Source organism: Scyliorhinus canicula, chromosome 6 (genome assembly GCF_902713615.1).
Source record: "Scyliorhinus canicula chromosome 6, sScyCan1.1, whole genome shotgun sequence".
Classification (NCBI taxonomy): domain Eukaryota; kingdom Metazoa; phylum Chordata; class Chondrichthyes; order Carcharhiniformes; family Scyliorhinidae; genus Scyliorhinus; species Scyliorhinus canicula.
The window spans coordinates 164,864,958-164,996,156 of NC_052151.1; the positions used below are offsets into that span (position 1 = coordinate 164,864,958).

Consider the following 131,199-nt stretch of genomic DNA (forward strand, 5'->3'; position numbering starts at 1 on the left):
TTAGCCTCACATACAGCTCAACTCGCCATCATCTTCTCAATGAGTTGCAAGAAGTTGCTGCAGTTGGACATTAATTGCCAATTAAACTTCCTGCAGAAAATTGGGGCAGTGATTTGACAATAATCTTTCAATTAAGTGATTTATCTTCCTGCAAAACCACTTCCTGCTTCAGCCCAGAAAGGAAACAATTTAAAATGTAAATACTCAATACTACAGGTAATAAATTGTACTTGAAGATTTTTAAAAATTAATTTTTAACGTTTTTTTCTTATTTTCCTTTCTATCTTTTATTTCTCTCTCAATGAAATCTCTCCCTCGTTTTATTTCTCATTCTGTATCTGATTTGGATCTTATTCTATGTTGTTCCTTTGGGGTTTTTTCAATTCATAAATCTCATTGGTTAAGGAGGGAGATTAGCCCTGTCAGTCACCAAGATCTCAGCTGTCCCATTTCCCTCGCTACACCATTATCAGATCACACTTTCGGTACAAAAAGTATTTTGAGCTGAAGAATAAGGAATAAAGTTTAACCAATGGGGTACGTCGTGAGATGACCCATGCCAACAAATTCTGGGCCCATATTTCCCTGCTGGTGACATGCAAACTGGCAAATTGGATAGAACTGCAATTCTTCACAGAGGTGAAACAAATAACAAATATTTCAGGTGGAACTAGGAATATAGTTATTTAATTTAAAATACTGCTAACTAAACAAACAGAAAAATCATAATATCTGTCGAAAAACAGAATCGAGTGCCAATTACTATTTTTTGCACAGTCAATTTCTTCTAAGTCAACAAATGATTGTCCATAATTCTATCTCTTTTTCCTTTCATTTTTTTTGATATGCACTATTTATCAGCATGCAAGATACAGATATTAATATTGAATGTAAGGTGCGCTATTTTGCTGAACGTGATTCCTTGGTACTTGCTGATGCCTTCTTTAGCAACTTAGTAATTTGTTACTTTTTGGAGGACATGTTTAACATCATTTTATTTGCACTACTTTTTCAGTTGATGATTGCTTAAAACTGTAGATGACGATCATGAGATGTGTTTATTAGAGTGTTGTTCCACTGCTCTTTTGACAGAGTTCTCACACACTGTGTATCGCTGATGTCCATTTACCAATTGTAAATACTTCTGCACTTAAAACCTTTGTTTGGGGGGAAGTCTCTGATGCTTTTGTGCACTGGAAAAGCTGTGTTATACCAGTGACAGAACTGAACCCTGAAGTGGACTGATTTTGCTTCTGATTGTACAGAAGGAACACTGCCCTCCTCATATATGTTTATTTCCCATATTAACGGAAGAAATGATATTTTAAAACAGATTACTCTGTAAAGGAAACTTTAAAAAAAATCCAGTTGTGACATACTTCCAGTGAAATATGAGCTGAATGTTTGATAAACTTATGAGTTGTTTCAAAATTATGGCTTGGTGTGTTGTATTATTGCTATTTTTTGAATAGTGAATAATGATGGCTCCTTCCCTGCTGAGGCTGGGTCTTCCTCTAAGTACCCTGCTGGCTCATTGCGTTTACTTTAATTTTTAAAAAAACACATTTTTGAAGCAGTCAGTTTTTTTGTTGCTAGCAGGGTTTGCAACCTTCAGGTTGTGATCAATGCAGATGGAAAGATATTTGATTTTGTTATAATACTTGACACAATCCACCTTTGCTAAGATCTATGTTTTGTTACAGCCCAAAGTGATGTTGCCCAAGAGCTCAAACTATATAGGCCTGGAAATTGGTTTGCCCTCCTTTCTAGGTCTGTACAAGGGAGCTATAGTCACCACTCGCAGCCCCAAAGACAGCTGACAGAGGGCAGCTCAAATTGCAGCGACAGGGTCCTAGGGAAGTGAGGAGTTTGGGCAATCACCAGGGGTGCTGGCTGGTCAGCAATTTTAAAGTGAGCATGCAGTGAGCCTTCTGCTGCCATTCATTGTTGTGTTATGCCTCTTGGTGTAGCATAAGCTGCTTCCTTGATGTATGCTCTGACAAAGGAAGGTTCAGACTTGGAGATAGGTTTAACACATTTATTGAACAGTTAACAATTCTCCTACTTGAGTTCGACTGTCCTGCTAATCTTGCTATAGTAACTCAGTCTAACGAACCAGTCTGCTCTAAGCCATGCGGTGGGTGTGATGCTTCTGATCTGCCCTGTCCTTCTCTCTAAGTGTCGCCTGTGGAAAGAGAAAGAGCATGTGTGTCCTGTCCTTTTATATGTGGGTTTTGTAATGCCCCCTTGTGGTAGTGTCACCTCTGGGTGTCTTGACTGCCTATTGGCTAAGTCCTATTCTGTGTTTTCATTAGCTGTATGTCTGCATGTAATGATGTCCCTGGTGCTCCCTTAGTTGTAGTGTATTTACATTAACCCCTTGTGTATTCACAGTGATGCATATCACCACATTCATAATCCAATATGGCAAGGGTCCCCCTTGATTTTCACATGTAATGGGTCAAAAGCCAGGTTTAGGTCTGCAGCGTGAAGACATTATGAGCAGTCCTAGCCAATTGGGCGGGTCGTGCAGTTCGGAGGCGTCTCTGGTCAGCAATCAGGAGGCAACAGATCAAGCCGAAGGAGGTCAAGGCTTCTTTAAGGATCCATGCCATACGACATGGAGTGCAGAAAGAGTCACTTGCTTGGCGAAGTCTGAACCTCCCACTTCCCATTTAATGTTGTGATTGCTGACCCCTGGTTAATGTGAAATTGGGTCCCCAACTGCACTGAAGGAGCACAATGTAAATACGTTCAAAAGCATCCCACTTATTAACGTCAGGGTATTTGGTCGCCCCCGTTGTGTGTGGGTGCAGATTTAATTTTTAACAGTGACCGTTCATCTTAGGTTGTGGGTTAATTTTGAGAGCATTATCTATCTGTGTTTTTTCTCCATAGATGTTGCCTGACCTGCTGCGTGTTTCCAGCATTCACTTTGTATAATATATTTTGATAAAGATGTTTTGCTTGCTATAATGCAGCTTTGACGAGATTACTGAGAAACTCTTGGGACTTTGCAGGTGTAAAGGTAGAAATGGGGTTAATAGCCAGTCAGGCAATCAGTTATTAGGGTTCATGCACATGATCCATTCAGGCCAATTTAATCTCCCTCCTTTGGGAATATTTTTGTGCGGATTTTGCCGCACAAACTCCGAGGTCTCTGCCGAAACCTCTTTCGGGAAATGGTGTGGACGAGCCATATAGCCTAAAAGGCTGCCCTGTCTGAGTAAACCAGTCTAGACCAGAGCATCATAGAGCAGTAGTTGTGCAGGATAAGAGCCAGTATTCAGAACAGATCCAACAGCTCAAAACTAGTCTTCCAAAGACGCTGATGTTGGTCATCAGCAGTGCAGCTTTGGACAGAGTGTCGAAGTTTGGTGAGGAGAGCAGTTCAGTGAGGAGGAGGAACGTTCAGTGAGGAGGAGGGTTCAGTGAGGAGGGGGGTTCAGTGAGGATGAGGGGTCAGTGGTGAGGAGGGGAGTTCAGTGAGGAGGGCAGTTCAGTGAGGAGGAGGGTTCAGTGAGGAGGGAAGTTAAGTGAGGAGGAGGGGTCAGTGAGGAGGAGGGGTCAGTGAGGAGGAGGGGTCAGTGAGGAGGAGGGGTCAGTGAGGAGGAGGGGTCAGTGAGAAGAGGGGTCAATGAGAAGGGGAGTGCAGTGAGGAGGAGGGGTCAGTGAGGAGGGGAGTTCAGTAAGTGTGGTGAATTATAAACACTAATAATCCACACTGTATTGTACAACATGTGTTGAGCCTGTACCTTGTACTAGATCATGTGTAGTTGCGTGGCTCTACCCATATGGGGAGATGAGGAGCTTGTACTGGGCTGTTGTGAGCCTGCCTGCCAGTTCATCTAGAGTTCATCTCGTCACAGGCAGGCTCTGTTGTAAGACGATTAAAACCACTGTTCGCTTCTAACCACGTGTCGCGTGAATTGATGGTCTCATCAATTTAATCATCTTAAGAAACAGTAAGGAATGACCATGGAATCAGCCCTCAAACCTGATCGACTGGAACTCGACCCACAGGATGCAGAGGCGAAATAAATCTTTTCACACTGGCTCCGATGTTTTAAGGCCTACCTGGCTGAAGCAAGCACTATAGAAACTACGGAGGAGCAGAAACTCAGTCTTCTGCACGCAAGAGTGAGCCATCGTATATCTACTCAACTTAATTGTACCGGCTCATATTCAGAGGCCCTGGCCCTACTCAACAGAATGTACGTGACGCCCGTCAATGAGGTCTACGCGCGCCACGTTTTTACTACTCCCCGCCAGCGCCCCACAGAATCGCTAGAAGAATTCCTAAGAGACTTAAAAACCTTATCCCGGGACTGTAATTACCAAGCTGTAAATGCTGCAGAACATAGGGAACTTGCTGTCCGCGATGTATTTGTTGCAGGCCTCAGATCCAATTACGTGCGCCAGCGGTTGCTTGAGAAGGGGGCCCAAAACTTAGAAGATACTGTAGAACTTGCCACTACGATGGAGGTCTCGTTCTGCAGCCTCCCCTCGTTCCCCGTGGACTCCGCGACCCCGTCATGGGCCCCAGACCAGCGACTATCCCAGGCCTGCGCCGTGCGGCCACCCAGCCACTATGCTACTCCAGCCTGCCACTTTTGTGGCCAGCCCCAGCACTGACCGGCCCGCAACGCGACCTGCAGCAGCAGCGGTCGCAAAGGACAGTATGCCAGAGTATGTCTGCCGAAGAAAGCTCCAGCCTCAAACCCTCCCGCAGCCCAGAGCACTCGCTCCCTGAATTTGCAGGCCCGCAGACCCCGTAACGCCTGTACTCCGACTCCGCCCCACCCACCACGTGCGACCCCTGGGGACCGCCATCTTGGCAAACTCCCACCACGCGTCCGGCCATGTTCGACTCATGGGGGCCGCCATCTTGGACGCCATCTTCCTCGCCGCCCACCACGTGCGATCCACGGGGGTGGCCATCTTGGGCTCCATCCTCTCCAAACTCTGCAACACAGATCGAAGACTGCGACCTCAGCGGGCATTCATCATGGGGCCACTCCAGCACAGCTGATCGAGCCGCCGACTACCCACAACTCAGCGCGGTCACGTTGGACCAGTTGTGTCCGAAACACCTCCGCAACTCCATGATGACTGTTAAAATCAACAGGTACAGTACACCGTGCCTCTTTGACTCCGGGAGTCCCGAGAGCTTAGTACACCCCGAACTGGTAAGACGCTGTTCGCTCCCTGTTTTTCCTGCACGGCAAACTATCTCCCTCGCTTTGGGCTCCCACTCTGTTCACCTCCAAGGGCACACCATCGTGACCCTAACGATCCAAGGCACTATCTACTCTAATTTTCAACTATATGTCCTGCCCGAACTCTGCGCCCCACTCTTACTGGGACTCGACTTCCAGCGTAACCCCCTCACCCTCAGCTTCGGCGGACCCCTACTCCCACTCACTATCTGCAGCCTAGCCATGCTGCGAATCTCCCCCCCCCCTCCACTCTTTGCCAATCTCACTCCGGACTGTAAACCCGTAGCCACTCGCAGCAGGCGGTACAGCCTACAGGACAGGGTGTTTATCAGAACCGAAGTCCGGAGGCTCCTACGTGAGGGGATCATAGAGGCCAGTAACAGCCCCTTGAGAGCTCAGGTGGTGGTCGTCAAGACCGGGGAAAACTTCTGCATGGTCGTGGACTATAGTCAGACCATTAATCGGTTTACGTTCCTCGACGCGTACTCCCTTCCCAGGATTGCAGACATAGTGAATCAGATCGCCCAGTATCGTATTTTCTCCACGGTGGATCCGAAGTCTGTATACCACCAGCTCCCAATCCGCCTGGAGGACCGCCACTACACGGCGTTCGAGGCCGATGGTCGCCTCTTCCATTTCATCCGGGTTCCCTTTGGCATCACGAACGGGGTCTCTGTGTTCCAATGAGCAATGGACCGAATGGTGGACCAGTACGGGCTGCGGGCCACGTTTCCGTACATGGATAACATCACCATCTGCGGCTATGACCAGCAGGACCATGATGCCAACCTCCATCGATTTCTCCAGACGGCCCAGAAACTCAACCTCACTTACAACATGGAGAAATGCGTTTTCCGCACGACCAGGCTAGCCATCCTCGGCTATGTCGTGGAAAACGGAGTCCTGGGCCCCGACCCGGACCGGACCGAACTCCCTCTCCCTCATTGACCCAGAGCCCTCAAACGGTGCCTGGGATTCTTTTCATACTATACCCAGTGGGTCCCTCAATATGCGGACAAAGCCCGCCCACTATTTAAGGCCACACTTTTTCCCCTGTCGGCTGAGGCTCGCCAGGCCTTCAACTGCATCAAGGAGGACATCGCCAAGGCGGCCATGCGGGCGGTGGATGAATCCGTCCCATTTCAGGTTGACAGCAACGCCTCAGGGGTCGCTCTTGCAGCCACATTGAATCAGGCAGGGAGGCCAGTCGCATTTTTCTCCCGAACCCTCTCCGCTTCAGAACTTCGACACTCCTCGGTCGAAAAGGAAGCACTAGCCATTGTGGAGGCTGTACGTCACTGGAGGCACTACCTTGCAGGTAGAAGGTTCACCCTCATCACCGACCAAAGATCGGTTGCCTTCATGTTCAACAGCTCGCAAAGGGGCAAAATTAAAAATAATAAAATCCTGAGTTGGAGGATCGAATTCTCGACCTACAAATACGATATCATGTATCAACCGGGGAAGCTCAACGAGCCCCCAGATGCCCTGTCCCGCGGCACATGCGCCAGCACGCTGAGCGACTGCCTGAAAGCCATCCACAATGACCTCTGCCACCCGGGGGTCACCCGGCTCGCCCACTACGTCAAAGCCCGAAATCTACCTTTCTCCACTGAGGAGGTAAAAGCCACCACCAGGGATTGCCCGATCAGTGCGGAGTGCAAACCACACTTCTATAGACCCTACAGGGCCCACCTGATCAAGGCTTCTCAGCCCTTTGAATGCCTCGCCATCGATTTCAAAGGGCCACTTCCCTTGAATAATCGGAATGTGTACTTCCTGAATGTCATCGACGAGTTCTCCCGCTTCCCTTTTACTATCCCATGCTCCATCACGGTTGGTTGGGGTACGATGGCGGACTCCGGGGGTGATTCCATCCCATATGACCTCCCACACAGTCATTAGGGCCCTGCATAGTATCTTCACCCTGTTTGGTTTCCCCAGCTACGTACACAGCGACCGGGGTTCATCCTTCATGAGCGACGAGCTGCGTCAGTACCTGCTCGACAAGGGCATCGTTCTCGAGCAGGACTACCAGCTATAACCCCAGGAGGAATAGGCAGGTGGAGAGGGAGAATGCGACGGCCTGGAAGACCGTCCTACTGACCCTCCGGTCCAGGACTCTCCCGGTTTCCCATTGGCAGGAAGTCCTCCCCGACGCGCTCCACGCTATTAGGTCCCTCCTATGTACCGCCACCAACCAGACCCCTCACGAGCGGCTCTTTGTTTTTCCCAGTGGCACTACCACGGGGGCTTCCCTCCCGGCATGGTTGAAGACACCGGGCCCAGTACTCCTAGGAAGCACGTCAGGGCACACAAAACTGACCCACTCGTAGAGAAAGTGCTTCTGCTACACTCAAACCCCCAATACGCCTTCATAGAGTACCCTGACGGCCGTCAGGGCACCGTATCCCTCCGGGACCTAGCGCCGGCAGGATCGAACCCCACCACTACCACCGCCGAGGTACACCTCACACTACACCCCACCCAACTCGTCGCGCCCCACGCCCCTGCACCTACCGGGTCGCTACACATGTTCCGCGCACCCGCGCCCACAAGCTTCCAGCGCCCCCATTCCCCAGTCGAACCAGACGTGTACGAAGCTCGGACAGAATCACCCCCGGAGTCCGCCATCGTACCCCAACTGACCGTGATCGTCCAGCCACCAGAAGAGGCTGCAACCCCGGTGCTCCGCCGATCACAACGGATAACTCGACCACCGGACAGACTCAATTTGTAAGCCGGACTTGTTTTTTCACAGGGGGTGAATGTGGTGAATTATAAACATTAATAATCCACACTGTATTGTACAACATGTGTTGAGCCTGTACCTTGTACTAGATCATGTGTAGTTGCGCGGCTCTATCCATAGGGGGAGATAAGAAGCTTGTACTGGGCTCCACCCTTGGCTCTGCCCATGGCTCCGCCCATGGCTCTTCCCCCTAACCGGAAGTAGAAAGGTTGCTGTTGTGAGCCTGCTTGCCAGTTCATCTAGAGTTCATCTCGTCACAGGCAGGCTCTGTTGTAAGATGATTAAAACCACTGTTCGCTTCTAACCACGTGTCGCGTGAATTGATGGTCTCATCAATGAGTAGGGTTCAGTGAGGAGGAGGGTTGAGTGAGGAGGGAAGTGCAGTGAGGAGGGGAGTTCAGTGAGGAGAGGGGTCAGTGAGGAGGAGGTCAGTGAGGAGGGGAGTTCAGTGAGGAGAGGGGTCAGTGAGGAGAGGGGTCAGTGAGGAGAGGGGTCAGTGAGGAGGGGAGTTCAGTGAGGAGGGGAGTTCAGTGAGGAGAGGGGTCAGTGAGGAGAGGGGTCAGTGAGGAGGGGAGTTCAGTGAGGAGAGGGGTCAGTGAGGAGGGGACTGCAGTGAGGAGGGGTCAGTGAGGAGGGGAGTGCAGTGAGGAGGGGAGTTTAGTGAGTAGAGGGGTCAGTGAGGAGGGAAGTTCAGTGAGGAGAGGGGTCAGTGAGGAGGGGACTGCAGTGAGGAGGGGTCAGTGAGGAGGGGAGTTCAGTAAGGAGGAGAGTTTAATGAGTAGAGGGATCAGTGAGGAGGGGAGTTCAGTGAGGAGAGGGGTCAGTGAGTAGAGGGGTCAGTGAGGAGGGAAGTTCAGTGAGGAGAGGGCTCAGTGAGGAGGGTAGTGCAGTGAGGAGAGGGGTCAGTGAGGAAGGGAGTTCAGTGAGGAGAGGGATCAGTGAGGAGGAGGGGAGTGCAGTGAGGAGGGCAGTTCAGTGAGGAGAGGGGTCAGTGAGGAGGGTTCAGTGAGGAGAGAGGTCAGTGAGGAGGGGAGTGCAGTGAGGAGGGAAGTTCAGTGAGGAGGGGAGTGCAGTGAGGAGGATGGGTCAGTGAGGAGAGGAGTGCAGTGAGGAGAGGGATCAGTGAGGAGGAGAGTTCAGTGAGGAGAGGGGTCAGTGAGGAGGGGAGTTCAGTGAGGAGAGGGGTCAGTGAGGAGGGGTCAGTGAGGAGGGTCCAGTGAGGAGAGGGATCAGTGAGGAGGAGGGGAGTGCAATGAGGAGGGCAGCTCAGTGAGGAGAGGGGTCAGTGAGGAGGGAAGTTCAGTGAGGAGAGTGGTCAGTGAGGAGGGAAGTTCAGTGAGGAGAGGGGTCAGTGAGGAGAGGAGTGCAGTGAGGAGCAGGGGTCAGTGAGGAGGAGAGGAGTGCAGTGAGGAGGGCAGTTCAGTGAGGAGAGGGGTCAGTGAGGAGGGTTCAGTGAGGAGAGAGGTCAGTGAGGAGGGGAGTGCAGTGAGGAGGGAAGTTCAGTGAGGAGGGGAGTGCAGTGAGGAGGATGGGTCAGTGAGGAGAGGAGTGCAGTGAGGAGAGGGATCAGTGAGGAGGAGAGGAGTGCAGTGAGGAGGGCAGTTCAGTGAGGAGAGGGGTCAGTGAGGAGGGGAGTGCAGTGAGGAAGGGAGTTCAGTGAGGAGGAGAGGGTGGTTCTCCTTTGCTTTTCTAACTTTTCACTTTGCTCTTCGACAGGGGAGGACGTGAGCTGCTGGTGAGTATCTGGTGAATATCCAGTAAGTGGTCCATCGAATCTATACAATCCCCACAGTGCAGAAGGAGGCCATTCCTCCCATTGAGTCTGCACTGACCTTCCAGTGAGAACTCTACCTCGGCCCACCCTCCCCTCTATCCCCAAAACCCCGCACATTGATCATGGCCAATCCACCAACCCTGCACATCTTTGGACTATGGGAGGAAACCGGAGCAGCCGGAGGAAACCCACGCAGTCATGGGGAGAACATGCAGACTCCACACAGACAGTCACCCAAGGCCGGAATCAAGCCGGATCCGTGGTGCTGTGAGGCAGCAGTGCTAACCACTGTGTCACCCTAACCCTAACCCTAACCCTAACCCTAACCCTGGTCAAAGTCTATTTTCAGAAGGTTTAAATTTGTTCTGAAGCCCGTGTAAAGATTAAATAATATCTAAAAGAAGATAAATAACTGAATAAAATCATTAAGTAATTAGTTAATCATCATCAGGGGAATTCTCTGCTCCTGAGACCAAGACTGGGATTCTTCGAGCCTCCGCGGGGACGGAGAATGGGTCGTGGGATCCGTGACGCCTTCCGGCGACCGGAGAATCACCGCCAGTCGCGCGTGAGCGGTCGACTCAGCGCCAGTCTGTGCCGTTGAAAGAGGCCCCCGCGGCCATTCTCCGCCGCCGACCGGCCGAGTTCCCGCTGGCCTGGTTCACATATGGTTCCACCCGGCGGGAGCCTGGACTCGCGGCTGCGGTGGCCGTACTGGTGGGACGGTCAGGCCCATGATCGGGGGCCACCGATCGGGGACGCGAGCTATCTGGGGGGGGGGGGGGGGGGGCTACTTCTTTGGCGCCTGCTGTGTGGATCAGCTATGTCGCGCGAGGTCGGTACTGACTGAGCGGACCTGTGGCCGTAAATGCAGGGCCCCGTATCGGCAGCCGGAGCCCTGCAAGCCCCCTTAAAAACGCAGAATCACCCCGGACTTTCTGGAAAAAAGTCCAGAGTGATTCGCACCCGTTTTCTCGCAGGCGTGGGGACACAGCCCCATTATTGGAGAATCCCCCCCTAAGTGTTGAAGCCAAGGTAGGATTCATGAACTTCAATGATAGCAAAACTGGCATCGCACATGACCGATTCAGCGACCGTTGAGGGCTAGCAACGGCGCGACGTGGATCACAATCAATTCCAATGAGAAACGGTGCCGGATTCGCTGGTTTCGAGATTGACACTCAGGAGGCTGACAAGCTGCAGCCGCATATACACGTTGCTCACCCCCCCCCCCCTCCCCCCCCCCCCGCCCCGCCAAACACCATCTCAGCCAACAAGATGGCAGCAAGGAGAACGACACTCCGTTTTACGGACGTCGATTTTGAGACCCGTCCGGACGCCGTGGATGAGAGGCTGGCAACCCTGTGCCCAGCCTGAGAAGCAGGCTGCCAGCCACCACCGTTCACCGTTCCTGGGCGCAGGTGGCAGAGGTGTTCTGTGCTGTCAGGAACACTGTCCAGACCAGCCTGCTGTGCCGGATACAACAGGACAGCCTCTCCAGGGTGGCCAGGGTGAGTAGGCAGCACTATGTCCTGACTCCAACCCCCGTCCCACACAGCCTTAACCCTAATCCCCACCCAACCAGGAGGGCGGCTGAACCCCCACCCTGCACCACATGCCGGGACCCATACCAGCTGCCATGGCCGGGTGCCTGGCCACTGAAGCCATCAGATACCCATCCCCTGGGCTGTATGCGTCGGAGTGTCTAACACTGTGTGTGTTCAGTTCCCCCCCCCCCCACAGGGGAAGACCGCCCACAACCACTGGATGCGGGAGAAAATTGGAGTGGGACTGTCGGACCTGCGGCCCTTCACCGTGGCAGAGGGCACTGGACGTGGTCAGCAGGCCCAAGGAAAGGCCAGGCGCTGGGCTGGAGATCGGCGTCGGGTGAGGAAGTGAGGCAGCTCTGAGTTGCGGTTGCCCGTGACACGTGTGCCAAAAGTCCCCCCGCCCCAACCTCCCCAACCTTCCCAACGCTATCCCACACTACACTGGCGCCCACACCATCCTCAAACCACGCTCATCCCCACACCATCCTCAAACCACGCTCATCCCCACACCACCCCCACATCCTTGCTTCACCAGCCCACCACACCCATTTCTCCCCCACTTTGCCCACAATCTAATAATACGTCTTGTCTTGTGCCTTGCAGGAGCTGCAGGTGAATGGGAGGGGGGGGGGGGGGGCTTCTGGTGATACTTGCTCCTGCCATCAGGCACAGACCAGAGGTCCAGGTGCCAACCAACGACGAGGACACCGACACCGAGCCGAGCCATAGACCTGAGACCCAGGAGACCCCAGAGCTTGAGTCCGAGGATGACACTGATTTCCTGTCACAGCTGTCTCCAACACCCTCCACCATCCCAGAGACATGCACCTCGCTTGTGTCTTTAGTGAAGAGGCTCCTGGGACACAATCTGGTGTGCACCACACACATGCTCCGGTACAGCAGGTGGGGGTAGGAATTCCTGAGGCAGGCGGACAGTCAGAGGGCGGGCCGACCCAAGGAACTAGCTGCCATCCAGAAAGGTTTTGTGTTTCTGGAATGGACAGTCCCATCGATCGTAGAGATGCAGTCACAGAGCCAGGGACTGCATGAGGGATTGTCAGCAAGCATCCAGCACCTGCAGGAGCAGAAGGTGGGTGATGCTGCCAGCCATGCATGCCACCCAGGCCAAAACCACAAAGGTGGTGTCTGCAATGGAGGCCTTGGGTGTGAGGGTGTTGGCTATGGACCAGCATGTCCAAGGCCTGGGGAAATTTGTGCAGGTGGTGTCCGAGACCCAGGACAGGGCTGTCCTCTCACAGGCAGCCATGTGCCAGACCCACCTGTATTGCAGCATGGCCTGCAGCAGTCACAGCAGGCCATGGCTGAGAGCACCGGCGGCATTGCCCAAGAGTTGGCCAACATGGCACAGACGGAGGTGGCCCAATCCCAGAGTGAGATGGCGCAGTCACTGCTTCATGTGATACAGACCCAGAAGGGGGTGGCACAATCAATGGGTGATGTGCCGCAGTCCCAGGCAGAGGTGGGCCACTCCCTGTGCGCCATGGCCACGAGCATGCAGAGTCCTGGTTGAGATGGCAGCACCAGATGGCGGGGGACCCTCAGTGGATGACTCCGCTCGCACCCCCGTCCCATGGAATAGCCTGGGGGCCATCAGGCACCCCGAGGGAGGAGGAGGTTATGGGGTCCATGCCGATGACCCCTGCAGGGGAGGTGCCGGAACATCGCAGCACGTCGGACCCCTCCCCCCTCCTGTTACTGGCATAGCTGGTGAGCAGTGGGCAGAACAGGGCAGCACCACACCATCTGGAACACCCGAGCAGCAGCTGGGCCCAGCCAGACCCGGTTGCCCCAGAAGACAGCTGCCAACTGGGACCCAGGATGCAGGGCAGGGTGCATGCAATAGCAGCAGGCGCCTCCACCCTTGGTGTACCATCTAGGGATCCACCAAGATGCAGTGTAAGGGTCCGTAAGGCCAGAAAGTTAGACACCAGTAAGTTGGCACGGGTGCAGGGCATAGTTTATTTCGAGGGGCTTGAGGACACAAATCTGCAAGTATGTTGTCACATTAAAGACCTTTTCATACTGTTACTCTGGTGCTCTGTCAGATGGGTGTGAGGGGTGGGCTGGTCTGGGCTGGCCACAGAGGGGGTGCCGGGGTTTGGGGGAGGGGGGGATGGATGGACTTTGTGCGTGGATTGGGCTCTCCACCACCCCCACCCCGACCGTCTTCCCTCCACCGACTGAAACACGCACTTCCTTAACGTGGTCGACGAATACTCCAGATTCCCCTTTGCCATCCCATGCCCCAATATGACGTCTGCCACAGTCATCAAAGCCGTCAATGGCATCTTCACTCTGTTCGGTTTCCCCGCTTACATCCACAGCGACCGGGGATCCTCCCTTATGAGCGATGAGCTCCGTCAATTCCTGCTCAGTAACGGCATTGCCTCGAGTAGGATGACCAGCTACAATCCCCGGGGAAACGGGCAGGTGGAGAGGGAGAACGGGACTGTCTGGAAGGCCGTCCAGCTGGCCCTACAGTCTAAAAACCTCCCGGTCTCCCGCTGGCAGGAGGTCCTCCCCGACGCCCCCCACTCCATCCGATCGCTGCTTTGCACAGCAGCTAACGAAACCCCCCATGAACGTCTCCTTGCATTCCCCAGGAAGTCCATCTCCGGGGTTTCACTCCCAATGTGACTGTCAGCTCCAGGACCCGTTCTCCTCCGCAAGCAAGTGCGACTCCACAAGGCGGACCTGTTGGTCGAGAGGGTACAGCTACTCCATGCAAACCCGCAGTACGCAGCATACCCCGAAGGCAGCCAAGACACAGTCTCCCTCAGGAACCTGGCATCAGCAGGGTCCCCCCCCCCCCCCCCCCCCCGCCCCAGCACCACCCATCCTCCCCCCAGCACACCTCACCACAGCCCCCGCTCCAGGACAATCCGTCCTCCCCTTGGTCCCACCCGGGGATGAAGATGAGGCCTACACGCTCCCGGAGTCACTGCCGACCAAGCCGGCGCCTGCATCGCCACCAGGACTGCGGTGCTCACAATGGAGGATCAAGGCACCCGACCAGCTAAATTTGTGAACTTTCCCCAAAAATGTACACTTTAAAAATGCTCACATACATGTAACTACCATCCCCACTGGATTCTTTTTTAACAGGGGGTGAATGTGGTAGTCACCACTGTTTGTAGGTATCACGTACATGAGATGTAATACGGTAAGGCTCCTGTACTACAGGTACGGGGGTAGATCCCTGTCTGCTGGCTCCGCCCAGTAGGCGGAGTATAAAGGTGTGTGCTCACCGAGCTGCAGCCATTTCGGCAGCAGCTGCAGGAGGCAACACATCTCTGCTTAATAAAGCCTCGATTACTCTCTACTCTCGTCTCATCGTAATTGATAGTGCATCACGGAGGTGATAATTTGTTGACGGAGCTGATGAAATTTTAATCATAGAATTCCTGCAGTACAGAAGGAGGCCATTCAGTCCATCGGGTCAGCACCGGCCCTCTGGAAAGAGCATCCAACCTAGGCTCACCCCCCTGCCCTATCCCCGCAACCCCACCTAACCTGGAATCTAAGCGGGCAACTTAACATGACCAATCAACCTAACCTGCACATCTTTGGACTGTGGGAGGACACCAGAGCACCCGGGGGAAACCCACACAGATACAGGAAAAACGTGTAAACTCCACAAAGACATTTTGACAGGGTGCTATTGACTGTGCACACATTGCTTTGTGGGATATCATGGGCTGGATTATCCATTGCCTGGCGCTGGTATTGGGTTACCCGTCGGGCAGAAAATGGAGCGTGGCCAAAAAATGGGGTTAGCGGCAGGCAGCAAAGCCATTGCAATGCACCGATCCCCTGCCAGCAGTGGCAGTGAGCCCCCCCCCCCCCCCCCCCCCCCCCACGCCAGCAACATCATGCAAAACCGCGATTTGCATGCATTTTAATTAATGGGCTGGAAGCCTGATTCTCCCCCCCCACCCCTCCCCCCTCAACCCGTGATGTTTCATTCCCCACAGCCGGAGTCACGCTGGCGTGATATGGTGCAAGTATTTACAAATGGTGCCCAGGCACCACGGCCGCTGAGGGCGATCAAGGAGGAAAACAAACCTTTGAAATGTTTTGGGATTGCTGAGGGTGTCTGCCTGGGCCTCAGGGAGCAGCGGGGAACACATGATGGTAAGTGCGTAGATATTCGTGTGTCCTCCTCAGGATCAGGGAGCTCTGCCTGAGACCCCCATTGACGCAATAAATTCATTTAAACCCAACCCACCATCTAGCAGCAATGTACAGGCTGTTGAGACTCCTGACTGCTCACAGAACCCTGCAAATGCTCTGAGGGTGACTGGTGATGTGGTCACCCACCCATTTGGATACCCCCATACAACAGCATTCCTCAGTGCACTCCTTAGAAGTGCAACCCCTCAGCAGAGGAAGTAGGCGATTAGCAAAGCTCACCACAAACCAAGGACATATGTCATTGCCGCTGGAACCCTTCCTGGCACACAGCCCCTCTCAGAGTAAAAGCCTTGCCAGTAGTTGGGCCTTCCAATCCTGCCTGTCTCGCCATTCTCCTTTCTTCTGTTCCTGCCTCAAGCCTGCTGTGGCCCTCAACTCCAACTTGTCATCTCCATGTACTTGGGCACCGAGGTATATTGGCCCGACTCGGGATTCCTGCCTCCAAGGGGAAAGTTTGTCCCTCAGCCTCTGAGAAATGAAGACTGATGGATCGGGGATAGATAGGAATAAATGTGACCCAAATCCTTTAGCTATAGCGATATGTATCTTGCTTTCTATAGCATCAGAAATTACTATTCTCAATTAGCTCTAATGTTATGAGGCCCATTCAAATTGATTTTATTGTTGTTGAAGTGTTTTTATTTGTTTGCATTTTTAAGAATTTGGTTGCAGTAAATCAGAACTTTTTTTTCCAGCTAAGGTGGAATTTACAAGCAAGGCAATTCATTATCATTCTAAAAGTGACATTGCACAGGATATTCTTTCCTGTGAAGTTAAAGACAGAATTGCATTCATTAGTGATCACTGAAAGTAACACTCCCTCTCGCAGAGTTGTGGTGGAAATTGAAAAGGTTAAATTCCATTACTGTCTCCCTGGGACATTTGGTTACACAAAGGCCATTGGTTTTCACTCCAAACTGAAACCTGAAATGGATCAAATTGAAAGGGTCAAGCGTTACTTTGTCTTTTTGCGTTGTGATTCAGTACCTGAGATGTGATTTGTAAAGAAAGAACGTAAGTGGGGCACCAAATCGCTTCCAAATGGGAGGGAAGATAAAATAATTAAATATCTATATTTATCCCATATTGTCTGTGTGTGAGACCTCCAGTTCTGCACCTGGTGAGATTACAAATCCTAGCCAAGTATGATGAGGACAAGCAGCAATCAATATGACAGCATTATTTTATAACCTCTCATTAAAACATAAATACTGTAATAATGGAAATGATACTTGCAGGATGTACAAATTTACATTGGAGCCCACTTAAAGTCAACTCAGATAAAAATAAGTCTCTTGTAAGAGAACCCATTGACTGGAAAATTTGCAGAATTAATTTTTTGTCACGAGCTGCAGTGGCATGTCATTAGTGTTATACGACGACATCTACAACCTGAATGAGTAATTTGGTGACATGTACTCATTTGGGGTACGGTAGCACAATGCTTATGTTACTGGATGGGTAGCACAGAGACCCTGGACTAGTTATCAGGGTCGTGAATTCAAATCCTTCCATGGCAGCTTGCAAGTTTAGAGTTAATTAAAATAAATCTGTAACAAAAAGGTAGCATCAGTCAAGGTGGCGTGAAATTACCAGATTGCGATAAAATCTAATGTTTTACTAATTTGGTTCAGGGAACGAAATTTGCTCTCCTTACCTGGTCTGTCCTTTATGTATCACCTGACCCACAACAAGCTGACTATTAATTGGAGCAGGCTGCAGGCTCCGTCGAGTCTGTTCTAAAATTCAACTGGATTATGGCTGAACTTCAACATGGTGTCCACTTTCTCACATTATCCCTATATCTCGTAATTCCATTCATATCCAAAAATCTATCCTGAATTTACTCAATGACTCAGCATCCACAGCATTCGTGGATAGAGAATTCCAAAGATTTACAAGTCTCTGAGCAAATAAATTACTCCTCACCCCAGTCTTAAAAAACTGATCTCTTACCCAGAGGCTAAGTTCTCGGCTCACTAGCAAGGAGAAATGGCCTCTCACGATCCAACTTGTCAAGCCCTCGAAGAATATTACATGTTTCAATTGGATCACTGTAGTGTAAGAGGTTGGTTTGCTAATGAGGCACAGTAAACATCATCATGGAATTGATGCAACATCACATGACCTTGCTCTGTCATGTTGAAGCTCCTGGCAAGATGAAGCCACAGTAAGTTGTTTCTTAATAAGGTTAATGTTTTCCCTCTCTTATAGACTCTGAAAATATTCTGTGTTCGCCCAGGGAGGCTAAAATATTATATGGTGGCAGCAAGTGAATGAACAAGTATGGGAAAGTCTCTGCCATTATAGGAAAGATTGAACAAGTCTCAGGTCTGACCCAGGCAGAAGAGTGGCTCAATTAGCGTCAATGATATCCCAGGTATCACACCCTATTGGGCTGCTTGGCCAAGCAGAGTGGTGAGGTCAGCATGATATTGTATGCAACGGGTGACTGTGCAGATGATCTCTGAATCAGGCAAGGGATCAACAAAGAAAAAACTACATACAATGAAGTTATAAAATAATTTGCCGCCTATTTCAATCTGAACAAGAATCCCATTGTTCAGTGGGCTAAATTTAACAAACGTACCTAATGAAAAGGGGAAAGTATTGATGCATGTATGAACAGTCTGTAAGGTCTTGCAGTGAACTGTGAATATGGCAGCTTAAAAGATGAACTAATCAGGGACATAACTGTTGCTGGAGTCTTTTATAAAGCATCATCTAACCGCTTGAATTTGGTGGATGATTTAACCTTAACAAAGCCAATTCAACTGAACAGAAAAGCGGACTTCAGGAAGCAAAACCAATCAGTGATTTGGAATGTCAGAGGGAACCATATCCCTCTCCTGGCTGACTCGGTGGAGTATGTTAAACGTAAAAGTAGGGGAGGCAGGAAAAGTGTCCATCAACCGCCCAGTTCACTGTTATCGGTGTCAATTGAGGGAAAAAAACAGAATTCATGAGAACATAGGTTAAACATATTCTCCCTACGTTATTTGATTTGTCTTTATTCTGTATTGGAATAATGTAAAAATATATCTACATTTTTACACTCGTCAATCAAGAATTTTACTATCGATGTAAGCTATATGAATGTCCACTGGTTCATCAAATTTGCTATCCCTTCCTTGGAGTTAAATCATTATGTAAATCTGCAATGCTAGGGCAGCATGGTGGTGCAGTGGTTAGCACTGCTGCCTCAAGGTGCCGAGGGCTCGTGTTCAATCCCGGCCCAGGGTCACTGTTCATGTGGAGTTATGATGTGGAGATGCCGGCGTTGGACTGGGGTGAGCACAGTAAGAAGTCTTACAACACCAGGTTAAAGTCCAACAGGTTTGTTTCAAACACGAGCTTTCGGAGCACGGCTCCTTCTTCAGGTGAATGGAAAGGCTTGTTCCAGAAATGTTTATATAGACACAGTCAGAGATGCCCCGGAATGCGAGCACCTGCAGGCAATCAAATCATCAAAGATGCAGAGAGAGAGGTAACTCCAGGTTAAAGAGGTGTGAATTGTCCCATGTGGAGTTTGTACAATCTCCCCGTGTCTGTGTGGGTCTCATCCCCACAACACAAAGGTGTGTAGGGTAGATGGATTGGCCATACATAATTGCCCCTCAATTGGAAATTTAAAAAAAAACTCAGCAATGCTTTAGACTTTGCGCCCCAGAGTTAATTTTTAAAAGTTGCCTGGAGATATTGCCATTGGCAGCAAGAGCAGCATTTGCTTTCCAAAAGGTGTTGGTGAATTTTTGGACTAGATTTTCCAGTCCCGACTAAAGTCAACGGACTTTTGGCTGGGCCACCAAATATCTTGTGGCGGCACCCGCCACGCCGGGGCTGATAAGTCCCGGCCTTTGTCTTGAACCACTGTAGGCCATGTAGTGATGTGCCTCTCAGAGGAATGTCAGCTCGGAAGTTCCAAAATATTGACCCAGTGACAATGAAGAATGATACATTTTTTTTATTTATCTCAAGTGCCCTTAGCTGTTTTCAAATGAGAACGAAGTATCCTCGTTGAAAATGTCAAATTGTTCTGAAAAGTTTGAAAGCCGATGTGGTAATGCTGCAGGAGACTCACTTGAGGGCGAAGGACCGGGTGAGACTTAAAAAGGGTTGGGTTAGCCAAGTATTTCACTCTGGATTTGATGGAAGGGCTCGAGGGGTAGCAGTGTTGGTCAGCAAAAGGGTACGCTTCCAGATGGAGAAGGTGGTGGTAGATCAGGGTGTGAATTGCGCTTTCACGTATCTGATCGTCAGTCCAGAAGTAAAACACTCGAACACGTCAGTAACGAATATTCGTTTATTCACGGCCGGGACAAATCTCTAAGCAGTCGGGTAACCACCTTCGAGAAGTGCCAAAATCCCAGAATAAGGACTGTATTTTTATACATTTTACAGCTTAGGGGTGGTCCCCTTAAATTCCTAGATACACCTATGATTTGGCAAGGATCCAGAACATGTACATATATGGAATTATTCTTCGAGGTCGGGAGGTTATTTTTGACATAATCATTAGCACAAGTCACTATTAATGCTATTACAAAGGTTTTTCTTATCCCATGGCCATCGGGCTCAACTCATTCCAAAGCCCATTCCTTTTACATTTCAATGTTTATTTGTTTCAACTGGTCAAACGAGCTTAATTGCGCTATCTCCGCAATAAAGTAACGCTTCCCATTCATTCCATTCTTTGACTTTTTGACCTCTCTGCTTTCACAGATGCAGGTCAGAACATTAAATGGTACCAAAGCTACACTCCCCTTTTTCCATCCCATAACCTTCTGACATCTCTGCTTTCACAGATGCCGGTCAGAACACGCTCCCTTTATTTCATCCCTTGACCTGTTGACATCTCTTTCACAGAGCTTTTCAGAACTGTTATATTAACCCTATCAGCGAAGTTCCAAATGAAATCCACTTCTACATTCCCCCCTTTGATCATTCCATGATCACATAACACTCAGGATACTTTAGATGGAAATGAGAGCGAGGCGGAGGTACTCCTCCTCTACTAGGCTCCGGCAGGATGCCACTTCCTCATATAGGTCAGGGGTAGGTGGAACCAGTTTTTCTTTTTCGTCTAGGGCGGATCTCTGAAGCATCTGTGGTAATGCAGTGGCACCCAAACGGTTGCATAGGCATTTCACACCAGTAGCTATGATACAGAGCAACAAACAGATGGTAACGAAGATAATGAGCCCATGGAACAGGTAAGTGGCCCAAGAATTGGACCACATCCAGCTCCACCAGTCAGCCTGACCGGCGAGTCGCAAGCGCTGTACTCCATCTCTGATATGGGTTACCAGACGCGTGATATTCTCTGAACTGTCTGAAATGTAAGTGCAACATTCGGTCCCTATGATAGCACAGGTCCCCCCTTCTTTGGCTAGTAAGTAATCCAGGGCCATGCGATTCTGTAGGGCTACCGTTCGTACGGCTACCAACTCTGCACTGAGTTCAGTAAGTCCCTCCGCGGTGTCATTTGCAACCTGTTCCAATAGGTCGCGGAGGAGCGCGTACTTCTTGAGGGACCAGATGGCGCCTATTTGGGGCCATAAGAGGGAAGTCACCACCTCCCACGGTGGTACTGACCTCTGGGCTCGAAAGTGGGGATGATGTTCGAGCTGGGCATAGTGTATAGTACCCGGAACAACGAAACCCAAGTAGCACGACCCTGCCCAGCCAGTGGGGAGCCAGGGGTAAGCCTTATGGCCACAAATGAAGTAGGTGCCATTATAGGAGGTGAGGCTAGGTACCATCGAGGAGGTCCATATTTGAGTCCAATCAGGGCCCCCTGTGTGGTTAATAATGTTATTGATGATGGCGTGGCCTTTCCAGTCAGTAAGACTAAAAGTGTACTTACATGAACTGGTTCCTAACACATATGTTCCAGGAGTTCGTACTTCCCGGAGTAAGCAGACCGTTCCGGTCTGGGGGTTCTGGATATTGAAGAACGGGGGTGTGCGATCTGCTGAGTAAGATGGCTGTCGCCAACCAAAAAAATCCCGCAAAGGGTAGCCGGCACTCAGCCATTCTTGGGCTGCTTCCCTGTGGTTTACAGAAGAGGACCTGGAGGCCCTGGTTGGTAAGGCAGAGTGACTAGTTACTGTCCTGTTCTGGAATATAACCCATTCAGCCGTCTGTTCGATCGAGAAAGGAACAGATATCAAGGGAACGCCTCCATGGGCATGGGTCGGGACCTGTGTACATACCCAGCAAGAGGAGACACCCACTTTCTTAGCATAGACATAGGACATAAACAGAAATGAATTTGCCGTTACATGGTGCGTTGCCCGCTTCCTTCTGGAAGGCGAGTAGGGGTGAGTAGTCCTTGATGGCAAAATTTGTACCCTGTCCTTATCAATGCACCGGTGGTTCCACCTGCATGTGCGGCGATCGTACATTAGAACCATGTACGTAATCAGGAATCGGCGCTTCTGGTCGTCGGGAGGAACGGTGGTCGGGCAGTTTCTGATAGCGGTGGTGATCCATCGGAGATTTGTCGTTGTTCCACATCGTGGGGTTCCTTCCCGGCACATGGGTGGGTGTCGGCTTCCGTACAGGCATCTCCTTCTTTCGGATGCAGTGAGAGAGAGCAGGGTGGCGAGTATTGTGACGGCGAAGAGGGGCCTCATCCTGGTACTCATGTTCCTAGGACTTAAAGGAAAAGTTTAGAACATCATGGATACTTAATTAACTTACAATGGTGCATATGTACCCATGCGTTCCGGCCCTCCACTTTTACTGCAGTGGGGGTAGTGAGTAGAACCTGTAGGGGACCCTCCCATCGAGGTTCCAAACCTTTACGTGTCCAATTTCGAATTAGGACATAATCCCCAGGGTTGATGGAGACGTCATGAGTAATGGATGGGACTTCTTCCTGGGTGGCACGAACTCGGGAGTGTAATCCTTTCAAAATTCTAGTTAGTGTTAATATATAATTAGCCATCTCGGTAGTCATGTAATGGAATTGAACATTCCGTGGAACACTGCTGTCCCAAGGCATTCGAAAGGGTCTGCCATATAGTATTTCCGCTGGGCTTAGGCGAGTTTTTCCTGCGGGGGTGGCACGTAGCTGGAAGAGTGCTAAAGGCAGGAGTTTGAGCCAAGTGGCTCCAGTGTCTGCTTGTAGTTTAGCGAGTTTAGTCTTTAGAGTCTGATTAGCCCTTTCCACCACTCCAGCGGCTTGTGGTCTGTAGGCACAATGAAACTGTTGCTTTATTCCTAGCAGAGCACAGAATTCCTTATTGATTTGACCTATGAAGTGGGGACCATTGTCAGAGCTCAGCTGGGCTGGAATTCCAAATCGCGGAACAATTTCTCGCATTAACACCTTAACTACTGTCGAGGCCTTGTTATCCGTAGTCGGGTAGGCCTCGATCCATTTGCTAAAAGTGTCCACAATGACTAACACATATTTATAGCATTGACATCTTTCCAACTCAATGTAATCCATTTGTAGGGTCTCAAATGGACCCTCAGGTAAGGGGTTGTGCCAGGATCACAGGGGACGGCCTTACCGGGGTTGTGCTGTTGACAGATTAGGCACCGACTGCTAATTTGTTGGGCCATTTCTTGCAGTCGTGGGTGCCACCAGCTTTTTAACAATATGTCCCCTGTGGCACGAGCTCCACAGTGAGTTGCAAAGTGTACACATTCGGTCACCCAGGCTGCTAATGCATCGGTCATACATGTTTGTCCTACCGGGGTGACCCACAGCTTATTTTCGATATCATATATACATCCTAAGTTTTTCCACATATTTACAGCAGCTGCAGGAGCGTCCTCCTGCATTTGGATTATGTCAGCAATGGTTGGCATAGGTTTTTCAGAGGGAGACTTTTCTGGGGGGGTTTTAGTCTGCCTCATCATTCTAGGCACCATTAGTTTGCCAGATTTAGAAATTTCTTTTGCCTTCTCGTCCGCTCTCCTGTTGCCCGTTTCCACCAGTCCCGTGCCTTTTGTATGCGCTGCGCATTTTATCACCGCTATCTTGTCTGGGAGCATAAGGGCCTGCAATAACTGGGTTACTAACTGCTGGTGTGAGATGGGTGTACCAGCGGAGGTTAGAAATCCTCTGTTTTTCCATAATTGCCCGAAATCATGTACTACCCCGAAGGCGTATCGGGAATCTGTATAAATATTAACCTTCCTTCCCTGTGCCAATATGCATGCTCGTATTAACGCAAACAATTCTGCCTGTTGGGCAGAAAAGGGAACTTCAAATGCTGCTGCTTCTACTACGTCACCGTCTTGATCGATGATTGCATAGCCAGATTGTCTATCCCCCCTTTCGCCGACGGAAGAACTTCCATCGGTGAAAAAGGAACAATCTGCACTTGGGAGGGGTATATCGGAGAGGTCGTCTCGAACCGAGGAGACTTCCTGCAACAGTTGCAGACAGTCATGAGTTGGGTCGAGCATGTCTGTGGGAGGATGCGTCAAAAAGTCAGCAGGGTTGATAGTGGTGCAGTGGGCAAACTGGACTTTCGGGTTATTAAGGAGAGCAATCTCATATTTGTTCTGACGAGCCATCGTGAGATGCTGAGTCTGTAGCTGTCCCAAAAGGGCCGTAACAGAATGGGAACTATAGACAGTGATATCTTGTTGGAGGGTAATATTAGCAGCCGATTGCAGGCTGTTGTAGATAGCTGCAAGAATTTGGGTACAGATAGGATAGCCAAGGGCTACCGGATCGAGTTTAGAGGAATAGTATGCAACCGGGCTACAGCGGTCGCCGTGGCGTTGGGTCAGGACAGCTGTGGCGCAGTCGGCAAGGACTGTGCAATAGAGCTGGGAAGGGCGATCATATAAGGGTCGACCAAGGGCAGGGGCCTGGAGGAGTGCCTCCTTGAGGCGGTTCTGCTAGTGACTGTTTGTGATCAGCGGGCACTAGGACCCTGCGGAGCCATGCAGTGTCAATTTCAACGCAGCAGTTTCGAAGTCTGCAGCAGCTGACTGCTGCCCAGCACAAATTCTTTATCTGTTTATTCTGAGACCAATGTAGTTCTGAACATACTGAGTTACTCATAATACTGATCACATTCCAGGGGCGGTGGCGGAGGTGGCCGTGGAGGCTGTGGAGGCTGTGGAGGCTGTGGAGGCTGTGGGGGCTGTGGGGGCTTCTGACGTCCCCCGCAATTGAACAGATGTTCCTCATCCCCATCGTCCCCCTCCTCCCAACCTTGCTTCGCATTGCTGACCGGCGCCGGGGTAGGAGTAGCATTCTTACGTTTCTTATATTCTTTACATTCCCTTTTTAAGACCTCTACTGTTTTAACAATTCCCCCTTCAGTGAGGCCAATACCCAATTTTGAGGCATTAGCCTGCCAGCTAGCCAGTTTAGATGCATCTTTCACTGACTGACAGTATTCCCTCCACAAGGCAATTAATTTCTTTGCGGTGGGTTCTTGATAATACAGAAAAATGTGTCATTTGAAACATGAAAGTCTGGCAATATCTGGTTTGAGAGGGTACAGGGAAAGATCCCACAAAAGGTTAATAGCAGCTGCAAAGAGCAGGGTTATAAAATGCAGATTCTTGCTCACAAGCAGGTTTCAGCAGACACACAGGCTTCATGTGGTAAGCTAAAACAATGGCTCACACCTTCATGGAATGTAACTATCTCAGAAAGCATCTGAAAAAGCATGGATGAGAGTTTCAATTGCATTAAGTGATGAATGTTTAAAACAGGCAAGTCTTTCAAGTCACAACCAAGTTAAATTTTAGCATACAGCTAAAAGCAAAGTTTCACACCTTAATTGAAATAAACTCTCTTAGTAAACAGCTGGAAAGAATGGAAGATGCTCAGTCGAATTTAGTGTCAATTTAAGGGGTAAAATTCTACGAACATCAAGTTAATTAAAAGAAAATTGGAGATGACCTGGCTACGAGAAACATCATTTAAGTCAAAATCAAAGGCAAAGTTATGAACTGGGGACAATTGGAAAATTAAACGATTTGAAATCACAGAAATAAAAGTTAACTATTGAAATGAAAGCATTTTTTAAAATCAGATCTGAGAGGAGACGATATGCCCAAAATGAATAACGAGTTGTAGTAAGATGTTTACATCAAAGATACTTTTAAACTATCAAAGTGAAACAAGCCCATATACAATACAGTCGTTAAAACTTAATAACTCTTCGAAAGAGAATATAAACCCAGGGAGCAGAAGCAGCAGCACTCTGCAACAGCAACAGGAGAGAGAGAGAGAGAGAGAGAGAGAGAGACGCAGCCGGCTGGAGAAAGACAAGGAAAGCAGCCGAGTTTAAACAGCTAATACAACTCAAGAAGACCAGATTTTAAGTGGTTATTAGCTTACTTCACTTCCTTAATAACGCAGGACCCAGGACACCAATGCTATTAAGGGGTAAGTAGGTAAAATTCTTCGGTGAAGGTATGGGTTATACCGGGGGATAAGCTCCGAGAACCCCGCCCGTAACTTCCAGAGAACGCTGCCTGGAATCACGGCGGCAGTCCCGTCCGGAGCCCACAGCCCGGAATCGTCCCCTAGCAGTCCTGAGAACCCCGCCCGTAACTCCAGCGAACGCTGCCTGGAATCACGGCGGCAGTCCCAGGCTGCCCCTAGCAGTCCTGACAACCCCGCCCGTAACTCCAGCGAACGCTGCCTGGAATCACGGCGGCAGTCTCAGGCTGCCCCTAGCAGTCCTGGCAACCCCGCCCGTAACTCCAGCGAACGCTGCCTGGAATCACGGCGGCAGTCCCAGGCTGCCCCTAGCAGTCCTGACAACCCCGCCCGTAACTCCAGAGAACGCTGCCTGGAATCACGGCGGCAGTCTCAGGCTGCCCCTAGCAGTCCTGGCAACCCCGCCCGTAACTCCAGCGAACGCTGCCTGGAATCACGGCGGCAGTCCCAGGCTGCCCCTAGCAGTCCTGACAACCCCGCCCGTAACTCCAGCGAACACTGCCTGGAATCACGGCGGCAGTCCCAGGCTGCCCCTAGCAGTCCTGACAAACCCGCCCGTAACTCCAGCGAACACTGCCTGGAATCACGGCGGCGGTCTCAGGCTGCCCCTAGAGACGATAACCGCAGGGTTCACTCACTTACCCTCTTTAAAACGGGTTCGCTGGACTGACCTGGATCTCGCAGAGGCTTCTCGACAAACCAACGGCAAGGTTGAGCAACGATCAAACTAGTAGTAGGCGAATACCAAGGTGGAAAAGAAATTTTTACTCACGTTGGGGGCCAAATTCGTCCTCTACTTTGAACGAGCTCAGTCGATTACGCCGGTTAGTTGCGCAGACCCCTCTGGAGATCCCCGTACGGGCCACCAAATGTGAATTGCGCTTTCACGTATCTGATCGTCAGTCCAGAAGTAAAACACTCGAACACGTCAGTAACGAATATTCGTTTATTCACGGCCGGGACAAATCTCTAAGCAGTCGGGTAACCACCTTCGAGAAGTGCCAAAATCCCAGAATAAGGACTGTATTTTTATACATTTTACAGCTTAGGGGTGGTCCCCTTAAATTCCTAGATACACCTATGATTTGGCAAGGATCCAGAACATGTACATATATGGAATTATTCTTCGAGGTCGGGAGGTTATTTTTGACATAATCATTAGCACAAGTCACTATTAATGCTATTACAAAGGTTTTTCTTATCCCATGGCCATCTGGCTCAACTCATTCCAAAGCCCATTCCTTTTACATTTCAATGTTTATTTGTTTCAACTGGTCAAACGAGCTTAATTGCGCTATCTCCGCAATAAAGTAACGCTTCCCATTCATTCCATTCTTTGACTTTTTGACCTCTCTGCTTTCACAGATGCAGGTCAGAACATTAAATGGTACCAAAGCTACACTCCCCTTTTTCCATCCCATAACCTTCTGACATCTCTGCTTTCACAGATGCCGGTCAGAACACGCTCCCTTTATTTCATCCCTTGACCTGTTGACATCTCTTTCACAGAGCTTTTCAGAACTGTTATATTAACCCTATCAGCGAAGTTCCAAATGAAATCCACTTCTACAAGGGCGGTAGATATGTGATTGTGACAGGAGCGCTGGAGGGGAGACTAGCGGCCCTGTTAAGTGTATACGGTCCTAATTGTGGTGATGTGGGATTCGCGAAGAAGGTGTTTGGGGCCATCCCCGACTTGGACACACACGAGCTGATTGTGGGAGGGACTGGAACTTGGTGCAGGAGCCAAGATTGGACAGATCACGGCTGCACTCGCTGGACCCATGGGGGGCGGGGGGGAGGGGGGAGGGGGGATGCTGGGCGAAGGCGCCGGCTGTGCTAATGGTGGAAATGGGAGGAGTGGACTCTTGGAGGTTCCTGCACCCAACGGAACGGGAGTACTCATTTTGTCTCAGCAGTCCATAAGGTATACTCATGAATCGACTTTTTTCTGATGGGAACGGCTTTGCTGACTGGGGTTAAGGGGTCGGAATACTCGGCAATTGCAGTGTCAGATCATGCTCCTCATAGAATTTTTCATCGAATTTACAGTGCAGAAGGAGGCCATTCGGCCCATCGAGTCTACACCGGCTTTGGAAAGAGCACCCTACCTAAGGTCCACACCTCCACCCTATCCCCATAACTCAGTCACCCCACCCAACACTACGGGCAATTTAGCATGGCAAATCCACCTAACCTGCACATTTTTGGACTGTGGGAGGAAACCGGAGCACCCGGAGGAAACCCACGCACACACGGGGAGAATGTGCAGACTCCGCACAGACAGTGACCCAGCCGGGAATCGAACCTGGGACCCTGGAGCTGTGAAGCAATTGTGCTAATCACAATGCTACCATGCTGCCACGTGCTCCGCATTGGGTGGATATGGTACTGGAGAAGTGGGTAGCGCAGAGGCCGGGGTGGAAACTGGATGTGGGGAAATCCAAACTGGATTTTGGGGGACCAAGTGGGGCTTTTGAGAAAATTGAAAAGGTAATTAAGTAATATGTAGGTTTCAACTGTACGGGTGAGGTGTCGAAGGCGGTTGTCCGGGAGGCTCAAAAGGCAGTGGTGAGGGGTGAGATAATTTTGTTTAAGGCCAGGGTGGACAAAGAGGAGAGGTTGGAGCGGCAGAGGGTAATAGATGAGATGTTGGAGGTAGATAGGAGCTATGCAGAAGATGGGGACCCAGCAAAGCTGGAAAAGAGGAAGGAACTACAGGCAAGCTTCGACCGGGAAGGCGGTGCGCCAACTGAGACGAGCAAGGGATGCAGTTTATGAACATGGAGATAAGGCGGGGCATACGTTAGCAGGTCAGCTCCGGAGGGAAGCAGCGGCAAGGGAAATTCTTCAGGTGAGGGATAGGACAGGGAAGTTGGTGGTGGCTCTGGAGCTGATTAACAAGGTTTTAGAGTTTTATGAGAGGTTGTACAGGTCAGAGCCACCCGGGGGAGACCGTGAGATGCAGGAATTTCTAGATGGGTTGAAGTACCCGAGGCTAGGGGAGGGAGACAAGGCTACATTAGAAGGAGCAATAGTGAAGCAGGAGATAAAGGATGCAATTGGGAGGATGTAGTCAGGGAAGGTGGCAGGGCCGGATGGGTTTCCGGTGGAATATTATAAAAAATTCAAGGATAAACTGGCACCCCTGATGGTGGGGATGTTTGAGGAGGTGATAGGGAAGGGGGTGTTGCCACAAACCTTGGGGCAGGCATCGATTTCACTGTTGCTTAAAAGAGATAAGGTATAGGCCCATATCACTTCTTAATGTGGACGCAAAAGTATTGGCGAAGGTACTGGCGTGTAGGCTGGAAGAGTGCCTCCCGAAGGTGATAGGTGAGGATCAGACGGGGTTCGTGAGAGGGAGGCAGCTTTTTTCGAACATTAGGAGGGTTTTGAACGTCGTTATGGCACCGGCGGAAGGGAAGGAAACAGAGGTGGTTGTGGCATTGGACGCTGAGAAGGCATTTGACCGGGTGGAATGGGGGTACCTGATGGCAGTGCTGGAGCGGTTTGGGATTGGACCAAGATTTGTGAACTGAGTAAAGTTATTGTATAAGGAGCCAAAGGCGAGTGTCCGCACGAACAATATCAGTTCGAGATACTTTTCTCTCCACCGTGGGATGAGGCAGGGATGTCCTATGTCCCCCCTGCTGTTTGCACTTGCGATTGAGCCATTGGCCATCGCATTAAGGGTTCAGGAGCATGGAAAGGAATAGTGCGGGGGTGGGGGGGGGGGGGGATAGAGCGTAGGGTGTCCTTGTGTGCCGACGACTTGCTGCTGTATGTGTCGGAACCGAGTGTGTCGATAGGAGGAATATTGGAGTTGCTGCAGGTATTTGGGTCTTTCTCGGGGTACAAGCTGAACCTGGACAAGAGTGAGTATTTTGTGGTGTCTCGGCTGAGGGTGAGGGCAGGGGTGGGGGGGTTGCCATTCCGTAGGGCAGGGACTCACTTTAGGTATTTGGGGGTGTAGGTTGCCCGGGAGTGGGGAAGGCTTTGCAGATACAACATCACTAGTTTGGTGGGGAGAGTGAAAGCTGATCTGGCGAGGTGGGATGGTCTCCCTCTGTCACTGGCGGGTCGGGTGCAGGTGATTAAAATGAATGTGTTGCCGCAATTTCTGTTTACTTTTCAATGACTGCCGATTTTCCTGCCAAAAGCTTTTTTCAGGGAGATTGAGGGAAGGATTACCTCGTTCATATGGAGAGGGAAGGTGGCCAGAGTGAGAAAGGTGCTGCTACAGAGGGGAAGGCAGGCAGGGGGTTTGGGTCTTCCGAACCGGCCTCCATATTGCTGTAGGAGGTGCTGACGACAAGGGGACTGGATAAGGGGATAATGTCAGCGGTGTACGGAATTATTTTGGAAGAAGATAAGGCACCAATGGAAGGGATCAAAGCAAAGTGGGAGGAAGAGTTGGGAGAGGTTATAGAGGAGGGGGTCTGGTGTGAGGTGCTCCGGAGAATAAATGCCTCCACCTCATGTGCGAGGTTGGGGCTGATACAGCCGAAGGTGGTATACAGAGCGCACCTCACGAGGACGAAGATGGAGCCGATTCTTTGAAGGAGTAGAAGATGTGTGTGAGCGTTGGGGGGGAGGGGGGGGGGGGGGGGGGGGGGGGGGCGCTAATCACGTTCATGTTTTGATCCTGTCCAAAGCTAGAGGAGTACTGGAAGGAGGTTTTTAGGGTAATTTCCAAGGTGGTGCACGTGAAACTGGACCTGGGTCCCCGGGAGGCCATATTCAGGGTGTCGGACCAGCCAGGGTTGGAAACGGGTGCGGAGGCAGATATTGTAGCCTTCGCCTCGTTGATCGCCCAAAGGCGGATCCTGTTGGAATGGAGAGTAGACTCTCCACCCTGTGCCCTGGTGTGGCTGGGGGGACCTGTTGGAGTACTTGACCCTTGAGAAGGTTAAGTTTGAACTGAGGGTGGCGAGGACGGTGTCAAGGGTGGTGGGATCCAGGGTCAAGCCAGGATGGGGACTCGCGATCTTTGGGGTTGGGGTAGAGCCGGGAGTGCAGGAGGCGAAAGAGGCCGGTGTGCTGGCCTTTGCGTCCCTAGTAGCCCAGCAAAGGATTTTGCTACAGTGGAGGACGCGAGGCCCCCAAGCGTGGAGACCTGGATCAATGACATGGCGGGTTTTATTAAGCTGGAGAAGGTCAAATTCGCCCTGAGAGGGTCGGTACAAGGGTTCTTTAAACGGTGGCAACCTTTCCTCGACTTTCTGGCTCAACGATAGGGTACTGGGACAGTAGCAGCAGCAACCCGGGGGGGGGGGGGGGGGACGTTGATTATGTTTGCTTATTTTATTTAAATTTGATTTATTTAATTTTAATTTATGGTTAAGTTCTCTTGTTTGGAGGGGGGGGAGTGTGATACATGGGATGTTACATGGGTATGGGGGAATTGTGGGTGTTATGGGGCTGTTCGTTGCATATTACTGCTTTTTGCTATACTTGTTGTTATATTTTTATATTTTCTGTAAAAAATTCCAATAAAAATTATTTTTAAAAAAAGTTTGAACTGAGGGGAAGAACGGACGGGTTCTACAAGTCATGGGCATTGTTCATTCTGCACTTTCAAGAACTGGATAACATCGAACATTAGTTGAGGTGGATGGGTGGGAGGGTTGGGGGAAGGGGGGCTGTGTGTATTAAGGGTGATTGTGGGTAATCCCTGATTCCTTTTTGTCACTTGTTTATGTAAACTTGCGGGCTGATGTTTGGGGGTTGGTGGGAGGATAGGATCGTTGTTATTGATATGGGGATTGACATATTTGTTGCTGATTATTGTTTATTGTTGGTGGGTGTAAATTCAGGAGAAAATGTGAAAAAGGAGAATAAAAATATTTAAAAAGTAAAAGAAAATGTCAAATTGTGACTTCCGGTGGCGTCTATGAAGGAGTAAGTCGCACATTTTGTGGCTCTCACTCTGGTCGGACCTTTGGACCTTTTCCCCCCGATTTTCTACCGGACTTGAATTGTAAAACTGGTGACAGAGGCAATTGTGTACTGAATTCCCACATTGGTGCATGGAGAGAAGGACTAGAAGTGCTCGTAAAAGCAGAAACAGAAAGACAGAGAAGGCTTGGGCTGAAGCTACAGCAGGAGACAGCATGACGGAGGACCAGACCTCTGGTTTGTCGACGCAGCGGTCAACGGAGCAGCTAATGCAAGTTATTCAGGAAGGCTTTGCTAAGCAGAAACGGGACTGCTTGGACCTGATAAAAGAGTCAATTGAGCGGCTGGAGCTGAGATTGGATGCCCAAGATTGGGTGATCCAGAAGGTAGAGAAGGCGCTGGCTGAGCAGGAGGAACATCAAACTGCGGTGGAGTTGGAGGTGGGGATGCTGAGAGACCAGCAGAAGCTCCTGGAAAAGGTGGAGGGCCTAGAGAATAGGTTCCGCCGACAGAACTTGAGAATTGTTGGGCTCCCGGAGGGGACCGAAGGAGCAGACGCTGGGGCAGACATTACGGACATGTTTGAGAAGCTGCTGGGATGGGGCATTCTCTCGGCCCTTGGACGTGGACAGGGTTCACAGAGCACTCGCGAGGAAGCCACAAATAGGAGACCCACCGAGGGTGGTGAGATTCCACAGGTACTTGGATAAGGAGCGCATTAGACAGTGGGCCAAGCAGACACGGAGCTGGAGGTGGGACAACAGTATCCTGCGGGTTTACCAAGACCTGAGTGTGGAGGTGGCCAGGAGAATAGCAGACCAAACAGATTAGGTCGATCCTTTTTAAGAAAAAGGTGAAGTACGGACTGTTGTATCCGGCCGTCTCTGGGTTACACATGAGGAACAGCACTTTTATTTCGAGTTGCCTGAGGATGCACTGGACTTCGCGAAAAGGAAAGGACTGGTGGTGGACTGAGAACTTTTGAACTTTGCTGCAACGTTCTTGTTTTATTTTTCTGTTCTTTTTTTTTAAAGTTTCTCTTTTTCTTCATTTGGTGGAAGCTGTTTGTAATGCCTGTTGCATTGATTTGAGAGCAGCGGTAGAGCTGAGTGAGTTAAGGTTTTCATTTGCACTGTTGGGGGATGGAGGTGTGTAGATCTTGGTGTTTTTCTGTTGGGCAATTGTGTGGGGATTATTTGATGTTGGAGTATGTTTGTATGAGTGGAGGGGGATGGGTGGGGAGGGAACAATAGGTGGGAGACTATCCGGCACCAGGGATAGGGGCTACCAAGCTAACTGGGCGGGATAGCTCACGGAAGCGCAGTGAGGGATGTGCATATGTTTGGTTTATTAAAGGGGTTGGGTTACAGAGTGTTGTTACTGGGGGGAGGGGGGGGTAAATGTTCTACTGACGAGGGAGGGACTTACGCTTTCTGTCTGTCTTATATACAGAACCCAGCTAAACAAGATGAGTCACACTATTTAAGCTTCAAACAGAAGAATATAATGTACACCCTTGTGCCACTAAACACGCCTCAGGTGACTGACAGATAACTGCCTCTCATTCTTTGTTCTTAAGGGCAGCACGGTAGCATTGTGGATAGCACAATTGCTTCACAGCTCCAGGGTCCTAGGTTCGATTCCAGCTTGAGTCACTGTCTGTGCGGAGTCTGCTCATCCTCCCCTTGTGTGCGTGGATTTCCTCCAAGGTGCTCCGGTTTCCTCCCCCAGTCCAAAGATGTGCAGGTTAGGTGGATTGGCCCTGATAAATTGCCCTTAGTGTCCAAAATTGCCCTTAGTGTTGGGTGGGGTTACTGGGTTATGGGGATAGGGGGGAGGTGTTGACCTTGGGTAGGGTGCTCTTTCCAAGAGCCGGTGCAGACTCGATGGGCCGAATGGCCTCCTTCTGCACTGTAAATTCTATGAATCTATGAATGGGACCAGTTGCATAAATTGAATCTGGCCCGGCTGGTGGACCAAATGAAGGACGATTTTCAGAGATGGGACACGTGCCCCCCGCGGCGATTCTCCGGCATGCGATGGGTCGAAGTCCCGCCGCTGACAGGTCAATCCCGCCGACTTCTGGTGGCGGCGGGATTGGCGGCGCGAGCGGGCCCCCGGGGATCCTGGGGGGGCGCGGGGCGATCGGACCCCGGGGGGTGCCCCCATGGTGGCCTGGCCCGCAATCGGGGCCCACCGATTGGCGGGCGGGCCAGTGCCGTGGGGGCACTCTTTTTCTTCCGCCGCCGCCACGGCCTCCACCATTGCGGAGGTGGAAGAGACTCCCCCTACCGCGCATGTGCCGGTGGTGACATCAGTGGCCACTGATACACCGGCGCATGCGGGAACCGGCGAAGTCCTTTCGGCCAGCCCTGACGCGGGCGGCGGGTGCCAAAAGCCGTTGGCTCCGGTTTTGGCACCAGTCGGCGTGGCGCCAACCACTCCGGCGCAGGCCTAGCCCCTAAAGGTGCAGAGAATGCACCACTCCGCTACGCCTGGACCCCCCACCCCGCCGGGTAGGGGAGAATCCCGGCCCAGGTTGGCGTTATTGTCTAACAAAATCAATAAAACCCCAGGGTGACCTATTGTTAACAAAGTGACTGTATTTGTATTGAAGAGAAATGGGGCAGCACGATAGCACAGTGGTTAGCATAGTTGCTTCACAGCTCCAGGGTCCCAGGTTCGATTCCCGGCTTGGGTAACTGTCTGTGCGGAGTCTGCATGTTCTCCCTGTGTGTGCGTGGGTTTTCTCTGGGTGCTCCGGTTTCCTCCCACAGTTCAAAGATGTGCAGGTTAGGTGGATTGACCATTCTAAATTTCCCTTAGTGTTCAAAAAGGTTAGGTGGGGTTACGAGGATAAAGGGGATAGGTTGGAAGTGTGGGGCTTAAGTGGGGTGCTCTTTCCAGGGGCCTGTGCAGACTCGATGGGCCAAATTGCCTCCTGCTGCACTGTAAATTCTATGTTTCGGCCTGTCATTAAACAGAATGAAGCCAAAAATAATCTGAGGACAGACGTCTCATAAACACGGCTATGGTAATTGCTATGGGCACAGTAAGTCTTGGAAAAATAATTCGAGGGATCTGAGGGGCAATAGATTTTCACAGCCTAATGCAACTCTGATTTGATAAGTTATTTATAAACTGTAGAAGACTGAGGGTGGCAACAGTGATAAATGGAGCCAATTATTTTGAGGATTTGCACCCTTGCCCCACCTTTTTCACCTGGGGAGGGAACCAAAAATTATATTACCAAGGCTCAAACCATTTGTAAATGCAGGGAGATCTTAATCCCTATGCAATAAAGGAGAAATTATGTGAAATCACAGCTCATTTTTTTTGAGTGATTTGGTGTTGTTAGCTCTGACAATGACACACGCTTGCTAAGCCATTGTTTCAATCGGTCTCTGGGTGCCTGAATTACCTCAATTATTGTCTGTCTTTCGGATGAGGAGTTAACCAATCTATAGGTGATATGACATCGTTAAACAGACAATGTCACTTTTGATAAGAGAACTACGCTCGCTCACAGATTTAAAGTAATTGGTCGAAGGAATAGAGATTAGATGAGGATAAACTTCTTCACCTGGTGGATGTTCGATATCTGGAACTCACTGTCTGAAAGGGTGGTTGTGATAGCGTGTCCCCTTCAAGGGACAATCGTTCGCAGGCCATGTGACCCACATGGGGTCTATTGCTTGGAAACAGGCGAACCTCGGCCAATTGGAAGAAAGTGCAGGCCTATGGAGCAGGGGACTCAGCGTGTGGGCCCAGCAGTCAATGAAAATGAAATGAAATGAAAATCGCTTATTGTCACAAGTAGGCTTCAAATGAAGTTACTGTGAAAAGCCCCTAGTCGCCACCTTCCAGCGTCTGTTCGGGGAGGCTAGTGCGGGAATTGAACCCAGGCTGCTGGCCTGCCTTGGTCTGCTTTCAAAGCCAACGATTTAGCCCTGTGCTCAACCAGCCCCTGCTTAAAAAGTCCTGCATTGTAGTAGCTGTGCCTGTATATAGCTTTACCCCCTCGTTATTTGAATAAATCGCTTTGCAATTGAAGCAGCCTCCTCATTGAAACCTCACATTATTACATTGGTAACGAGGGTAAATTGGACTACCATCGCAAGCTTCAAAATTGATCTCCACCGATCGGCGGGCCGGCCTCTGTGGCTGGGGCCTCCTTTCACACGCGCCGGCCCCTGTAGTCCTGCGCCATGTTGCGTCGGGGCCGGCTCGTTGAAGGAGGCCACTGCACATGTCCTCGTTGCCCGTGACGCACAGTTCACGCTGGGATCTGCAGCTGGAGTGGCACGAACCACTCCAGTGTCATGCTGGCCCTCTGTAGATGTGGGAGCAGCCCGTTCACGCCGTTGTAAAACGCGACGGCGTTTACGACGGTGTGGACACTCTGCCGCGGGATTGGAGAAACCCCTGGGGCGGGATTCTCCCATACTCGGCGGGGTGGGGGATCCCGGTGTGACAGAGTGACGTGAACCACTCCGGCTAGGGCTAGGCCGGCGCCGGAGTGGTTTGCGCCCCGCCGGCCGAGGTGGAAGGCCATTGGCGCCACACCAACCGGGGCCGAAGGGACTCCGCGGCCGGCACAAGTCCGCGCATGCACGTGACCGTCACCGGCTGCTGACACCGCCCCCCCCCCCCCCCACCCCCTCCCCAGGATCCCAGAGCCTGCATGCGCAGCCAGGTCCCGCCAGTAAGGGACCTAGTCTGATTCAAGCCGGCGGGACCAGCAAAAAACCAGCGGGGCTTCGGCCCATCGCGGGCCTGAGAATTCGGGCAGCCCCGGGGCCTATTGAGTCGCGCCGGTCCCCGCCATTCTCCAAGGCGAGCGGCACAAGTCACGCCTCGCCGACTTTTGGAGGGCCGGATAATTCGCCGGCCGGCAGAGGCGGGATTCACGCCGGCATTCCCCAGTTTGGCAGGGAGAGCGGAGCGGAGGCAAGGCCAGAGGTAACAGATCTTTCAAAGCAGATCATCTAGTTTTCATTAGAAACTTTGGGGTTGGACCAACATGGATTCCTGGGAGAATCATAGAGGACCGAGGACTGCATCAAAGGAGAGAGGCGTGAAAGCACCTGGACTACATAATAAAGTGAGAGGCTGCCACCCTGACAGCAAAATAAGTGGATCCATTGTTTCTTCATCAGAGCCAGGAATGGGGGAACCGGTGGTTTCAGAAAAGGCCCCTGCTGAGACCTTGAGACACCATCTTCTGCTACCTCAATCGTGAAGAACTCAGAGAACTGAGGCATTCCTCCAGAACTCAGAAGTCGCCTGATAGACTGACTTTATGAAATACTTTGCCATATCACCCCCTATTTGTGGTTCTGCCATCGCTGTAAATAGTCACCTACTTCTTTTTTAAAATCATTTATGTGATGTGGCCATTGCAGCCTGCCTGAAAACAAGTGGGCAGTACGGTAGCATAGTGGTTAGCACAATTGCTTCACGCTTCCAGGGTCCCAGGTTCGATTCCCGACATGGGTAACTGTCTGTGCGGAGTCTGCACATCCTCCCTGTGTGTGCATTGGTTTCCTCCGGGTGCTCTGGTTTCCTGCCACAATCCGAAGATGTGCTGGGTTAGGTGGATTGGCCATGCTAAATTACCCTTAGTGTCCAAACAAGTGGGGTTCCGGGGATAGGGGGGTGGTGTGGGCTTGGGTAGGGTGCTCTTTCCAAGGGCCGGTGCAGACTCGATGGGCCGAATGGCCTCCAGCACTGTAAATTCTATGAAACTATGAATTAAGAGTCAGCCATGCTGCTGTGAGTCTGGGGCGAAATTCTCCAACCCCACGCAGGGTCGGAGATATTCCCGCTCCCGCCATGTTCAAAATTCTCCCACCCGCCATAAAACGGCGTTCTTCAAATCCCGCCGCCCGCCTCGGAGAACGGCTGGCGCCGGCGGGATGCCATTGTTTTTTTTGGGCTTAATTATTCTCCGGCCCGGATGGGCCGAAGTCCCGCCGACGTGGCCATGGGTCACGTCAGCGAAAATTAAAGTTGGTTTATATGATGGTGGTTGACGCTGTTCAGTTACCTACATCGAGTGCCGGGGAGGGGAGGGGGGGGGGGGGGGGGTGGGGGGGTTGTGAAGAGAGAGTGAAATCACTTACATCGCGTGCCGGGGGTAGGGGTGGGGGGTAGGGGGGGGGGGGGGGGGTAGAGGGGGTGGGGGGGGGGGGGGTAGGGGGGGGGGGGGGGGGTAGAGGGGGTGGGGGGGAGGGGGGTAGGGGGGTGGGGAGGGGGTAGAGGGGGTGGGGGGGTGGGGGGGTAGGGGGGTAGAGGTAGGGGGCTAGGGGTAGGGGTAGGGGGGGTTGTTGGGGTGGGGGGGTGTTGGGAAGAGAGAGAGATAAATCATTTACCTCGAGTGCCGGTGGGTTGGGGGGGGGGTGTTTGTGAAGAGAGAGAGTGAAATCACTTACATTGCGTGCTGGGGGGTCGGGGTAGGGGTGGGTAGTCGGGGTAGGGGTAGGGGTAGGGGTGGGGGTAGGGGTGGGGGGTAGGGGTAGGGGGTGGGGGTGGGGGTGGGGGGGGTAGGGAACTCAAGGTTCTGCACGATGGCATAATTAAGTTCAAACATTTGGAGTAATAAATAATGAGGATCACCAAGAGTGCAGCAAATTTTTTTTTCTCTCTCTCTCTCAGATAGGCACGCAGCGCAATATGCTCGCCATTTTAAAAAAAACAAGGCATTCACATCTATTCCAGTCCTGTTGGTTGCGGACTCTGCCACCACTACCCCCTACCCCCCTGGTTGCGGACTCTGCCACCACTACCCTCTACCCCCCACCCCCCTAACCCCTACCCCCTACCTCCCCCACCACCCCTACCCACCCCTACCCCCCTACCCCACCCCATCCCTACCCCCCCACCATCCCTACCCCCCCTACCCCCCACCACCCCTACCCCCCATCACCCCTACCCCCCCACCACCCCTACCCCCCAAAGCCGGGCGGCATTGATGATGTTGCCCGACGTCAACCGACGTGCCACTTCCGCAGCGGGTGAAACTGACGCGTACAGCGTCACTCCGCTGCTGGCCCTTTCGGGACGGGAGATTTTGGGCTGATAAGCGGGCCCCGACGCCTGAGTCACCAGCGCCGTTTTTGCCCGCCGGTCAAGGGCGTCACGATGGACTTCGGTGAATTTCGCCCCTGGAGTCACATGGAGTCACATGTAGGCCAGAGCAGACAAGGATGACAGATTTCCTTCCCTAAAAGGCATTAGGTGTTTACTGCAATCGCCAATGATTTCATCATGAGACTTTGAATTCCTGATTTGTCTTGAATTCAAATTTCACCATCAACTCGGGTGGGATTTGAACCCAGGTTCCCATTACCTTGGTCTCTGGATTACTATCCAGTGATGATACCGCTATGCCACTGTTTCCCTCTCCGGTTATGTATGTGATATTAAGGGGGGAGGGGCAGGATGTGGTAGTGTGGCCCCTTTAAGGGGTGATAGTTTGCCGGTCATGTCACCTGCCCGGGGCCTTTTGCTTGGGAGTATGCGAACCTCGGCCAATGGGAAGAAAGCGCAGGAGCCCAGGAGCAGGGGACCAGAATGTGGATCCGGCAGTCAACGAATAAAGAGCTGTATTGTAGTTGTATGAGTTTTTATGGTAAGTGGTCATTAATTAGATGTGCAATGCACAACAGATCTGATATTTTGCTTCAGATCTCAGCACCATGATTTCACACCTTTTGGGTTTGGTAGACCCACAGAAATTAGGCTGCTGTTCTCAAGAATTCCTCTTTCTTTACCATGGAAAAGAATAAACAACATGTTAACTGTTTCTCTCTGAATGAAATGAAATGAAATACTGTCGGTAATTTCAACCCAATCATTTCTGGAAGTTCTAACGGCTTTGAAGAATCCAATTAAAGACATGAATGAGGACAGAACATGTTGGGATTAGTCAGCAAGCCAGGCAGCATCTGTGGAGAGTTTTATTTTCTTTTTTTAAAGTAAGTTTAGAGCACCCAATTCATTTTTTCCAATTAGGGAGCAATTTAGCGTGGCCACCTACCCTGCACATCTTTTGGTTGTGAGGAGGAAACCCACGTAAAAGCGGGGAGAATGTGTAAACTCCACACGGGCAGTGACCCAGAATCGCACTTGGGAGCTCGGCACCGTGAGACAGCAATGCTAACCACTGCGCCACTGTGCTGCCCGTGCAGAGGTACAGTTAATGGGTGGGATTCTCCGATCCGCTGCAGTGCTTGGGCAATTTGACTGAGCTCCAAATTCTCTGGCAGTGAGATTGTGGGCAGACGTTGCTCTCCATCCAAAGGTTCAATCTCCAGAAATTTCAGAGCCACTTAAGTGTAAGTTTGGCCAAACGGTGTGAAAATAATGAATTGGTTTCCGGCAGGAAGAGCAGAAGAGATTCAGCATCAAGAGAATCTGATCCATTTCAGACGTGCTGACGTGCATGGCAGTTCTACATGCCCTTCCAAACCCGTTTATTGAACAAGTGAATCTATTAATTCTTACATTTGGAACAATTCAGAACCTTGCCATTTTGAAACATTCCAGGTTTTCAGATTTTAAAATCAAACCGCTATAAACATTTAGGGGTAGACTTTCCTGTGTATTTGTGGCCAGACATATGTATAATTGAAGTGTAAAGCAGATACCTGGCATAAAGGATCAAGGAAAACCTGGGTGCAAATGTATTCATTCTTGGAATGTGGCGTCACTAGCTAGGTCAGCATTTATTGGCCTTGTCGATGGTGGACAGGCTTTGGGAAGTCAGGAAGTCCATGCAAATAATGACTCACTTCAGTCACCTCACTGTTTACTACTATTTATCGATCATTACTCCTGGATGCAAGTCAATACACTATATTTGTTCTGCCCCAAGCTAAGGAGCCATACGCACCAATTTCCTCCAATTGCACAGATTAATAATGGGGTGCAGTGCAGCTGGAAACAAAGTCATTTTTCTGCTACTTTGTCGCTATGTTTTGCAACCTTCGACTCCTGTTTGATGGAATGGGCCGACGCCACATTAAAAATTGAAAAGCTTCCCTGATCGTCAATTCTTAAACATGCTGTGTCTGCAACGCATGAATGATGGTTACATGAGCTGCATCTTAAGAAGGAATGGTATCAATTTGGTGCTTTTATTGGGCCGTGACTGATTTATACCATTTCTTTTGCGTAACCTTGCATATGCAAATGAGATTTACAGGAAATCTGAGTGTGATTTGACATTAGCAGAATGGGCATGTGAATGGGAACAATTTCAGATGGAGCTTCTCATTTGCTCCCATTATAATATGAGGCTGCTGAGCCGAATGAACTTGTATGGTAGATGGCTTGAAACTTTCATTTTCATACTTTAAAATGAATGAATTATGTGAATTTGGCGCTTTGCTTAGACCCTGATTATTTTTTGTGTGAATTCCTATGAATATCATAGAATCATAGAATTTACAGTGCAGAAGGAGGCCATTCGGCCCATCGATTCTGCACCGGCCCTTGGAAAGAGCACCCCACTTAAACCCATGCCTCCACCCTATCCCCATAACCCAGTAACACCACCTAACCTATTTTTGGACACACTAAGGGCAATTTATCATAGCCAACCCACTTAACCTGTACACCTTTGGACTGTGGGAGGAAACAGGAGCACCCGGAGGAAACCCACGCAGACGTGGGGAGAATGTGCAGACTCCACACAGACAGTGACCCAAGCCGGGAATCGAACCTGGGACCCTGAAGCTGTGAAGCAACAGTGTTAATCACTGTGCTACCGTGCTGCCCTTTTATGCCTGTTAATGGGGTTGGCAGGAAATTTTGGTGTTAAATAGACATTAGCAAATAGCAATTGTAAGGTGTAACATCCTGATTATTACCCCCCCGCCAGAGGATATCCCACTCCATAGCTTTTGAAAATCCACTTTTTGTAAAAAGAAATCAATTTGAAGAGTCAGGGGAGCTGGGTAGAGTTTAGCTCATCAGGGATTGATGAGCTAATTAGGGATTGATGTTGTCTATGTGGACAATCAGTTGAGAAATGGAGAGACCTGGGGGGCGATTCTCCGAGCCCCGCACCAGGCCGGAGAATCGCCGCAACTGTGCCATGACGGCCCGACAGCGGCACGCGATCCTCTGTGGTGCGGAGAATCAGCGGCATTTGCACCGGCGGGTTTGGCGTGGCCGCCAGCAGCGGGCCGCTGGAATTGGCAGGGCCGCAGATTCTCCGGCCCGGATGGGCCGAGCGGCTACGACAGAGTCCCGCCGGTGCCATTCACCCCGGTCGCTGCCGGCGGGAATTCTGCGCGAACGGTTAGGGGCGGCCTGTTAGGGGGGGGAGAGAGGGGCTGGCCTCTCCCCCCCCCCCACCCCGGCTTGCTTTCCAGCGCGGCCGGCCCCTGAACACATGCCATGTTGGTTAGGGCCAGGCAGCACGGTGGCCTAGTGGTTAGCACAACCGCCTCACGGTGCTGAGGTCCCAGGTTCGATCCCGGCTCTGGGTCACTGTCCGTGTGGAGTTTGCACATTTTCCCCGTGTCTGCGTGGGTTTCGCCCCCACAACCCAAAAATGTGCAGAGTAGGTGGATTGGCCACGCTAAATTGCCCCTTAATTGGAAAAAATAATTGGGTAATCTAAATTTATAAAAAAAGATTTTAAAAAAATGTTGGTTGGGGCCGGCACGCTAAAGAAGTCCCTCGCGCATGCGCGGGTTGGCTCGGCGCCCATTTGGCACCGGGAAGGGAGGCTGGAGCGGGGACCAGAATCGGTTGTCTCCGTGCCCATTTTGCGCCGTCGTCACGATGGCTCGACCACTTGGGCTCCATATTGCAGAATCGCCCCCTCCCCCCTGTTTGTTCATAAGCAACACAAACCTTGATAGCAAAAAAAAACAAGCATCAAATTGAAAAGTCAATTATAAAAATCTAACACTAATTTGACAGATGTAATCAAGTAAGAAAACTAGATCCAGAATGATCATTGTTACAACTTACCGACCAATTGGAAGCGATAAATGCGGGAAAACAATGAACAGAATGCTCCATCTAGTGGCCTGTTAGAGAAGTGTATTCTGGGTGTTCAACTGATTTGAAAAGTCACATGCAGCAGAACGTCAAACTATTTTCCAGGCAATAAAAGACTTACTATAAAATTGCAGCAGTTTTATTGAAGATTTCTACAGGAGCAGTTTTTTTTCCGATTCACTGCATTTTTCTTCCAGAAACACTAGCTTTGAAATAAGTTCTGCTTCTCTTCTTGTTACGGTTTACAGAATCACAGAACTGTTACGGTACAGAAGGAGGCCATTTGGCCCATCGTGTCTGCGCCAGCTCTTCAAAACAACATCATGACATAGTGCCATTTCCCTGCCTTTTTCCCCTGCATCTACACATTGTTTCTATTCAGATAATCATCCGCTGGCCCCTTGAATGCCTCGATCGAACTCGCCTCCACCACATTCCAGATGCAAACCACTCGCTGTGTGAAAAAGCTTGTTCCCACATCACATTTGTCTCTTTTGAAAATCACTTTCAATCTGTGTCCTCTCATTCTTGATCCTTTTACAAGCGGGAACAGTTTCTCCCTGTCAGCCCTGTCCAGCCCCACCATGATTTTGAGCAGGAGTAGGCCACTCAGCCCCTCAAGCCTGCATCGCCATTCAGTAAGATCAGAGCGGATCTGATCTCTCCACATTCCCGCCTACCCCCGAGAAACCATTCACCTCCTTATTTATCAAGAATCCTCTACCTCTGCCTTAGATTCTCCTCTTCCATGATACTGTTATGTTTTTCCTTTCATGATTCTCTAAGTCATTTTGACTGTCGTAGTTCTTTTCTCACAGAAGTATAGAATCATAGTGCGTTACAGCTGGAGGTCTTGTGGTGCAGTGGGTAGGGTCCCTACCTCAGAGCCACAAGCTCCGGGACTTGATGACCACCAAAAGTGCATTCATAACTTGTCAAAGTAGTTTGAATATTAACCTGCAAGTCCTTCCGACACGATGATGGCAGGTGGTAAGAGTGGGAGATTTTCCTCGTCAGTCATCTGCAGAAGGAAACGCCGAACCACTGGAGCAGCTTGCCCAGTATAACCACGGCCCAACACAGGCATCCACAGTTTCCAACCTCCTTTCCCAACATGGCGACAGAAGAGAGAGAGGGAGAATGATGCAGCACAGAAGGAGCCTACTCGCCCCACTGGTCCTGTAGTAGTCTTTGGTAGAGCAATTAAATTCCTCCCACTCCCTGCTCTTTGCCCATAGCCCTACAATTGTTTTCCTCTCCATTACCTGCCATCCACTGCAAATAATTCCCCATGCATTCCCGCCTTCCTCCTTAATGCCCAATATTATATATTGTTTTGGTATTAAAGCTTCTCGCTGCACCACTCTTGGTATTTGTACAATTCGCCTTCTCCCACGTGCATCCAATTTACACACATTCTCTGGACGTCTCTCTCTCTCCAGCAATATTCATTCAACCTGTGTCACAGCGGCCATTGTCTTCAGTTTGACATCTTACTGTCATTTTAACAAGTTTATTTTTATTTTCTTCTCGGTAACAAGGGCCAGAAGCTCTGACAATTGCTGGACGTCAGCCAATCCCATAATCCCGCCTGCCATTTCTCCTCTTCTCTACATGTTTCTCCTTCCAATCCTATCCCCATGTCAGTTTGTCATTCATTCTGCTGATCTTCACATTTATGACTCAATAAAATATACCCTGCAGTATGGATCAAGTTGAATCCTCTTGTACCTCCTTGGCTAATCAATTATGAGCTGCTTATGATGTTGGACTCGTCTGGTGTTTTGGGCTCGGGGGTCTTATTTTTAGTGAGAATCACACGCCCAACATTATAATTCTCATTCCTATTTTTCTCCTTCTATCAATCCTTATCTCTTGGCCTTTAATCCCCATATTCCTGTTTATTTCAAAGTGCTGCTACAATACCTATCTTTCTCTATTCCTCTTACTCAGTCTTATTTTGTCTACCTTGCTTATTATTGTACTCAATTCTCTTTGGTCCATTAAGCCATCAATCACATTGACAAGTATTCCACTTGGCTGAATCCAAAGCTAATTCTCTGACTGACTCCAGGATGTCACGCACCCCAAGCTGGCACGACCTTCCTCAAATGAAAGATTGTGTCCTGACGATGTAATTGGGACCTGATTCACATTTTAGCCCTGAGCAGTAGTGGCTTACTACTTCGCCAAATCTATATGGACAGCAATCAGGACCAGATTATTGCATGTGGGCCAAGAAAAGTCGGAGTATTCCTGGCCAAACTAATAAATATATTGACTTTATAAACTCAAAGAAGCATCATGTTTGCTTGCTGCAGGTTTCTTTAACACCCTCTCCTGACCAGGACTGCCCTGACCTGGACTCCCCTGACCTGGACTCCCCTGACCAGGACTCCCCTGACCTGGACTCCCCTGACCAGGACTCCTCTGACCAGGACTCCCCTGACCAGGACTCCCCTGACCAGGACTCCCCTGACCAGGACTCCTCTGACCTGGACTCCCCTGACCTGGACTCCCCTGACCTGGACTCCCCTGACCAGGACTCCCCTGACCAGGACTCCCCTGACCAGGACTCCTCTGACCTGGACTCCCCTGACCTGGACTCCCCTGACCTGGACTCCCCTGACCAGGACTCCTCTGACCAGGACCCCCCTGACCTGGACTCCCCTGACCAGGACTCCCCTGACCAGGACTCCCCTGACCAGGACTCCCCTGACCAGGACTCCCCTGACCAGGACTCCCCTGACCAGGACTCCCCTGACTCCCTTGACCAGAACTCCCCTGACCAGAACTCCCCTGACCTGGACTCCCCTGACCTGGACTCCCCTGACCTGGACTCCCTTGACCAGGACTCCCCTGACCAGGACTCCCCTGACTCCCCTGACCAGGACTCCCCTGCCAGAATACTTTCCTGATCCTCAGTGCCAGGCTACCCAATAGCGACCTCCTCATGTCCAATTTTCACAGCCGGCCAGCCACTTGCGGCCAACGTTCCAGCTAGTTCAGCCAACAAGCGATGTAGTCATGAGGCTTGGCTGTTAAAACCCTCCAATCCCACCAACTGCTATTTCCAGACTGACAAGTCGCTCATTTTTCCACGTTCCCGCATATGAGTTAAAATCATTCTAGCTGAAATGGAATAATTTGTAAAGCCAAACTCATTTCCACTTGACTCCATTTCTCTTTCTCTCTCCAGACCTCGGCCTGATTCAAAGCTCCAGTGAAGCCTAATGCAATCTGGAGGAACGACACTGGATCTTCTCTTCAGGCACCTTGCAGCATTCTGGACTGAACATCGAGGTCAACAACTTTAGTCTGTGAACTCTTGACTCTCCCTTTTGTTTTCTGTTATTCAGTTCCCCTGGCTTGTCCCAACACAAACCCACCCCTCCCAACATGGCCACTGTCTCTTGTTCAGTTTTGCTCCCACTGAGCATTGACTTCTGTTCTCCTACTCTCACATTCTGCCATCCTACCTTTTCCACTATTAACACTCTTCCGTCCTTAATGGCACCATCAACAACCCCTTTGTCACATGTCCATGACATCTTTGTCTATCTCCTCTTAACACCGAACTATCACTGACTTTCCATTCTGTAGCCCCCCGCCACCTCTGAGTATATAACACATCACATTTCTATCCCTTTTCGGTTCTGCAGAAGGGTCAGATAGACTCGAAATGTGAAATGCCTTTCCCTCTCCACAGATGCTGCTAGACACGTCGAGTTTATCCAGTTTTTATTTCATGTTTCAGCATCTGCAGCAGTTTGCTTTTATTTGTTATGTTAAAGCTGCTTTCTGCTCTGACTGCGCCTTTCAACTCCACCTGCCGCTATGACTTTTATCTGAGATATTCCTGACTCTTCACCCTCCTTCCTAGTCCTTCTCTCTGTGTCCTCCATATGTAAAGAAAGTAAGAAGTTTTTTATGATTGTATAGTGTTAAAATTAATTCTATTTGATACGTGGGAAATGTCTGAACGACAAGCGATTCTGTGGTTTGAACAATGTAACAGAGAGGCCAAGGTGATAAATAGACCAAATTGCTAACTGTCCTGTATTTATTGACTGTATTATTGCATTGAAGTATCCAAGTTTAACAACTGTTCCTGAGAAAAAAATTTTGGTAACAGATGTTCAAAAAACGATCCAGCTGGAAAAGGGCTGTTAAGGCTCCAAATTCCATAAAATGGATAATTTAACAGATGGAGCTCTCCAAATATCTTTGGGATATGTTCCATGAACCAGCAGCAGTCCAGACAATTTAATACTAAAACACATTAAAAAGACAAGCAAAGGTCCAACAGTGTTCCTGTAGGTTATGGCGAAAGCCCCATTTTGAACCAGGAGTGCAAGACGAGACAATTTCCTTTGAAAGGGAATCACGCAGAAGTCGGCAGCTGGTCACTGAATACAGCTAGTCACAGAGTGTGAGACTGGGAATTTATTGAGAAAGGGAATTTGGTGCAGTGAGGGTAGAGGTGCAGTCCACGTGATGAGCTACCTTTATTTAGGGTTTTAATGAGAATGGAGAGCTGCAGACCAGTTAAAAAAGAATTGGTTGCGGGGGGGGGGGGGGGGGGGGGGGGGGGGGTGCTCAGTCTATAGACTGGCTGCATTCAGTGAAAAGTGTGATACCACAGGGAAACAGTTAAGTGGTTGGCTGGTGAGCATTTTGCGATGTATCTTTCAAAACCCACGTCTATCTTTCAAAGTCCATGCCATTTATTGGTAATTGGTAATTGTAAGGTTTTATTTGCATTAGTTATGTTTATTAGCAATAGTAAAGCATATTAGAAGTAGTAGTAATTATAAATTAATTAAGAAAATAATAATATATTATTTAACACATAATGATGGTGCAAGTGATGTGTTGCGACTACAGAATGTGGGAATTCCTAGGCACATTCCTAGTGTGATTCCAGGGCAAAGATGTTTGTAGTGTCTGTGGCTTGAGGAGCTTCTGCTCAGAGTCATTGAGCTGGAAGCCAAGTTGCAGACACTGCGATTCGGCAAAGTGTGGGAACATTACCTGGCTATTTTGTTCCAGGAGGCAGTCACAACCCTTCGGAAACAGTATTCTGATTTGGTCAATGGTTGAGAAGGTGGAAGTGGAAGAGCCTCAGCTCTTGCAATTGTTCAACAGGTTCGGGAATTCTGCAGCTTGTGGGGATAAAAGCGGGAGCTGAAGGGTAGAAGAACGAACAGACCACGACACTGTGGCGCAGGAGGCCATTCAGGTCGGGAGAGTCTATCGGAATATAATGTTAGTAGGTAAAAGTATAGCCAGGGGGATTGACACAGTTCTCTGCAGCCAAGAGCAAGAGACCAAAAATATGTGTCGTCTGCCCAGTGCCAGGATGTGGGACATCTGCTTGGAGCTGGAAAGGAACTTGCAGTGGGAAGGAGTGGAGCTGGTGCTTGTGGTCCAAATAGGTACCAGACACATAGACAGGATGAGGAAAGAAGTTCTGTTCAGTGAGTATGAGGAGCCAGGAGCTAAATTTAAAAAAAAACTCATTTTCATGAGCTTAGGCTCTGGTCATCTTTCAATCTTTGTTTTTATCCATGTGCATATCGCTTTTATATATATTTTTTGGTTTACATGGCTTTCATTATGTACCGAGATTTGTTGGTCAAGATTGCAGCACTTTTAAGTCAAGGATATATGCTTTAATTTTCATTGATTCATGGCGGCTGGAGGGAGTTGAGATGGGGCCTAACCCTTGGTAGCCTTTGAGAGGTTTCCCACCCATCTGATATGCACACCGACGGATGAGGCTGCTTGCGATGAAGGTAATCCATCTGCAGTCTTGAATCTGCAGCCTAGGATATTAGAGCCCAATTTTATGAATTGCGAGGTGTCTTTATGGAGGCAATGGCAGCGCACAAGGAGGTTCTTGTAGCAGAGAGAGCACTGTCTCTCATGGAAACCTGCCTTCGCACGGTTGAGTTCCGGTTGCATGGCCTGTTGTCCATCCTGAGCAGTTTGGGTGAAGATAAAGGGAACCAATGAGGAGTCCAGTCATATCTATTATCCCTGGTGAGGTGGCGCAGAAGTTCTCAGCTGAGTTTAAGAATGGGCTGCCAAATTTCGGGAACCTCAATCTGGAGTCTGGGCAGCTAAAATTTGATGAAGCGCATTTAATCCTGTCTCTGAGGCCTGGGATTGGGCTGAGATTCCGACCTCTTGTTCTGTGTTGACTTATTGCTGTTGTCAGTCGAGAGGATTTGAGATTGCCTGAGCCCGATGGGCCGTCACCCCCACTGGAGCCGAGGTAGGTGACCACTTGAGCTCGGTTGCCAGCACGTTGGAAGTAATGAGCTTCATGTTTCAATCATTGGAAACCTAGGAAGATCCTGAAGTGTGCTCTCCGTTTCAGATCCTGCTTTATCCTGGATGTCTACTTTCGTCGTGTGTCAGTGAAGTGGTCTTTATCCTGATGACTGCCTCGTTCCTCAGTTGTTATCCTGGACTGTTCGCCCTGCTAATCATGTTGTTCGTCGATATTGCCAATTTATCTGTTTGCAGGGAAGTAAATATTTTGGGTGTGAGGTCCAGCACCGGTGGTTATCCTGATTTAATAATATTTTATCATGTTAGGCTGAAATTTAAATTCTAGATTTGTGTAGTTTCTTTATCCTAATATATCCTTGGGGGGAGGATGAGGGGGGCTGGAGTGGGGGAAGAGGGTGGGAGGGTGGAGGGGTGGAGAGTGTGGGCAGTAAGGTTGGTTCCGCCCTCGCTACGTTTGAGAAATGTTCCCCCAGAGTCAGAATTTTCTTTTAACTTTTGGCAGCTCCTTTTTCTTCCTCAGACCCAGGCAAACTGTGTATTATCCTGTTGAGGACTGGGGTTTGTTGGACTCCCCTTAGGGGAGAGATGGTCATCCTCCTGATGTGGGTCTCCCTCTTTGACTGTTCTAATTGCTGTCAGGGTTCTTGTGAGTGAGGCTGGTCTGAATGCCCTTTATTTGGTGGTAGATATGGTGTCTAGAGGGGTGGTGCCTCCCAAGAAGGGTTCTTCTTTCTCTTCTCTTCTCCTGTTGGGGTGTGTGGTCCTGTTGCTGGTATATGTATTGGATGGTTTGGGTGGGGAGGAGATGTGTCATACCCTGTATGGGACTGAACTGGCTTAGCTTCAGAGTGGTGCAAAGGATGGGTTGTCAAGAGAGTACTTGGAGCCAATTCGCCAATCTTTCTTTTTTCTTTGTGGCAATGCTGGGCTAGTCCAGGCCCATCCATCGCCATCAGTATCCTGTTGCTCCTTGGATAAGTGTACCTCCCTGTGGGGTTGTGGTGGGGTAGGCCAATCTGGGTAGGTCCACATCCATTGAGGTGAAGATTGGGGAAAGGTTCCAATGGCTGTGTCCAGTAATTATCCTTCTTCTATAGTTTGGGGAGTTGGTTGGCCGATTCGCGACTCGTAGTAATCTTTTGGGAGAGGTTTATGGGTCTGAGGAATTGACAGTTTTTCTTCTTCTTCATTTTTTCTCTTACTTTGGAAGCTTTTGGGAAGGATCGCTTCTACTTCTCTCTTAGTATTGGCGTCCGTGAGGTCTGGCTGTGCTGGTGTTGGATTGCGAGCCTTGGTGTCATGGACACACAGATCTGGATCTACGTTGGCTTTGGGTGGCCCAATCCTTTCTTCTTTTGAGTGGCCTGGTTGTGAGGTGGGGGAATGGAGGTGGGGTTTTTGCAGGTGGGGGCTTTGGCCCTCCCTCTCAGGGTGCTCCCCAATCTGGGGTCGCTTTGACGACCTTCCCCTCCTGGAGTGGGTTTCCCGCCTGCTTAACAATTGGGAGCAGTTTACATTCCGTTGGTTCTTGGCCCCACAGTATCCTGTTGTCCTCCGGAGGTTGGGGGGGGGGGGGGGGGGGGGGGCGCGCTGCTGGTGTTGGGGATCTGTCTTGTCCTTTGATCTGGGGCTGGGAGATGGGGTTATGGAAGTTCGGATTCTTGCTTTTGGCTCTTACTCTTGTTCTCTTTTTACTTCTTCTATGGGGACCTTAGGATGAGTTTTAAGGTTTGTTTGTGACCGGTCCTCTCTTTATTGTTGTTATTTTGGCAGCTCTAAGGTATAGGATGGCTGCCTATTCCGGTGTGGATCCTCTTCTGGTGTGGATCTGGAGAAGAGTTTACATTGCGGTGTAAGAGTTAGTCGATTTCCTCTCAGCGCTGGGGTGGTATCTATGAGTGATGAGTCTGTAATGTTGGGTGGATCTTGTTTGGGTGCAGACAGGTCATTTCTGAACTTGTTGGGGATTTTGTCCCCGATTCATCTGTCCTTATTTGTCCCCAATTATGTCATGACTATTGTTTTGCGCTGTACCTGTTGATACCTGTAGCTATCTTTCTGCACTTTCTGCTTTTGTTTGTTCAATGCAATTTTTTTGGAAAAAATTGAGAATCCCAATAAACAAACATTTTTAAAAAAAGGAAAAACTCAGAGGGAACAATTTTGGATTACTACCTGAGCCACAAGCAAATTGCCACTGGGTAAATAGGATTAGGGAGTTAAATGCTTGGTTCAAAGATTGGTGGAATAGAAGAGAACTGAGGAATGGGAGAAATTGGTTTCAATTCATGGGGCACTGACACCAGTACTGTGGAAAGTTGGAGCTTTACCGTTGGGACGACCTTCGTCTGAACCATGCTGGAACCTGGGGCAGGATTCTCTGATCCTTGACGCCACTGTAAACGCCGTCGTGTTTTACGATGGCGTCAACAGGCCCCTAGGAGCAACGATCCTGCGCCAAACAGGGGGCCACACGGCACTGAAGAGCCTCACGTTGCTCCAGCTACCGATACTGGCATCAGAACGGGTGCTGCGAGTCTGTGCTTGTGCGCTACGGCTGGCGTGAATTCGCGCATGCTCACTACGGCCAGCGAGAGTTCGCATATGCGCGATAATTGCCTTCTCCGCGCCGGCCCTGACGCAACATGACGAAGAGGTACAGGGGCCCGGTGTGGAGGAACATAGGCTCCCACCAGGAGAAGCCTGCCTGCCGATCGGTAGGCCCCAATCGCAGGCCACGCCACCGTTGAGGGCCCACCTCGGGGTTGGATTCCCCCCTCCTCCCCACCAGGCTGCCCCCCACAACATGAACGCCAAGGTCCTGTCGGGTAGGACCACACATGAATGGCGCCGGGGGGACTCGGCCTAACTCGGCAGGCACTCGCCCATCGCGCACAGAGAATCGCCGGGGGTCCGCGTAGCACGGCCCCCGACCGGCGCCGCACCGACCGCACCGGCGCCAATGGCGCCGATTCTCCGGTGAGCAGAGAATCGGCGGACCAGTGTCGGGGTGGCGTCGCGTGAATCGTGCCCCACCCCCTGCCGATTCTCCAATCTGGCACCCAACCACACTGTAGGGGGTAGACAGGAAGAAATAATGGGGCTTGTGACAAAGGTATGGTGATAATCATGGGTTATTTTAATCTAGACATATAGATTGGACAAATCATATTCGGAAAGGTTGCCTGGAAGATTGTAGTGTAATGTGTTAATAGATTAGATATGCTAGTAAGTGATGTGGGTGATGATGTACCAGCGAGGAGAGAGAGAGAGAGAGGATGTCCTCAGGAGCAACATATGTACTGTATAATCTGTTTATATCCAGTGTTAATAAACTAGTTGAAAGCAAGTATGAGAGCAAGACAAATGTCTGTCTAGGGAAGAAGTAGGTAATGCATACCTGTGGTATCTTGGCCCCTTTGAGCGGGCGTGCTCCATGGACCACATGACCAGCTCGAGGCTATTTGGGCAAATGAGGAGATTGTGCTAGCCCTGGGTGCATGACCTCGGGCAGTGTGGATCAGGGAGCTGAAGAATAAAGACCTGTTGTATAATGTTCTGATCCTGTTATCTAATTACGTTTTTGCCTTTCATCAATAAACCCATTTGTTAACTACTGGAAACCTCCAGTTTATCTCTCGAACCACCACAGTACCCAGAACCAAGAGCCACGCCAAGCGTCCACAGATCACGATGGTAGGACAAAGAATAGGGTGATCATGGCTCGGCACAACATTGAGGGCCGAAGGGCCTGTTCTGTGCTGTACTGTTCTATGTTCTATGTTCTAATGGTAGTAGTGGGGTGATGCCAATTTAGCCAGAGATTGATGCCATCAATGGAACTGCAGCAAAAGAGTGAAGAAGAACTTGGTAGCAGCTCATACTTACAACTCTATGGAAAGAGGAAACAAACTGGTGCGAGATAACAATGTCCGTATCCTGTGAGCAGACATGCCCCTCCTCACCTGTTTGAAAGTCTCAAGGGCACGGAGAGAGGCCATAAGTGGAAGTTTTTTGTTGGTGAATTTCTATACCTTTAATTGTGTTGCTCTCATTCTTGTTGCAGACGCTTCACCAGTGTTGACGTTTGCGTCATTTTGACTCTGAAAGGAGTTTCCTGCGCCGTTATAGGTGCAATTTGGGATTTATTCTACATAGCAGTGAATTACACAGAATCTACATTGGATGAACAGGCCATTTTGTCCAACAGATCAATGCCAATATTCATGTTCCATGCAAGCTTCCCCTCCACCTTACTTCACCTTAACTTAGCAACTGCTAAGCACTGCTGCCTCACAATGCCAGGGACCCAGGTTCAATTCTGACCTTGGGTGACTGTCGGTGTGGAATTTGCACGTTCTTCCCATGTCTGCTTGGGTTTCCTCTGGGTGGCCCGGTTTCCTCCCACAGTCCAAAGATGTGCAGGTTAGGTGGATTGGATATTCTAAATTGTCCCTTAGTGTCCAAAGGTTTAGTAGGGAAATGGGGGAGTGGGCCTAGGTAGAGTGCTTTCCAGACGGTCGCTGTAGATTTGAGGGGCCGAATGGCCTCCTACACTGTAGAGATTCTATGATTCTAACTATTCGTGTCATCACTAAGACCACCTACTTCCAACATCACCCCTGTCTCAGCTTATCTGCTACCAAAATCCTCATCTATGCCTTTGTTACCATTAGACTTGACTCTTCCAATGCACTCCTGGCTGGTCTCCCACATTCTCCATAAACTTGGGATAATCCACAGCATCCACCTGCTGAGATTTTCCAGTATTTTCTCTTTGGGCTCTGCTTCCCATGTCTTAACCTGTGCCAATTCCCTGTCCTCGCTGCTACATTGGCCCCCAATCAAACAATGTTTTGTTTTTAAAATTCTCATCCTTTCAATCCTTCCCCCACCACTTCCTATCTCTTCCAGCCCCACAAACCAGTAAGATATCCGCACTCCTCTAACTCTTGTGCATTCCTAATTGTATTCACTACAATGTCAGTGGCCATACCTTGAGTTGCCATGTTCTGTAATACCCTCCTTATATGTCTCCAGCTTTAGTTCTCACTTTCCTCCCTTAAGACATTCCTTAAAATCTCTACCTTTGACCAAGTTTTTGGTCATCTAACCTAATATTACTACCATGTGATTTGGCATCATACCATGTTTTATAATGCTTCTCTGATGTTCCTTAGAACGTTTCATTATGTTAAAGGTGCTACATAAATATAAGTTGTTGTTGCATTCCTGTCACCCTCATGTAATTATCCAGCTTCCCTTAAAATGCATCTATTCTATGTTTTTAAAATAATTTCGTGGGATGTCATTGTCACTGGCTGGATCAGCAAGTGTTGCCGTTGTGAACGTGGTGGTGAACCACCTCTATGAACTGCTGCAGACCATGTAGTGTAGGTACACCCACAGTGCTGTTAGGAGGAATTTCCATGAATTCAACCCAGTGACAGTGCAGGAATGGCAATAAAGTTCTAAGTCAGGATGGTGTGTGTTTTTTTTTACATTATCTTTATTGTCACAAATAGGCTTACTATTTTGCACACTACAATGAAGTTACTATGAAAAGCCCCTAGTCGCCACATTCCGGCGCCTGTTCAGGTACACGGAGGGAGAATTTTTTTTTAATAAGTATTTTTATTCTCCATTTTCACATTTTCTCCAGAATTTACATCCCACCCACAAGCAGTAAATGGTGACAAATACAAAATCAATCTCCTTATCAACAACAACGATCCCATCCTCCCACCACCCCAAGCAATGATCCACCTGACAATGTAGGCGTCAAATAAAACAAACCCTCCCACGGTGGGACAAACAAAGGAGAAATAAAAGAGAAAGGAATTAGGAATTGCTTATGGTCATCATTAACCTACAGAGTCCCTTCCACTCCCCCTCCCCCTAACATTCAATGCCATCCAATCCCCGAAAGAGTAAAGTAGATGTTTGGACATTTTTAACATCTTATTGATTAAACTTTGCTTGGATGGATAAAGATGCTCGATTTTCACAGTTCCAACTTATCATGCACAAGGCAGATACTTGAAATAACTGAGATGCATGTGGGAGATGTTTCCTCAGTGCACTGTCAGGATCAGTCCACACAGGACATATTGATGCTGAGTAGGACAACACGGTGGCACAGTGGTTAGCACTGCTGCCTCACAGTGCCTGAGACTCGGGTTCAATTCAGCCTCAGACTGTGTGGAGTTTGCACGTTCTCCCCTTGTATGCTTGGCTTCCTCCGGGTGCTCCATTTTCCTCCTACAGTCCAAAGACGTGCAGGTTAGGTGGATTGGCCATGCTAAATTGCACCTTTGTTTCCAGGGATGTACGGTTTGGATGGGGTCAGGCACCCTTTTGGAGAGTCGGTGCAGACTTGATGGGTCAAATGGCCGCCTTCTGCACTGCAGTGATCAAAGGCTCATTCCCTGGACTGGACTCACAGCACACTGAGGGGAGGGGCCAGCATTCCAATCAGCTGAGACGCCTCGTGGTGTCCGCCCACCTCTGTCTATTGGCTGAAGCCATTGGGTAGATGTCGCTTTCGGCCAATGGTAAAGCCGAATCTGTTGTTACGCGTGCGCCGCCGCCGCCAATCAGAACGGGGGCAGGGCTCGCTCTGCGGAGGCGCGTCAGGCTGGGGGTCACGTGAGCAGCGGGGTTCATCCCACCGGAGTGGCAGCGCGGATACCCAGACAGAGAGGGGGTGAGTATGGCGGCGGCGGGTGATGGTCAATCTGGGGAGGGAGGCTAACCAGGGCTTTCAACGCAAGGGAATGGTCAGTGTGCTTTAAAGCCGGGTAAAAGCAACGTAAAAAGCAACGTTGCTTTAAACTCCAGAAAATCGTCACCGTGGGGTAATTCAAGTCTTCAACCTGGTTGATGTGGAGGGTAAATCTGGGGTGGTGGGCAGGATGGAAGGTAACTTGGGATGATCATCAATGTTGAGGGTAAACCTGGGGTCAGCATGGAGGGTAAAATTGGGATGGGGTTAATCTGGGGGCAGACCTGAGGTGGTGGTTCGTGTGGGGATAAACTATTGATTCTGAACAGCAGATAGTTCTATTTGGCAGATGGTAACTGGATTTTCAAAGTAATTGATTAGTGGTAAAGTGTTTTGTGGCTATCCTGAAGTGATGATAATTTTTTTTGTATCATTGAAAGCTGATAGCTAGAAGTCACCAAAAGTCAGAAGTAACCAATCCAGACTACTGAGAAATCTTCACTTTCTGTTTGCCTGTTAAATGCTACCCCACTTCCTCTATTGCCTCATTTACCCATTTATTGGTTCGAAGGATTATGTCTTGTTGGGCCGAGTATTTGCTAGAGTTTAATAAAAATTAAATAGTAAACTAGTAGCACAGAACAAGAGTTAAACAAGCTGAATCTTGCTCGTAACAATCCTATGTTTGAGAATTGATTTTCAAAATTACGTGCAATTCTTTGGGGGAAATTCTGACCAGATTCCATTGCTGTGACCCAGGTTGGTTGAAGGGCACATCTTTGTTTAAAGTAAAGAAATAAAGCTTTACAATAATTGTATGTTTAATGCCCTCATAACGTCCCAAAGTGCTTTGTGGGCAGATAATTGTTTTTGAAGTGTAAATTATCCGTGATAGTGTATCCTAATCTGGCAGCCAATTTGGTTACACCGAGATGCCGTAAGCACCCATGAGGTTGGTTGAGGAAGTAGAGAATAAGCGTGAATGCTGGAAGTAAAGTCGCAAATTAGTGGTTGGTCAGTCAGCACAGAAAGTTAATTGAGATTTTATCAAAGAAAGAACAAAGAAAAGTACAGCACAGGAACAGGCCCTTCGGCCCTCCAAGCCTGCGCCGACCATGCTGCCCGACTAAACTAAAATCTTCTACACTTCCTGGGTCCGTAAACCTCTATTCCCATCCTATTCATGTATTTGTCAAGATGTCCCTTAAATGTCACTATCGTCCCTGCTTCCACCACTTCCTCCGGCAGCGAGTTCCAGGCACCCACTACCTTCTGTGTAAAAAAAAACTTGCCTCGTACATCTCCTCTAAACCTTGCCCCTCGCACCTTAAACCTATGCCCCCTGGTAATTGACCCCTCTACCCTGGGGAAAAACCTCTGACTATCCACTCTGTCTATGCCCCTCATAATTTTGTAGACAAAAGTGATGAGTCTCTTGATTAGAGCTGGTGATGGTCAGGCAGGGGAAAACAAACAAACGTGTGACCCATGGATAGAAATGGCGGGTGCTAATCTGAAAATTTGATACGGTAGAGCTGTGTCTGGTCTGTGTTTTCTGCACGTAGTGATTCTTTCTGTCGTGTGTCTGTCCACATGCCCCAGTCCAATAACTAAAACTAATTACAATATTGATTTGTTTTGGGTGCTGTAATATTACTAACAGTTTTTTTTAATTCTTTCGTGGGATGTGATGTTGCTGGCTAGACCAGCATTTATTGTCCACACCTAACTGTTCCTGAGAAGGTGGTGGTGAGCTGCCTCTGAACCCCTGCAGCCCATGAGGTATAGGTACACCCACTGTGCCGTTGGGGACGGACTTGTAGGATTTTGACCCAGCTACAGTGAAGGAGTGGCTATATATTTCCAAGTCAGAATGATGTGTGCTTGGAGGAAAATGTGCAGGTGGTGGTGCTCACCGGTATCTGCTTCAGCGTGGTAGAGGTCATGAGTTTCCAATGTGCTGTCTAAAGTATTTGGTGAGTCACTGCAGTCTCCCTCGGTTTACCAGAACAGGCGCCCGAGTGTGGCGACTAGGGGATTTTCACAGTAACTTCATTGCAGTGTTAATGTAAGCCTACTTGTGATACTCATAAAGATTATAGATTATTACCTTGTAGATAGTGCACACAGTAGCAACAGTGTGCACCAAATGATGAGTATGGTGAATCGGATGCAAATCAAACAGGCTACTTTGTCCTGGATGGTATTGAGCTTTGTTCCTGCCCTCTGCTGGAATCAACTGACAAAACAGACAAATATTGATACTCGCTCCAAGTTTGATTTATACAGCTTTAATAATAATAATGATCTTTTATTGTCACAAGTATGAAGTTACTGTGAAAAGCCCCTCAATGCCACATTCCGGTGCCTGTTCGGGTAAGCCGGTACGGGAATTGAACCCGTGCTGCTGGCCTTGTTCTGCATTACAAACCAGCTGTCTAGCCCACTGAGATAAACCGCCATTATTTAACTCAGATTTTAGCTATGTGCTGATTTTACACATTTAAATTAGTTCCAAGACTCACAACTTGAACAAAAGTACACTACCCCGATAGAACAAAATGTCCAGTTGCAAGCCATCATTCTGTCCCAATGAAATTAATTCTGCAGAGGCAGTTTTTCACACAGATAAATCTGTTGACTTCTTTTACCATCATGCCTCACAGCATAATATTGGCCAACTTGCCCATCATTCCCCCCCTTTGATTCGCTGAATTGAGTGAAGCGGATCACAGAAAACCTTCGCCAGTTCGGGCTGATATTCAAGTCCAAGCTACATTACAGCTTATCATAACTAATTAAAACAATTACATTAGTAGCTATTATTACTAAATACAATATAATTTATTCCACTGGGTAAAGCTGTATATTTGTTCCCCAGTTCCAAATATCATCCCACTAACTCATTTCCTTAATTTCCTTTTTTTTGAAAAATATTTAATTGAAGCATTTATATATTTCCACATCAAACATAACCACAAAACAAAACAAGCCAACACTAATGCAATTCAATGCAAATAACTAACTCAACTAAATACCTAACACCCCACCATCCTGCACCCCCACACCCCAGCTCCCCTACCTCTCCATTTTATTTATCTTCCCCCCCCCCCCAACCCACTGGTGACATCTTAATTATTCTCGAAGAAGTTGATGGCGGCTGCCTTCGCCGGACAATCCCTCCACAGACCCTCTCAAGGCAAACTTTATTTTTTCTAGCCTGAGAAACTCTGCCTGGTCACTCACCCACACACCCCAGTTTCAGTGGCCCCTAGTCCCTCCATTCTAATAATAAAGGGGCAGCACAGTAGCATAGTGGTTAGCATTGTGGCTTCACAGCTCCAAGGTCCCAGGTTCGATTCCCTGCTGGGTCACTGTCTGTGTGGAGTCTGCACCTTCTCCCCGTGCCTGCATGGGTTTCCTCCGGGTGCTCCGGTTTCCTCCCACAGTCCAAAGTCGTGCAGGTTAGGTGGATTGGCCATGTTAAATTGCCCTTAGTATCCAAAAAGGTATAGGAGGGGTTATTAGGGTAAGGGGATAGGATTGAGGTGAGGGCGTAAGTGGGTCGGTGCAGACACGATGGGCCAAATGGCCTCCTTCTGCACTGTATGTTCTATGTTAATACCCATCTCTGAGCTACCAGGTCTCTCTCATTGCTAACATTGGTCTCTCTCACCCCCTGAACTCCCAGGCCTTCTGACACTGCAAAGATCACCACTTCTGGACTTCTGGACTTGGGATCACCTTCACCTTTATCAGGACCTCTGACATAACGTCGGAAAACCCCTGCCAGAATCCCCCTAGCTTCGGACACACCCGATGGACATGATTTGAGGGCCCACCAGCACACCACCCACACCTATCTTCTACCCCTTCAAAAAACTTGCTCATCCTAGCCACCGTTATGTGCGTCCTGTGGACCACCTTAAACTGAATAAGGCTAAGCCTAATGCCTGACGAGGATGCATTCACGCTCTACAGAGCCTCCTCCCACAGCTCAGCCTCCAACCCAACCTGACCCAACTTTTCCTCTCACCTGTGCTTCACTACCCCTATTGGGGCTCCCAATCCATCAGCTTGTAAATTTCTGACACATTTCCTTCCTCTACCCCTGTTCTTGACACCACCTTGTCCTGTAGGCCCTGGGGTGGCAGGTGAGGAAAGGATGGTACCTGCTTCCGGACAAAATCCCTCGCCTGCGAATACTGGAACCCATTCCTGGTAGGCAACTCTAACTCTTCCACCAACAATGAATAGATCCCCAAACTACTCAATCCCCGCTTGTTGCCACCCCCGAAACCACCCCCCCTTCTTTCCACTATACCGCTGCACTGTGGAGGATAGAACAGTACAGCACAGAACAGGCCCTTCGGCCCTCGATGTTGTGCCGAGTAATGATCACCCTACTCAAACCCACGTATCCACCCTATACCCATAACCCAACAACCCCCCCCTTAACCTTACTTTTTAGGACACTATGGACAATTTAGCATGGCCAATCCACCTAGCCCGCACATCTTTGGACTGTGGGAGGAAACCGGAGCACCCGGAGGAAACCCACGCACACACGGGGAGGACGTGCAGACTCTGCACAGACAGTGACCCAGCCGGGAATCGAACCTGGGACCCTGGAGCTGTGAAGCATTTGTGCTAACCACCATGCTACCGTGCTGCCCTAATAGGATAGGCTGCTATATGCAACAAAACCGGTCATTACACTCTGCATCATCTCTGTGGTGAAATCAGTTCTTTGGTCTGATTCAATGTTATGGGGAAGTCGCCATTTAGTGAACACCAGCTGTACCTGCACATTTGCTGCTAGTTTGTCATGTCCATCCTGGTAGGGAATGCTTCAATCCATTTACTAAAGGTATCGGTGATGACAAAGATGTATTTGTAACCCCCATTACATGGTGACAAGGGGCCCACGTAGTCTGTTTGTAAATTCAGCCTTTTCATTTGTTATAAGACGCCAGAAATACTCCATCCCTGATCTGCACCAAATCCTCATCTGTGGCTCAACAAAAGTTTTAAGGATGGGGGCGGTGGCAACCAGTCCGAGCCTTGGTGTGTGTCCCCCCCCGGATCATTCGCTGTCAAAACCAGACATACATGCAATTCCCCTTTGTAATAGCGATAGTCTGTGAGGAAGGTAGGTGTTCCGGTTCTCTTAACTGTAGTACCACAGCCGTGGAGCATTAGTGTCCACAGGTGGTTAGCAAAGGACGTGTGACATTCCCCTTTCCTCTGCATGCATTTAATCAGACCTTGTACCAGGTCCTCTCTACTGTATCCCACAGCCGTTAATAAGGCCGTATTTGTTTACTCAAGTGTTGCCCCTGGGTCTTGTAAGGCTTGTATACTGGGATTTTGTTTTACTCTCTCTGCTATTGTATGTGGCGTGTTATACTCTATGACCCTGGTCTGTGTTGTGGTGGGTTTCATGGGAATTGGTTATAGCGGTGGGTTAAGATGTTCAGATCGAGGAGGAGGAGGGTTAGGCCTCTCTACTTCCTCCCAATTGCTTTATTCTTGAGTGGCTTGGCCTAGTTCACCCCAATCTACCTCCCCTTCTTCCATATTCTTTGATTCTACAGCTCAAAAGGTGCACATCAGATCCCTCTGGATCTGGAGTTGTGACTAAAACTTATCTGTCTCATGCTGACATCTGTGGTCAGCGATTTGATGTTGAAAGGTTTCACTCATTTGATGTAACACTTTTATGGCTCCTTGTAAATTACCACATCTCTTATTCAACTTTTAATTTCTTTCTGAGCTGAGCTTCATTCACACAACTTGCTCCTTTTCCTGATAAGCCTTCTCAGTTTCCATTTGGAATTTGTTCCTATGTAACAAATTCAGCTGATTCTTTTGCACCTCGGTAAGTAAACTGATATTGTAGCAATAAACTCTTGTTTTAAATTTTCTATTTCCGCGTCTTTATTATGTCAATTTCAGCACGGTAGCACAGTGGTTAGCACTGTTGCTTCACAGAGCCAGGGTCCCAGGTTTCATTCCCAGCTTGGGTCACTGTCTACGGAATCTGCACATTCTCCGTGTGTCTGCGTGGGTTTCCTCCGGGTGCTCCGGTTTCCTCCCACAAGTCCCAAAAGACGTGCTTGTTAGGTGAATTGGACATTCTGAATTCTCCCTCTTTGTACCCGAACAGGCGCCGGCGTGTGGCGATTAGGGGCTTTTCACTGTAACTTCATTGCAGTCTTAATGTAAGCATACTTGTGACAATAAAGATTATTATTATTTCTGTTCTCTATCCATTTCCCTTTCAATTTCCAATAAATACTACTTAACCAAAGTTATAAGAGAGATTTTGTGAAAATAACTCCTCTTTTGGAAAATTCAAATTGTATTGCTACCAAATTCTTCTTATCTTTGTTTTGGAACAGACAGACCTTCACAGCTTCATTATTTCAAACTTGAGAACAACCCTTTTGAATTCTAGTACAGTTCAAATTTATTTTAAACAGAAACTCTCAGCAGTTCAAATTAAATTAATTTAGTTCCCTTCCCAAACAAATTCTTTGAATCTACGATGCTTGCGCACAACACACTGCCTCAAGAATGATTTGACTTGAATGTGTGGTATTCCTTCAACAAAGAAACGTGGAGTAAGGGTCACATGTCTGACCTCACGTCCCAATTTCCTTATCACAGGAGAGACAGAGAAGAGGGAGGAGTGCTTTTAACTGTCCCAGTTTTGGAGATGACCACTAGAACTGCTTGCTGATGGCTGATTTGTAACATGGTGTTTGCATTTGAACTAAACACTGAGACTGGTCTGCTTCACAGGAGGCAGCACTTTGTCGCTGAATTAACTGCCTCAAAATCCTCCCTACATCTTCTAACTTCACACTTGGTCAGATATTTTCTGACTGTAAATCAATATCTTGTTCCAATCCTTGGTCTAACAGTGGTAGTTTTTTTCTTAGCAGGACATACCCTATCATGTGCCTCCTGTTACCAATGTAACTGATGCATCCGTTCCATTCTGCAGCTCATTCACAGTTTGCTTCAGTCTTTACATATTTTACTGTAAGGCACTCGGATGTGCTCTGTAGACCAACTTATTCAGGAATTTCTCCAACTCGTTTCCTTTCTGACCCAGGCTCGATTCCCCGTTGGGTCACTGTCTGTGCGGAGTCTGCACGTTCTCTCCGTGTCTGCGTGGGTTTCCACCGGGTGCTCCGGTTTCCTCCCACAGTCCAAAGATATGCAGGTTAGGTGGATTGGCCATGATAAATTGCCCTCAGTGATCAAAAAGGTTAGGAGAGGTTATTGGGTTAAGGGAATAGGGTGGAAGTGAGGGCTTAAGTGGGTCGGTGCAGACTCGATGGGCCGAATTGCCTCCTTCTGCACTGTATGTTCTATGTAAGCTCCCAGGGCATCATTTGCTCCTGTCTCTGTTGCTAAATTGTCTATCAGTCGCATTCTAGCATATGCCAAAGTCATTATTACTTTGATTTTACTGCTCCACAATCTTGTGGGGTGGGGGGTGGGGGGGGGGGGGGGGGGGGGGTGTTCTGCTGTAAATCTTGTTTTGGGGAGTGGCGCCAATCTGGCAGAGAGGAAAAGAAGAGAGTGCCTCTTAATCCTTTTAAACTCCTTTCCAGATACTTTTGGTGCTAACTTCCCATCTGGTTTCTCCTCATCTACATACTTGAGGTTTGCTGGACATCCCTCAAGGTTGATTAATGGAGCTTACTTTTGTTATTAACCATTAGTCACTTTAATCTTTTTGTCTGCAATGTCGGTCGTTTGAACATGCCCTCTGAACTAATCGGCTGACCAGTCCTTTGTTTATGCCCCCTTCACCCATTTAATCTTGGCCATCATCTGCCCTCTTAATTCAGGCTGGGCAATTGAGATGTTTAACTCTGAATCAGTCCAATTAGTCTAAAATCTAGACATTTCCCATCTGGGGTGCCAATATGTTGCTGTCCTTTTCTGGCAGCAACTGATGAAACAGACAAATGCAAGTTTGATTATTGCAGCTTTTATTATTTAACTCCAACTTTAGCTATAACCTGATAGAGACAAATTGTCCAGGCTCGCTCGGGTATATGCTGTAAGTGAAAGTTGCCACCCAGGTTGAGAGGGTTGTTAAGAAGGCTTCCGGTGTGTTAGCTTTTATTGGTAGAGGGATTGAGATTCGGAGCCATGAGGTCATGTAGCAGCTGTAAAAAAACTCCTGTACTGTGCTGTAATATTCTATGTTCCATGACCAAACCCGGGTCTTGTCTTGATCCCCAGGGTTATTGCCGTTGAGATCTTAAAGCTGCTACTTTTTATAAACAATCCTGTAGTATGTAGACATTCGTCCTTGAGAGTGGCTTGTTCTCACTGTTCCAAAACATAATGTCATCATCAAAATGTCCAGTTGCAAACTATCCTTCTGTCTGTTCCCATGAAACCCATTCTCCAGAGAGGCAGTTTCTCGCACAGACAAATCTGTTGGCCTCTTTTGACTATCAAGTCTCACGGCACAATGTTGGCCATCTTTCCCGTCAGATTCTTGGCTGTTGTTTGTGTTGCACCCATTCAGGCAAGTGGAGAGCATTCCATTGCACTCCTGAAGTGCAGACAAAAAAATCTATTGATGCACTCATTCTGCGTCTGTGTACAGAACAGACTACATAAGAACGTAAGAACAAGGAACAGGAGTAGGCCATCTGGCCCCTCGGGCCTGCTCCGCCATGCAATGAGATCATGGCTGCTCTTTTGTGGACTCAGCTCCACTTTCCGGCCCGAACACCATAACCCTTAATCCCTTTATTCTTCAAAAAAACTGGCTATTTCTATCTTAAAAAGACTTAATGAAGGAGCCTCAACTGCTTCATTGGGCAAGGAATTCCGTTGATTCACAACCCTTTGGGTGAAGAAGTTCCTCCTAAACTCAGTCCTGAATCTACTTCCCCTTATTTTGAGGCTGTGCTGCCGAGTTCTGCTTTCTCCCGCCAGTGGAAACAACCTGCCCGCATCTATCCTATCTATTCCCTTCATAATTTAATATGTTTCTATAAGATCCCCCCTCATCCTTCTAAATTCCAACGAGTACAGTCCCAGTCTTCTCAACCTCTCCTCGTAATCCAACCCCTTCAGCTCTGGGATTAACCTCGTGAATCTCCTCTGCATACCCTCCAGCGCCAGTACGTCCTTTCTCAGTTAAGGAGACCAAAACTGAACACAATACTCCAGGTGTGGCCTCGCTAACACCTTGTATAATTGCAGCATAACCTCCCTAGTCTGAAACTCCATCCCTCCAGCAGTGAAGGACTAAATTCCATTTGCCGCCTTAATCACCTGTTGCACCTGTAAACCAACCTTCTGTGACTCATGCACTAGCACACCCAAGTCTCTCTGCACAGCAGCATGTTTTAACATTTTATCATTTAAATAATAATCCCTTTTGCTGTTATTCCTACCAAAATGGATAACCTCACATTTGTCAACATTGTATTCTATCTGCTAGACCCTAGCCCATTCACTTATCCAAATCCTTCTGCAGGCTTCCAATATCCTCTGCACTTTTTGCTTTGCCACTCATCTTCGTGTCGTCTGCAAACTTGGACACATTGCCCTTGGTCCCCAACTCCAAATCATCTATGTAAATTGTGAACAATTGTGGGCCCAACACTGATCCCTGAGGGACACCACTAGCTACTGATTGCCAACCAGAGAAACACCCATTAATCCCCACTCTTTGCTTTCTATTAATTAACCAATCCTCTATCCATGCTACTACTTTACCCTTAATGTCATGCATCTTTTTCTTATGCAGCAACCTTTTGTGTGGCACCTTGTCAAAGGCTTTCTGGAAATCTAGATATACCACATCCATTGGCTCCCCATTATCTACCGCACTGGTAATGTCCTCAAAAAATTCCACTAAATTAGTTAGGCACGATCTGCCCTTTCTGAACCCATGCTGTGCCTGCCCAATGGGACAATTTCCATCCAGATGTCTCGCTATTTCTTCCTTGATGATAGATTCCAGCATCTTCCCTACTACCGAAGTTAAGCTCACTGGCCTATAATTACCCGCTTTCTGCCTACCTCCTTTTTTAAACAGTGGTGTCACGTTTGCTAATTTCCAATCCACCGGGACCACCCGAGAGAGTAGTCAATTTTGGTAAATTATCACTAGTGCATTTCCAATTTCCCTAGCCATCTCTTTTAGCACTCTGGGATGCATTCCATCAGGGCCAGGAGACTTGTCTACCTTTAGCCCCATTAGCTTTCCCATCACTACCTCCCTCATGATAACAATCATCTCAAGGTCCTCACCTGTCATAGCCTCCTTTCTATCAGTCACTGGCATGTTATTTGTGTCTTCCACTGTGAAGACCGACCCAAAAAGCCTGTTCAGTTCCTCAGCCATTTCCTCATCTCCCATTATTAAATCTCCTTTCTCATCCTCTAAAGGACCAAAAGTTACCTTAGCCACTCTTTTTTGTTTTATATATTTGTGGAAACGTTTACTATTTGTTTTTATATTCTGAGCAAGTTTACTCTCATAATCTATCTTACTCTTCTTTATAGCTTTTTTAGTAGCTTTCTGTTGCCTGCTAAAGATTTCCCAGTCCTCAAGTCTCCCCCTAATCTTTGCCACTTTATATGCTTTTTCCTTCAATTTGATACTCTCCCTTATTTCCGTAGATATCCATGGTCAGTTTTCCCTCTTTCTACCGTACTTCCTTTTTGTTGGTATAGACACTGTGAAAAATCGCTTGGAAGGTTCTCCACTGTTCCTCAACTGTTTCACCATAAAGTCTTTGCTCCCAGTCTACCTGAGCTAGTTCTTCTCTCATCCCATTGTAATCTCCTTTGTTTAAGCACAAAACACTAGTGTTTGATTTTACCTTCTCACCCTCCATCTGTATTTTAAATTCCACCATATTGTGATTGCTCATTCCGAGAGAATCCCTAACTATGAGATCATTAATCAATCCTGTCTCATTACACTGGACCAGATCTAGGACCGCTTGTTCTACTGTTCTAGGAAACTATCGTGGATACATTCTATAAACTCCTCCTCAAGGCTGCCTTAACCAACCTGGTTAAACCAATCGACATGTAGATTAAAATCCCCCATGATAACTGCTCTACCATTTCTACATGCATCAGTTATAATGTTACTATTTGCCCCACCATAATGTTACTATTTGGTGGCCTATAGACTACTCCTATCAGTGACATTGTTGCCTTACTATTCCTGATTTCCACCCAAATGGATCTTGTCCTCCATAGCACCGATGTCATCCCTTACTATTGCCCGGATGTCATCCTTAAATAAAACAGCTGCACCACCTTCCTTACCATCCACTCTGTCCTTCCGAAAAGTTTGATACCCTCGGATATTTAACTCCCATCATTTAACCATGTTTCACTAAATGCCACTAAATCATAGTCATTCACGATGATTTGCGCCATCAACTCATTTACCTTATTCCGAATACTACGAGCATTCAGGTAAAGTACACTTATCTTGGCTTTTATACCTCTGTTTTGAATCATAACACCTCGATCAGTAACCTCTTCTAAGTTATACTTCCTCTTAACTTTTCTCCTAATTTTCCTTGTCGTTGAACCCATAAAACTTTGCTTACTATTTATGTTTTTACTTCCCATTTTATTCCTTTTAGTATTACTGGGCCTATTCACTGAGCTCTCCTCAGTCACTGTACCTTGCACAGTCGCCCTTTCTGATTTTTGAGTATGGCTTCTCTGCCATACACTTCCCCCCCCCCCCCCTTACTGCCTTTTGTTTCTGTCCCTGTTTTACTACCTTCTGACTTCCTGCATCGGTTCCCATCCCCCTGCCACATTAGTTTAAACCCTCCCCAACAGCTCTAGCAAACACCCCCCCCCCCCCCCCCCAGGACATCGGTTCCTGCCCTTGTGCAGACCGTCCGGTATGTACTGGTCCCGCCTCCCCCAGAACCAGTTCCAATGCCCCAGGAATCTGAATCCCTCCCTCTTTCACCATCTCTCGAGCCACGCATTCATCGTATCTATCCTGACATTCCCTATTCTGACTAGCTCGTGGCACTGGTAGCAATCCTGAGATTACTAACTTTGAGGTCCTACTTTTTAGTTTAACTCCTAACTCCCTGAAGTCAGCTTGTCGGACCTCGTTCCGTTTTTTACTATATCGTCGGTGCCTATGTGCACCACAACAGCTGGCTGTTCACCCTCCTATGTCATTAGATAAAGTTCCAGTTGTAGCTCTCAGAACTGGTAATAATGATGGTTGGTGATTTCTTTCAAGGATAGTATGGTTAGATGCAAAATAATGCTCCTTCCACTCTGCCCTATCTTGCTTGGTCTACTGCTTCAAGTTGACATTTTCTAAACAAATGCTGTACGTGGAGTACTTGAATGATACCAGCTCAGCCCATTATTTGTAGAGCTGGATTAAAACTTCCCAAGTGTGTTTCTTAAGTGTCCTTGCTATTAGAAGACTTGAATCCATTAGTCTGAACTAGATTTTAATCATCCAGAGATAAAAGATGAGGGCCTCATTTAATCCTCTGCATCACCCTTGATTTCAGGCTCCGGTAATACTTTCACTTTCTGGTACTTAGAGAATGTCAGGCTTTACTTATGCATTTAAAGCAGTTGTCAGCAAATGAAGGGCAAGGCAGTATCAGTATGACACACAAAGTCAAATCGAGCAGACCTTTGAGAGCTATAAAATAAAACAACGAAGGGGTGCAAAGAAAATAATCTCAAAGAAACTGCGAGCAATATCAAGACTAACCGCAAAGATGTTTATGAATAGATTTTTAAATAGGAGTATGGGCCACTTAAAGTTTGCATGTGGGACCATGGTGATTGTGTGATGGGGTATGGTGAAATACCAGCCTCGGGAAAAAAACATTCAGACATAGGAAGGAGAGGAATTTGGTAGATTGTAATACAAGTTTAAAAATGGGAATGGAGAAAAAGATATAATTGACAAGCCGTGGGGGCTGCATGGTTCTACCCCAGGGTGATAAAAGATAAAGAAGGAAATTGAAGATGCACTGATGATTTTCCAACCCGCTCTGCCTTCAGAAATTCTGTCTCTGGCTTGGAAATTTTAAATATTACTCCAAATATTTAAAGTGGAAGAAATCTGGTTAGGACAGACCAGTCAGTTTAACGTCAATTGCATTCAAATTACTGGAATGAATCAGGTTTTACCACTGCCCCCTCCTCCCCGCTTCAATTTGCTTTTAGTGAATACTAGAATAATTGTTTTTTTAAAAACTGCTGGCCCACATACAACCTTCTCTTGCTGAGTGTTAGAGGTAGTCTGGGAAGCAAGTCATATTGTCCTTTTGGTCAACTTATTTTGGCATATACTTGGCAAATAATTTATGCCTTCTAGCAGGAGGGGATGTACGGGAATTAATAAAGTATGTTTTAAGTTTTACTTTTCTAGGGTTTGTTACGTGAGAGAGATATTAGGAACCTGGGTGCAGAAATTACATCTAAGATGTGGCAGGCAATTTGGGGGTTGAACAGACTGAGGGGGTAAAAAACCTGATACGCCCACACCTGGCCGAGTTACATTGTCGCAGTCAGAATTAAATTCATTAGTGGGGATACACAGGGTGCTCCTGAGCCATTGTCCTTTGGGACACTCCTGTCTGACCAGCCATCAACCCATTGCAGAGTCTGATAGCCTCTTTGTCTGTCAATGAGAGGTTAGTTGCATATCAATAGCATGGCTCTGTTTTTTGTTTAAATGGGAGTAGGCCATCAAACAGCCAAATCAATGATGATACGTTCAAGTCTGGAAACCACAGAGAAACTTTGTCTGAGGGGTGTGGCGGAGCTTAGAGAGAGAGAGAGAAAAAGAATCCTGTTTTCAACAGGTAGGGGAGAAGGCTTTCAATATCAACAGGGAGAGGTCATGGAATTGCCACCGAGGAAGGCTTTGGAAAAGTTTCTAAACAAAAGTCCCGAAGAAAAATTGCTTTGTGTATATATTGCCTTTATCTGCCTGTGTAAGTGGCATGCGAGCAGCATGTTCTGTTAAAGTTTAATGGGAACTCGTGTGTTAAGGTTGAAGAACTACATGTAATCTGTTACTGTTAAGAGTTGAAGTTTTAAATATTGTTTTGTTTTCTTTTGTTTCAATAAAATTTGTTTATAAAATAACCAAGCCCTATCATTCCTGGAACAAATTGATCTTTCCGCACCACTTTAAAATGTAAAAAAGTTATGGCTCAGCTCCAATCTCTTGGCCACTGTTCAGAGCTGACCAGGAGTCCGTAACAGGTTATCGAGACCTACCATTACCAGATTCCACTGATGCCAGCTTCTAGAGTCCAGCTTTTGGACACTAAGGGCAATTTATCATGGCCAATCCACCTAACCTGCATATCTTTGGACCGTGGGAGGAAACCGGAACACTCGGAGGAAACCCACGCAAACACGGGGAGAACATGCACGTGCAGGCTCCGCACAGACAGTGACCCAGAAGGGAATCGGACCTGGGACCCTGGCGCTGTAAAGCCACAGTGCTAACCACTATGCTGATGCCAGAGCCTAAACATTAGGCTCTAATGTGCTTCCATTTCAGATCTATACACCTGGTGTGTCAGCAAAATCCAGTGTCAGCTGCATGCTGACCTCCATTCTGTTGGTACTGAATTTTTATCTGATATGTATTCCCAAAAGAAATCCTGATGAAGGTAATGCTGCAGCTATTTATCCATAGAATGACTGCCAATTGAAAGGAGAGATTTGAAATGGCAAGTCGCCAAAGGCTGGAAAAGGATTCTCCACAGCATAAAAGGTTTTTGAAACTTCCACGAATTGTTTCATGTGGTGAGTACTGAGCCAAACTTGATTTTGCAGCGATTAACTTTGGAGCCACCGGTCTAATCGACCAACAGTGAGCGAATGTGTTGGCGCATCTGAAACTGGGAACTCGGATTGGTGACATTTTGTGATGACCCTGCTTCCTATGAGTTAGCCACCTCTTCAAATCTTTTTGCAGTGTGCTTTCTGCTTTTCCACCTACTGTTGCTGGGGAATTGACACTGCAGCTGTTCTTTGGCTCGCCGTACCTTGTTCCAGTAGGTCTTCATGTGATCCCTGATTGTGTGGCTGTGGACAAGTCATGGTCACATCCTCCCATATGCACTTCAGCAGGGCTCACTGGAAAGAAATCAGAAGTGAGAATCGAGGGCAGCACGGTGGCCTAGTGGTTAGCACAGCTGCCTCACGGCGCTGAGGTCCCAGGTTCGATCCCGGCTCTGGTTCACTGTCCGTGTGGAGTTTGCACATTCTCCCCGTGTCTGCGTGGGTTTCGCCCCCACAACCCAAAAATGTGCAGAGTAGGTGGATTGGTCACACTAAATTGCCCCTTAATTGGAAAAATAATTGGCTAATCTAAATTTATATTTAAAAAAAAAAGTGAGAATCGTGAAGCAACTTTCTTTGAACAACTTGGGGAAGTACTGGTGGCCACATGTTACACCTTGCCACCCCAGATGGGAATGAATCAAACGCTGACGAGAAATCAAACTCAACTTCCTGGTTTGTAAGGCTTGGAATTGATCATTTAGATTTTGCCTTCTTCAACCTGTCTTTAATGCGCCCATTTATATAGCTTTTTATTTGCGATTGGTACCATTTTATTAAAAAAGAATCCGATTGTCTAAAGTTTTTTAAAATTAAAACATAGAACATACAGTGCAGAAGGAGGCCATTCGGCCCATCGAGTCTGCACCGACCCACTTAAGCCCTCACTTTCACCCTATTCCCCGAACCTAATAACCCCTCCTAACTTTTTTTGGACGCTAAGGGCAATTTAGCATGGCCAATCCACCTAACCTGCATATCTTTGGACTGTGGGAGGAAACCGGAGCACCCGGAGGAAACCCACGCAGACACGGGGAGAACGTGCAGACTCCGCACAGACAGTAACCCAGCAGGGAATCGAAACTGGGACCCTGGTGCTGTGAAGCCACAGTGCTAGCCACTATGCTACAGTGCCGCCCAACAGAAAACCTCCTCAAAGGGCTTGTCGGGGATTTGAACCCGGGACCTCTCTCAAATTTCGACACCGAGACACCCAAATCGAGAATCATACCCCTCGACCAACGGGCCCCTCTAAATTCATTTTAGAAATGGGGCTGATGGCAAGGTCAGGACTTATTTTCAATCCTGAGTTGGCATTGACTCATTGAGCCACCTTCTTGAACGACTGCAGTCTGTGTGGTGAAGATCCACTCATAATGCTGTTAGATAGGAGTTACAGATTTTTTGACTGACCGATTGAAGGAATGGCAATATGTCCCAGTCAGGTCAGGTGTTTTTGAATTGGAGAGGAACCTGTGCAGTGACGGTGCTAGAGTTGGTCTCTGCATGTCTGGTCACGGAAAGCAAAAAACAGAAAATCCAGATCACGGCCCAGTAACAGCTTCTGAGCTGTTTGACTGTAGAGGATTTGGGGAAGGAAAAGTTCAACCTTATGTCAAAGTGGCTGGGGAGGGATTGCTAATGTTCATTGAGTCTTATCCCAGCATGAAAGAAGGAATATTGTGATTTCTGTCACCTTTTTAAATGTTTGTAATTACATTTCATCTGAGATAAATATGGAATGTCGATTTTGTTCATCAGTAATGTTCCTCTGATTCTGGATGTAGAACCATACAGTACAGACGAGGCCCTTTGGCCCATCAAGCCTGCACTTGACACACAGCCTCGAATGTTACGAAATTTCAAGCTTGTGAGGTATCTGTGCATTCCAGATACCAAAGCAGAAAATACTGGACAATCTCAGCAGGTCTGACAGCATCTGTGGAGAGAGAAGGGAGCTAATGTTTAAGTCTGGATGACTCTTTGCCAAAGCATTTGTCTCTCTGTTAAAGTCAGTGCATTCCAGATTCCCACCACCCTCGGGTGAACAAATTGTTCCTGAAATCCCCTCTAAACCGCCTACCTAAACCTCCTGCCTTTCACCTTAAAATTATGCCCCCTTGTTGATCCTTCAACTAAGGGGAACAGCTGCCTTGTATCCAACCTATCTATACCCCTCATCATCTTATACACTTCAATCAGGTCCTCTCACAGCCTTCTCTGCTCCAAAGAAAACAACACAAGCTTATCCAGCCTCTCTTCAGTGCTAAAATGCTCCATCCCAGGCAACATCCTGGTGAATTTCCTCTACACCCTCTCTAATGCAATCATATCCTTCTATATTACGGTGACCAGAACCGAACACTGTATGCTAACTGTGTGTGGTGATCCAACCACTGTATATATGTGTGCTTGCAGTAGGGGGATGTATGGCCGTACCTGTATTACAGGTTTCTCCGGTAAGCCCCTGCCGGCTATCTCCGCCCACAGGGAGCTGTATAAATATTCGTAAGTTTCACTGAGATGCCATTCTACAGCTGCTGCCGGAGGAATAGCATCTCACTGTAATAAAGCCTCTCTTGTACTTCACTCGAGTCTTTGTGTACAATTGTTAGCGCCACAATTTATTACAGTGAGATTTTCCATACATCATGGACATCAGGATCAAACCTGACCGCCTGCAGCTGGATCCGCAGTCGCCCCACGCCAGGAAAGACTTCATTCACTGGCTTGCAGTTTTCGAGGCCTACATCTCTTCAGCGGACCCTCCACCTTCGGAGGCTCAGAAACAACAGCTTCTTTACTCGAGACTCAGGTCCAGCATGTTTCCGCTAATTCGAGATGCGCCTGACTACGCCCGGGCCATGGAACTGCTCAAAGAGAACTACGCATAGTCGACGAACACCCTGTTTGCGAGACATCTACTCTCCACTTGCATCCAACAGCCAGGTGAGTCGATTGAGGACTTTTGGAGGGCCCTTATACCTCTAGTACGAGACTGCGACTGCCGGGCCCTCACAGCCACAGAACATTCCGGGATACCTTTGTTGCGGGTCTGGCATCCGCAACGACTGCTGGAGGGGGCCGCTCTCGACCTCGCGGCTGCAAAGACTCTGGCGCTATCAATGACGGCTGCCTCCCGTAGTGCGCGATCCTACCTCGCTAGCCACTCGGCCCACCCGTCCTACCCCTCGTGGACCCCGCAAATGGCCCACCCGTCCTACCCCTCGTGGACCCTGCAACCGGCCCCCCCAGCAGCTGCCCCCGCGCACTACGCCTGCGATGCTCGCAGCGCCGCGCACCCTGGGGGTCCCCGCTGCTACTTCTGTGGTCAGCAGAAGCATCCCTGCCAGCACTGCCCGGCCCGCACCGCGACCTGCAAAGCTTGTGGCAAGAAAGGCCACTTTTCAGCGGTGTGCCAGTCCCGGACAGTTGCCGCTGTCGCGCCCGAATCTTCCCCCCCCCCCCCCCCCCCCCCCCCTCGGCTCAGCCGATCGCACAATGGGTCCTGCCGTCCGCTGCCCCGATTCCACGTGCGATCAGTGGGCGCCACCATCTTTCGCCGCCCCCACCATGTGCGCACCATGGGCGCCGCCATCTTGTCCCACCCCCACAATGTGCGCTCCATGGGCGCCGCCACCTTCTTCCTCACAGGTACTCGAGACGCCGCCATTTTGTCCTCCCCTCGGGACGGGAACCGGGTCGCTGCCGCTACTCGTCGGACTTGTCGGACTCGTTGGCCGATCGCCCGCTACTCGCCTCCGTGACGCTCGACCAGTCCTGTCCTCGCAACCTGGCACCCTCTTCCATGACGGTGCTCATCAACGGCCATGTGACCTCCTGCCTCATCGACTCGGGAGCACCGAGAGCTTCATTCACCCGGACACGGTAAGGCGCTACTCCCTGGCGGTCCATCCCGCTAACCGGCAGATCTACCCAGCCTCCAGTTCCCACTCTGTCCCGATCCAGGTCTTCTGCGTGGTTAAACTCACTGTACATGGTGTGGAATTCGACCTTTTCCACCTGTACATTCTCCCCAACCTCTGCGCGTCACTCTTACTAGGCCTGGATTTTCAAGGCAACCTCCAGAGCCTCACCCTCAAATTCGGCGGACCCCTTCCTCCCCTCACCGATTGCGGCCTCGCAACCCTCAAGGTTGAGCCTCCCTCCCTCTTTGCCAATCTGACCGCAGATTGCAAGCCCGTCGCCACCAGGAGCAGACGGTACAGCACCCAGGACAAGACTTTCATCAGGTCCGAAGTCCAGCGGCTGCTTCAGGAGGGTATTATCGAGGCCAGCAACAGTCCCTGGCGAGCCCAGGTGGTAGTGGTTAAAACTGGGGAGAAATACAGGATGGTCGTGGACTACAGTCAGACCTTCAATCGGTACACGCAGCTCGACGCGTAAACCCCCCCCCCGCATTTCTGATATGGTCAATCAGATTGCACAGTACCGGGTCTTCTCCACAATTGACCTGAAATCCGCTTACCACCAGCTCCCCATTCGTAAATCTGACCGTCCATACACTGCCTTTGAGGCGGACGGTCACCTGTATCAATTTCTTAGGGTTCCATTCGGCGTCACTAACGGGGTCTCAGTATTTTAACGAGAAATGGACTGAATGGTTGACCGGTACGAACTGCGGGCCACGTTTCCGTACTTAGACAATGTCACCATCTGCGGCCATGACCAGCAGGGCCATGACGCCAACCTTGCTAAATTTCCCCACACCGCATCTCTCCTTAACCTCACGTATAACAAGGAGAAGTGCGTGTTCCGCACAGGCCGTTTGGCCATCCTCTGCGACGTTGTCCAAAACTGACGACTGGGGCCCGATCCCGACCGCATGCGCCCCCTCATGGAGCTTCCCCTCCCCACTGCCCCAAGGCTCTCAAACGATGCTTGCAGTTCTTTTCATACTACGCCCTGTGGGTCCCACAATATGCGGACAAGGCCCGCCCACTAATCCAGTCCACACAATTTCCCCTCACGGCCGAGGCACAACAGGCCTTCGCTTGTATTCGCTATGACATAGCCACGGCCGGGTGCACGCAGTAGATGTGACACTGCCCTTCCAAGTAGAGAGCGACGCTTCAGATGTCGCCCTTGCCGCCACGCTGAATCAGGCAGGCAGACCCGTGGCATTCTTTTCCCGCACCCTCCACACCTCCGAAATTCGACATTCGTCTGTTGAAAAGGAGGCCCAGGCAATCGTTGAAGCGGTGCGGCACTGGAGGCATTACCTGGCCGGCAGGAGATTCACTCTCCTCACTGACCAACGATCGGTAGCCTTCATGTTCAACAACACGCAGCAGGGCAAGATCAAAAATGACAAAATCTTGTGGTGGAGGATCGAGCTCTCCACCTATAACTACGAGATGTTGTATCGCCCCGACAAGCTCAACTCTCCCGAGGTACATGTGCCAGCGCACAAGTGAACCAGCTCCGTGCCTTGCACGAGAGCCTTTGCCATCCGGGGGTCACTCGTTTGTACCACCTAATCAAAGCCCGCAATCTGCCCTACTCCGTCGAGGAAGTACGGACAGTCACCAGAGACTGCCAGGTCTGTGCGGAGTGCAAGCCGCACTTCTACCGGCCAGACCATGCGTGCCTGATGAAAGCGTCCCGCCCCTGATGAAAGCGTCCCGCCCCTGATGAAAGTGTCCCGCCCCTTTGAAACGCCTCAGCATAGATTTCAAAGGGCCCCTCCCCTTCACCGACCGCAACACCTACATCCTTAATGTGGTCGATGAATTCTCTAGGTTCCCCTTCGCCATCCCATGCCCGGATATGACGTCTGCCACCATCATCAAGGCCCTTGCTTCCGTATTTGCTCTGTTCGGTTTCCCCAACTACATCCACAGTGACAGGGGATCCTCATTCATGAGCGATGAGCTGCGTCAGTTCCTGCTCTGCAGGGGTATCGCCTCCAGCAGGACGACCAGCTCCAACCCCCGGGCAGGTAGAAAGGGAGAACGGGACGGTATGGAGGGCCGTCCAGTTGGCCCTACGGTCCAGGAACCTCCCAGCCGCTCGCTGGCAGCAGGTCCTTCCTGACGTGCTCCATTCCATTCGGTCACTACTATGCACCGCGACTAACCACACACCCCATGAACGTGTTTTTGCCTTCCCTAGGACGTCTACAACCGGGGTGTCCGCTCCCTACTTGGCTCACGACTCCGGGACCAGTCCTTCTTGTAGGCATGTCAGGCACCACAAGGCGGAACCCCTGGTGAACAAAGCATGCCTGCTCACGGCGAACTCCCAGTATGCCTACGTGGAGTTCCCCGACGACTGCCAGGACACAGTCTCACTCTTGTACTTCACTCGAGTCTTTGTGTACAATTGTTAGTGCCACACTGTGGCCTTCCAAAGTCCTGTAAGGCTGCAACATAACCGCCCTGCTCTTTATAACCTATGCCACAACTAATAACATCAAGTGTCCCGTATGCTTTCTTAACTGCCCCCCTGTTCACCTGTCCTGCTGCCTTCAGTGATCTGTGGACAAGCACCACAAGACCCTCTGTTTACCTGAGCTTCCTAGTTCCCTGCCATTCCTTGTGTTACACCTTCCAAAGTGCACCACCTCACACACTTTTCAGGGTTATATTCCATCTGCCACTGATCTGCCCATCTGACCAATCCGTCTATATCCTCCTGTAACCCAAGACCTACTTCTTCACTGTCAACCACTTGGCAAATCTTTTTGCATCGTCTGTCCTCGATCAGCCAATTTTAGATTCAACTGGCCACGTTACCCTAGATCCGATTTTCTTTTACCTTTTTTATCACTCTCCCATGTGGAATCTTGTCAAAGGCTTTCCTGAAATTGATACACACTATATCAATTGCACTACCATCATCTACACACATGGTCACCACCTCAAAAAATGTAATCACATTTTTGGGCATGACCTCCTCCGACAAAGTCATGCTTACTGTCCCCGATCCAACCCTGCCCCTCCAAGTGAGATTGATTCTGTCCATCAGAATTTTCTCTCATCGTTTCCGTACCGCTGATGTGAGACTCGTTCGTCTGTAATTCGCTGGTTTATCTCTAATAATAATCTTTATTGTCACAAATAGGTTACATTAACATTGCAATAAAGTTATTGTGAAAGGCACCTAGTCATCACGTTCCAGCACCTGTTTGGGCACACAGAGGGAATATTCAGAATGTCCAAAGTATCCCAACAAAACATCTTTCAGGACTTGTGGGAGGAAACCGGAGCACCCGGAGGAAACTCTCACAGACACAGGAAGAACGAGCAGACTCTGCACAGACAGTGACCCAAGCCGGGAATCGTACCTGGGACCCTGGTGCTGTGAAGCAACAGTGCTAAGCACTGTGCTACTGTGCCACCCCTCTACCATCCTTCTTGAAAAGTGGAATCATATAAGCTGTCCTGCCGTCCTCTGTGACCTCCCCTGTGGCCAGAGAGGAAATAAACATTTGGTTCAGAGCCCCTGTACCTTCCCCTCTCATCTCCCACAGCAGCCTGGGACACAACTCATCTGGGCCTGCGGATTCGTCCACTTTTTAGCCCTCCAAATCTTCCAGTACCTCCTCACTCCCTTTGTCAAACTGCTCAAGAATCACATAGTCCCGGATCTGAATTCTGCACATACATTGTCCTCTCCGAGGTGAAAACCGATGTGAAGTACTGCTACCTCAAACACCAATCTGGTTTCATTCCCCAGAACTAGGTCCAGCACTGCACTATCTCTTGTTATTGTTTTTATACACCTCAGTGAATTGTCTGCATAACAGTTCCTCTTTTGCCTCCAATTGGCCTGTAATACAATACCAGCACTGTGACTACCCCCTTTTTATTGCTACGCTCTGCCCACAATGCCTCATTAGAAGACCCTTCCAATATATAGTCGCTCCTTACGGAAGTAACAGACTCTTTAATTAATAATACATCATCACCTCTTTTCCACCCTCCTCTGTCCTTCCTGAAGATCCTACACCCTGGAACATTGAGCTGCCTATCCCTCAACCACGCAACAACATCACAACTCCACGTGTCAACATATGCCCTGAACTCATCTGCCTTACCCAAGATACACCTAGCATTAAAGTAGAAACCATCCAGCTCGCCTTACTCCCTTGAAATTCAACCCAGTGCCATGCCCCTATTGCATTAACATGATGTCCCCATCTCCTGCTGAAGTGTTGCCTCTGGAGCACTGGAGGTATAGTGAATAGTCTCAAACTACCTGCTTGAGGGAGAAAAGGGTTAGTTACTTTGCACCCAGCAGGTGAAGATCTTGAAGCCAAAGATCTTCACTATTTATTATATATCATCGCTCAATACCTCAAACATATTTTTCTGACAGCACTGCTTCAATTGTACTTAAGGATTAGTTCGGTCCCTATTGTGTTAAGTTGACTCAGTCCTGCATCACCAACATTTATTCCTTTTCACAATTTAGGCAGAAAAGGAACTAAAATTTAAGTAAACGTAGTCTAATATTTCCAAGAAGTGTGCTGCTAACTTGGTGAAACCTTTAATAAATTTGGAATGAGTGTGTACAGTTTCACTTCTTATTTTGGGGTTTACAATTCTGCACAAGAAGGCTGTATTTATTTTTCCTGTAAAGCTGTTAAAAGTAACATTCTTGTAAAGGTACTTCCTTCTTCATTTAGATTAAACCTAATATATTTTCAGACAAAAGAGATTAGCAAAAACAAGTTCAGACATGGAGGAGGAGGACTGAATAACTATCCATGCAACTAAAACCTTGGGTGCAATTTAGCAACCAAAGAGTCCCACTTTGGGCGAGAATAGTGGGGTGTTTCTCGGCACCTACAATGCAGGGAATGACCCCGATATCAAACAGGGCTCTGGTTTTTTTAGGCCTTGGCGAGGAATGCTGTGCCGAGGCCACGCTTGAATTCATTCTCAGTGCAGCCGCGCCTATACATCATTTTCACTGCAGCAAGAGGTTGGGGTGCCACTTTTTAATTCTGCCCTGATCTCTTGACACCCCCCCCCCCAACCCTAACCCACCCTGGGCCTCCAAAACCTCCCTAGCTTACCTGTTACGGGGTCAGCGAGCTCCATTTCATAAGGGCAGAGCATGGCCAGGCCTGATCCCTGCCAATGCAAGATCTCTCGGGCACGGGCGATCGTTCCTGGGTGCTGGGAGAATCCGGCACAGAAATGTTTAAGTGAGCCTAATTGTTGGATCCCGCCCACCATTCCCAGCATTGTATCTCACTAGGCCTCTTGCGAGATTCAATGGCATAGTCGAATCAGGCGCAACAAAGCCATTCAATCGCGCCACTTGTCTTTTAACTTCTACCTTGTTACAAGTATATGTCACACCTAAAGATTGAGCAAATATTCACGATTGTCTGAGATGAAGATCAAATATAGCAAATCAAACATATTCAGATATCCAGTTTATTAAATGTCAAATGCAATTCTCATTCATTTAAGTGTGAGTGACAAACGAGTAAGAGTGGAAAGCTGAACAATTGACCTTTTCCATTTATTGTTTGAAAGCTATTGGCTTTCATTGCCAACGTTGTCTCAAGCCCCCCACCAGCATTGTCTGGAGGTCATGTTAATCTAAGGCTAATTATTCCCCACTTTATTTGGGTTCCCTTCTTGTTCCACTATAGAGCTCATTCTGCTCCTCATTCAACTGGCCCCAATGAATGATCATTCCAGCTCCAATTCATTTACAATGAGTTTCAGTTTTTCTACTGGGACTGTAATTGCAGTAGCAGCTGTGGGTAAAGATGGATTTGGGAGCGTTGCAAGTCAATGTGATGCTAGTGGTAGTTGGGACTTCCAAGATTTTCTCTGTGATTCTCTTCCTTTCTCCTTGTTTGTCTGCTAGTGGTTCCCAGCTAACCTGCTTGAATGTTCACTCATTCATGCCAAATACTTCCTGGTCTATCCACCCTCAGTATGACTTTTTTAATAAGCCCTTGGTAATTATAAACAAGGCTACCTTTGGCTTCGTCTTTGGAGGAAAATGTACGGAACCACCTCGTGTAATAAAAGTAAACAGAATTCCAGTCATTCAGTCAATGGAATACTGGCCGTGAGGATTTTTCTGATTTGTCTTCACTTGTGCTTGTGTCAATATTTTCACATTTTGTAGATTAATTATGTGAAACAACTTGAATGGAACTATGATCACTTCATCAAGATTGTTGTCAGGAAGTATTTCATCGATGGAGGCTCCTTAGCGGAGCCTCCATCGAGCCTCCCACTTCCCCCCCTATGTCGCCTCCCCTGCCCCCAAATCTTGAGGGTAGCCGCCACCACCGGGCTCGTAGGAGGGAGCGGCAACGGCGCCGTTACCAGGGCCCCCAGGCTTGTGCCTCCACAGGATGCCATCTCCAACCTTTTCCATGCTGCCCCCGCCCCCTCCATCACCCACTTGCGCACCATCGACACATTGGCCGCCCAAGAGGTTGGGTAACGTCAGCCCCCCACCATCTCTGCCCCGCTCCAAGAAGACCCTCTTCACCCTCGGGGTCCCATGCGCCCAAACAAAGCTCATGATGCTGCTAGTCACCCTCCTAAAAAAGGCCCTAGGGATAAAGATGGGCAGGCACTGAAACAGGAACAAGAACCTCGGGAGCACCGTCATTTTGATGGACTGCACTCTACCCGCCAGCGACAGCGGCACCATGTCCCACCTTTTAAATTCCTCCTCCATCTGCTCCACAAGCCTGGTAACATTAAGCTTGTGGAGAGTCCCCCAACTCCTGGCCACCTGCACCCCTAGGTACCTAAAACTCTTCACTGCCCTCTGAAACAGGAGCCTACCAATTCCCTCCTCCTGATCACCCGGGTGCACTACAAACACCTTGCTCTTACCCAGATTCAGCTAACATAAGAACTAGGAGCAGGAGTAGGCCATATGGCCCCTCGAGCCTGCTCCGCCATTCAATGAGATCATGGCTGATCTTTTGTGGACTCAGCTCCACTTTCCGGCCCGAACACCATAACCCTTAATCCCTTTATTCTTCAAAAAACTATCTATCTTTACCTTAAAAACATGTAATGAAGGAGCCTCAACTGCTTCACTGGGCAAGGAATTCCATAGATTCACAACCCTTTGGGTGAAGAAGTTCCTCCTAAACTCAGTCCTAAATCTACTTCCCCTTATTTTGAGGCTATGTCCCCTAGTTCTGCTTTCACCCGCCAGTGGAAACAACCTGCCCGCATCTATCCTATCTATTCCCTTCATAATTTTAAATGTTTCTATAAGATCCCCCCTCATCCTTCTAAATTCCAACGAGTACAGTCCCAGTCTACTCAACCTCTCCTCATAATCCAACCCCTTCAGCTCTGGGATTAACCTAGTGAATCTCCTCTGCACACCCTCCAGTGCTAGTACGTCCTTTTTCAAGTAAGGAGACCAAAACTGAACACAATACTCCAGGTGTGGCCTCACTAACACCTTATGCAATTGCAACATAACCTCCCTAGTCTTAAACTCCATCCCTCTAGCAATGAAGGACAAAATTCCATTTGCCTTCTTAATCACCTGTTGCATCTATAAACCAACCTTCTGTGACTCATGCACTAGCACACCCAAGTCTCTCTGCACAGCGTCATGCTTAATATTTTATCGTTTAAATAATAATCCCGTTTGCTGTTATTCCTACCAAAATGGATAAACTCACATTTGTCAACATTGTATTCCATCTGCCAGACCCGAGCCCATTCACTTAACCTATCCAAATCCCTCTGCAGACTTCCAGTATCCTCTGCACTTTTCGCTTTACCACTCATCTTAGTGTCATCTGCAAACTTGGACACATTGCCCCTGGTCCCCAACTCCAAATCATCTATGTAAATTGTGAACAATTGTGGCCCAACACGGATCCCTGAGGGACACCACTAGCTACTGATTGCCAACCAGAGAAACACCCATTAATCCCCACTCTTTGCTTTCTATTAATTAACCAATTAATTAACCAATTAACCAAGCTTATAGCCCAAGAAGCCCCCAAACTCAGCCAACAGCTCCATCACCCCCAGCATTCCTCCCACTGGGTCCGCCACATACAGCAGCAAATCGTCCACATACAGCGATACCCGATGTTCCTCCCCACCCCACACCAGACCCCTCCACCTCCCCGACTCCCTCAACGCCATAGCCAGAGGTTCAATTGCCAGTGCAAAAAGCAAGGGGGACAGGGGGCACCCCTGCCTGGTCCCACGGTAGAGCCTGAAGTACTCTGACCTCCTTCCATTAGTAGCTACACTCGCCATCGGGGCCTCATAAAGCAACCTCACCCATTTGATGAACCCCTCCCCAAATCCAAACCTCTCCAGCACCTCCCACAGGTACCCCCACTCAACTCTATCAAAGGCCTTCTCTGCATCTAGCGCCACCACTATCTCTGCCTCCTCTTCCACTGCTGGCATCATAATAAATGTTAACAACCTCCACACATTCGTGTTAAGCTGTCTTCCCTTGACAAATCCCGTCTGATCCTCATGTATCACCCCGGCACACAGTCCTCTATCCTGGTGGCCAGGATCTTCGCCAGCAACTTAGCATCCACATTGAGGAGCGAGATTGGCCTGTATGATCCACACTGCAGGGGATCCTTATCCCGCTTCAGGATCAAAGAAATCAGCGCCCGTGACATTGTCGGGGGCCAAGCCCCCCCCCCCCCCCCCCCCCCCCCCCCGGTCCCATGCCTCATTGAAGGTCCGTACCAACAGGGGGCCCACCAGGTCCGCATACTTTTTGTAAAATTCCACCGGGAACCCATCCGGCCCTGGCGCCTTCCCTGACTGCATTTGGCCAATCCCCCTGACTAGCTCCCCCTGCACACCCCCACCCCCCACCGGTGGCTCCGACCGGTACAGTTCCTCGTAAAAGTCCCTAAAGACCCCGTTCACCTCTGCCCCCTTCCGCATCACATTCCCACCCTTATCCAACACTCCACCAATTTCCCTAGCCGCATCCCGCCTGCGGAGCTGATGCGCCAGCATCCTGCTCGCCTTCTCCCCATACTCATAAGCTGCGCCTTGCGCCTTCCTCCACTTTGTCTCCGCCTTTCTGGTGGTCAGCAAGTCGAACTTGGCCTACAAACTACGCCGTTCCCCCAACAATCCCTCCTCCGCGTACCTCCTATCCACATCTAGGAGCTTCCCCACCAGTCTCTCCCTCTCCCTCCTTTCCCTATGGGCCCGGATGGAAATCAGCTCCCCCCGGATCACTGCTTTCAGAGCCTCCCAGACCATCCCCACCTGGACCTCCCCCGTATCGTTGGCCTCAGGTACCCCTCAATACTTCCCCGGACATTCGTACACACCTCCTCATCAGCCAGCAACCTCCCCCATCTCCAGATCGACCCAGTGCGGAGCATGGTCTGAAATTGCTATGTCCGAATACTCGGCATTCTCCACCCTCGGGATCAATCCCCTGCTCAGACGAAAATATCTATTCGGGAGTAAACCCTATGCACATGGGAGAAAAAGGAATAGTCCCGTGCCCGCGGCCTCCCAAACCTCCAGGGATCCACCCCTCCCATCTGGTCCATAAACCTCCTCAGCACCTTGGCCGCTGCCGGCCTCCTACCCGTCCTTGAACTGGACCGGTCTAGTGGGGGATCCAGCACCGTGTTAAAGTCTCCCCCCATGATCAGGCCCCCCGCCTCCAGGTCCGGAATGCGGCCCAACAAGCGCCTCATAAAGCCAGCACCATCCCAATTCGGGGCATACACGTTTACCAGCACCACCTTCTCTCCCTGCAGCCTACCCTTCACCATAACAAACCTGCCCTCCTTGTCAACCACCACCTCAAACGCCTCGAACGCCACCCTCTTCCCCACCAGAATTGCCACCCCCCGGTTCTTCGCATCTAACCCTGAATGGAAAGCCTGCCCCACCCACCCCTTCCTCAGATGAACCTGGTCCGCCACCTTCAGGTGGGTCTCCTGGAGCATAGCCACGTCCGCCTTCAGCGCCTTCAAATGAGAAAATACCCTAGCCCGCTTAACCTGCTCCTTCCTGGCCGTTCCAGCAGCAACCGGTATCCCTCCCCCCCCCAGGCTAGGACCCCTCCTAGCCGCGACGCACCCTCCATGGTACTTCCGTGAGCCTGCTGACCCCGGCAACTCCCGCCAAAACCCAACCCCTCCCGACATGGGGTCATCCCCCCTCCTGCCACTCCTCCTTGGCACCGCTCCAGCGCGGGGAAAAACCAGTAGAGACCATGCCCCCACCACCAGCTCCACCCCTCCTGCCCCACAGCGCGGGAAGCCAGAGGAAAGCCCGCGCTTTCACACTGCCCCACCCCACCCTTCTGACGCAGCTCCCAACTACCAGCTTCACCCCATCCCCCAGTCCCATACAGAAAAAAAACAAACCCCCCAACATCCCCCGCATAACACAAAACCATACCTAACAGAACCACCCGGAAACAGAGCAAGAACCAGCATAGAAAAAACTTATCAAAATTACAACAGCAACAGCAAAAACAGCAACAACAGTAGTACACAAGACCCCGCAGCCCCCAAACCCTAGTTCGAGTCCAGCTTCTCCGCCTGCACAAAGGCCCACGCCTCCTCCGGGGACTCGAAGTAGTAATGCCGGTCCTTATATGTTACCCACAGACTGCAGGCTGCAGCATTCCAAATTTAACCTGCTTGTTATGAAGCACCGCCTTCGTCCGGTTAAACCCGGCCCGCCGCTTAGCCACCTCCGCACTCCAGTCCTGGTAGATTCGCACTACCGATTTCTCCCACTTGCTGCTCTTCTCCTTCTTGGCCCAGTGCAGCACACACTCCCGGTCACTGAACCGATGGAACCGCACCAGCACCGCCCGCGGGGGTTCATTCGCATTGGGCCTCCTGGCCAGCACTCTGTGGGCTCCCTCCAGCTCCAGGGGCATATGGAAAGACCCCGCCCCCACCAACGAATTCAGCATCGTGGCCACATAGGACGGCAGATCCGACCCCTCCAGCCCCTCCGCTAGGCCCAGGATCCTCAAATTCTTCCGCCTCGTGCGAAAGTCCAGTTCCTCCAAGCGGTCTAGCCACTTTTTGTGAAGTGCCTCGTGCATCTCCACCTTCCCCATGAGGACCACGGCCTCCTCCTCCCGATCAGCGGCCTGCTGCTGCAACTCCTGAATGGCTGCTCCCTGGGTTGTCTGGATCTCAAGCAGCTTGCTGGTAGTTGCCTTCAGGGAGTCCAGCAACTCAGCCTTCAGCTCCGCAAAACAGCGCAGGAGAGCAGCTTGCTGCTCCTGCGCCCACTGCCTCCAATCCCCGGGTGCTCCGCCGGCCGCCATTTTGTCCTCCTAACCCCCCCCCCCCCCCCCTTTTTCTGGGGAGCTGCTGCCGCCTTTTTCTTTGCCCCACTCCGGGTGCGCACCATAAATTCCGGGGAATATTCCTCCAAGCACCTTCCCCCACCGGGAATCGTCAAAACAGCGCCGTTTGGGGCCCTAAAACGGGCCCGAAAGTCATTTGATAGCGGGAGCTGCCGAACGTGCGGCTTAGCTCTGCATCACCGCAACCGGAAGTTGTTTTACACGTTATTAACCATCAGTTCAAAATCAGGGTGGCTCATTTTCCTTGGAGCTTGCGGGTGGGGATTGGGTTAATCAGCGGCTATTTAAAGACCGGTTGGCTCCAAACAGATAAAAGTGGTGATAGGAGATTGCAACTTGGTCAATCCTTCGACGGTCTAATCAGACAGCTGAGCCAGGCACCTTTTATACAGAACACTAAAGCTAAATGCTGCAGATGCTGGAATTCTGAAGTGAAAACAGAAAATGCTGCAGATGGTCCAGCAGCGTCTGTGGATAGAGAGAAAGTTTTTTTTGTTTATTGAAAAATGTTTTATTGGAGGCATTTTCAAATATATACATGACAAAAGAAGAAAAACAAAAACCAACAGCAAACAGGCACCCCCTGGTGCCTGCCACCCCTTTTTTAACTTTTAACCCAGACCCTGGCCCAAAAAGAAAATACCCCCGCCCCCCACACCCTGCTGATGACTCCGTACTCCTTAAAGAAGTCGATGCACAGCTTCCACCTCCAGGTGAACCCCTCCTCTGCACCCCAGATGGCGGACTTTTTTTTTCGAAGTGCAGAAACTCTGCCATACACCTGCACTCGGCAGCATCGAGTCTGCCAGCACAACACAATCCGTCTCCGGGCTATCAGGGAGGCAAAGGCCAACAGATCAGCCTCTCTCCCCACCTGCACTCCTGGGTGTGAGAAACATGAGTTAACAATTCAGAATTCAGACAGGTGACCTTTAGTTAAAGCCAGTTTAGTTTATCTCGATGATTGCAACTCAAATATTCAAGTTGTTCCATATAACTAATCCTTGTGGCCTTTTTGAAAAAATTTAATGAACATTCAAAAAAGTATTGTAAAAGTTGGGTAGCTACAATTCCAACGTGTAACATGATCCTGGGTTGGATAAACACTGGGAAGCTTAACAACTTGTATTAGAACATAGAACATTACAGCGCAGTATGGGCCCTTTGGCCCTCGATGTTGCGCCGACCTGTGAAACCATCTGAAGCCTATCTGACCTACACTATTCCATTTTCATCCATGTGTCTATCCAGTGACCACTTAAATGTCCTTAAAGTTGGCGAGTCTACTACTGTTGCAGGCAGGGCGTTCCACACCCCTACTACTCTCTGAGTAAAGAAACTGCCTCTGACATCTGTCCTATATCTACCACCCCTCAATTTAAAGCTATGTCCCCTCGTGTTGGTCATCACCATCCGAGGAAAAAGTCTCTCACTGTCCACCCTATCTAACCCTCTGACTATCTTATATGTCTCTATTAAGTCACCTCTCAGCCTTCTTCTCTCTAACGAAAACAACCTCAAGTCCCTGAGCCTTTCCTCGTAAGACCTTCCCTCCATACCAGGCAACATCCTAGTAAATCACCTCTGAACCCTTTCCAAAGCTTCCACATCCTTCCTATAATGTGGTGACCAGAACTGCACGCAGTACTCCAGGAGCGGCCGCACCAGAGTAATGTACAGCTGCAGCATGACTTCGTGGCTCCGAAACTCAATCCCCCTACTGATAAAGGCTAGCACACCATATGCCTTCTTAACAGCCCTATTAACCTGGGTGGCAACTTTCAGGGATTTATGTACCTGGATGCCGAGATCTCTCTGTTCATCTACACTACCAAGAATCTTGCCATTAGCCCAATACTCTGCATTCCTGTTACTCCTTCCAAAGTGAACCACCTCACACTTTTCCGCATTAAACTCCATCTGCCACTTCTCAGCCCAGCTCTGCAACTTATCTATGTCCCTCTGTATCCTATAACATCCTTCAGCACTATCCACAACTCCACCGACCTTGGTGTCATCTGCAAATTTATTAACCCATCCTTCTACACCCTCTTCCATGTAGTTTATAAAAATGACAAAAAGCAGTGGCCCCAAAACAGATCCTTGCGGTACACCACTAGTAACTGAACTCCAGGATGAACATTTGCCATCAACCACCACCCTCTGTGGTGTCTTCTTTCAGCTAGCCAATTACTGATCCAAACCGCTAAATCACCTTCAATCCCATACTTCCTTATTTTATGCAATAGCCTACCGTGGGGAACCTTATCAAACGCTTTACTGAAATCCATATACACCACATCAACCGCTTTACCCTCATCCACCTGTTTGGTCACCTTCTCAAAAAACTCAATAAGGTTTGTGAGGCATGACCTACCCTTCACAAAACCGTGTTGACTATCGCTAACCAACTTGTTCTTTTCAAGATGATTATAAACCCTATCTCTTATAACCTTTTCCAACATTTTTCCCACAACCGAAGTAAGGCTCACAGGTCTATAATTACCAGGATTGTCTCTACTCCCCTTCTTGAACAAGGGTACAACATATGCTATCCTCCAGTCTTCCGGCATTATTCCTGTCGACAAAGACAACATAAAGATCAAGGACAAAGGCTCTGCAATCTCCTCCCTGGCTTCCCAGAGAATCCTAGGATAAATCCCATCTGGCCATGGGGACTTATCTATTTTTACACTTTCCAAAATTGCTCACACCTCCTCCTTTTGAACCTCAGTCCCATCCAGCCTGGTCGACTGTACCCGAGTATTCTCCTCGACAACATTGTCTTTCTCCAGTGTAAACACTGACGAAAAATATCCATTTAATGCTTCCCCTATCTCCTCTGATTCCACACACAACTTTCCACTACTATCCTTGATTGGCCCTAATCTTACTCTAGTCATTCTTTTGTTCCTGATATACCTATAGAAAGCCTTAGGGTTTTCCTTGATCCTATCCGCCAACGACTTTTCATGTCCTCTCCTCGCTCTTCTTAACTCTCCCTTTAGGTCCTTCCTGGCTAACTTGTAACTCTTAAGCGCCCTAACTGAGCCTTCATGTCTCATCCTAACATAAGCCGCCTTCTTCCTCTTGACAAGTGCTTCAACTTCCTTAGTAAACCACGGTTCCCTTGCTCGACAACTTCCTCCCTGCCTGACAGGTACATACTTATCAAGGACATGCAGTAGCTGTTCCTTGAAAAAGCTCCACATTTCGATTGTACCCATTCCCTGCAGTTTCCTTCCCCATCCTATACATCCTAAATCTTGCCGAATAGCATCATAATTGCACTTCCCCCAGCTATAATTCTTGCCTTGCGGTATATACCTATCCCTGCCCATCGCTAAAGTAAACATAACCGAATTGTGATCACTATCACCAAAGTGCTCACCTACATCTAAATCTAACACCTGGCCGGGTTCATTACCCAGAAACTGAAACTTCCCTGGCAATTCCCGTGCAATCCTTCCCTAATAAATTTCCAGGGGGCTTCCCCAGCACATCATCTTCTCGCGCTCCCCCAACCCCCTAGGGAACGGCGATTCTGGGCCGTGGAAAATTGAATGTTCAACAGTTCATAAAGTGTCCATCAGAGAGCTTAACATGAAATAGACCAGTCATCCTTTAAAAGTCTAATTGTTATGTGAATTATACATTTGGGTTCTAACGACCCACTCCAATATTTCATTACTGATGATAAGATAACAATCCAGCGCAGCACTGTATAATGCTGTGTTGTCATTCAGATGTGAAGCTATGAAAATGTTTTGGAAAGTTTCTAAGAGATCTAATGGAAGTGCAGACTTTGTCAAATTTTGCCTGATGATACTTCTGGTCCATTTTTATTTATGTTAAAAGCACTATATAAATTCACGTTTTTGTTGTTTTGTGAACAATTAGTAACTTTATTTGGAAAATGTTCCCAAGTTTATTTCATGCACTGTTCCTTGAGATCCTTACACTCCCTTAAAATATTCACTGTAGTGTTATGATCCAGCAGACGTTAATTACTGCATAAACCATCCCAAAGGGGAGCTTTGCCCACAAATCACAACTTTTTTTTTGGTATTTAGACAATTGGGGGAAGAAAAATGTCGACTGAATTCAGAAACCACAAATTCCAGTAACTTTTGGGATTTTAAATAATAAACATTTATTACCAAAAGAAAACTTAAACACACAAGATTACAGTTACGCAATTAACATTTGCTTCACAAAACACTCTTCAAAAGAACCTCACTTGTTCAGAAACACTAGGCATTGCTGTATTAAAGGTATATCACAAGACCTCTCAAATACACTGTGCTGTGAAAATTCAAGACTTCAAAACAAAACACTGCTTTCTGGTAAGCGGACGCTTTTCTGGCTTGGCTGCAATGACTGCTTCAAATGTGGCACCTTCACAGCTTTCTCCCCAACACCAAGCTGCACTCCAGGAGGTCTCACATAGCCAACCCCAACACAGCTCAATATCTTTCATGCAATACCCTTTTTCCCTTTCATCTTCGATTCCATTGACTTTCACATTTCTTTCAACTTAACTGTTCCAAATTATAAAAATCTCCCCTGTTCTCCCTATTGCCCACACTTTGGGGTCAAATAAAATTTAGTGAGCTTGCCTTATTTAATGATAACCTCTTTCGAATTGTAAAACCTTTTACTCCCCTTTGAAATTTGACAGCTGAAAATTCAAACACTTACTTTCGCTGATTGCAAAATTCTACCTACTATTTTCTGACAGAAAATTCACTTGGCTATGCCTACTTCAAATGCATGCCTTTAACACCTACATTCCATTTATGTCTCAAACCCTACCAAAGAATCAGTCCCCAGCTTAGTTAAATTAGTTTATCTCACACACAAACCAACACGCCTGCTTCACAGAATAGCGCAATCAACCCCCAAAATATTAAAAATAATATTATATATCATCACAATAATGATTTGAGTACTGACCCTATGTTAAATAATCTGCACACTGCATGTATATATGGCATCAGCTGGGACTTAGAAACATCTGATATCTAAAACTTTGTGATCAGCATAGAATGTACATAGCTCCTTGATTACTTTAAGTGTCAGTTGAACACCTTCTGCTGAACATTTTGATGCTGATGATGTTCCGGCTTCACTTCGATATCATTTGATCGTCAGTGATATCAGTTAAACACTTTTAAGTACTTTGAAGGCAAATGAATGTTCACAATTGTTGTGGCTTGAGCACTGTGATTTCATTTCAGGTCAGTGATTTCATTTGTCTGCTGTGAAATTATGACTGCTTGCTTCAGATGAAAATCATCACATGAATGCAAATGAACATTGCACACAGAATGATGTCGGAAAATTCTGGGAAGTGATATGGCCTTCCCTCCAGATCAGAAGTGGGAATGGGAAATGATCAGCAAACAATGTTCAGTGCCATCCTCAGATACTGAAGCAATCCATGTCTAGATGTAGTAAAACCTGGACACTATTCAGGTTTGGGCTGGTAACTGGCAAGTAGCATTTGCACCACAGAAGTGCCAGGCAATCGCCATCTCCAACAAGAGAGAATCTAACCGTCTCCCGTTGAAATTCAATGGCATTACCATCTGTTATGAACCCTGCTGATGTTCAGTGTGCGGGCATCTCAATTCCCAGAAGGGAACATAGAACAGTACAGCACAGAACAGGCCCTTCGGCCCTCGATGTTGTGCCGAGCCATGATCACCCTACTCAAACCCACGTATCCACCCTATACCCGTAACCCAACACCCCCAACACCCCCCCCCCCCCCCCCCCCCCCCCCCCCCCCCCCCCCCCCCCCTAACCTTACTTTTTAGGACACTACGGGCAATTTAGCATGGCCAATCCACCTAACCCGCACATCTGTGGACTGTGGGAGGAAACCGGAGCACCCCGAGGAAACCCACGCACACACGGGGAGGACGTGCAGACTCCGCACAGACAGTGACCAGCCGGGAATCGAACCTGGGACCCTGGAGCTGTGAAGCATTTATGCTAACCACTATGCTACCGTGCTGCCCTACTTGGAACCTTGGAACAGTTCACAACTATTTTTGAGATTTGGAAATTAATGTAGGAAAAGAGATGAAACCCGGTGAGGAAAAGGTGTCTGTCTTGTAAATGATTCAAATAACAAAACATTTATTAGGGGTGGCACGGTGGTGCAGTGGCTAGCACTGCTGCCTCACGGCGCCAAGGACCCGGGTTCGATCCCGGCCCGGGTCACTGTCGTGGAGTTTGCACATTCTCCCCTTGTCTGTGTGGGTCTCACCCCTACAACCCAAAGATGTGTAGGTTAGGTGGATTGGTCATTCTAAATTGCCCCTTAATTGGGGGAAAAGACATTGGGTACTCTAAATTTAAAAAAAAAAGTCATTAAACTTTAAACCATACAACAAGAAAGCTAACAGTAAAGATCAACATTTACAATTAACTACAATAATGACTACGCAGGCAATATACTTACATTATCTCCAAATCCAAATCAATCTACTTTCCTGAACTCCGAGAATATATCTTCCCCCAAACAACATCCCAAAGGTTTTAACACTGCTTATTCCAGCAAATAATTACCACATTGGACTTGTAGATTTCTTTTCAGGACCTTTCTTCTAGTTTTAAGTAGAACTCGAGCTCTCGCAAACAGCTTTCTTCTTTCTTTCTTCACAACAGCTTGGCACTCAGTTGATTTACAACTAGGTATGGAAATGATCTAGGTTCCTAGACTGTTAGTCTTCGCTTTGCTTAACAAGCTACCTGTTTCACCCTGCTATCAGCCATCTCAGGTCTTCAATGCAGCATCAGTTTTTAAAAAAAATGTAATTACTTACCTTTCATTTCATTCCAAATTCCTAACACCACTCCCTCAATATCAATATCCTGGCGGCTATTATTGAGCAGCAGCTAAGCTGGATCAGCCATATAAATGTTGTGGCTACGGTTGCAGCTCAGATATTGGGAATTCTGCAGCATGTAACTCATCCCTGACTCCCTAAAGCTTGTTCACCATCAACAAGGCACTAGTCAGGAATGTAATGAAATATTCTTCACTTGCCTGGGTGTGTGCAGCTCTTACAATGCTCAACAACATTCAGGACAAAACAGCTTGCTTGATTGGCACTGCATCCACAACCTCAAACATTCAAACCCTCCACCACTGTTGCACAGTGGCAAGAGTGTGTGCAATGCAGCAAATCAACAAGGCTCCTTCAAACCCATAACCTCTGTTACCTAGAAGGACAAGGGCAATAGATGGATGGGAACATCACTACCTACAAGTTTTCTCCAAACCATCCTGACTTAGAACTGTACCACTGTTTCTTCACTGTTGCTGGGTCCAAATTCCATAACTCCCTTTCCAAAAGGACTGCAGATATCTCTACATAAGACATAGGAGCAGAATTAGGTCATTTGGCCCATTGGGCCTGCTCTGCCATTCAATCATGCCTGATATGTTTCTCATTCCCATTATCCTGCCTTTTCCCCGTAAACACCTGATCCCCTTACTAATCAATACCCTATCTATCTCTGTCTTAAAGACACTCATTGATTTGGCCTCCATAGCCTTCTGCAGCAATGTGTTCCACAGATTCACCACCCTCTGGTTGAAGGAATTCCTCCTTATCTCTGTTTTAAACAATCATTCCTTTAGTCTGAGGCTGTGCACTTGGGTTCTAGTTTCTCCTAGTTCCCCACGTTCACTGTATCTAAGCCTCTTAGTATTCTGTAAGTTTCAATGAGATCCCACCCCTTCATCCTTCTAAATTCCATTGAGTACAGACTCTGAGTCCTCAACCACTCCTCATGACAAGTCCTTCATTCCGGAGATCATTCTTGTGAACCTCCTCTGGATTAATAAGGGGTTATGGGGAGAAGGTAGGCGAAGAGGGATGAGAAACACCAGCCATGATTTAATGGCGGAGCAGACACGATGGTTCACCTGCACATCCTTAGATATGAGGCCCAAAACTGCTCACAATATTCCAAATGAGGTCTGACCAGAGCCTTGTACAGCCTCAGCAGTACAATTCTGCTCTTGTATTCCAGCCCTCTCAACATGAATGCTAACAATGCATTTGCCTTCCTAACAGCAACTGAACGTGCGTGTTAACCTTAAGAGAATCCTGAACTAGGACTCCTAAGTCCCTTTGTGCTTCTGATTTCCGAAATCTTTTCCCATTTAAGTCCATGCCTCTATTCTTCCTACCAAAGTGCACAACCTCCCACTTTTCCACATTGTATTCCATCTGTCACTTTCTTTGCCCACTCTCCTAGCCTGTCCAGGTCCTTCTGCAGCCTCTCTGATCCTTCAACACAACCTGTCCCTCTACATATAGAAACATAGAAAATAGGTGCAGGAGTAGGCCATTTGGCCCTTCGAACCTGGACCACCATTTGATATGATCATGCAAATTCCATATCCCATTTCTGCTTTCTCTCTATGCCCCTTGATCTCTTAAGCCACAAGGGACACGTCCAGCTCTCTCTTGAATATATCCAACAAACTTTGTGGTAGAGAATTCCACAAGTTCTTCGTATCTTCAGCAAACCTAGCAACAATGATCTCAGTTCCTCCTTCCAGCTCATTAATGTATACAGTCAGATGGACTGCAGTGGTTGAAGAAGGTGGCTCACCACCCCCTTCTCGAGGGCAGTTACCAGTTAAGGACAATAACTGCTGGCTAGCCAGCGATATCCGCACGATGTGAAAGAATAAATTATTATGACACCTCACGGGGATAGTCCTGTTCCTAATGTACGCAAGTCCATAATGTAAAACTAGTTGTAATTTTAGCATTAGTTATGGCAGTCTCCGTTGGAATCGGCTATATAAATGGCTACGTGGGAAGGTGAGCATTTAGAACACATTTCATTCCTGAGTATTAATGCTACTTTGATCAGTACAGCAACCCCATTTTGTTTTACAGATTTAATAAATGTGTTCAAATTGTGATTAAATCTTTGTGAACGTGATTCATGTTTTCAGCTGAATCCTTTGGTTAATTTATTGCCCATAACTGTTCGTCATCTAATTCTGTTGGATCCGAATAATTGTTTGAGTAATATTTAATACCATTGCTTCTTTTTTTTAATATAAATTTAGATTAGCCAATTATTTTTTCCAATTAAGGGGCAATTTAGTGTGGCCAATCAACCTACTCTGCACATTTTTGGGTTGTGGGGGCGAAACCCACGCAGACACGGGGAGAACGTGCAAACTCCACATGGACAGTGACCCAGAGCCGGGATCGAACCTGGGATCTCAGCGCCGTGAGGCGGTTGTGCTAACCACTAGGCCACCGTGCTGCCCAATACCATTGCTTCTTGATAGCTGGTGCGTGCTCTCGTTGCAACCGAACAAAGTTGACCGCTATTTAATTACCTGATACCTAAGAATGTGGTATAGTTTGTAATCTGTCTGTGAGGTTCAGTTTTCTTCTTCTTCTCCTCTCAGTGAAGTACTGGAAATAGATTCCACTCTTGTTGCTTGCGTTTAGCTATCTATTATTTATGCTATTTTACAGGACAGCATTCAATGAACAAAGCAGCTTTAAAATAGCTTCATTTTAAAACTGTAGGTTATGCCTTAATTTGTGTGTCAGTAACTTTCCTAACTCCCAAACTCTGAGCCAGATCATGGGTTCAGACCCTACTCCAGCTGGCACTTCAGTGCAGTATTCAGGGGTGAGACATTCACTGAGGCCGAGGTTCACTTTCCGTGAATTTAGTAACTTTGCACAGTTACCAAATCATATAATATACAAATCTAATTCACAAGTCTACTTGCTTTGTAAGGTTAATTTGAAATTATAATGAATCATCACAGCTTTCAATGTGCCAACGTTGGCAAATGACTGAGCCAGCAGAGAATTAAAAATGAGATTACGACCCACTGAAGCTTCAATAATGCTCGTGCTACTTCTGTGATGGATCAGCAATTCCTGTAAATGCAACATTTTTTATATTTAATAGCAATAGTATCTTTCTGGGGGGTTTTTAAATTACAAAGGTGCAGTCTTTCAAGCTGAATATCACTATTTTCAACCCCATTTATTGCAAAAAAATTAATTTTCTCAGAATTTGTATCCACTATTCACTTAATTTGGCTGAGAAAATAGACTTTGCATTGAATATATCCAGTTCAGTTGAGGAACAGGTGTTGGCCAGGATATTGAGAGACATTGCCTGCCCTTCAAATAGTTTGTAGAATCCCTCCAGTGCAGAAGGAGGCTATTCGGCCCATCGAGTCTGCACCGGCCTTTGAAAAGAGCACCCTACTTAAACGCATGCCACCACCCTCTTCCCAGTAACCCCACCTAACTTTTTAGACACAAAGAGGTATTTGCAAGGCCAATCCACCTAACCTGTACTTCTTTGGACTATGGGAGGAAACTGGTGCACCCGGATCCGGGAAACCCACACAGGCACGAAGAGAAAGTGCAAACGCCACACAGTAACCCGAGGCAGGAATTGAACCCAGGTCCTGGAGCTGTGCGGCAGCAGTGCTAACCACTGTGCCACCATGTTCTGTACAGTTTTTATGTGCTTCTGAGATAGCAGAGGGAAATCACAGTTTTAATACCTCACTTTGGGGTCAAATAAAATTTAGTGAGCTTGCCTTATTTAATGATAACCTCTTTCGAATTGTAAAACCTTTTACTCCCCTTTGAAATTTGACAGCTGAAAATTCAAACACTTACTTTCGCTGATTGCAAAATTCTACCTACTATTTTCTGACAGAAAATTCACTTGGCTATGCCTACTTCAAATGCATGCCTTTAACACCTACATTCCATTTATGTCTCAAACCCTACCAAAGAATCAGTCCCCAGCTTAGTTAAATTAGTTTCTCTCACACACAAACCAACACGCCTGCTTCACAGAATAGCGCAATCAACCCCCAAAATATTAAAAATAATATTATATATCATCACAATAATGATTTGAGTACTGACCCTATGTTAAATAATCTGCACACTGCATGTATATATGGCATCAGCTGGGACTTAGAAACATCTGATATCTAAAACTTTGTGATCAGCATAGAATGTACATAGCTCCTTGATTACTTTAAGTGTCAGTTGAACACCTTCTGCTGAACATTTTGATGCTGATGATGTTCCGGCTTCACTTCGATATCATTTGATCGTCAGTGATATCAGTTAAACACTTTTAAGTACTTTGAAGGCAAATGAATGTTCACAATTGTTGTGGCTTGAGCACTGTGATTTCATTTCAGGTCAGTGATTTCATTTGTCTGCTGTGAAATTATGACTGCTTGCTTCAGATGAAAATCATCACATGAATGCAAATGAACATTGCACACAGAATGATGTCGGAAAATTCTGGGAAGTGATATGGCCTTCCCTCCAGATCAGAAGTGGGAATGGGAAATGATCAGCAAACAATGTTCAGTGCCATCCTCAGATACTGAAGCAATCCATGTCTAGATGTAGTAAAACCTGGACACTATTCAGGTTTGGGCTGGTAACTGGCAAGTAGCATTTGCACCACAGAAGTGCCAGGCAATCGCCATCTCCAACAAGAGAGAATCTAACCGTCTCCCGTTGAAATTCAATGGCATTACCATCTGTTATGAACCCTGCTGATGTTCAGTGTGCGGGCATCTCAATTCCCAGAAGGGAACATAGAACAGTACAGCACAGAACAGGCCCTTCGGCCCTCGATGTTGTGCCGAGCCATGATCACCCTACTCAAACCCACGTATCCACCCTATACCCGTAACCCAACACCCCCAACACCCCCCCCCCCCCCCCCCCCCCCCCCAACCTTACTTTTTAGGACACTACGGGCAATTTAGCATGGCCAATCCACCTAACCCGCACATCTTTGGACTGTGGGAGGAAACCGGAGCACCCCGAGGAAACCCACGCACACACGGGGAGGACGTGCAGACTCCGCACAGACAGTGACCAGCCGGGAATCGAACCTGGGACCCTGGAGCTGTGAAGCATTTATGCTAACCACTATGCTACCGTGCTGCCCTACTTGGAACCTTGGAACAGTTCACAACTATTTTTGAGATTTGGAAATTAATGTAGGAAAAGAGATGAAACCCGGTGAGGAAAAGGTGTCTGTCTTGTAAATGATTCAAATAACAAAACATTTATTAGGGGTGGCACGGTGGTGCAGTGGCTAGCACTGCTGCCTCACGGCGCCAAGGACCCGGGTTCGATCCCGGCCCGGGTCACTGTCGTGGAGTTTGCACATTCTCCCCTTGTCTGTGTGGGTCTCACCCCTACAACCCAAAGATGTGTAGGTTAGGTGGATTGGTCATTCTAAATTGCCCCTTAATTGGGGGAAAAGACATTGGGTACTCTAAATTTAAAAAAAAAAGTCATTAAACTTTAAACCATACAACAAGAAAGCTAACAGTAAAGATCAACATTTACAATTAACTACAATAATGACTACGCAGGCAATATACTTACATTATCTCCAAATCCAAATCAATCTACTTTCCTGAACTCCGAGAATATATCTTCCCCCAAACAACATCCCAAAGGTTTTAACACTGCTTATTCCAGCAAATAATTACCACATTGGACTTGTAGATTTCTTTTCAGGACCTTTCTTCTAGTTTTAAGTAGAACTCGAGCTCTCGCAAACAGCTTTCTTCTTTCTTTCTTCACAACAGCTTGGCACTCAGTTGATTTACAACTAGGTATGGAAATGATCTAGGTTCCTAGACTGTTAGTCTTCGCTTTGCTTAACAAGCTACCTGTTTCACCCTGCTATCAGCCATCTCAGGTCTTCAATGCAGCATCAGTTTTTAAAAAAAATGTAATTACTTACCTTTCATTTCATTCCAAATTCCTAACACCACTCCCTCAATATCAATATCCTGGCGGCTATTATTGAGCAGCAGCTAAGCTGGATCAGCCATATAAATGTTGTGGCTACGGTTGCAGCTCAGATATTGGGAATTCTGCAGCATGTAACTCATCCCTGACTCCCTAAAGCTTGTTCACCATCAACAAGGCACTAGTCAGGAATGTAATGAAATATTCTTCACTTGCCTGGGTGTGTGCAGCTCTTACAATGCTCAACAACATTCAGGACAAAACAGCTTGCTTGATTGGCACTGCATCCACAACCTCAAACATTCAAACCCTCCACCACTGTTGCACAGTGGCAAGAGTGTGTGCAATGCAGCAAATCAACAAGGCTCCTTCAAACCCATAACCTCTGTTACCTAGAAGGACAAGGGCAATAGATGGATGGGAACATCACTACCTACAAGTTTTCTCCAAACCATCCTGACTTAGAACTGTACCACTGTTTCTTCACTGTTGCTGGGTCCAAATTCCATAACTCCCTTTCCAAAAGGACTGCAGATATCTCTACATAAGACATAGGAGCAGAATTAGGTCATTTGGCCCATTGGGCCTGCTCTGCCATTCAATCATGCCTGATATGTTTCTCATTCCCATTATCCTGCCTTTTCCCCGTAAACACCTGATCCCCTTACTAATCAATACCCTATCTATCTCTGTCTTAAAGACACTCATTGATTTGGCCTCCATAGCCTTCTGCAGCAATGTGTTCCACAGATTCACCACCCTCTGGTTGAAGGAATTCCTCCTTATCTCTGTTTTAAACAATCATTCCTTTAGTCTGAGGCTGTGCACTTGGGTTCTAGTTTCTCCTAGTTCCCCACGTTCACTGTATCTAAGCCTCTTAGTATTCTGTAAGTTTCAATGAGATCCCACCCCTTCATCCTTCTAAATTCCATTGAGTACAGACTCTGAGTCCTCAACCACTCCTCATGACAAGTCCTTCATTCCGGAGATCATTCTTGTGAACCTCCTCTGGATTAATAAGGGGTTATGGGGAGAAGGTAGGCGAAGAGGGATGAGAAACACCAGCCATGATTTAATGGCGGAGCAGACACGATGGTTCACCTGCACATCCTTAGATATGAGGCCCAAAACTGCTCACAATATTCCAAATGAGGTCTGACCAGAGCCTTGTACAGCCTCAGCAGTACAATTCTGCTCTTGTATTCCAGCCCTCTCAACATGAATGCTAACAATGCATTTGCCTTCCTAACAGCAACTGAACGTGCGTGTTAACCTTAAGAGAATCCTGAACTAGGACTCCTAAGTCCCTTTGTGCTTCTGATTTCCGAAATCTTTTCCCATTTAAGTCCATGCCTCTATTCTTCCTACCAAAGTGCACAACCTCCCACTTTTCCACATTGTATTCCATCTGTCACTTTCTTTGCCCACTCTCCTAGCCTGTCCAGGTCCTTCTGCAGCCTCTCTGATCCTTCAACACAACCTGTCCCTCTACATATAGAAACATAGAAAATAGGTGCAGGAGTAGGCCATTTGGCCCTTCGAACCTGGACCACCATTTGATATGATCATGCAAATTCCATATCCCATTTCTGCTTTCTCTCTATGCCCCTTGATCTCTTAAGCCACAAGGGACACGTCCAGCTCTCTCTTGAATATATCCAACAAACTTTGTGGTAGAGAATTCCACAAGTTCTTCGTATCTTCAGCAAACCTAGCAACAATGATCTCAGTTCCTCCTTCCAGCTCATTAATGTATACAGTCAGATGGACTGCAGTGGTTGAAGAAGGTGGCTCACCACCCCCTTCTCGAGGGCAGTTACCAGTTAAGGACAATAACTGCTGGCTAGCCAGCGATATCCGCACGATGTGAAAGAATAAATTATTATGACACCTCACGGGGATAGTCCTGTTCCTAATGTACGCAAGTCCATAATGTAAAACTAGTTGTAATTTTAGCATTAGTTATGGCAGTCTCCGTTGGAATCGGCTATATAAATGGCTACGTGGGAAGGTGAGCATTTAGAACACATTTCATTCCTGAGTATTAATGCTACTTTGATCAGTACAGCAACCCCATTTTGTTTTACAGATTTAATAAATGTGTTCAAATTGTGATTAAATCTTTGTGAACGTGATTCATGTTTTCAGCTGAATCCTTTGGTTAATTTATTGCCCATAACTGTTCGTCATCTAATTCTGTTGGATCCGAATAATTGTTTGAGTAATATTTAATACCATTGCTTCTTTTTTTTAATATAAATTTAGATTAGCCAATTATTTTTTCCAATTAAGGGGCAATTTAGTGTGGCCAATCAACCTACTCTGCACATTTTTGGGTTGTGGGGGCGAAACCCACGCAGACACGGGGAGAACGTGCAAACTCCACATGGACAGTGACCCAGAGCCGGGATCGAACCTGGGATCTCAGCGCCGTGAGGCGGTTGTGCTAACCACTAGGCCACCGTGCTGCCCAATACCATTGCTTCTTGATAGCTGGTGCGTGCTCTCGTTGCAACCGAACAAAGTTGACCGCTATTTAATTACCTGATACCTAAGAATGTGGTATAGTTTGTAATCTGTCTGTGAGGTTCAGTTTTCTTCTTCTTCTCCTCTCAGTGAAGTACTGGAAATAGATTCCACTCTTGTTGCTTGCTTTTAGCTATCTATTATTTATGCTATTTTACAGGACAGCATTCAATGAACAAAGCAGCTTTAAAATAGCTTCATTTTAAAACTGTAGGTTATGCCTTAATTTGTGTGTCAGTAACTTTCCTAACTCCCAAACTCTGAGCCAGATCATGGGTTCAGACCCTACTCCAGCTGGCACTTCAGTGCAGTATTCAGGGGTGAGACATTCACTGAGGCCGAGGTTCACTTTCCGTGAATTTAGTAACTTTGCACAGTTACCAAATCATATAATATACAAATCTAATTCACAAGTCTACTTGCTTTGTAAGGTTAATTTGAAATTATAATGAATCATCACAGCTTTCAATGTGCCAACGTTGGCAAATGACTGAGCCAGCAGAGAATTAAAAATGAGATTACGACCCACTGAAGCTTCAATAATGCTCGTGCTACTTCTGTGATGGATCAGCAATTCCTGTAAATGCAACATTTTTTATATTTAATAGCAATAGTATCTTTCTGGGGGGTTTTTAAATCACAAAGGTGCAGTCTTTCAAGCTGAATATCACTATTTTCAACCCCATTTATTGCAAAAAAATTAATTTTCTCAGAATTTGTATCCACTATTCACTTAATTTGGCTGAGAAAATAGACTTTGCATTGAATATATCCAGTTCAGTTGAGGAACAGGTGTTGGCCAGGATATTGAGAGACATTGCCTGCCCTTCAAATAGTTTGTAGAATCCCTCCAGTGCAGAAGGAGGCTATTCGGCCCATCGAGTCTGCACCGGCCTTTGAAAAGAGCACCCTACTTAAACGCATGCCACCACCCTCTTCCCAGTAACCCCACCTAACTTTTTAGACACAAAGAGGTATTTGCAAGGCCAATCCACCTAACCTGTACTTCTTTGGACTATGGGAGGAAACTGGTGCACCCGGATCCGGGAAACCCACACAGGCACGAAGAGAAAGTGCAAACGCCACACAGTAACCCGAGGCAGGAATTGAACCCAGGTCCTGGAGCTGTGCGGCAGCAGTGCTAACCACTGTGCCACCATGTTCTGTACAGTTTTTATGTGCTTCTGAGATAGCAGAGGGAAATCACAGTTTTAATACCTCATTTGAAAAATGTCATATCTGACAGTGCACCACTACCTCAGTAAGTGCCAGACTATGTACTCCAAGTCCTGGAGTGCTACATGACATCAGGCCCTCAAGTTTTTCTTTTGATTCCTTTTCCTTTTTCACCAATTCAAAATGTTTACTTGCATAGTACCACATAAACTGCAGAACATACGAGTACAAAGTTAACCATTGGAAGATGATCATTAGTTTTTCTCTGGGAATTCAGGAATGCGATAAACAAGCACAGAACCTGCTTATGATCTCTTCTCAATCATTCCACAAATGTGGCTTTCATTTGGAATGAAAATAAAGAGCACACACTGCACTTTTATCATCCCTTGCACAAGCCCCCAGAAGATTAGATTCTGGCATGCCCCTCACAAAACCTAGTAAATAATGAATTGCCCTCTGTGGGCAGTATTTGATCTCTTCATGCACTTTGTATAAAAATTTACAGACTTTTAGAAGATGCTCCAATTCAGAAAAAAATAGGAATACATTCTGCACTATACATTTCTTGCAAACATACATTCAGAGACATATAACAGACTCTTCTTATTGTAGATTTTATTCTTGCGGACTTCTATTGGAATTGCAAGATGGGCAACCAGCTCTTCCATGTTCCAGTCCATGTTGGCATAAATTCTCCACATCCGCTGTCGTCTAGTCTGGTTTGCTGCCTCTGCTACAATATTTTCTGTTCCCCTTTCCTTCAACAGCTTGTCTAGTCTATTCTTAAATGTTGTCATGATTTCAATTTTAATCGCTAATGCTGGTTATACAGTCCGCCATCTCATGTGTGTTTGTTTGAAAAGAAAAACCTGTTTTCTATGCTACGTTTCTTGCCTATAAACCTCTAAATAGGAGATTATGGTGCTGACAATGATGATCGGAGAAAAGGTCCAGTTTGGTGCAGCAATTTAATTTAATTATTTTCATATCAATTCCTGGAATAATTATTGCTTAATTCAGCAATGGCTAAGCGATGTTTATAATCCATAACATATCGATGGCTTAGATCGTGGCAAGGCATCAGTCCCTATTTGGTTAGAAACATGAGGTTAGCTGTTTTTGTCAGTTAAGCTTTGCGGCATGCAGTTCGTTGTTGTGGTTAATTGAAGTTTCTGTACTACTGTTTCGATCTGGTAGCTTTGTGGGGGCAAGAGAAACCAGAAAGGAAAAAAGAGGAAAGACCAATAATGGCAATGAGTTTCAACCACATTTTACACCACAGCTTTTACAGAGACTGGCTGCGTGCAGCAGCATAACTGTGGAACAATCAATATTTTAGAGTGGCTGATTCTTTGGCAACCTCAATTGCCTTCACTGAGCACCAGCAAAATTGATAGTCATTTTAGACAATAAAATTTGATTTCCGACTCGTGCCCACTGTAGCACCTTCCACCTGGGTGATCCCTGCATGTGAGCTGGCCGGCCCTTCATACGGTCCCGTGAAACCCCTGAGCTGGGGTTGCTGGGGATGGGCGGGGTGTGGAGGGGTGGGGTGGCGGGGGGGAGCACAGTCCTGCACTGGTCCGCCACCGCAGACCTGCCCACCCCCACACTAAAAAAAAACAAATTTGATTTCCTCTGATGGAACCCAACATCCGGATCAATGCCATCAATGTGCATCAGTCTAAACTAAGCCTTGTTGGCAGATAATAGTCTAGATTATACAATCAGTGGTGAACAAACTGTTGCGTGTAAAACATCAGGCACTTTGATCAGTTTATTAGTCAAACCTTGACTAGCCTTGGGTGCCCTTATTTGCGAAATGAACAAAGGACAAACATTTACGATTCATCCAAAATTTATTGACAACACAGTAAAACCATTACCCCTCTTAAATGATCTGAACTACAATAATCCCAAGATTCTTCATACTACCCATGCAGGTGAACTCAATTGAGCTGTGGGTCCAATTCTAAGTCTTGGTTGTCAAACGACCTCTGTCCGCACAATCTTGCACACTGCTTCCTTCTGTCCTCTGGTCCGCTGTCAAATCTTCTCTGTTGCCTCTGTGCTGAGTCTTCGCCGAGGAGGCTCCTGGTGGTTGATTCTTATTCCCCTCTTCGCGCCTTTCCAAAAGGTTCTCTGGCCCTCAGCCAATGAGGTCTCGGGGCGGTATCACAGCACCCAATGGAGTTGACGATTGCAACTGTGCAAGACACCAGGAACCCATCCCCAGGGGTCCATCTCCAGGTATTGTCAGCACGTAAGCTTACTCCAACTGTGGTAGCCGCAGGAAGTCTGTGTACCAGAGAGTCTAGCTTCATGTGTGCAATCCACAACACCTATTTGAATGGGACTGATTATTTCCTGATGTTCTGTTTACAGGGCAGGCCCAGAGTTGTCCCAATTATCTGTCTCTGCTCAGTATATTCAAATTTAGCTGTTCGAATTCCCATCTGACCTGTCTGTGGGCTAGCTATGACTTAAAATGTCCAATTCTTAATTTAAAGTGTCCAATTGTATATTGGTTTTAAAATTCAGGCCTTTCTACTTTTTAGCAGAATGGGTTAAACAGCTGGCTTGTAATGCAGAACAAGACCAGCAGCGCAGGTTCAATTCCCGTACCGGCCTCCCTGAACAGGCGTCGGAATGTGGCAATTATAGGCTTTGCACAGTAACTTCATTGAAGCATACCTGTGACAATAAGTGATTATTATTATTACCACAGTCCCCTCTGCTTGATCCAGTGAGCGTGAGCGAACCAAATCTCACAACTCCAACCAAGCTACCAAACGGGCACGTATCAGAATCTTGGGCAAACAATCCCACTCCCTAACTCAACATGCAAATATTTCATAGACATCATAAATAAAATACAAAATTAAACTGCTTAATTAAATGGTTCAAAATACAGATAAATGCAAAGGCAACAAATACACTACACAACACAAAAACCCCTCCCACCAGATGCTGACACATGCTCTTACTGAACACTCTTATAATCTTATCTCAGAACCTGAGGTGGCCAGGTGCCCATGATTACTTTTGTGCCTCCTGGGGATGCAGGTCATCTAGACATCCATGTTTAAGGGGGCTGCTTTCCCATGTTGATAAATCGCGGCTTTTGTCACAAGGCAGAATTGTGCAAGCGGAAATTAGACAAAATTATATGATGATGAAGACGCAAAGATATGGCGAAGCAAAAGGCTTGTCTGAGAAGAGATGGCGAAAATGATAGCTAAGGTTCACTGACTTAGCAGGAGACAAGTTTCCTAATGATCAGGATTGAGGTGTGCCTCGGGGTTGTGGTATAGGTCTGTGTGTCTACTCCGAATTGGAGTGGTTTACGAATTAGTGGTTTAATTGGGTGCTTCCTGGGATGATGAGTTGTGGCACATGCGCAGTTGTGTGGGAGAGAAGGGAGATGATACAAAAGGAGATCATTAAGATGAGAGGAGATGTCGAAGCAAGGTTCGCTGACTCCTGGAGACAACGGATGTCTCTATATGATCAAGATGACATGGGAGAGGTGGCGAAGCAAAGGTCTGCCAACCTCTGGAGAACGTCGAGGAGACTATATTACTGTATGATTCATGTGTGGTGATGACCACCAATCATAACTACACTGAACGTTGGATGCTTGAACGCTGGTACTTGATGCCAGCTGACTGAGTTTCGCCACAGTAAGTCACATAAATGGACAAGATGCAGCAGGGTAGCATGGTGGTTAGCATAAATGCTTCATAGCTCCAGGGTCCCAGGTTCGATTCCCGGCTGGGTCACTGTCTGTGTGGAGTCTGCACGTCCTCCCCCTGTGTGCGTGGGTTTCCTCCGGGTGCTCCGGTTTCCTCCCACAGTCCAAAGATGTGCGGGTTAGGTGGATTGGCCATGCTAAATTGCCCGTAGTGTCCTAATAAAAGTAAGGTTAATGGGGGGGTTGTTGGGTTACGGGTATAGGGTGGATACGTGGGTTCGAGTAGGGTGATCATGGCTCGGCACAACATTGAGGGCCGAAGGGCCTGTTCTGTGCTGTACTGTTCTATGTTCTATGATTCAGGCAAGAAGAGATGGTGAAGCAAGATTCGCCGAGATTCTCCGTTTCAAAAGTGAAGTGTTGATGCTGGGATTGAATCAGCGGACTTCTATGATGGCAAAATTAGTGCTATTCCCGGAGCAATTCATCAACCGTTCATGGGGTAGCATCAGTGCCACTTAGAACTTGACTGATTCCAATGAAAAACAGTGTCGGATTCACCAGGATCGGAATTGGCACCAGGGCTGGCATTGTTCTGCATTACAAGCCAGCTAAACACCTGGCTTGTAATGCAGAACAATGCCAGCAGCGCGGGTTCAATTCCCGTACCGGCCTCCCCAAACAGGCGCTGGAATGTGGCGACTAGGGACTTTTCACAGTAACTTCATTGAAGCATACTTGTGACAATAAGCTGTTATTGTTAGTGTTGTTATTATTATTATTATTATTATTATTATTATTGACACTCTAGAGACTGATGAGCTGCAGCTGCCTAATAGCACTCCACTCCCCACACACACTCATCCCAGCCAACAAGATGATGCTGGTTGCGCTGGAGCAGGCCCGTCCTGTTGATGGATTAGCTGGGGCCAGAGGGTGCCTAAGGAGTGGCCTGGTGACATCCATAAAGCCCATAGCACTCAGTGGGCAGTCAGCTGCGTGCGCAGCTGCATGGCTGCCTTGCAGGCTGCGGTAATGGTGGTCCGTGCCCGGCCACCCTGACCCCATGGCCCACCTGCTGACCATCCTCCCCCAGCGGCACAACTGTCAGAAAACTATGGAGATGTTGGACACTTTCTGGAGCCCCTCTCTCTGCCTCTCTCAGCAGCCGCAACACCTGTTTCCCGATTTCTGAAACCACGAGTGAACTTCGCCGTAGGTAATTCCTCCTGGAGGAGCTGGAGCATCGCGGAGGCCCCAGAGAATAACTGATGAGGCCCGCTAATGATTTTCCAACAGCGTTTACTGTACGTGTGGTGTAGAACACATTGACACCGCTGTCGAGGCACTGGAGCATTGCATTCTGGTAGGCGCCCGGCGCCGACCACTATTTCGGCCTCACTACCGAATCTCCGCCCAATCACCTTTCCTGATTTCGTTGTTGGCCACTGGAGTGTCCTGCCGAATATTCCTGTATGGTGAAGGTGGCATAGGAGACGAAGAGAGGTGATAAAGCGAAGGTCCCCCAACCTCCGGAGAATATCACGAAGACTACGTTCTTCTATGATTGATAGAGATGATGGCTTCCAATCATTGCACTGAATGTGGTACTTTGGATTTTTCAAACATATTTTTATCGAGCAGATCCTGACGATTGTTAGAATAGGCAGCCTGTGGAGGCAACCTTCCATGAAATCATAGGAAGAAAGAAATGTGGAGAATGCACGAGTGTAAGGGAACAAGGGGTCTGCCGCAGGTCCTAAAGTTTATAAATTCAAATTGATCACTATACATTTTATTTACAATTGGGGACAGCAGAGTCCCTGTATTTCCTTTTGAGGTGGTGATTTAAGTGGGCAGACTCTGGCTACCTGGAATCAGCTATTCCACTTACTCCCAGTCGGAGCGTCGTACCAGGCGCTTCCAGTGGTCCCGGCGCCAGGTGCGGTTTAATCACATCTCGTTTTCTTTTTCTCCATGACATCAGACCGTGTCTTACGCCTGGGTTTTGTGAGGGTGGGAATGGAAACTAGGGGTTGGAACCAGACCCCGGGGTTGGGTTGGGGGGGGTGTCAGGGGGCACTGCCTCAATTCCCTCTGGTGTTAAAGAGTACTGGTGACAGTTGTTTTGAGAACTGAATGCCTTCATTCGGTTCACATGGTATCATCTAGATTTCCCAGAATCCATCAGTACCGGTAAATGGATGGGCTTGGCTTGTCCACCACTGGGTAGTGTCCCTCGTTTCTGGGGGATAGGAATGTGCCAGACTGGAAGACGTGCAGCATTATCTTATGTCCGACTTCATACTCAATGGGGTTCATCTTGCCATCATAGTAGGCCTTACTCTGCTTCTTTCTATTTCTGTTTTAACAGCTGTTGCCAGTTGTGAAGCTCCGATGCTTTCCAACAGTATTTTGACTGTGGCCTCATGGGTAAGGACTGTGAGCTCAGGTTCAGATACATCCAGCCTGAGCAGGGATTTGATCTCTCCCAGAGGCCATCCTGTCATGAGAACATATGGGGGTGGTATTGCACCACAATCGAATAGCTATGTGATAACCTTAGACGGTGCCCACTATGTAAACAATTACCTTCAGGTAGCAGAACAGCACAAACAGATAAAACATCACTTTAATCACCAGGCCTAGGCACCAGCCCCCAGCGGACATGCAGACTCCCACAGGCCAACACACCTACTCCTGCATCTGACGAGCACACAGATGCAGTCTGAATTCTGACCATTTGACCTGGTGTTGGGGGACCGAGTCCATGGGTATCTCTATCATTGTACGTTTTAGTTTTCAATCTGCGTTGCAGGAGAGCCTCATTGACGTTGGCTTTAAGTTTAGGCTGCAGCAGAAACTTGGCAGTAGAAACCATGGACCCAATGAACCTAAAAAAAGTTGTGCTGACAAGTGCGGCTCTGTCATGGGAGATTTTGCAAGGTAAGGAGTGCAGCATAGTAGTCTGTGCAATCCTGTGCACATTTCATGAGAGATTTGGCTGAGTGAATTGCCCGTTTCTGCAAACTGTTTGACTGTATAGGATGCTCCTCGTGATGCACAAAGTCCCATGTGTGTGTAAAGCTGCAAATTCAGCAGAGACGAATTAGCGAGCGCTGTCTGTCATAAGTCTAATGTGGGATGCCCTGTGTAGCAAAGTGTCTCTTAAGCTTGATGACTGCTGTTTTACTAGTCATATTTGGCAGGTAGTAGAGGTCTAACCACCCAAAATACGACTAAAACTTGATGTTGTTTGCCACTCCGGCTGCTGCGAGTGCCCATGTGAGGTCCAGGACCTCGTGTAGATGTAGGGGTTTCTTTGCTAGATGCAGTTTCAATGCATTGCGTGGTGCACATCTGGAGATTATCCCTTCCATGTCTTTATACACGGAGCGCCAGTGTAGTGATTCCTTTGGTCCTGTATCTGGTTGCTTCCAACCCGGAGTGCCTTTGGTGTAGTTGTGTCTAGTATCTGAACGGTTAGCTCAGTTGGCTGGACCGCTGGTTCACAATGCAGAGTGATGTCAACAGCGCGGGTTCAATTTCCATACTGCCTCAGGTTACAATGAAGGCCCAGCTTCTCAAACTTGTCCCTTGCTGGTGACCCTCTGAATAAATCACCATCGAGCCAGAGTTCCCTCTCAAAGCGGAGAGGAGCCCATCGTCCTTTTGGAGACTAATGCGACTTTCATTTTACCTCTGGAGAGCTGTAGGGATGACAAATCACTGGCCACGTGTTATTAGTCCATCGTTTATGTTCAGCTTACCTCTGGCGATGCTGATGCAGAGCTCGTAGAGAAGTGCCCTTGAGGATTTTGGCCAGCTCCTCATGATGATGTTGTGCAGTTGATATCTGCTTGTAAGTTCTTGAATTCAATGAGAAGACAACACCTTTTATTTCCATAATGTCTATGATCTGCCTGAACTGTGGTGGGTAAAAAAGTTCTGTAAACAAGTTTCCTCCCACAGTCCAAAGATGTGCAGGTTAGGTGGAATGACCCTTGGTGTCCAAAAAGGTTACCCTTGGTGTCCAAAAAGGTTAGGTGGGGTTACTGGGTTACGGGGATACGGTGGAGATGTGGGCTTAAGTTGGGTGCTCTTTCCAGGGGCCGATGGAGACTCGAGGGGCCGAATGGCCTCCTGCACTGTAAATTCTATGATTCTCTGATGACTCTGCCAAAGTAATCCACAGAATCCCCACCTTTTCAACATCGACATGAAAACTAGCACTTTGTGGCCCGATGTCAAGGCCTGGGATACTGATTAGCAACTGCCACTCTGAGTCCGCTCTCAACTGACCTTTTCCTTATCAAATATTGATGAATAATATTTGAACGGATGCAGATAAGGTGGAGTCAAACACATTGATGCAGTAGTCAATGACTGTGTTTGCTGTCAATGCCAGGAATGCACAGTTTTGCTGTTCCTCCACAATTTATTAGAATTTCACTGACCTGACGCTGCGAGATTGAAATTCATTCAGTGTCAAAAGGAAAAAAAAACATTTGCATTATTTTAATGCTGAGTTTAAGATGTTAAGACCTGCATATATTTCCTACCTGCAAAACCCATGTTTTGGGCACAGCAGAATGAGACTTGTACAGACCAGTGTCCATGCGCAGTGATGTTGCCTTGGCAGGAGATACTGTAGTTGTGGTTAATGTCCTGCTCCTGCCCGAGTCCAGCGTGAGTGCAAAAGTTAAAGCTAAAGCTTTTGAAACAATTTTCAGCCAGAAATGTTAATCTGCCCTATTCTCAATCACCAGCAAAGTGATGGGTGTTATCAAGCAGCACTTTGCTCACCAAAAAACCTGCCTGCTGATGTTCAGTTTGGGTTCCGCCAGAACCTTGACTTCAGACCTCATTACAGCCTTGGTTCAAACATGGACAAAAAAGTTGGATTCCAGAGGTGAGGAGAGAGTGAATGCAGGAACATGGGGCGGAATTCTGCAACCCCCCCCGCAGGGTCGGGGCCGGCGTAAATCCCACTCCTGCCGTGGCCGGAATTCTCTGCCACCAGGGAATCGGCGGGAATCGCGCCCCGCCGATCGGCGTGCCCCCCCCACAGCGATTCTCCGGCCCGCGATGGGCCGAAGTTCCGCCGCTGTCAGGCCTCTCCCGCCGACGTGGTTTATACCACCTCTGTGCCGGCGGAATTGGCGGCGCGATCGGACCCCAGGGGGTGCCCCCACGGTGGCCTGGCCCGCGATCGGGGCCCACCGATCGGCGGGCGGGCCAGTGCCGTGGGGGCATCATGGCGGAGGCAGAAGAGACCCCCTCTACCGCGCATGCGCTGGTGGTGACATCAGCGGCCGCTGACACTCCGGCACATGTGCGGAGTCACGCCAACCAGCGAAGGCCTTTCGGCCAGCCTCAATGCCGGGCGGCGTGGTGCCAAAGGCCATTGGCGCCAGCGGCGGAGCGGGAGCCACTCCGGCATGGGCCTAGCCCCTAAAGGTGCGGAGAATTACGCACCTTTGGGGAGGCCCGACGCCGGAGTGGTTGGCGCCACTCCACTACGCCGGGACCCCCCTCCACTGGGTAGGGGAGAATTTCGCCCATGGTTTTGGTTGTTGGAGGCCAATCATCTCGCCACAGGATATCATATCCTTATGCAGTGTTCTGGGGCCCAATACCACCATCGGCTTTGTCATCAAGCTCCATCTTAAGACAAGAAGTGGGGGTGATCGCTAATGATTGCATAGTGTTTAGTTCCATTTTTCTTTGGATAACGAAGTAGCCCCTGTCCATGTGCAATGGGCTTGGACTGATTCATAACATTCCTGCCACATAAAACCAGACAGTGACCATTTCAAACAAGAGAAAGGCCAGCAAGAGAGGCTAACCACCTCCCCTTGATATTCAACAGCATTGTCATCATCAATATCCTGCAAGTTGACATTGACTGGTAAGTCAAGAGAGGTAAAATGAGAGAGATGTCATGGACACACGACAACGGGGTGGTAATGACAGTGTTAAAAACAAAAACATGTGTTAATCCTGGCTTAGAGGTCAGATAGCTAAATAAGGGTCAGCACTTCTTGAAAGCACGATATGAGAACAAGATACAGACTGGCACTTGGGCTGGGAGGGAAAAGATGCATTTTGATTGTGCCCCAAGTAAATTGCTTTTATTCTTATACAAATACAGTTTGGTATTACTCAAGTTATTAAGAAGGTTATTTCATGCTGAATGCAAATAGATGTATGGTATTATAGGTTTATGTTTGGGCATCATCAGTGATCCACATGCAAATGACTCTCAAATTTCTCCCCAAACAATCTTTTTCCCCTTTGGTTTTCACTCAAAGTCATTCACATCACTGCATGTGAAATCTGGCTCAAACCTGCATGATGGGCCAGAATTTTAAAACATTTTTTAAATTGTTCCTAAAAACTATCCTTGATATCTTAAAGAGTGGCAACTTTGGGCAGTTTTACGAATAGCTCAAAAAGAAACGTTTGATCATAGTGTCAATCCACTGCCTGAAAGCAGCTTGATTTAAAATTGCTAAAAGTTAAAAAGTTTGTAGAATTATTTGCTAGTTATATTGGTCAGTTTGTTAGTAAATTTTTAAAACTAACCCCCCGAAGTGGAAACCTGTACCATCTAATGAGATATAATAACACAAGTCCTCTTTTTGATGCACAATTTTCACAGTGCCCTTAATGAAATTGCCTAACAGTGGTGAGACTGCTGGTTTTAGCATTGGGCCCTTGGTTCAGGATGAGAAAAAGCTGAAATTCCCATTGCTGATTGCTATGTGGTGATTCCTGCTGGAAAAGCTGGGTCTGATGAAGGCAGAATAATGATTGGTATTATGACTTTATGCCTACCCATTAATGCTGATGCTCAACTGTATTGACTTAAAAATTAATGCTGACCCGTGTAGGTGAGGTATGGAAAAGCTACCCACTACTGTAGCTACACAAGTACCACTATTTTTGAGGGCAGTACTACAGTAGTATAGGGGAGGGAGGAGAGGCAACGGAGGTGAGGAGTGACACAGTGGTTAGCACTGCTGCCTCACTGCGCCAGGGTCCAGGGTTTGATTCCCGCCTTGGATGACTGTGAAATTTGCATGTTCTGTGTGGGTTTTCTCCGGGTGCTCAGGTTTCCTCCCACAGTCCAAAGATGTGCAAGTTAGGTGAATTGGCCATGATTAATGTGCGGGGTTATGGGAATAGGACAGGAGTGGGCCTAAGTAGAATGCTGCTTTGGAGGGCTGGTACAGTCCTGATGGGCCAAATGGCATCCTACACTGTAGAGATCTAAAAATTGGAACAAAATTTAGTTCTTAATTTGCATCATTATAGGCCTGTAAAATAGCAACAAACGTATACAGTGATTGGCTGACCTTTTTACATTGTTAATTCTGTGCTTTTCCTCCAGATGATTTGTAATTGTCCAGAGTCTCCGTAAACTTGGACGGACTTTTCACCAGGCACTTTGGATGTGGAGACAAATTTTGGTTTTGCTGACTGAATTTTCTTGAACCGACAACCAAACTTAATTGGCGACAACACACTTCAACTGAATATGACTGCTTCAGTTGACAAAATCAATTCCTTCCATAAGGGTGACTCTTCAGAAAACCTTTTTGACATGGACTATTCTGCCTGGAATGTCCGGTGCACTGTGATCGCTGCTGGTTTCCTATTCTATTTTGTAATATTAATTCTTTCACATTGGCTATGCCTTGTATTGTCTGTGACCTACTGTTCTCTGCCAGCAAAGGAGAAGGTTTTCTGGAACCTCGCTGTCACTCGTGGTGCTTTTGGGATCCAGGGCATGGCTGCAGGTCTTTGGGCTCTCCTGAAAGATTCGGAATTGCATGCTGATAAAATACTGGCTCAACAAAACTGGTCTTGGTTCAACATCTTAACAGCAATTGGCTTCTTTATGTTGGAGAATGCAGCTCTCCATGGGTCCAATGTAGTCTTCAAAACGTTTGATGTGGCCCTGGCTATCCATCACTTTTTTGCCATTTCTGGTTTTGCCACTAATTTGATATGGGACAATGCGGGCCACTATTTGCCCATGATGGTGTTATTGTTGGAGATGAGCACTCCATTCACTTGCATTTCTTGGATCCTGTTGAAGGTAAGAGTGTTAGTGTTTCTCTCTTTATTGTTTTAGAACAGGAACAAAATAAATCATAAAAACGGTAGGACAGTGTTTAGAAAGATGGGCCTAAGCAAATATGTTTGTGTCTTTGACAGCTTATTCTTTGGAACAGGAAATAAATTCTGAAGTTGGGGGTTAGCATTTCAAAGAACAAAGATAAGTATAACACAGGAACAGGCCCTTCGGCCCTCCAAGCCTGTGCCCTAACTTTAAAAAAAAACCTTGAACCTGTGCCTCCTTGTAATTGACGCTTCCACCCTTGGAAAAAGCCTCTGACTATCCACCCTGTCTATGCCTCTAATAATTTTGTAGACCTCTATCAGGTCTCCCCTCAACCTCCGTCTTCCCAGTGAAAACAATCCTAGCCAACCCCTCAAGACCAGGCAACATCCTGGTGAACCATCTTTGCAATCTCTCCAAAGCTTCCACATTCTTCTGATAATGTGGTGAACAGAACTGCACGAAATACTCCAAAGGCGGCCGAACCAACATTTATGTAGCTGCAATATGATTTCTCAACTCCTGTACTCAATGCCCAAGCTAATAAGACAAGCATGCCGTATACCTTCTTAATCACCTTGGCCACCTGTGTTGCCAGTTTTGGGGAACTGTGGACCTGCCTGCCCAGGTCCTTCTGTATGTTAATGTCCCAAGGGTTCTGCCATTTACAATATAATTCATACCTAGATTTGATCCTCCAAAATGCATCGCCTCTCATTTGTCCAGATTAAACTCCATCTACCATTTCTGTGCCCAAATCTCCAATCTATCTGTATCCTATTGTATCCTCGGACAATCCTCGGCACTATCAGCAGCTCGCGTGTCATCTGCAAACTTACTAATCAGACCACCCACAATTTCCTCCAGATTATTTACATAGGTGGATTGACCATGCTAAATTGCCCTTAGTGTCCCAAAAGGTTAGGAGGGGATATTGGGTTACGGGGATAGGGTGGAAGTGAGGGATTAAGTGGGTCGGTGCAGACTCAATGGGCCGAATGGCCCCCTTCTGCACTGTATGTTCTATGTTCTATATACTACAAACAACAGAGGTCCCACTACCTCTCCCTGCAGAGCACCACTAGTTACAGATCTCCATTCTGGAAAAAACACCCTCCCACCGCGACTCTCTTGTCTCCTATAACCAAGCCAGTTTTGTATCCATCTAGCCAGCCACCCCAAATCTCGTGATTTTAGTTTTGGTACCAGTTTGCCATTTGGGACCTTGTCAAACGCCTTACTAAAGTCCATATAAACTACATCCACATCCCCTCCCTCATCAATTTTTGTCACTTCTTCAGAAAGTTCAATCAAGTTGGTGAGATATGACCTATCCCGGACAAAACCATGCTGCCTGTCATGAACTAGTCCAATTTCCTCCAAATGTGCATATATCCTGTCCCTCAGTATCTTTTCCAAAAGCTTCCGCACCACAGATGTCAGGATCACCAGCCTATAATTTGCTGGACTATCCCTGCTTCCTTTCTTAAAACAAGGGAACAACATTAGCTATTCTCCAGTCATCTGGAACCTCGTCTGTGGTCAAAGAGGATGTGAAAATATCTGTTAAGGCCCCAACTATTTGTCCCCTTGCCTCCCGCAGCAACCTCGAATAGATCATATCCAGCCCTGGGGACTTGTCTACCATAATGCAATTTAGGATACTCAACACTTCCTCCTTTGATCTATTGACATTCTCCAGAGCATTCACACACCTATCCCTGACTTCAACATCCGTCATGTCCATCTCCCTGGTGAATACCGGTACAAGGTACTCATTAAGGATTTCACCCACTTCCTGTGGTTCAGCACATAACTTCCCTCCATTGTCCTTGAGTGGACCATATTCTTTCTCTTGCTACCCTCTTGCTCCTAATATATGCATAAAAAGATTTGTGATTCTTCTTGACTATGTATGCTAAAGACATGTCATGGCCCCTTTTAGCCCTCCTAATTCCACGTTTAAGTTCCTTCCTACTTTCACTGTACTCCTCAAGCACTTTGTCAGTTTTTAAATGCTTCCTTTTTCCTTTTGACTGAGTTTACAATTTTCTTTGTCATCCATAGTTTCCAAATCCTGCCATTTCTATCCTTCATTTTTGAGGGGACATACATGTCCTACACTTCAATCAACTGGCCTTTAAAAGCCTCCCACATGTCAGATGTGGGTTTGCTCTCAAATAGCTGCTCCCAATCCACATTCCCTAGTTCGTGTCTAATTTGGATGTAATTGGCCCTCACCCAATTAAGCAACCTCACCCGCAGGCACTCTTGTCCTTATCCATGACTACTCAAGATCTTATGGAATTATGGTCGCCAATCCCAAAATGCTCCCCCACTGAAACATCAATCACCTGGCATGACGCATTCTAAGTCTAGTGTGGCCCCCTCCCTGGTTTGATTGTCAATATATTGTATACTGAACACCTCTAACAAATTGCTCTCCATCCGAGCCCCTGGCTGTAAGGGATTCCCAGCCAATATGAGGGGCGTTAAGTCACCCATCACAACTACCCTGCTTTTTCCACACCTTTTCTGTATCTGACTGCACAACCGCTCCTCTGTCCCCTGCGGGCTGTTGGGAGGTCTATAGTACACCCAACATTGTGATTTCACCCATCTTATTCCTGAGCTCCACCCATAATGCCTCACTACAAGATCCCTCCAATGTATCCTCCCTTAACACAGCTATTATCTGCTCCCTAATCAGCAATGCAACTCCACCACCTCTCCTGTTTCTCCTTCTGTCCTGTCTCAAACAATGATATCCCGGATTGTTAAGCTGCCAGTCCTATCCCTCCTTTAACCATGTCTCCGTAATTGCAAAAACATCATAGTTCCATGCAGTAATCCAGGATCTCAGTTCATCTGTTTTACTTGTTACACTTCTTGCATTGAAGCAAACAAACGGCAGGCCTACAATCCCGCTAAGCCCTGCGGCTCCCCTCTGCCTGCTCTTATTCTGTGCTCTGTTTATCTCCGTCTCACTTCTTGCCCCACTTACTACACTTCCCCACTTTCTCTACACTTACTGGCCTGCCGTTCTGGTTCTCACCCTCCAGCCACACTAGTTTAAACCCTCCCAAACAGCACTAGCAAACCTCCCACCCAGGATGTTGGTGCTCCTCCAGTTCAGGTCCAACCCGTCCTTCTTGTACAAGTCCCTACTTACCCAGAAGACATCCCAGTGATCTAAGTATCTAAAGCCCTCCTTCCTACACCAGCTCTTTAGCCAGGTGTTCAACTGTCCTAACTTCCTGTTCCAAGCCTCACTTGCATGTCGCATGGGGAGTAATCCTGAAATTACTACCCCTAGAGATCCATTTTAGCTACTGACCTAACTCCCTGAATTTTCTTTGCCGGACCTGTTCCCTCTTCCTTCCTCTACCATTAGTACCAATGTGGACAATGACATCTGTCTGTTTACCCTCCTGTTTCAGGATGCCCCATACTCCGTTTGCGGCCACAGAGATGCCTGTCTGTGCCCCTGACTATTGAGTCTCCTACTACTATCGCTCGCCTGGACGTAGCCCGACCCTGCTCCACAGTAGAATAAGTCGTGGTACCACAGGTCTGGCTGCTGCTGGTATTCTCTCCCCCCCCCCCCCCCCCCAAACCACAGTATCCAAAATGGTATACATATTTGAGAGGGGAATAGCCACATGAGGTTCCAGTCTTGCCTGCCTGCCTCTCCTGGCGGTCACCCATCTGCCTGTCTGAACCTGTGGTGTGACCACTTCCCTGAAGCTAGTGTCTATCACACTCTCTGTCCCCTGTATGCACCGCAATGTGTCCAGCAGCTGCTCCAACCAAACTATGCGGTCTGTAAGGGGATTCAGCTGGTCACACTTCCTGCAGACATAGTTGTCGGGAACGCTAGAAAGCTCCCTGATCTCCCACATCTGGCAGGAGGAGCATATCACTGCCATCTCTGCCCTGAGAAACACTTAAGAAAGATATAAGAATAAGATTTTAATTCATAATGCAAACTGTTCGTGCTTCGAGACTGCAGTGGCCCTGAGATTTTCTGGTGGTGAACTGAAGACTTGACTCCTAATAATAGCTCAGTAGTTCCACTAGCAGGCATATAGTGGCTTTGCAGCTGACTTTGAACATGCACAGCTCGGTTTTGCTGCACACTTAAGGAGTCTCACTACTTTTAGAAAGAAAATGTTGGCTAATTCTAATGATTCAAAATGATTTTGCTCTTTAAAATTTAAATTCAGCACTGTTTTTCAAACTTTTCAGTTTATACAATGATGGCAGATGTGAAAATGACCCTTCATTCCCAATTAAAAATACTCCCTTTCACAGTAACTGTTACAGAGCAGATTTTCTAAAGATTATTTTTATTCTCCCCCTTTTTCACAGTTTCATCAAATTTACACCCACCAACAAATAATCAACAATAACAAATACAATGGCAATCCCCTGGCCAACAATCCCTTTATCCCACCCACCCCCAACATTTTAAATACAAAACACAAAAGAATCAGGAATCCACCCTTAACCCCAACATAATCACCAATAGTGAAGAGGTTAGATTTAACGTGTTGTGCACCTAGAGTTGCAGTTTGTCTAAAGATCAATTCATATTGCGCTCTGCTTTGAGATTTAACTGAGGAAAGGACTGCTGTAGATTAGAAAACAGTTTGAGGAGGCGTGGATAATTTGAGTTTGCCCATGATGTGTCCTAATTGTTTCTTTTAATCTTCTGTTCCCAGGCTGGTTTTTCACACATTCTGCCCTGGAAATTAAACCAGTGGTTCATGATCCACTTGTTTCACTGTCGCATGATCCTCACCTACCACATATGGTGGGTGTGCTGGCAGCATTTGGACAGAATAAGACTACATGTACCAGTCCCGCAGGCCATGGTGTTCTTCTCTGGACTTTTCCTCCTGACCTTCATAATCAATCCGCATTGGACACGCAAGAAAACAATGCAGCTTTTTAGCCCAGTTGACTGGAACTTTGCAAAGGAGACTAGTGGCAGGGAGAATAGCGAAGCAAGCAAGACTTTGAAGAAAACAACATGACTTGAAATATAATTTGGGGAAAATATTAAACCCCAAACATGCGAAATTATGCTCCTAACATGCTACACTGCACAAATCTACTCATTGAGGTTAGCTGCTCTGTATCCCTGGCTATTGCGTTTGACATTCAAACATGTTCATTATTTCCCATCAAAATGGATCATTTTATATAGTATGGTTGTGCAATAAATGACACACAAACCAAACATAGGTCAAGAAAGGTTCTCCGCAAACTTTAGTGAAGGCATGACCCCTTACATGCTGAATTTGGTGCACTGCTCTGACATCTGACTCTTGAGAATTTATGATGTGGAGATGCCAACGTTGGACTGGGGTGACCACAGTAAGAAGTCTTACAACACCAGGTTAAAGTCCAACAGGTTTGTTTCAAACACTAGCTTTCGGAGCACTGCTCCTTCCTCAGGTGAATGCGAGCTATGTTCCAGAAACATATATATAGACAAATATGTGTGAATTTGTCTATATATATGTTTCTGGAACATACCTCTTCATTCACCTGAGGAAGGAGCAGTGCTCCATAAGCTGGTGTTTGAAACAAACCTGTTGGACTTTAACCTGGTGTTGTAAGATTTGAGAATTTAGTTAGCAATCGATTTTTAGCATTGAAGAGGACTTTCTTTTTGAAAGTCCCATATTTAAAGCAAAGTTGAGAGATTGTAATGAATCTCCATAATTGCATAAGTAAATATCTAAATGTCAGTAAGTTTTTTGGGGTAATGGATACCTTTCCAGTGGTACCTTTCAAGACTATCGTTATTCGTTTCCTACATGGGAAAGTTTCACATAATATGATACATATTCTATTTGCTTTACTCGTGTATTTGTACCCACTGCACGGAAAATGAGTCAGCAATAATTTTCTCTCATCATGTAACCATTCTATCGAACGTCATCATGGCTTTTAAATTGAAGTATTTTGTTCTCTTGGTGCCACTGTTGTGGTGCAGGACAACCTATTTTACATTCTTAATATTGCTGCTAACTAAGTCACTGCTGATTACACTGTTGCTTCTCGAGTCAAAAGGCTCTGGCTTCAAGTCTCACTCCAGCACTTGAGCACAAAGATCAAGGCTGACTGACATGCCAGTGCAATACTGAGAGAGTGTTGTGTTGCACAGTTGGAGGTCCCATTTTTCAGATCAGATGTTAAGCTGTAGCCCTCTCAAAAAGATGCTCTGGCATAATTTTGCAGAAGAGCAATCAGCATCACAAAACAGATTTTCTGGTCATTATCAAAGTGCTGTGGGTAAATTGACAACTGTGTTTTCTATATTATAACTGACTGCACTCGATAGGTTGTAAAGCATATTGGGACGTCCCATGGCATGAAAGAAGCTTATGTAAAAGCAGGTCTTTTTTAAAAAAAAAATCATTTTAACACAGTATTCTGTCTGTAATTTTAAGTGTCCGTACATCGGTTAAAGTTTTAGATTTGTGTAAATAATTGACTTTTTGTGATGCATTAATCCGTATGAAACCCATTTTTATAACTGGATGGAAAATCCTAACAGAATTACACAATTTGGCAGTGAAATGCAAATCCGCCACATATTTTATTTAACAACCATAGACACTTGTTAATTTATTTCAGAGACATTATCCTCATGTCTTATCTTTACATATTATATAAATATTGCAATTTGGCGTTTTCCCAAAAAAGTAACTTCAGCATGCTCATGTAATTCCATTGCTATCTTGGATCTTTAATTTGCCTTACAAGTAGAATGTAGGAGCTTTTGACTTTGAAAAGTTGGACTGCAGCAGTTTAAGAAGTCTGCTCACCACCAACTTCCCAAGGGCAATTAGGAATGAGCAACAAGTGCTGGACTAGCCAGCCGCACACTCATCCCCTCAATGGATCCGGGATCTTTGGACTTTCAAATTCTGTTCTGTGGAATAAAATTCCTGAGTTCTTCTGTTTGATCCATGTAGATCTGTTACTTTGTAGAAAATATCATTCGATTTGTATTTCAACATTGTATCTTCCATATGGCATTGTGGCTTAAAGTGTTTTTGTGATTTTTGAGCTGATCACATGGCTTTGTCCCTTTTTAAGGTCACTGTAAGTAATCTGTGGTTATTGTCATTGCTTTCACATTTTTAAGCTCTAGGTCAAAAGAAACCATTGTAAAATTACTGACTTTTTAAAGCTTTTGTATTTGTAACAAAACTCTGGCAATTTAGTATCTGAGTTGCTAAGGTGGACAGACATTTGAATGATGATGGTTAGGAATCCTTTTAGGTACGTTTTAGACGCCAGACCCACCATTAGAAAAAAAAAGTGCAGATTTAAAGGGTCCTGGTAGCTGTCAGCATTCAGCTCCAACTACCCAGCAGCCAAACTCCACGACACCCCCTGCTGTTTCGTTGTCGCTCACAACCCCACAATCTTGTTTCATGACCCCCACTGGGTGTTTCAAACCACAGTTTGGGAAACCCTGATCTGGTATGTACCTACAGTTAGCCACAGAAAGAGGTGTGTAGCCAAACTAAAGATGCTAATTTTTTATAATAAGGGGGAAACGGGCTTTGAGCCTAGATTTATAGCTTGTATCCAAAAGATTTTAAATTTTGCCAAATATTACAAAGATTTTAATATTTTTATAAATCCACAAATACAAATGTTTGTACAAGCCCACGTAACCCATACTACTACTACCCCCCCCCCCCCCCCCATAGATTCCAGATGTGCTATCCCATCAGCAAACGGACCCTTGCCATAAGAGATGGCGGCGCATTGGGGAAGGTCGGGAAGTTCTTTCATTCAAAATTCCGAACCTGGAGATACCTAAACAAATTCAATCCCACGAGCTGGCAAATTGCCACTTCAGAAACAAATCCCCCAATTTCTCCAGCTCTTTCCTTCCTCATTCCCCAAACAACTGGTCTAGCTTCTCCGGCTCAAATAGCTGGTTCATCAAAAAGGAGCCACTTCGACAGAGATATGAGCTTAAAATGTTGTCTGAACTGTCCCCATATCCTCGAGGTGGATATGACCACTGAGCTCATAGAATATTTTGTCGGCAGAAACTTGGAGCAAAGCCGTCACCCGAGTTCCCAACCCAGACCTCCTTACATGACCTCGCCTCAACCTGCACCCAGGGGACTCCTGGGTCACTACACCAACCCTGAACCTTTTCCACATTAACCGCCCAATAATAAAAAAAAACAAATTGGGTAATTCCCAATTGTCTGTCTGTAAAACGGTCCGACAAATTCTTGGAATCTTATCCGCCCATATAAAAGCTGCTATCAACTTATTGACCCTCCCAAAAAAGGATTTTGGAAGGAAAACAGGAAGACACTGAAAAAGAAACAAAAACCAGGGAAGAATATTCATTTTGATGGACTGGACCCTGCCCACCAAGGACAGGGGAAGGTTATGGCACCTTTGCAGGTCAGACTTGGGAACAGAGTATAGGGTATATTGTATTCCGACGATTTGTTGTATTTAATAGACACCCTCACCAATGCATAGGAGATTGGAGCTTCTCAGGAGGTTTGGCTCCTTCGAGGGGTACAAATTGAACTTGGGCAAAAGCGAATGCTTCCTGGTGAATCTCCCAGAAAGAGGATCCGATCTGGGGAGGTTGCCCTCTCGCCTGGCCAGGTCCAGCTTCCCTTATCTGGGATTCCAGGTGGCCCACAACTGGGCTTCACACCATAAACTGAATTTTGCAGATCTGGTCAAGGTGGTGAAGGCTGACATGGGGAGGTAGGAAAACTGCCTGCTGATCTTGGCAGGTAGGATTCAGTTGTTAAAAATTAATATCCTCCCAAGGTTTCTATTTTTGTTTCAGTACCTTCCAACTCTCCTCCTTAAATCTTTCTTTGTGAAAATAAGTAAAATGTTATCTTTTATTTGGGTCGGTAAGACCCCACTGATTTGCAGGGTGTTTTTTGCAGAGGGATAAACAGTTGGGGGGGGGGGGGGGGGGGGGGGGGGGGGGGGGGGTCTTGTCTGGCTTTGTCCAATCTATTATTTTATTATTAGGTGCCGAATATTTGACAGCGTACGGGATGGTATAGGGGGGCGAATGAAGGGACCCACCAGCAGAGGCTCTATTTTGAGTTCCTTGGTTATGGCTCCTCCTGTTCATTCACTCTGGCTAAATGGCCATCTTGAGAATATGGAGACAGTTTAGGCAGCATTTTAAGCTGGGTGCTACGTCATTGTTGGCCCCATGCTGTGAGAATCTTCATCCCATACCGGCAGCCTTGGACTGGTTGTTTGGAATGAGGAGGGATTGGAGCGATTTAGAGATTTGTTTACAGACCGGAAGTTTGCTGATTTTTGAGGAGTGGGTGAGCAAGTACCGTCTCTCAGGAGCTAACCTGTTTTTGCATTATCAGGTACGCGCCTTTGTACGTAAGGAGATTTCTTTCTTTCCCTTGGCGCCTCTGCCCTCGTTGATGGATAGGTTTCTTTCAGTGGTTGATGTAGGGGAAGACAAGATGTCGGAAATTTATAGTTGGCTGGAGTCAATGGAGCAGGTTCCCTGGATGAAGTCAAGAGAAAGTGGGAGGGGGAACTAGTTCAGGTGTTTGAGAGGAGAATGTGGAACTAGGCTCTACACAGAATCAACTCCATCTCCTTGTGTGCTAGGCTCAGCCTGATTCAGTTTAAAGTGGTTCAAAGGGCGTGTTTGACCAGGCTCAGATGAGTAGGTTCTTTCCTGATGTAGATGGTAGGTGCAAGCAGTGTTCGAGGGGTCTGGTGCATTATACGCACATGTTCTGGTCTAGTTCTAAGCTTATGAGCTTTTGTATCCCTTTCTTCAGCACCATGTCAGGAATTCTGGGGGTTGAGTTGGAGCCTTGCACTTTGGTGGCTATCTTTGCGCTTTCAGATTTACTGGAGCTACAGACAGGGGGTGAAGACAGATGCTCTGGCCTTAGCCTCACTAATAGCCCGAAGGCATCTGATGTTTGGATGGAAGTCTTCGGTCCTGCCCAGTGCCGCAGCGTAGTTAAGTGTGACCTGATTGAGTTCGTAAACTTAGAAAGAATTAAGTATATCCTGAGAGGGTCGACTAAGGGTTCTATCTGAGATGGCAGTCGTTCATTTCCCACCGGGAAGCTGATCACTGTCAGATGTTAGGGGGGGAATTGGGGGCGTACAGCTTTTGTTCTTTTTGGATCTGATTTTGGGGGGGGGGGGGGTGAAATATTATAATTGTTGTTTGAATATGGTCATCATAGAATTTACAGTGCAGAAGGAGGCCATTCGGCCCATCGAGTCTGCACCGGCTCCTGGAAAAAGCACCCTACCCAAGGTCCACACCTCCACCCTATCCCCATAACCCAGCAACCCCACCCAACATTAAGGGCAATTCTGGACACGCAGGGCAATTTAGTATGGCCAATCCACCTAACCTGCACACCTTTGGACTGTGAGAGGAAACCGGAGCAAACCCACGCACACACGGGGAGGATGTGCAGACTCCGCACAGACAGTGACCCAAGCCGGGAATCGAACCTGGGACCCTGGAGCTGTGAAGCAATTATGCTATCCACAATGCTACCGTGCTGCCCTAAATGATGGTTATGATGGTGCAATATTTGAAAAATATATATTTTTTTAAATGAGGGGGAAAACAGATAATTTTGTTATCTTGTGCACGTCGCACCTAAAGATGGGAAAGGCTGAAGTCTTGTCATCTGGTTTGAATGCACTGTTGAAGGTGGCAGTGGCTGGTGTAATGAGCAGCTCCCTCTGACTAATCCCTTAATGGAGAAGAGGTTTTGAGAAACAGCTTCTTCACATGCTGTGCTGGAAAGTGAGAAAAGTATGTATGTATGTCAGTTTGGAGCAAGGGAGTGGTGAGCTCCTGAGTGAGGTGGGAAAAGGTACAAGCCGCCTTGAAAACGAATGCTGGTCCAGGCTCAGATAGTTCATCCAACTTCAGCAGGAAAGAAAAACTGCCTGAAAAAGTGATTTTCTTTTTCTAGCTTGCTACTTGTGATGTGATGCATTCTTACTTTATTCATGAGCAGGGACTAAATAAATTGGATTGAGATGAGATTGGCTGTAACTGTTGCACTGTATAATAACCTCTAAAATAAAGCAGCTTAACCATTTCATATCTAGTCTCATTTCACTTGTGTATGAATCCGTCTGCATACCAAAAGTTTCAAGAAGCTTATATGAAGTTGGTTATGAAGATCTTGATCGCCAGTTCAGACATTTCCAGGATTGAATACCGTACAATTAGATATTCGGTCGGATGGGCAAATTGTTGAAGACCAAAAGTAAAGTGCAAACATCAGTGAATGTATCCAAAGCTAGAAAGGACAACATCAAAGTTAAGTTAATCCAATTAAAGTGAAATGTGTAAATGTGATTGTTAGAAGTATTATTTTAAATGTCCATTGTATTGCTGATGAGGAGGGATGTGAAAATCACAGTTGAAATGGTGCATACGATTGGTTCTCTTGTTACTAAGTAATGTTCAACTGGTTGAATTACAATCAATAAATTCAAATCACAAATAGGTTTTTACTTCATCTAAACAAATATAAGGTACTTTAATACATTTTGAAACTTCAGTCAAAATATGAGTGTCATGCAAACCTAAATAGGAAATCTGCACTGTTCTCCACATAGTCCCCCAATTCACCAATAGCAATGTTTTGAGAGATCTATCAATAGATTGCAAAAATTATATCGGAGAAGAAAGCATTATGACAGTATAACCTTTTCAGTTAAGAACACACCCATTCGGAAGCACCACTTGTACTAGCAGACCCAAGCAACTTGTGATGTAGTTTTAGTGCAGTACTTTGGGAGCAGAAACATGGAAGACAAGCTATTTGGTTCAATAAAACAACTTGAACAACTTTTTTTATGCTTTACTTAAGTATTTCCGATTCACACACTTGTTAGGTGTTCCAATGTCATTCTATACTCCAGAAAACTACCAAATCTAGAAAGACTTGGTCCCAGGCATTCGGACTGGAGTTAGGACCATTTATTTACAGTTGTCGTTTGCGCATGTTGTCACAATATGTTGGACATCCAAAATCCGGCTGTCTGAAAAAGGGACATTTTAAAAAAATATATTCCATTTGACATTCAGTCAAATGAAGTTTGGCCATGTCACCAGTTCTCAGTTGTGTGCCAAATGAGCTTTCAGCTTTTCCACTTTGTTTACAGTGGTGGACACGGAAACCCCATGCAAATGGGAAACTACCCCCTCCTTCCCAAAGGAGGCCGACCTAGCACTGTCCCTTCGTGCCACAGGGTACTGTCATGTCCCCTTGTGGTCTGTACTTATCTGTGCCCCTTGGCAGCTTCTCTTCACAGGTTTGAGTTGGTCCAGCCCTGTTGTAAACATCACTTCGGTGGGGGCGGGGAGCAATACAGTGTGGAAGTCTGCTAATGACATGAAAATGTCTTTAAATGTCTTTTATATGGATGGAACCCCATCAGATCGCTGGTGGGTACAGTTTTCACAGTAACTTCATTGCAGTGTTAATGTAAGCCTATTTGTGACACTAATAAAGATTTTTTTTTGTTAACTCGCTGGCGTAAATCTTGTTTTTTGGCTTACGTGAGATTTTGCACCTCCATCACCAAATGGGGTAAGAACATCCCAGGCATTGTCTGCCATCACATTGAGCTAGATTTATCAATAATAGCAGTCCAGTTAGTATTGTACAGTATGACATTATTCCTAACAGCAGTCTGAATTAGGTCAAACATTGCTGCCTTTGCAACAACATTGATTCTGCATGAAGGCTCACAATATTGCAGGCTGCCAAGAATGAAGCAACTTTTTTGATTGGCGCTGCCTTGCACATTCACTTCCTCCACCACTAGCGCACCACAGTTGCAGTATGTATCATCTCCAAGATGTACTCTAGCAACTCTCCAAGGCTTCTTCAGCCGCCCAAACACACCACCTCAGCCACCTAGAACAACACGAGCAGCAGGCACAAAGGAACACACTTCACTGTCACACACCGTCCTGACTTGGAAATATATCACCATTGATTCTTCATCATTGATGGGTCAGAAACCTGGAACCTAATAGTATTGTGGCAGTATCTTCAACACACCGATTGCTGCCCTTAAAGAAGGAAGCTCACCACCATCTTCTTGAGTACAATTGAGGATTGGCAATCGTTTTGTGTTATCGGAAAAGCTGGAGATACAACATTTTATTCCTTTATCCATTAATATATATGGTTAAAAGCTAAGGTCACCAAACTAATTTATGTCACTACATGCTACTCACAATTAACCAGAGAATTAAATCTTATTTCTTGTAACCTAATTCCAAACAAATTACTGACCTAAATGAGGATAATCTCCTAATTTTGGAAATTACGCTCCAGTTAACAATTTATTTTGTAACCAGTGATCAACCTCATTTTGCAGACTTGGAATGCACTTTCTGAAATTCAGTGCTATTATGGCATCAGCTTTCAAATGAACTTGTACTATTTATATATTACTGAACAGTTTTGTTGAATACAAAATTGAATGCTATGACAGAAAATCAAGATTTCAATGCATCAAGGTAGATAATTCCCCAGGACCCGATGAAATGTATCCCAGGACATTGTGGGAGGCTAGAGTGGAAATTGTGGGTCCCCTAGCAGAGATATTTGAATCGTCGACAGCCACAGGCGAAGTGCCTGAAGATTAGAGGATAGCAAATGATGTGTCTTTGTTCAAGAAGGACCACTGGGAGCCACAGACCAGTGAGCCTAATATCTGTGGTGGGTAAGTTTTTCGAAGGTATTCTGAGAAACAGGGGGCGGGATTCTTCCGTAATCGGCGGGGTGGGGGGGCAACTCTGGCAGAACGGAGTGGCGTTAACCTCTCCAGCATCGGGCTGCCCCAAAGGTGCACCTTTAAGGGCGAGACCCGCCCCGGAGTGGTTTGCGCCCCGGCGGGAAAGGGGCTTGGCGCCACGCCAACCGGGTTGCAAGTTGCCACATGCGCAGGAGCACTAGTGTGTGCTGGTGTCATCCCACGCATGCGCAGAGGGCTTCGTTTCCACCCCGGGAATGGCGGACAGTACAGCCTCCGGTGCGGAAGGATAGAGTTCCCCCACGGCACAGACCTGCCCGCGGATCGGTGGGCCCCAATCGCGGGTCAGGCCACCGTGGGGCACCTCCCAGGGGCCAGATCCCCCCACGTACCCCCAGCCACCCCAGAGGCTGCCCACGGAGCTGGGTTCCGCCAGTAGGGACCTACCTTGATTTACGCCGGCGGGACCCTCATTAAACAGGCGGGACTTTGGCCCATCGCGGCCCGGAGAATTCGGGTGGCCCCAGGGCCCATTGAGTTGTGCCAGTCCCCGCCATTCTCCGAGGCAGGCAACGTGATTCACGGCGGGGCATTTTTTGGGGAGGGTGCAGAATTCGGAGAACGGTGGGGGCGGGATTCATGCCAAACCCCGGCGATTCTCCGACCCGACCCCCGGGGGGGGGGTCGGAGAATCCCGCCCAGGATCTACAGGCATTTAGAGGGGCAAGGACTGATTAGGGTCAGTCAGCATGACTTTGTGATTGGAAAATCACAAATTTGAGTTTTTTGAAGGGGTAACCAAGAAGGTAGATCAGGGCAGTGCAGTCGACGTTGCCTACATGGACTTTAGCAAGGTACCGCATGGTAGGTTGTTGCATAAGGTTAAATCTCGTGGGATAGAGGGTGAGGTAGCCAATTGGATACAAAATTGGCTTGACGACAGAAAGCAAAGGGTGGTTGTAGAAGGGTGTTTTTCAAACTGGAGGCCTGTGACCAGCGGTGTGCCTTGGGGATCAGCGCTGGGTCTACTGTTATTTGTTATATATATTAATGATTTGGATGCAAGTTTAGGGGGCATGGTTAGTAAGTTTGTAGATTAGTGGCATAGTGGATAGTGAAGAAGGTTATATAAGATTGCAACGGGATCTTGATCAATTGGGCCAGTGGGCCGATGAATGGCAGGCAGAGTTTAATTTAGATAAATGTGAAGCGATGCATTTTGGTAGATCGAATCGGGGCAGGACTTACTCAGTTAATGGTAGGGAGCTGGGGAGAATTATAGAACAAAGAGATCTAGAAGTACAGGATTCATAGCTCCTTAAAAGTGGAGTCACAGCTGGACAGGGTGGTGAAGAAGGCGTTCAGCATGCTTGGTTTCATTGGTCAGAACAATGAATACAGGAGTTGGGACATCTTGTCTTGTACAAGACATTAGTACGGCCACATTTGGAATACTGTGTACAGTTCTGGTCACCCTATTATAGAAAGGATATTATTAAACTGGAAAGAGTGCAGAAAAGGTTTACTAGGATGCTACCCGGACTTGATGGTTTGAGTTGTAAGGAGAGACTGGATGGACTGGGACTTTTTTCCCTGGAGCATAGGAGGCTCAGAGATGATCCGATAGAGGTCTATAAAATAATGATGGGCATAGATAAAGTAGATAGTCAATACCTTTTCCCAAAGGTAGGGAGTCTAAAACTAGAGGGCATAAGTTTAAGGTGAGAGGGGAGAGATACAAGAGGGTCCAGAGGGGCAATTTTTTCCACACAGAGGGTAGTGAGTGTCTGGAATGAGCTGCCAGAGGCAGTAGTAGAGGCGTCTTTTTAAAAGCAATTGGACAGTTATATGGGTAAGATGTGTATAGTGGGATGTGGGCCAAATGCGGGCAATTGGGACTAGCTTAGTGGTTAAAAACAGGGCAGTATGGACAAGGTGGGCCGAAGGGCCCGTTTCCACGCTGTAAACCTCTAATGGAAGGAAATAAGGCACAATCAAAGTGCCATTGTCCCTGTGAAGTGAGCTGCTTTTGCTCTTGTTTCAGGAAAGAACTAAAACTGAAATTATCTCACGCTGGACAAAGATTGGGGGAGTTGGGAAGGGGGAGGGGAGGCAACATTTCCATTGACCTATTTAAAATTTGCACAATTTGAGTAATGAATGATCTGGTCTGTCACATCTACTGATGCATCAATGTTCTCCAGAATGTTTACTGGGTATCCTGACAGCAGAATTGTTTGAACAGCATGCCACAGCACATTTTGTGTGTAAGAATGAAAAAAATATCCAAAGCATTGACGATAACACAAGTCATAGGGTGGCAAGAAAGTTTGTGACCAGAGAGGTTAATGAGTCAAATATAATTTCTTCCACCAGGTGGCACTCGAGAGCCACCCATACACAATTGCCACTCCAAACGTGGCATATATTTACTGTGTTTTTGTGCATAACTATGTTAGATTAGTAGCTTTGATGAATAGGGTTCAGGGTCAGATTCACATTCAGAGTATTGTTAATAACAGTTTGAGACAAGTCACCATTTATCGCAATTTTAATAAAATATTCTTGAAATATTAGGAAACATCTGTACGTGTGTTTAAAATCATGTACATATAATAAGCTTGGATCAAGTATTTGACTGTCACATTTTAAGGTAATCATAGAATTTACAGTGCAGAAGGAGGCCATTCGGCCCATCGAGTCGGCACCAGCTCCTGGAAAGAGCACCCCACCCAAGGTTAACACCTCCACCCTATCCCCATAACCCAGTAACCCCACCCAAAGGGACACTGAGGGCAATTTATCATGGCCAATCCACCTAACCTGCACATCTTTGGACTGTGGGAGGAAACCGGAGCACCCGGATGAAACCCACGCACACACGGGGAGGATGTGCAGACTCCGCACAAACAGTGACCCAAGCCGGAA

General features: G+C 47.5%; 1 protein-coding gene across 5 annotated transcripts; it reads left to right on the forward strand.

Annotated features, from left to right (window-relative positions):
- The first annotated feature begins 55,771 nt into the window (after positions 1–55,771).
- On the forward strand, positions 55,772–119,898 carry cln8 (CLN8 transmembrane ER and ERGIC protein). Of its 5 annotated transcripts, XM_038800407.1 has the most exons (4): positions 55,772–55,868; positions 70,615–70,724; positions 113,716–114,426; positions 119,175–119,898. In XM_038800407.1, exons 3-4 carry the CDS (start codon positions 113,863–113,865, stop codon positions 119,487–119,489), a joined length of 879 nt encoding a protein of 292 aa, XP_038656335.1. In that variant the 5' UTR covers positions 55,772–55,868; positions 70,615–70,724; positions 113,716–113,862; the 3' UTR covers positions 119,490–119,898. The 5 variants fall into 5 exon arrangements, with proteins under 5 accessions (XP_038656335.1, XP_038656337.1, XP_038656340.1 ...); XM_038800409.1 differs by lacking the exon at positions 70,615–70,724 and having other exon boundaries at positions 55,798–55,868; XM_038800412.1 differs by lacking the exons at positions 55,772–55,868; positions 70,615–70,724 and adding an exon at positions 55,904–56,019.
- The last annotated feature ends 11,301 nt before the right edge of the window (positions 119,899–131,199 follow it).

Coding starts and splice junctions, on each gene's coding strand:
- cln8 (XM_038800407.1), top strand. CDS start 113,863: ATGACTGCTTCAGTTGACAAAATCAATTCCTTCCATAAGGGTGACTCT. Junction 114,427..119,174: donor TTTCTTGGATCCTGTTGAAG/GTAAGAGTGTTA, acceptor TTCTGTTCCCAG/GCTGGTTTTTCACACATTCT.